The sequence below is a fragment of the Chanos chanos genome, chromosome 8 (assembly GCF_902362185.1).
Source record: "Chanos chanos chromosome 8, fChaCha1.1, whole genome shotgun sequence".
NCBI lineage: Eukaryota > Metazoa > Chordata > Actinopteri > Gonorynchiformes > Chanidae > Chanos > Chanos chanos.
The window spans coordinates 6650235-6783951 of NC_044502.1; the positions used below are offsets into that span (position 1 = coordinate 6650235).

The 133717-nt window shown below is 42.2% G+C and overlaps 10 protein-coding genes across 14 annotated transcripts in view; 3 read left to right on the forward strand and 7 right to left on the reverse strand.

Annotated features, from left to right (window-relative positions):
- Positions 1-8629: 8629 nt before the first annotated feature.
- On the reverse strand, positions 8630-22822 carry ccdc85al (coiled-coil domain containing 85A, like). Its single transcript, XM_030781844.1, has 4 exons — positions 22559-22822; positions 20507-21563; positions 10359-10416; positions 8630-9242 (listed from the first exon to the last, which is right to left on the reverse strand). The coding sequence occupies exons 1-4, from the start codon at positions 22820-22822 to the stop codon at positions 9224-9226; spliced, it is 1398 nt and encodes a 465-aa protein (XP_030637704.1). The 3' UTR covers positions 8630-9223.
- An 889-nt stretch (positions 22823-23711) lies between these two features.
- sec23b (SEC23 homolog B, coat complex II component) lies at positions 23712-34209 on the forward strand. 3 transcript variants are annotated; one of them, XM_030781333.1, is made up of 19 exons: positions 23712-23867; positions 25115-25353; positions 25906-25963; positions 26231-26317; positions 26747-26983; positions 27219-27301; positions 27648-27792; positions 28847-29005; positions 29128-29243; positions 29615-29738; positions 29939-30019; positions 30283-30372; positions 30492-30598; positions 31098-31251; positions 31613-31690; positions 31846-32007; positions 32256-32342; positions 32545-32766; positions 33159-34209. In XM_030781333.1, the coding sequence occupies exons 2-19, from the start codon at positions 25133-25135 to the stop codon at positions 33246-33248; spliced, it is 2301 nt and encodes a 766-aa protein (XP_030637193.1). In that variant the 5' UTR covers positions 23712-23867; positions 25115-25132; the 3' UTR covers positions 33249-34209. The 3 variants fall into 3 exon arrangements, with proteins under 3 accessions (XP_030637193.1, XP_030637194.1, XP_030637195.1); XM_030781334.1 differs by lacking the exon at positions 23712-23867 and adding an exon at positions 24567-24671; XM_030781335.1 differs by lacking the exon at positions 23712-23867 and adding an exon at positions 24697-24729.
- Positions 34210-40703: 6494 nt separating this feature from the next.
- rgl3a (ral guanine nucleotide dissociation stimulator-like 3a) lies at positions 40704-51339 on the reverse strand. Its single transcript, XM_030782498.1, has 17 exons — positions 51169-51339; positions 47563-47852; positions 46913-46957; positions 46502-46671; positions 46196-46365; positions 45779-46027; positions 45542-45645; positions 45267-45351; positions 44392-44445; positions 43611-43748; positions 43446-43478; positions 43220-43341; positions 42939-43034; positions 42429-42567; positions 41685-41981; positions 41347-41461; positions 40704-40924 (listed from the first exon to the last, which is right to left on the reverse strand). Exons 1-17 carry the CDS (start codon positions 51337-51339, stop codon positions 40770-40772), a joined length of 2433 nt encoding a protein of 810 aa, XP_030638358.1. The 3' UTR covers positions 40704-40769.
- A 4924-nt stretch (positions 51340-56263) lies between these two features.
- On the reverse strand, positions 56264-63033 carry odad3 (outer dynein arm docking complex subunit 3). The gene is made up of 13 exons (XM_030783329.1): positions 62949-63033; positions 62535-62647; positions 62272-62349; positions 61944-62123; positions 61054-61155; positions 60391-60516; positions 59856-59978; positions 58869-59015; positions 58528-58688; positions 57992-58148; positions 57592-57741; positions 57250-57334; positions 56264-56394 (listed from the first exon to the last, which is right to left on the reverse strand). The coding sequence occupies exons 1-13, from the start codon at positions 63031-63033 to the stop codon at positions 56264-56266; spliced, it is 1638 nt and encodes a 545-aa protein (XP_030639189.1).
- Positions 63034-63980: 947 nt separating this feature from the next.
- On the reverse strand, positions 63981-79436 carry slc44a2 (solute carrier family 44 member 2 (CTL2 blood group)). 2 transcript variants are annotated; one of them, XM_030781484.1, is made up of 22 exons: positions 79393-79436; positions 75538-75586; positions 74572-74645; positions 74339-74423; positions 73745-73829; positions 73108-73224; positions 72761-72821; positions 72382-72508; positions 71812-71895; positions 71279-71391; positions 70205-70336; positions 69875-69974; positions 69288-69380; positions 68857-68944; positions 68271-68533; positions 67879-67973; positions 67429-67532; positions 67079-67152; positions 66892-66962; positions 66653-66741; positions 66304-66388; positions 63981-64106 (listed from the first exon to the last, which is right to left on the reverse strand). In XM_030781484.1, exons 1-22 carry the CDS (start codon positions 79427-79429, stop codon positions 63997-63999), a joined length of 2136 nt encoding a protein of 711 aa, XP_030637344.1. In that variant the 5' UTR covers positions 79430-79436; the 3' UTR covers positions 63981-63996. The 2 variants fall into 2 exon arrangements, with proteins under 2 accessions (XP_030637344.1, XP_030637343.1); XM_030781483.1 differs by lacking the exon at positions 63981-64106 and adding an exon at positions 65313-65812.
- Positions 79437-82625: 3189 nt separating this feature from the next.
- gcdha (glutaryl-CoA dehydrogenase a) lies at positions 82626-88753 on the forward strand. Its single transcript, XM_030782315.1, has 12 exons — positions 82626-82690; positions 83253-83368; positions 83571-83603; positions 83745-83885; positions 83997-84059; positions 84375-84545; positions 84809-84938; positions 85797-86013; positions 86352-86455; positions 86960-87085; positions 87534-87694; positions 88145-88753. Exons 2-12 carry the CDS (start codon positions 83266-83268, stop codon positions 88216-88218), a joined length of 1323 nt encoding a protein of 440 aa, XP_030638175.1. The 5' UTR covers positions 82626-82690; positions 83253-83265; the 3' UTR covers positions 88219-88753.
- Positions 88754-95145: 6392 nt separating this feature from the next.
- On the reverse strand, positions 95146-96753 carry acp5a (acid phosphatase 5a, tartrate resistant). The gene is made up of 5 exons (XM_030781845.1): positions 96663-96753; positions 96288-96487; positions 96016-96140; positions 95516-95861; positions 95146-95397 (listed from the first exon to the last, which is right to left on the reverse strand). The coding sequence occupies exons 1-5, from the start codon at positions 96751-96753 to the stop codon at positions 95146-95148; spliced, it is 1014 nt and encodes a 337-aa protein (XP_030637705.1).
- Positions 96754-99793: 3040 nt separating this feature from the next.
- ilf3a (interleukin enhancer binding factor 3a) lies at positions 99794-109865 on the reverse strand. Its single transcript, XM_030781087.1, has 19 exons — positions 109852-109865; positions 108970-109105; positions 108719-108864; positions 107831-108002; positions 107543-107708; positions 107172-107319; positions 105825-105916; positions 105332-105427; positions 105061-105172; positions 104708-104805; positions 104369-104474; positions 104127-104240; positions 103655-103860; positions 103145-103291; positions 102455-102583; positions 101301-101447; positions 101067-101181; positions 100625-100960; positions 99794-99940 (listed from the first exon to the last, which is right to left on the reverse strand). Exons 2-19 carry the CDS (start codon positions 109092-109094, stop codon positions 99810-99812), a joined length of 2586 nt encoding a protein of 861 aa, XP_030636947.1. The 5' UTR covers positions 109095-109105; positions 109852-109865; the 3' UTR covers positions 99794-99809.
- A 5450-nt stretch (positions 109866-115315) lies between these two features.
- On the forward strand, positions 115316-121597 carry cyp27a2 (cytochrome P450 family 27 subfamily A member 2). The gene is made up of 9 exons (XM_030781846.1): positions 115316-115552; positions 116837-117027; positions 117148-117347; positions 117767-117964; positions 118192-118355; positions 120202-120368; positions 120883-120964; positions 121066-121272; positions 121481-121597. Exons 1-9 carry the CDS (start codon positions 115316-115318, stop codon positions 121595-121597), a joined length of 1563 nt encoding a protein of 520 aa, XP_030637706.1.
- Positions 121598-124871: 3274 nt separating this feature from the next.
- kalrnb (kalirin RhoGEF kinase b) overlaps positions 124872-133717 on the reverse strand; it is a 50092-nt gene continuing 41246 nt past the window's right edge. For both annotated transcript variants that reach the window (XM_030781073.1, XM_030781074.1), the window contains 14 exons: positions 131872-132149; positions 131135-131248; positions 130785-130894; positions 130052-130118; positions 129476-129579; positions 128661-128730; positions 128353-128439; positions 127971-128063; positions 127635-127685; positions 127399-127476; positions 126776-126961; positions 126438-126609; positions 126097-126248; positions 124872-125090 (listed from right to left, as the gene is read on the reverse strand). In XM_030781073.1, coding sequence (XP_030636933.1) covers positions 124872-125090; positions 126097-126248; positions 126438-126609; positions 126776-126961; positions 127399-127476; positions 127635-127685; positions 127971-128063; positions 128353-128439; positions 128661-128730; positions 129476-129579; positions 130052-130118; positions 130785-130894; positions 131135-131248; positions 131872-132149 — 1781 coding nt within the window. The remainder of the gene's footprint in view (positions 125091-126096; positions 126249-126437; positions 126610-126775; positions 126962-127398; positions 127477-127634; positions 127686-127970; positions 128064-128352; positions 128440-128660; positions 128731-129475; positions 129580-130051; positions 130119-130784; positions 130895-131134; positions 131249-131871; positions 132150-133717) is intronic.

Below are 133717 nucleotides of genomic sequence, written 5' to 3' on the forward strand. Positions count from 1 at the left end.
AAACAGTGTCTCTTTTTCAGTGCCTCTTCATCTGTTGGAAAACCAGTACCTGCGTCCGCCTGGCACTGCTGTTTATGTTTGAGGCTTATCTGATCGCTCCCTTACCCCTGCGCCCCCCCACCCTGCCGTAGCAGCCTCCGTCTCGTCCTCTACCCCTGGGCTCGCGCGCGACACTAAAGCGCGCGCCAATCAATGGGCGGCCATAGGTGGCCTGGAAAGGACCGTTTAGCCCTGCTGTCGACACACTGCTCCGACAGGGGAGTGATGGAGATCCCAGGGTGCGATAGGAACAAAAGGAGGGGAAGGAGGAGGACGTGGTGGGGGGGGGGGGCGGTCGTCAAGGACACCACTGTTAAGATTGGTGTGGTGTTGCTGGTTGGTTTCGAGGCTAACGTTTGGCTGCTACGTCAATAATGTAATGTTAAAGAGACTGGGTGTTACAGAATTCGTGTTCAAATACAATTTTTTTTAAAAATCTTCAGTCGGTTTAACCGTCCGGTAATCCGACAAATGAGTCGAGCCTAAACCTTTTTGGTTTGATTTGGTTCGTTTTCTTTAGGTTTAGTTCATTTTGTTATTTTGTTGTCGTAAATAGGGCATTCCTTTCTAATATAAGATAAGCTTTACCTTAACACACAGCCCAGTGGACTCGTACTCTCCGGCTCTGTCACGAAGCGCGTGAAGCAGAGAGTAGCTGTGGGATGATTCAGCATAGCTCCGGTCAGCCTCCACAGGGAGAGATGTGACTACAAGGAGTAATGACAAGAGAGCGTTCAGACAGATGAGAGAGACGGGAGGGAAACTCTGGGGAGACTTCACAGAGTAATTAAAAACCAAGGGAAAACCAGAAAGAGGAAAGGGAGAGAAAAAGAAAGGGAGAGAATGTGTGTGTGTGTGTGTGTGTGTGCGTGTATCCCTGTGTGTATGCATCTGTGTGCTTTTTGTGTGAATTTTTTGAAGGCCAGCAGCAATGACAAGAGAGGTGTGTGTGTGTGTGTGTGTGTGCGCGTGTGTGTATCCCTCTGTGTATGTGTCTATGTGCTTTTTGTGTGAATTTTTAAGGTCCGGCAGCAATGACGAGAGATGTTTGTGTGTGTGTGTGTGTGTGTGTGTGTGTGCGCGTGCCCACGCGCATGCGTGTGTGTGTATGTGTTTGTGTGCATGTGTGTGAGTGTTTGTGTGAGCGCGTGCCTGTGTGTGTTTGAGTGTGTGTTTGTGTGTCAGTGTATGTGTCCATTTTTGATTTCCCAGGACTCAGCTGGAGAGCTGCAGGTCACAGTCCAGCATCTGTTTTTGCTGCCTCTGGGCAGTAGCTGGGATCAGATCACAAAAAGCAGTCAATCAAAGCAACAAAAAATCCCCGAAACCCAGCGGTCCAGCTACTCTGGCACTTTCTCTCAACCCACAACACGCCAGAGCTGAGTCATAAGCCACTACCCAACTCATGAGTTCAGCTAATCAACCTCCCAATCATCCACTGTAATTACAGACTGAGGAGCCTAGTGCAAAATCTAACCATACGAACTGCACAGTCACACACACACACACACACACACACACACACACACCATACAAACTGCACAGTCACACACACACACATACACACACACACATCATACAAACTGCACAGTCACACACACACACAGTCACGTATAGAAGCACCCAGACAGACCTTATTGTGCAAACTGGGCCACCAGAGAATATTATGCAAGATGACACTGAGTCAGCTGCTTAGAATCATGCTTACAGCGCACAATATGGATAGTGCTCTCTCTCTGTCTCCGGTATAGTAACACACTCATACACACACACACACATCATGTCAGCGTCAGACTGAGAACCTCTCTCTTTTTCTATCTACCTGATCTGTCCCTGCGATAACCTCAGAGGAATCTGCTGTGTGTGTATCAGTGTGTGCGTGTGTGTGCGTGCTTGTGTCTGTGTTGGCATGTACATTCATTTCATTTGTGTGTGTGTGTGTGTGTGTGTGTGTGTATTTGTGGTGTCCTACCTCCTCTGAAACAGAAATGCCTACACTGTCTAAGTGTTGTAAACTTAAGTGTTGCGGTGCAGTCTGGTGCAGTCTGATCTGCTTTGACAGGTGTGGACGTACATGAAAAAAAAAAAAAAAGGATATTTGTAGCAGAGCTCCGTACATATCCCTACAGACAGCTCCGGATTTCTCACTCAAGAGAGTCCCACCGCAAATCCTCGCTCCGAGAACACACACCACACAACAGACCGACTGACAGCTACGACAGCGGCGAAAACGACTTTAACTGCTTTGAAAACGCACCATGTAAAAAGACAGGGGGGGGGGGGGGGGGGGGGGGGGGGCTCCAAACTTACGGACTTAAATCTGAATCCGTTTTGTTAAGGTACTTACCGTTTGGAAATGCCTACCTATCATGTTTTCCTTCCCACGCGGTTGAGTGACAGTTAATCACAAACTCACCTTTTGTCCTCTGATCGTTGGCATCGCTGTTGGTTTTCAGCAAAGCATAATTCATAAACATTCTCAGTCATTTTATTAAATCGGTTTGAAAATTTAGATCTTAAGAATCTTAAAGATGCTAGCCGATTCGACGATGCAATACCATACCAAAGATGACCCCACGATTACATAAATAAACCGAGAAGTCATACGGACCTTGTTTACACAGATGACAGCGCTCTGCCGCGACATAAAAAATAGTTAGGAAATTAAAAGAGAAAAAAAAAGAAAAAAAGACCAAATGGACGTTAGCTGCAGATTCTGTCAGTTCATCTGGTCACATTCAGTCATTCCCAATCCCTGCTTTTCTAGAGATAAGATTGCAGCCCGACCACTGGTATCCATTAAGATAGTGGTTGGGTGTGTGTGTGTGTGTGTGTATGTGCGTGGGCGCACGCGTGTGTGTGTTTCTATTTTCATCTCCGTTCAATGTACTCAGGGATCTAATATAAAATATTGCATAAAGTCAGATGAAATGGTGAGGGGGAAAAAAAACATAACTGATTGAAATATACTTTTTGGGTTTTTTTTTTTCTTTTTGCATTCGAACTCAAAACGTGTCAGATAACGTAGTAAAGGTCATCTGAGACCCGGGTTTTGTTTCAGCGAGCGACTTTCAGCGAGCTAAAAATATTAAGCACCGCACGCACAAACAGTTAGGGAGAAAAGAGCACATTTAGAGGGTAAATTAGATTGGACTCCTGCATCCATTGTTGGAATGATTTGGGGGCTTTGGTGGGGGGGGTGAGGGGTGTGGGATGGAGGGGAGGGTTGGAATGAGAGTTTTATATGGTAATGAAGCAGATGAGTCCACAGGGGTTCCATTGCTCGGTAATGCCTATAATCAGAGAAGGGAGTTAGTCATCCTCTTCCTCCCGCAATGTTCAAGGAGACTTCACCTATAACCGAAGCTAAAACTGCCATCTTCTCACAGTCATGGGTAGGGCATGCATACATTATAAAAGGAACAGTGTAACAGATGTCTACGGGAGATGAATATGTCTTATTGGGATGACTCTCTCTTTCTCTCTCTCTCTCTCAAACACTAGCACAAGTGCACACACACACACACACACAAACCAGTAGCGAACGGCACACAATAATCGTTATAGTGACCAATTAATTATTTAAAAGAAATTATTCAGAAGTAGGTCAGTGCCTCTCTCTGCATCAATTTCTGTCCATAACCTTTGCGGTTACATTTTAAGACCGCACGGGTAGAGAGACGTTGACATCACATTATTATCGCTGAACTTAATATTCCCTTCACATTACTGCAAAGCCACCAAACTATTTGGAACATCGTATATGACCATCCTTAAACCCTTAGTGTGACTATGTGTGAAAAGGTTGTAGCTGTAAGCATTAATGCTTTTGTCTGGCGGTGGGTTTATGGTGTTAGGTAGGCCTACTGTGGACAGACTGAAATGTGAAAAGCTTTGTAATGAGAGATGCTATCTCTCAGAGGCGTGAGTGCTAAAGCGTTGTAATTAGCAGAGGAAAATTAGCCTGCATTGTGTTTGAATAGTATCTCTTACAAAGCACTTACATAGGTCCAGACTAACCATTATCTTTGACTCTGGCCAACACTACATCTGACTTCATACACTGCTAACTCCTGTAAAAACAACCCAGAGACAAAAATAACTGTTTTGTATATGTCATACAATGATTGATATTACAGTATTATTCATGGATATATTCCCTCTAGGGGGATACTTAAAAAAAAGCGGCAAAAATCTGTAAAATATTACCGATTGTACAATTTAAACGAACAGCGTTTGAATGAGGCTACTTCGTGGTGATCTAGAACTGAGGAATGGCTCTATAGCCAGGGTTTCATTGTTGAGTTTATGGAGAGCCGACCCAGTGTGACAACAGGAGATATGTTATAAATGTGTACAGAATTACTCCCTCGTGTAACTGAGTCTTGAAGCTTTAACAAGTGCTTCTCTTTTTCCGAAGTACTCCCCACGCTGTCGTCGTCTCGCGCAGTGAGCAAGCATCACCGACAGCTGAGCTTAGCGAGTCATGACACACCGCAATTCCCAGAGTAGCACTTGACTTGTTTGTCGAATTAATGCGCAAATTGGAGGCATTGACGTTGTTTTCGGAGCTTTCCGTCTCAGACAGATGAACACGAGTCTGCACGTCTGTCTTGCTTTTGACAAGCAGAAACACGTTAATTCCCATTGTTGCAATGAGACCGCTTTTCACGTTACTCCATTCTTGTATTTGCATATTTTTCTCTTTTTAAAATAATCTTCAAGCTAAAATTACTTCTACTCTAAATGGGCGAAGCAGACAGCTTAAGCATTTAAAACGTGGTAAGTCCACACAACCTTACTTAACCCTGATTATATGCACTCGAAGCTAAATTTGTTCATCACGTCTAATTGAATGTTAAGCTGCAGGAATCCTCTATTTTCTAAAGCTGTTTGATGATGTTTTTTTCCCCCAAGGGCTCAGTGAAATTATCTAAATATCTCTACTGTCAGGTTGTTTTATGTCAAAAGTTGATCTTATTCAAAACAGTTTTATTATAAATTAACCATTTAATCATAAATTGTTATCAATTGTGCTAGACTGACAATCAACCTTATGTTCTCTCCCACCTGTGGCTACTAGATGTAGGTCAAATACATATTTTCCGTATTTGATTGATAGGACTTTTCCCTATAGTTTTAAATGGTTCCTTCTCTTGTGTCCTTGCTCTCTTTTCCATAAATCAGAATGACCAGGCCATATAAAGGTATTGTGGATGAGCCTTCATGTAGCAGTATGTAGCATGTACTCACCGTTGAATCCGTTTGTTGTTCTCAGTACTTTCAGACTGGCGGTTCCAAAAAAAGGAGAAGAAAAGAGAAATGGGAGCTATTTACGAAAACTGGGACAAAGCCAAAAGTCCAATTACTTTAAACACATTTTTGACCTAGGCCGGTAGGCAATTCGGATTTCTCGCTAAAAATTTAGCGCTCGACCGGCAGATCGAAGCAGCCAAGGCTCTTGCGCATTTGTTACTGCGTCATCTGTAATTCGGTTTTGGACAACGTGATTCACAAACGTCCTGAAAACATTACAAAAAAAGAAGTCCTCCTTTTTGGCCGGTGGTTTGACCATGTGATCTCAGAATTCTCGAGGACAAAATAATTGCTTTCATTACCGCTGTTAAAAGTTATCTCTACACTCAAGTGGGCTGTCATTATCTTTTCACACAGAGCGAGGGAGTAAGTGAATGAGTGAGTGTGGAGACGTTTGTCTCGATCTCAGCAAGCAACCAATTTCCAACCGTTTTTCCCACTTTCCTGTAAATTGGATGAGATACCTCGTCACAACCGCGACATAATGAATGTTATCTTCTGTTATCATTTCAAAGGGTTTTGAAAGTCGTTCTGCTTTGCTTTACCAATGTTCTCAGTCGGAAAACGATGCTAAACTATTCCCTAAATTCAAATGGTATTTACACTCCTTTAATGACCATTAAATATTTAGTACTTTGTAACTGAGGTTTCCCATTACAATTTTTTTCCTCCTATTTGCAACTATCTGGCAAAGAATTAAACCACTTTTGCCCCCCTCCCCTGTCTTTTTTGTTACTAAATAGCCATCTCGATAGTGGCTTGTTTGAATGTGAATCAATATTCACATTGAGAATGAAACCAAAAGTCCAACCAAGATACCTCAAAACTCAACCTACATTATCAGCTTCATTCAGAATGATCTTATTGTATAATGACTGGCTAAGGCTACAACCGCCTAGCATACGAGCTCTAGCTGAACCAGTCCCCTGTGCACGACACCCAAAATCTCAATACTCAGCTCTCTGTCATAACCTAAGGAAGGCCTGGAATGACACCTCGGTATTTATCGACTCTGGTAGAGAGGGATCGATATGCAGATGTAGCGGTTGACCCCGGCCGACCTTGCAGGGAAGCCCAGTTGCACAGGGCTCACCTCAGTGAGGGGCAGGACCAGGGCCGGTGGCTCCGCTTCACTGTACTGCAATGCAGCAGAGCAGATCTGGACTCGGCGCAGTGAACCTGAGAGATCAGCTCACCGTCTGCCTGCCTGTGATGCGTCTTAATCAGTCTTGAATGCTTACCCGCCACCCCTCCCTCCCTCCCTCCCTTCCTCTCTCTCTCTCTCTCTCTCCCTCTCCCTCTCTCTCCCTCTCTCTCTCTCTCAGCCAGACAAAGCACAATGCACTACACACTGTCTGAGCGCTTGCATTCACACCGATTTGTACATTCCGTTCCACAAATATTCATGAGTTAGATTAGTCAGGGAAGAGAACTTCCTGTGAGTTCAGACATGCTCGTGCCTAAACTGCCATGTTAAACGTATAACTCAGTTTGCTTTCTTATGAATATTGTTATGAAGGAAAAAAAAAATCTGCTCGAAGATAAACAAAATAAACCAAAACAGGCACAGAAACATCGGTCCTCTTCTCGTAACGTTATTACGTCATTATCTCTCGAGTTAAAGACACTCAACAAAAAGCAGAAATCCCAAATCCGAAGTGCACCCTTCTGATAAGGAACTTTTTTTCCAGTGGGGAGCGGCCGGGGGGGGGGGGGGGTCTTAAACCAGCACATAAGACTCTTATCCAGACACAGTGGAGCTACTTGTGATAAGTGGATAATTTGATTTCATCAAGCGCATATGTTCCAAAAGCAATTTCAGAGGAAATCTACTGAAGGCTATGCTCAGTCTCAGGCTTAAGCCTCACAGATATTTATTAAAGTGATTGGGACCATTCCAAGCCTTGCCTGCTAAAACCTAATCTAACCTTTTTGTCTTTTGGGGACAGGGTGCCAGAGAAAAGACTTTGGCACACTGGGAGAGTATGTAAAGGGAAAGAGATTCCTTCCAGGAAAGAAGGGCATTAGCAAAGAAGGACATGTTGAATCAAATACCTAATGAAGGACACACGACAAAACAATATATATAAAAAAGCACTTTCCATGAATCCTTAATCTTAAACCTGACAGAGGATCATAATATTAGACACAGACTCGGTCTAAGTTATAATTTAATAGCATGGTCATCTTAGCGCTGTAGTTTCTAGGTCACTGTTATAATTCTGATGCAGGTCAATGTGATCCACTACTTTGATAACTATGCATAGATGTAGGTTTTGCATGGCTCCTGCACTTATGGCTTAAAAGGCTGTTATATAACAGCTAAAAGGAAGCAGATTCACTCCAGGTGACAGAACTGTATTTGAGTACATCCTCATCAACTTGAGTATATCCCATATATGAATGATAAATAAAATTTGCTTTAAGGTACTGATGTCTGCCATTAGAACAATAAGCATACACAACTCTAGGTAAAGAAAATGTTTTATTATTTCATACATAGATATAATATATATATATGTATATATATATATTCGTGTAGTTGGTATAATAATTGCTGTAAGTCAAAAATAATAATTATTATATGTATAGAAAACTAATCCATTAGTCTACTATATACCTCTACTGTACTTCTGTATAAAACAACACAGAGATTTTTTTTACACCCCAACGGCTTACATATAGGAGCCTGAATGGAGGAGTAATACAGCAATTAAGAGTATAATACACACATACACACACACACACACTCACACACACAGCACACAGACTCACAAATCTGCTGTAATACACTGACAGGACGGTTCTGTAATTGTCTAAAGGTGTGGGAATAGTTGTCTTTCTCTCTTTTCTCTGAAGAATACACATGAATATATGGCTCTAGTATTTCTGGCCCTGGGACCAGTTACCAAAGAAGAAAAACAATGTATGAAAACAAAAAAGAAAGGAAAAAACCGAGACCACATTTCAAAACTGTCCTCATAAATAGGCTACAGGTAATTATTGGTGAGATGTTGCCGAATATCTTTGGTAAAAAAAAAAAAAAAAATTACATTAACGAGGACAAAAATAATGATTGTCCTAACACAAACAAACATTAGGAGCAAGAGAGAAAAGCACCTTCAGATGAGCTGGGCAATTTTTTTTTTGTTTTAGATTACACATTTGACACAGAAAATGCTGCAGATTTGTGCAGTCAACTGCAGAGAGGTTGAAATAGAACAAGAGAAAGAGAGAGAGAGAGGGTGAGCAAGAAGAGAGAAAGAGGCAGGAGGAGGGAGGAGGAGGAGGAGAAAGAGAAAGAGAGAGGAAAGTGAATTAAAAGTGCAGAGAGGAAAACAGAGACAGGAGGTGGCTCGCGTGTTTGATTACTCCTGAGCATCCCCACTGATGAATGTCTGTAAACCACAGGAGGCATCTCAGACTGTGTTTGTTTGTGTGTGCATGTGCGTGCGTGCGTGTGAGTGTGTGTGTGTGTGTGTATTCATGTGTTTGTGTGTGTCTCCTTTGCTGTGCTCTTCTTCAGGAGGTAGACCTTCACAGGATTGGCAGGGAATTTTTTTTTTTTTTTTTTGCGTTTTTTTTTTTTTTTTTTTTTTTTCCAGATTTCATGCTTGTTTGTTCGACCCGACCGTCTTTAGAAGAACTTCATCAGCTTGGTCTACTAGACCATTACGGAGTTCCTAGTGACTGAAGCAATGGAATGAGGTTTGACTGCTCGACCTGATGAGAATGCGTGGACAAAGATGAACTTGACCGTTGCCGAATCTGTCAGAGCAATGGGGTTGAGGGTAGGTGATGGGCGTTAGTCCCTCAGGGCACCTGGGTGGGAGGTGTGCTAACTCAAATCACTCCGGAATGGGCACGGTCAAGATGAGGCATCAAAGCTGCAAGAGAGAAATATTCATTACCTTGCAGTTGTCTACACTAATACGATACTAAGGTGATGTAAACCTAGCTAGAGTTGCTTTAGAGTCACGACAATACTAAGACCTTCAGCCTTATTCAATTCATATGGTGAAATGGCTTTCAGCCAAAACAATTAAGTGGCTTCCTGCCAAATCACTAAAATGATCAGCACCCACTAAGTTACTCTTTTATTTGTGGGGAATGATTTAATTGGGTCAATGTATAAGTAATTGTCTACTTCTGAACGTGTGTGTGTGTGTGTGTGTGTGTGAGAGCGAGAGAGAGAGAGAGGAGAATGGCGTCAAATCTTTGTTCTTCTATTAATCTCCCAAAGGATTAGACATAAGTGTGTGTGTGTGTGTGTGTGTTTCAGCATCAATAGAGAAAGTGCCATGGGACAACAGTACTGTGGTGTCATTGCTCTTCTTGCATCATTTGTCATCCTGGTTTTCTCATATTCAGAAGAAAGAGAGAAAGAAAACAAAACTAAATAAACAAAATGGAACAACACATCAAAAAGGTAGGAAAAAAACAAAAAGAAAAGAAACACATTCCTTTATCAGTGGAAAAAAGTCAAGATTAGGGTGTGTATGTGTGTGTGTGTCCCTGTCTTAAAGACATTAACCATTCACAAAGCCATTTTCTATCCATGCTGGGCTAACTGGCCAGGCTGGGCTAACAGACAGAGTCACCCCTACCTCCTCTTACTTACAGACCCACACCACGCACGCATGCACGCACACACACACACACACACACACACACAAACACGCACGCACAGATAGAGAGATCATGCAGAGACTGACCACAGTGCATGGCAACATAACAAAAGGTTACTCAGACTTTTCCACTAGAAAAAGGCAGAGAAAACAAAAACAAAGCACATGTTTGTCTTCCAGTATCTCTGCTTTTTTTTCCCCCCAAGAACTCTACCCTTCCTAACTGTCCTTTTAATGAACTATCTTAGACTCTGTGAATATTACCAATGCTCACGTACCACATATAACATACTATGGGTTCTATACGGAGTTGCTTGTGATTTTGGGAAAGGTGTCTGTCGGTTAAGGGTTTCTCTGAGGTCTCTTGTCACTCACCTGTCCCATAGCTTCACATTTCTGCAGTTATTGCTGCAACAGCCCGCCGATATCAAAGCTGCAGGAGGAAGAGAAAAAAGGAAAAAAAAAAAAAAAAGACGTGTCATACAAGAGCATTACCCTGACACACACTGACAGCATCATTTTGCATTTTTATGCCAACCTGCATAAGATGTCTCCCCATCTTTTATATCACCACACAGTGTACTTACACCACAACCTCAGGACGACACTGACTTTCATTTTAAAGGCTTTTTAATATGCAAACCAGCTACAACACAAAGACCGTACCAGACAGGAACTGACACAGAGGTAGATGAAGAAAGAGAAATAGCAGGAGCGAAAGCTGCAGATGTATTTGTAACAGGACTGCCACTTTGTCTCAGGGGTGTTTCGGGGTGTAGACTGAGGACAATTGAGACAGCGTGTAGAGGCTTCGCTTCCCTTAGCCCACTCTGCTCCAGTGCTCTCCGGCACTGCAGACCTGCCGCATCTGACAGCCACAAGCACTCACTGTCAGCCCGCAAAGGCTAAGTGACTGCGAATCGCCCTGGTTTTTATGTATGCTGTACATGCATATACACAGATACACTTACACATGCACAGACTAACACACACACACACAAACACACACACACACACACACACACACACACATACATACATATATACATACAAAGAAGTTTCACCAGCAAAGGGTGTGAAATGTGGTAGGCACACATAATGCCATGTTTTTTGGGGTTTTTTTAGTTGACTTAGTCTAAAATGCTTTGTCATCCCTATTCCATTTTCCATAAAAGATAATACAAACTAATAAAAGAAACTTACAAGAAGGAATCCCTGCTAGTCTAATATGAATTAGTTTTTCCCTAGTCCTTTATGACATCTACCCCAATGACGAGGAACTTTGCGGTTAATATTTTCAAGGACATGTTTATGATAGCACATCCTATGTAACCGATTCAATATTTGCTTCCGGCAAGCAAGTAACAGTAAAGCGCCATACAGTGTGCTGTCGATATGCGTTTACTTCCTCATGCGTCTTCAAACGTAACCTTCTCCACATTTCTTCAACACGTTTCCTCCGCACATTTTTCATGGCGTTCTGGTCTGAGTTTATACGATTAAAGCGAGACAAATGTCATTGGTACAGCTGTGTGGGTCTTTAGCGAACGGCGCCGCGGCCCAGTTTAACTGCCGACGTGCACGCAGTCCGCGTTTGAAAAAGCCGGATAACACACGGAGGTCAGCGCGTGAGCGTAATGAACATATTTAACGGATAAAGGGGCTTGCTTCGTAGAACGCGGTAAACAGCTAAACAATTAGAGAGAGCAGGTCCCTGTCAAGTCGACCGGCGACGAACTATCTCCACTACGTACACAAGGATAACGAAGTCATTGGGAAGGTGAGGACTCGCAATGTTACACAGAGGTTGAAGATGTGATAGTTTCAACTTAACAGATCTAAAGAGTCAAGATGAGAAATCAGAAGGGGTTTAAGGGGGGATTTCGAGGTTTGATAGCTTTGGTAAAAGGGTTTTGAGTAATGAACATAGAACTCTATCACCACAATCAGAGTTTCTGATTGCCCTCCAAATTCCTTGGTTGAATCAATATTATCCATTAATAAAACCATCAAGGGTTTTTTTTTTTTTTTTTTTGCCATGTACCCCTTAACTGGTCAGAAAGTCAACAGCTATTACAAGTGCCTTGACTTGTGGATGGATAAGGTAGCTTACATGTTTTCATAAACATTCCATTCTTGACTTACCAAAAATCACTGAATCAATTAGAACCTCTAATAAAGTATGTTTTACACTGAAATAATTCTCATAAATATTATAAAGCAGTATATGTCACCATGCATTTAATTAGCAATATCTAATTAGCTTAACACAGAAAATTTATGAGTACTCATGACGCCTGTTTTGAAGCTGTCATGATAAATTTATGGCACTCTTTTGCTCCGAGTGAGCTCAGCCCGTGAGTTTGGATTGTGAGATCAGCGTGAGGTAATTTCTTATTGAGCTGCTAAGATCTCAAATCTTTCTCATGAATAATTCATGAGAAAACCAGGAGGGAGCCCAGAGACGAGAAGGAGATTTGTGATCTCTCGTTTGTCTTGCGGTCAGCCTGTCGCACACTTCTCCAGCAGACTCACGCACACTCACTCACACACACACTTACTCACACACACAGTCACACATGCACAGACACACACACACACACACACACATACTGTCACTGGACTTTCCCAAGAGGGTACAATCTGAGTAAGCACAAAAGTGTATATTTGGAGAGCCCTGCTTTAAAGCTACAGACCATCAACAACGAAACAGTGAATTGTTGAAGATGCCACACAAGCTTTAACAAAAAGTAGACCATAACTCAACTCAAAGTGTCCCCATAACTCATCCAAATATGATAGAGGCAGGCATAGTACTCTGTCACAACCAGGCAATAGTAGGATGGAGGAATATTCTCCACATATCGCAAAGAACATACCCTCAGCAACCTTAGTATTCTTCCACCAAGCACAGAACATGACATTTTACAGTTCCTGTGATCTGAGGTTTTTGTTTGTTTTGTTTTTTTGTTTTTGGGGGGGGGGGGGGGGGGGGGGGGGTTGAGCATTTACTTATTTCAAAAGGAATTGGAAAGTAGCACACACACGCGCACACAGACGCACACACATGCACTGTGTACACACAGAGACACTATCTTACATGGTGCAGTCACCGAAACACATGGATTACAGCAGAATGGCCTATATTTCCAGAGATCATACAACTGTTTAAGCTTTAAAGTGGAGGGGAGTGAATTGGAGCAGAGCGATAGCGATTGGGGGGGGGGGGGGTTGGCGTGTAAACATTCCCGAGAAAAGAGCATTCGCTCGTCTGCCGCTGATTTATGCAGAATAAATGAATAAGTCAGAAAGTTAAAAATAGAAATATAGTGTCTCGTGTCAATAAACAACCCGATGATGTCAGCTCTCCTAACACAGCATTTAGCAGGCTGCATCGGGGTTTTTTTTTTTTTCAACGCGCAGTCGACGAAAAATATTCAAAGAAACCCAGTCGATTATTAGAGAACAGCTGCACATGATGTGTTAAGAGATTGAACTGTAAAACAAGCGAGCAAGGCGGGGGGGGGGGGGGGGGGGAATGATAGCACAGCCTGCAAAATAAACAGATGTTGCACATTAATGACATCTCTTTAAAAAGAAAAGGGGGTCAACAACGGTTACAAAAATAACCGCCATAGGTGGCACATGCTATGAGGATGACACTTGTGGGCCAGATATGTGACGAGTGAATTTTCCATGCCCCCAGGTCAGAACTTATACAAAGTCTCTGCTTGGCACGTAGTCTCATTACTGTGTTGACCTACTCAGTGAAGCCATTTTCATGACATTTTGTGATTCTCTGAGGTCTTCTTTTTTTGCACGGGCTCAGACCTTTCGCGGATTGGTAAATTGGTGCCGGAGCCGAATTTAGAAAATTCTGAAGGTCAGAAAAGGCATTGGTTCAATTGCTGGGGATTTTTTTTTTTTTTTTTTTTTTGGCTTTAGAACAACAGGGTACTGTTGGAATTTTGTGAGTCGGTTAAAACTCTCAGTGAAAACTAAACCGTATTTAAATAAATGAAAACCACTTTACAGAGAAATTTGTGTCATCCAATCCACGTTAATTTGGTCTTTATGTTAAAAAAAAAAACAACAAAAAAAAAACGCCTGCACACAAGTACTGCAGAATGGACGAGCTTGAACAAAGAGGAGGGTGTGATATTGCTCATCTGTTTCAGAGGAAAGAAGGATAAGAGACGTGGGGGCACAAAGCAAACCCAGAGAGAGAGAGTGCAATTGAACTCAAAGTCCCATAATCCTCTGTCACAGCACAACAACTCCTTCCCTTTCAAAAAAAAAAAAAAAACAACCCCTCTTCATGAGCCTGCAAACACATTAAGACCGATGGAACCGAGAGAACCATTAAAATGGCTCCTCAAAATGAAATTTAAATCAAATATAGACCTTCTCGCTGTCAACGTTTTTCCTTACGCAGATCCTCCGAAAGCAATGCATTGGCTACGGCCAGTCATGAGAATTCGTGGGAGATATGCAAGGGAAAAAAAAAAAAACCTCAAACTTGTACTAAGCTTGTTCAGAGGTTTAGAGATTTGTTTTTGTTTGAAACTGTGTATCTGTTGGCATTAAATCAATTACGGCACAGCAATCTTATCATGACTTGTAATTTCAGCTTGAAGAGATCATATCTCAACTGTAATCTTCAGGATACATAAATCAAAGATAAGAATACAGGACAAAGACTACTGCCTTGAGCAGAGCCCACGGCGAACAATGAAAGATTGATGACCAAATCCAAGGTTTATCAGAAGCTTCTGAATTCTATTATTGGCTTATCTTGAGTTTTAAATGAACCTCAGGCATGAAATGGTTAATGGACATGTCATATCTGGGGCCAAAATCAGACAGCACGTCGACTAAAGCTCGTAACAACATAACGGGAGGCGTTATTCTCCAACATGCATATAAAACCCATATCCAATTTTTCCATGTACGACTTTCAAAAAGGAAACCATTTTTTTTTCTCCCCCGTCCTTTTCTTTCCGGCCATTTTCACACGGAAAACTAATTGCGGGACCTTTTTTTTTTTCTTTCTTTTTTTCCCTTCGTGTGATAATCTGCCAGCTCCTTGGCTGAGTTCGCACGGATCCAAAGCGGAGGGGACGGGGGGGATGCGACTGTGTGAGTTTGAGCGTCGGTGCCGAAGCCCCACGGAATGTCTGTAGAAAGCCTTAACAGCCAGACCTCAGGGGCCTGGCTCAGGCAGGCCTGTCAGAGCCAGCATTCGCACCGCGCTCTTCCTTATATTGTATTCAGCCGACGAAAACAAAATAGTGAGGGAGTGACACTGGATTCGCCTCGGTCCGTCCCTTTATCTAGCCATCCTCGTAATTATCCATCTCTTGGTCTTATTACTGGATGTTAATGGGATTATGCAGATGTATAATTATCTTCAAGAGTATTATCTTTTCAGGCATATCTAACAAAGTCATTCTGTCTCAGTACATCGTGGTCATGTGACCCGAGACATGATGTCCTTAGAAAAGCGTACCATATGTTTAATCCCTCTATGTTTATATGAAAGCAGGGGAAATATATTAGGACACAATGTTCATAGTTATTTCATACTTATGTAGTGCAACACAATATCCATGGTTCTTTCATATTATATACTGGAACACAATGTTCACAGTTCTTTCATACTGTATATTGGAACACAATGTTTGTAGTTCCTTCATGTTGTACACTGGAACACAATGTTCATAGTTCTTTCATATTTATATACTGGAACACAGTATTCAGACTTCTTTCATACTTATATAGTGCAACACAATATCCATAGTTCTTTCATATTATATACTGGGACATAATGTTCATAGTTCTTTCATATTTATGTACTGGAACATAATGTTCAGACTTCCTTCTTACTTATATAGTGCAACACAATATCCATAGTTCTTTCATATTATATACTGGAACACAATGTTCATAGTTCCTTCATATTATATACTGGAACATAATGTTCATAGTTCCTTCATATTATGTACTGGAACACAATGTTCATGGTTCCTTCATATCGTGTAGTGGAACACAATGTTCATGGTTCTTTCATACTTTTATAGTACAACACAATATCCATAGTTCTTTCATATTTATATACTGGAACACAATGTTCATAGTTCCTTCATACTTAGGGGAAACTAGAAGCAGAATCATTCTAATCCTCAGTTGCACTGTAATCACAGTTGCCAAAATTACATTTGGATTTGATGGCTCTGTGGTAAAATCCTACACTATTCTCAATAGTCATATTAGTTTTGTTGATATTGCGTGTGTAAGACTTCATAATCTAGATCAAAACTCTTCTGTTTTAGACTCCAAATGCGCAGCTTGTGAGATTTAAAACTGTGCTCACACACTGACACAAAAGGATGATGATGACACATTGATTAGAAATCATTAGAACACGATAAAAGCACCAAAGGGGAAGAAATGAAACGTGTGATTAGAAACTTTAAATATAAACTCGTCTCCTTTGGCAAAAGGCGAGGACACACTGACCCCCCGCTATTAAATTTTTGCCTGGTCTTGTTTAATTAGAATACATGAATACTCCAAAAACGTAATTCAGCTCCATCTACGAGAAATAATAATAATAATAAACTGAAATAAAATTCAAACTCTATGACCCTGGGGTCAACAGTTCAAACTGCCTCAGGGCCAATCGGTTAATCATAGAGAAATAAATTCTTCTCCTGACCTGAACAGTCCATAACATGAAAAACGTCTGTAAATCTAGCATGGGATAGAATGTCGCACCTCCTCTCTCTGTCTCTCTGTCTCTCTCTCGCCCTCTCCCTCTCTCTCTGATTGAAAGATCGTGTATTTTACAGTTGTGCCACCTTAAGTACTCACATATAAAACTGAAACATCCAGAGCCTCTGCCTATTAAAACCCTACCTTCTGTCACTGAAGCATCCGTATTCCACATCATGGAAGTTTCCAGAGGACACACGTGCGTGTGTGCCCCCCTCCCCCCCCCATTTTTTTTCTGACCCGAAAAGACAAGCTAGACAAATGAATCCTAATTAAGTTATTATAAATGGCTTCTACGTTCCCCATTCACGGAAAGTGTGTTCGCAGCATGTGCTCCGCAGAATGTAGGGGAAAGGTGGTCACTGTAAGGTAAACATCGAGGAAGCTCAAAGTCTAGCTGCTATATATAGAGCCCCAAGTCAGAGGGGAGCGTCTCCCAAGGTCGTGGAGGAGGTCACACCGGAGAACAGAGGCAGCGATACCGGGCTGCTGCATCACAAGCTCCCCTGAGCTTTCAGATGCCGGAAGCTTCGCTACGCTCTGTGCGTTTCTCTGGCCGTGGCTTCAGAGAGCATCCGGGCCCGCCTCAACCCCCCCTTCTTAAAATTCTGTGTCTATCTGTCTAAGTAACGGGTCAGACAGACAAGAAAACTGCGTCAGCCAGAAGAGGTGGAATGTTTGTAAGTTCGGAGGTGGCACTCGCATTGGCATCGGGGAGGAAAAAAGGGTGTTGCATACCTTTTTCTTTATTCTCTCTCTCTCTCTCTCTCCCTTGTTCATCTGAGCAGCTTAAGCCAATATGCAGATTATGTGATTACCATAGCAGAAAACACGATCATTCGGAGACTTTTACCCTCTGCTATAGAAACATTTGCTGCTGCAGCCCTCTCAAAATCAGTGAGTATATGACCAGGTGCACAGTCAGCAGAAGACAACACTGAACACTAGAGAGAAAACAAAAATCTTTACATTGTGTGCGCGCACGCGTGTGTATGTGTGTGTTTGCGTGCGTGTGCATGTGCATGTGTCTCACACCCACACACACACACACACACTTGTTTCCATCTTCAGCATTCCCATTTCCATTTCCCCTGGTGCATATTCATCTGTTATTTTCCTTTCCAACTCCAGGTTGAGTATTAAAAAAAACAACAAAAAAAACAAGTTGGACTCACAGGACTGAATATCCCCTGTACACCACCGGACAGATTGTCAATGAAAATACAAACAAATACATCAGAGCAGCCAGTGGAGATGGTATGAGAGGACTCTCTGGTCCGGCTCTGTGTGTTCCTCAGAAAACCAATAAAGAAATAAAGCAGCAGATGATGGTATTACTATTAGTTGAGAGGGTCAGGCGTTGTTTTGCTTTCATTTTGGATTTCACCAATATTTAAAAAGGATTGGATCTCATATGGTGTTACGGCATCATTATTTAGACATGCTTATTTGTCTGATTTTTTTTTTTTTTTCCTATGGCTTAAAAAAACCCTACTATGTTTATTGCTGTGTGCTTTGAGCTTTTGAGTGAAATTGGGACCCAACTTTGAAAAAAAAAAAATAAAAGAAGAAGAAAAAATAGTAATTCCATGAAAACCTCTTACATGATAATCCAGCAGGGCGCAGTAAGGGCAGGGTAACATCGTCACAGGAATTGAATTCTCTTGTCCATAACCATGTTAACAGTTTCTGGCAGAGAGTCAACACGCAGCCTTTCTATACATGTGCACGCTATATTCACACACTTTCTGTCCTGGAAGAACTCACAACTCTCTAGCTATATTCTTTACAGTATAGCCATCAGCCTAGGTATTTTATTAAAAAAAAATAGCTCAATTTCAGATCAACTATAAACTATTTACCCAGCGGGCAGAGTGGCATTTTATCCCAGTGGTCTGTCCTGAACCATTCGGTCCATAATAGTGACTTGAAAAAAAAATTCTCCTTAAAAAATAAAATGGGACTGAGATGCCTGCTGAGCCACTCCATGCTCCCAGTCAAGATTTGTTATCACAGGGTGTGATGAAAAGTAAAATACTCTTTATTCAAACTGTAAAAACAAAACGATTTCCTACGTACTGTCAGCTTGCTTTTCCCGCCATAATATCCGAAAGTTATTCCCTTGCATTATGTTGATATTTGAGATAATGGCATAAAGCTGAAGTGTTACATTATAGGAGCGGTTTGAATTTTAGTGTTGTATAAACATATGATGTCTTATAGTATACAATTTCTCACAAAAAAATATGAGAGAGCTGTAGTGTGGAACCTAGCCCTGTACTCTGGCCCTAACTGAATTTTTTTTTTTTCCGAAACAATCTGTGATCTTATGAAATAGCCCCATTATAAAAATCACATAATAGAAGACCGACTCAGGCTCCTCTCCGAGCTGCACAGACGACAGGGTGCGGGGTCAGCTCAGCAGGACGAAGCTCAGGACAGTGCGTGACAGTGACAAATGTTCTGGACGTCTTTAAAGAGGCGGAAGACAACACCGGAGCCGCCCCGGGCTCAAAATAACGGACGCCTCGTTAGCTAACCTTGTCTGGGAGAAAAGCGCAAAGGGCTAAGATAACGTACGCGGGTTGAAGAAGAATCGCGAGGGCTTGACGTCTCAGTGCGGTCTGAGGTGTAACCGCAGGGGCGTAAAGCCGTTACGGGATGTGCAGGGGTTACGCTCAACCTGTTGTGACAGTGTTACAAGACGTGGCGATGTGAGGCGTTCATATTAAAGGTGCAGATTTTCAGAGCAGTGAAATGTTTGTTTTGTAACCAGACAGTTTTTGAGAAGAGGTTTTATCACAGACAAAAGAGTTAGCTTACAAAACCTGCTATGACAACAGAACAACGCTATCATTTGGCTTTTTGACAGGGGGGTGTTTATTGCCGCCTCTTCCAGGCACATAGCGTCTACTGTGGGAAAAAAATAAACGTGTTTTGACTAAATAATGACCGTGACAGTAATTTGTGTGAATCACTGATTTCATGCTGTTCAGCCTTAAACCTGAGGCAAAGCTGAATGCAGAAAAATACAACTCAAACACTCCCTATCACAGCCTTATGCTCTCACTTCAAACTTCACACTGTTCATCTGTTTTCTTAGGGCATTATAAGCTGTTAAGGAGGCATTTTTACATGTTGCAGTGCAAAGCTAGGCAGATATTTCACCTTGAGGGATACATCCTGTGGACAGTGTTAGCAGCGCTAGCTGAGCCACTCAGCGTTTTCTCCTCGAGAAATCATTAGCAGCCGGCGAAGGGTATTCAAACACCAGCCAAGCGGTCGCTTTCGATATTCTCCCAGCCTCTCCCTGACAACCCCATAACCTCTGCCCTGTACTTACAAAAAGTAGCGATTTCAGGTGGAGGATGCAGCAAAATTATTAAACTGAAAAGAGGGTGATTAATTGTATCTTTTTTTTTTATCACGTCTGGCTAATTTATTAAAGAACAGATCTGGGGCAATTTGGAAACCGGCAAAGAAAATGTGACTATGATGTGATACTCTGCAGTCAACTCTGTGCAGAATTTCTCTTTTTTTTTCACTGGAAAAGATGCAGATTGTAATTACACATGAACTAACTGTCGCCGTGTTTAATCACTAGTCATCACTCCTGTTTCATCTCACCTGCAGTCATTTTTTTTGCTATAATTACAGAGTACTGAAACATTTAGCATGATGATACATTGTGAATCATCCTGCACTAACTTCTCTTCTCAAAGATGCTCTCTTCCGTAAATCAAACCTACCGTCCGTACCATTGTAGATGCTCCTGTGGTGAGGCGATAGCTCATCTCCAGCTGGTCTCCGTGCCACCGCCTCTCTCCCGGGGCTGCCGAACTTCACATGCTCAGGACTGACACTATACTGGTGCCTAAGCATCTCTGGACTGCTCCCTCCCAGCATGCCTTTGTCATGGTGTTCAGGGGTCCCAAACAGCACCTGCCGGGGCTCAGGGCTTCCACAGCTGCTGCTGATACTCCCCCTATGCCTCTGGTAGAGCTCCGGGCTGCTACCATGCCCAGGGCCCAAGTGGTGCTGCTTGAGGGCCAGGCTCTCGGCACTGTGCTTAGGCTGGGTTTCCGGGCTCCTGCGACTCAGGGGACGACCCCCGTATTTTTCGGGGCTCAGACCCCTCATGAGTCTGTGATCAGGCACCGAGATGGATCCGCAGCGTGGCCGGCAAGGCTGGGGCAGGGCGAACGGGTACTCCAGGCTGGTGCTCCTGTGCCTTCCCGGGGCCGGATGGTCGGGGCTCGATATCTCCACGCCTCCTCCGCCAGCTCCTCCGCTCCTGGGCTTATGGAGGTGTTCGGGACTGCTCCCTCCTCCTCCTCCTCCAACGGGCCCGGCTGAAAGCGCCTGCTTGTGATGTGCGTGGTCGGCGCTGTCTGCGCTCCCCGCGCTGGAGGTGCTGCTCCCGTCGCCCACGTCGCGCATCATCAGCAGTCCGGCACCAGGGACCAACAGACTGCTTTGACTGTCAATAGAGTTTCGACACCCTCCGACACCGTGACCCCCGCCCCCTTGTCCAATCCCCCCGCCGCCGACCCCCTTCTCCTCGTCCAGGAGCAAGCAGAGCTCCTTGAGCTCCAGGTTCTCCCGAATCACCTCCTCTTGCCGGAGTTCCAGTTCCTTGAGTTTCTGCAGGTAAAGCGCGACTTCCTTACGCATGATGCTGGCGCTGTATCGGCCAAGGCGCTGCCACTCGCGCGACACCCGCTTGCCTTTCTGTCGGTCGTCGTCCAGGAAGCAGCACAGGTCACGCAGCTCGCGGTTATCTTCCTGCAGTTTCTGGTTCACGTCCTTCATTATCACATTCAAATAAAAAAAAAAAAAATTAGCATTTAAGGAACAAAATGGTTTTTTTTTTTTATTAAGATGTAACCTTGACTATAGAACCAATCAAGGTTAAAACAATCATCTGTTGAAAACCTCCAATTTTGCAACGCTGTTGAACTGAACTGACGGAAGAGCAAGAAAGAAGAGGCCATGCAAACTGATTTCAAGTTCTCACTTGTGCATTCTGTAATGTTGAGATTATACCTTACTTACTGTTGGACTCTGTTCTTCTGTCTGGTTAATTAGTTGAAAAGGACTGGCCTTAATGTTTTCTTATAATCAAAAGAGAACACTGTTGCTCCATCGCAGTCTTACCATGACATGCTAACGGAGCTCCAGAGTTACAGCCAGATTCAGTAACACATGCTCGTCCCTAAAGAGGTACTGCACCAGCAAACCCTGGCTCCCAGCATGAAATAACGTCAGGATACCACCCTGGTCTCCTGTGAAATCTGTGGTAAACTGTACATCTTGCCGGACTGTTTTTGAACATCTAAAACATGGGAAATGTCTGAATCTACAAATTACGCAGTATATTAGTCCTCTTGCTCCTTACCATTTTAATTGGTGTAGACAACAGGTGTGTCCTTAGATACTGCTGCTCTACAAAGTAGGCTAGGTGACTAAATTAATCTAAGTACTCCGGCTGAGAGACTGAAACATAAGCTAACCACATAATCACCACACCACCCTTACAATTTCGGCGGCTCAAATCGGTAAGATGATATAATTATACTGTTTCACACCCTACAGTAAGTTCTTCTGAGCTGTTGCTAAGATCCATGAAACATATTCAACTTGATATATCCGAATTCTTCAATAACAACAAAACAAAATGTATTCTACAGCTCAGCGTGCTTATATGTGTGGGTGCAACCGGCGCATCCTCAGAACCCACCGTGCGCGCAGGTGCACTCTAAAACTATGATCTCATCGCTCAGGAATGCGCGTCTCTTTACCTTCAACCCCCGGATTTCGCTCAGGTGTAACTGTAAGCTGCGGTTGACTTCCCGAATCAGATTTCCGTGGTCCAAAATAACGCTCATTTTATCTGCCTCAGACCTCCGGAGCCGCCGCACTAGGTCCTCCTTGCTCCACTTTAGGAGGTCCTCATCCGTCAAATTGGAAATATCCTCAGCCGGACTTTCTGTAGCCTTCGATATTGACAGCTGAAGCTGCTGCAGCTGCTGAAGCTGAGGCTGCGATTGTGTTGCTTTCTCCATCAGTTCAGATTGGCTACGTTACCAGCAACTGATAAAATATTTATAAGGCAGTCAACATCTGCTTGCATCCGATCCGAGAAGGAGGAGTCGCAGAAATTGCCGGTCACGGAGAGAGCATAGTTGGGTAATCCAAAACCTATGCCCCCCTAACAGTGGGAAGAATATACTTTTCCTGATGCAACAGCTGAGGATACGGAAATAGTCGAAAATGTTAACCTGCTACATGTAGAAGTACGAGCCCTCTGTCCGATAACGATTGCTACGCATAGTTCGTTCAAGTTTATGATAAAATACAAAATCCAGTATAATGCCCTTCCTATCAAGAGTAGAGACCCTCCACCGTTTGCGGGCACCTGACGTGCACGCCTCCGTCCTGCCCTGCACACTCCACCAAGGCATGGAGGTGGGTATACAGCAGCATCTCCAGCAAGTGAACGGGAAAAGAAAGAGCGTGACTGCAGCGACGTCTCTCTCTCTCTCTCTCTCTCTCTCTCACGCATACTCACACTCTCACACACAATTCTCAAGGGTCTTCAAGTGATGCTGATGCTGCATTTGCTTTGGTGCCCAGCGCCATCTACAGAAACCACCACACATAACAAATAACAAAACTCAACCGCGAGAAAGGTTGAGTGAAGTTTTAAACTGTACTACGATTTCTGAAAAATCGTATCTCAAAGTGTGATTTTTTTTTTTTTTTTTTTTTTTTTTTTGCTAGTGTGAAGTGTTACAGTACGGTTTTACGACATTCCATATATAGGCTACTAAGTTATCTGCAGGTATCGCTGATGTAGTGGATTTATGTGGGCGGAGTACTTTGGTGACGTCCAGAGACAGGAGCCAATGATAGGATGCTGAATGTGTAGTAACACGTCATTCCACTGAGGTCCAGGAACCGGCTCGGGCGAATCGCTTTTAACGAAACCCACTCGTTTCGACCTGTTTTGCCCATCTGCGTTATATTTTCGAAGCAGATGTGATTTAGGTTCATTCTTATATATTTATTTTCTCCTGAAGTGACAAAAAACACGGATCCATCCTAAAGGTATGTTAAACTCCTACTTTCCGTTACAAGTAGGCCAGTCGTCCTTCCTGTTTAGCACGAAGAGCAGTTAGCAAGTCCGGATTAACGAAACCGAGCATTTCTTAGCCAAAATACCTTTAGCTACGTTTCTTCCGTGTAACTCAGTGTAAGATACAGTACGTTTTCCATATCTCTATACTGAAATCACGCCGTTTGTTTATTATAAACAAGCATTTTCTTCTTTTATTTTAAATAACCATTCTCAAACTTACTGTGTTCTCTGCATTCAGGTTAGCTAACGAAATACACTGATGCAGTGTATGAAAGCAGCATCGTTTTACGCATGTAACCTAAAGACGTGGGAATAACCAATGTCTGTGTAATTTAAATGTCATTTGCTTTACATGTTGTGTATTCAGTGTAAGGTGTTTGATGTGTGTAAGACCTACGATGTAATGCTGTACTGTGGATATATCATTTAATTGAACTAGGTAGTATACCGTACTATAAGTCAGTAACGATTGTGGCCTTTGAGATACTGCCGAGGCAGAACTGTTTGCGTTACTTGTACCATGAGAATTGATTATTTGACTTGTTTTGTCACATGAGCATGGAAGGACCCTCTCTTGTGTAATCGAAGAATCGATAACGTGGCTAAGACTTAGAACTGCCCTGTCAATCCGGGATGAAATTTAGTGGGGCAGGTGATAAGCTGCTCTGAATGGGCCATCTTTCAGTGATAGTGGATCGAGAACAGTTGGTTCTGCTCTTAGTTCAGTTTGGAGTTATCAAGGGACAGCGTCTTCCGTGTCACATTTCCTTTGCGTGAGTGCCTAACTAGTTCCTTTCTGCATTGAGTTTGACGTGTGCAGTATTTGTGGAGGTAGGTGTGACCAATATTTACATAGGCTGAAATTAAATCTGACAAAAATCACGAACTTGTCGGGCTGGTTTTTGACGCATGAATCTATTGTCCCAAAAAAAAAAATCGCTCCTCTCGTCGCAAGCAACAACGTTGTCAAAGAACCGTCTGTCAAAACAAACCAGATGAATGGTGGAAATGCATTTCACCTTGTCGCCTGAGGGAGTATTTTTGACCTGACCGGTCCCCTTAAGGGATTGCCGGTTAAGTTGAAGTTTAGGCAGAACTCTGTGGTATGTCGTTCTTCCAGTTATAATGTCACAGCCCACAAGGTGTAGCTCAGGGTAGAAAAACAGCTTGTGTTTGTACAGTCTCTCAGTGACAGTCCTTCTTCGGTTGCTCGCAGTTCTCCTGACCTGCGACTATGGCGACGTACCAGGAGTTTATCCAACAGAATGAAGACCGCGACGGGGTTCGCTTCAGCTGGAATCTCTGGCCCTCGAGTCGACTTGAAGCCACGCGAATGGTGGTACCGGTATCCTGTCTGTTCACCCCGCTGAAAGAACGACCCGACTTACCTCCAGTCCAATATGAGCCTCTTCTCTGTACCCGAGCCAACTGTAAAGCCGTCCTCAACCCATTATGGTAAGCACAAGTAACTGAGGCTTGTCTGTGTATCTTTTAAGCGTACAATTGTAGATAGAATATCATTTTAAGAAAATATTGATATGAAATCACGTTTTTTTTCCTTTGGGGTTCCTATGCTCAAGTCCGGGCCAGATAGGCGACTAACGTATTCCTGTGACTTCTTTGTATGTTAATACAGGGAATAGCCGTTTGTTGACTACGTTTAGTCTCTTAGCCGTTAATCCATTCATGTTAATGAACTGCCGTAAAAGAGTGTATTGTTTCAGTTCATGTGCAAATGATGTCCCTAACATCTCATTTACAGTTACAACGGTACTTTGTGATTAAAGTCAAAGGCTTTTCTGCATGCGACCAGTCTTACATATATACTTGCCGATTTTGTGGGTTGTTTTTTTTTTGTTTGTTTTGGGGTTTTTTTTAACGGGACTAAGAGATGTGATATTGTGTAGTTATAATTTTACAACTGCCGTATTCAAGGTCATATGTATTGAACATGTTTGCTTTTCTGGCTGGCATAGTAAACTTACATGCAAATTTTTATTTTTGTAGTCAAGTGGATTTCCGAGCTAAAATATGGGCATGCAACTTCTGCTTCCAGAGAAACCCAGTGAGTGGACATAAGCATGAATATGCTGACAATTAAAAATCTCAAAATAGGACAGACAAAATATGCGAGCAGTAAATCCTTAGCGCACTGAGCTTGCAGCTGTAACAAACAAACTAACGAACAAAAAAAACCCCCTAAAATAAAAGTACCTCTTATTTTCAGTTACTCTTTCTATGAATATGCATGGATGATGAAAAGGGTTTGAAGCTACTTTTGTTGTTGTTGAGAATGTATCTGAACCAGTCTGTGCTTTGCTTTTCTTTCCAGTTTCCTCCATCATATTCGGGCATCTCAGAAGTGAACCAGCCAGCAGAACTCATGCCGCAGTTTTCCACTATCGAGTACATAGTGCAGGTAAATATAGCTGGCTGTACTTAGCACTGTACACAGACATGCTGTACTCTATGCATATCTGTGCACTCCTGACCTGAACCTACTGCTCCCTCAGCTGATTGATAACAGTTTGCCAAGATGTAACACCTTTCCCGCATTAAGGAACGGTTGCATCTTACCGTACGTAATCTGATTCCGCTGGAATTGTCTATGAAGTCATTTACAAAGATCTCGATGGTTCTGTTTGCAAAACACGTCCTTCGACAATGAAATGAGTCAAGTACGCTATCACAGCATTTGTCCCGTATCTCATACTATGGAGCAGAATGTTCCATACTTATCGCATACTTTGGCCCACTCGCAGTGACCTGTCATGAACGTTTACCGTGACGAGCGCAGCGCCCCCGACTAGATAGTGTAACTGACTGTGGTGTTTCCCCGTTTCTCCAGCGTGGTCCCCCGACGCCCCTCATCTTCCTGTACGTGGTGGACACGTGTCTGGAGGAGGAGGACCTGCAGGCCCTGCGCGAGTCCCTGCAGATGTCGCTCAGCCTCCTGCCGCCCAACGCCATGGTCGGACTCATCACCTTCGGCCGCATGATCCAGGTCCACGAGCTGAACTGCGAAGGTATCGCCAAGAGCTACGTCTTCCGCGGCAACAAGGACCTCGCTCCCAAACAGATCCAGGTCAGACATACTGCGGCATGGCGTTTTTCTTTTTTACCCACTGTGCGAAGTTGGATTTGATCTAGAGTATCTCAAAGCACCGTTAAAGGTAGTGAGGTAAATGAAACGCAGCAGTGCAGTAGTCACTGGGAGATCATTCAGCAGTGATATACATGATATACAAGGGGAATCAGGGATGTGTAAGGAGCTTAGAAGGACATTGATCAACACTGGTCTCGCTGAACTTCTCTCACAGGAGATGTTGGGTTTGATGAAGCCGGGCACCCCTGCACCTCAGGGTCGACCTGCGGCCCCTCAAGAAGCCACAGCCTCGTGCAGGTATGAGAAAGTCCTCGCACATGCCACCAAATACCGCTGAAGTGGATGAGCGGGTTCGCGCGAGAGGCAATATTAGATGTGGGTTTAGGAATTTAGAATGGTATTTGCATATAAGGAGGTACACTGTTTTGGTAGAAAACCCACAATATAAAAAAACGTAGATATGCCCTGTAGGCTTTAAATTGCAGATAGCTCACAGTTCACTGAAGATACTGCAAATTCCTGAGGTGTACAGGTCTACTTAACAAAGCCCAAACTTGTCGTATGAGATGCATTTTTTCTTTAGGAGTTAAAAGTGTCAAAAATATTTACTGTTGACTGACTGTGTTCTGCACGTGTCTCACAGGTTCCTGCAGCCTGTGCAGAAAGTGGACATGAACCTAACAGACCTCATGGGTGAACTACAGAGAGACCCATGGCCTGTTGCCCAAGGCAAGAGACCCCTCCGCTCCACAGGCATCGCCCTGTCCATCGCTGTGGGACTGCTGGAGGTATGACTGTTATGTCCACAGAAGGTCTAAAGAGTTAAAAATGCCGCATGATTTAAAGGTGGAGCTTCGTTGCAGTTGGACACGTAGTCAAACACGTATCTAAAGTAATTAAGCGGAGTGGTTTGTTCAAACAAGGTCGATATCTGTAATGTAATTCCAAGAATGCTCTCTGTTTGTAAAAAAATATATATATTTCTCAAGAGCAAAAATATTCCAACCATTCCAAATTTGAAGCACGCGATAGCCTCAGGGTGGTAGTGTGAGCAAGAATTCAATGTTTTGTTGTTGTTGGTTTTTTTTTTTTTCTTTGTTTTTAGTTCAAGTTCTGGCAGCTTAATAAGAGAGGCTGAACAAGCACGTAAATGACCTTCTAACCAAAGGTTCTGCGTCAGGTCTCTCAACACTCACGGCCATTTCACAAAATGCCTGAAAGGGTGTCCCAACCTTTGACTCTCAAGTCATGTCACGAAATGTTAAATGGGTTTCTTAGCCTTGAGAGAAAAAAAAACCTCATTTCCAAGTCAGCAGTTCCCAAACTGACTGGTGTATCTAGACCTCCAAAATGTCTCATCTGCTTTTGGTTTTGCTCTCTCGACCTGCTGATGGTTACGTGTCAGTAATGCTGGCACGCACGGGTCAAAGGGCTCTTTTTGCTGTCGTGTCTTATCAACTCTCCTGCTCCGTGCAGTCACTACTGTTGTGTAATAGTGAGAATTTGTCTCTTCCCCCAGCGTCTCTGGAGAGTCCGTGTTTGATAACACCGTGGCGCTTGTAGTCCAGCAGGTCACAGATTATCCTTTAATTCTTGCCCGATAGTTTTTCACCATTGGCAGTGAGAAGAACAGAGTCCAGTGTAGCAATTCTAATCACCATGGCGACAAAGGCATTGCTTGCTGAGTGTTGTTTTATTGACAACAATTACGATTACTTGGAACTAAAAGTATGAAAGTATATGGTTCTTTGGGCTAACTAACCTAACCCAGTTTCTCGCTCTCTCTCTCTCTCCGTCCCTCTCTCTCTCTCCCTCCTTCTTTCTCTTTCTCTCCACCCTTAGGGTACCTTCCCTAACACAGGAGCACGGATCATGCTCTTCACAGGTGGTCCTCCTACTCAGGGCCCTGGCATGGTGGTGGGAGATGAACTGAAGACCCCCATTCGCTCCTGGCACGACATCCAGAAAGACAACGCGCGTCATCTGAAGAAGGCCACCAAGGTTGGTGAACACAGTAGTCTTAAGCTGTGAGACGAAGAACGTTCCAGGTCATTTGTGCGTTCACGTTTTCTACGCGAAGCTCGCTATAGATGTATAACATCCCGCGTTCCAAATTTGTGCAGTACTACGAGGCCTTGGCAAACCGGGCTGCCACGAGCGGACACTGCGTCGATATCTACGCCTGCGCTCTGGACCAGACGGGACTGTTGGAGATGAAGTGCCTGTCCAATCTCACAGGGTAAATATCGAATTGCCAACGGCATTGCTGCTCCAAAACTTGACTAATTCAGCTAAAACGTGACCGAGATGACTGTCGCACCCTGAAACGCAATGTTTACTTTTACATTTTGCCTTCAGCCCAAAGAGGCTTCTAGAAGGGGCGTAGAGAACAGGTTTAAACTGACAGTCAGTCTCAGTACGCAAAGCTCCCACCAAAAAACAGTCCCAAAGAGCTTGTATGGTTTTAGTGTTATATTGAATCAATTATTTTTTTTCCTCCATGTAACTGAAATGCAGACCAGTAATGTGAGTGGGTACAAAAATCAGACAGATGTGAAAGAGGTGAGTTTAGTTCTCTTGGCTTACGGGTGTTGTGTCGTCCTCTCTCAGGGGTCACATTGTCATGGGAGATTCCTTCAACACCTCCCTCTTCAAGCAGACCTTCCAGAGGGTCTTTAGCAAAGACTACAACGGAGAGTTTCGCATGGCTTTTGGAGGCACTCTGGAAGTAAAGGTAACGCAGAATTTACCTTTTACCTTTTTACCAAATTTGCGCATTTTCACAGTCACCAACAAAACTGGAGCTGGTAAAGACATAGTTTAAAATTCACCTAACAGAATTTTCCAGAACAGTGCTTTCAATGTGTGGGGTATTTAAGTGCAAATCATTATCGAAACCATTTATGAGTTTCATTTTTGTTTGTTTTTTTTAAGACCTCGAGAGAATTGAAGGTAGCAGGTGCAATTGGACCATGCGTGTCTCTCAACTCAAAGGGACCTTGTGTCTCAGAGAATGTAAGTCTGCCTGTCATCTGATTACTGTCACCTCAATACCAGTAGTGTAATCTTTAATATTACTTCATAGAAAAAAAAATAAGTAAGCTACTGTGTGAATAGTAGCCCTCAATGACTGAAAATAAGTACTTTGGAATGTGTCTTCATCTAGCTGGTTCTGTTCCAGAGTTTTATTTGGGAGGAGGGGGGGGGCAACAAAATGAGGACAAAAAACCTGATCCTTGCGATACGTCATTCAATTATTTGTTCTCATCTGCTTGTAGGAAATGGGAACTGGAGGCACATGCCAGTGGAAACTGTGTAATCTGGACCCATCCACTACACTGGGAATGTACTTTGAGGTTGTGAACCAGGTATGTTGTAGTGTATATATAGTCCATATTACCATAGCAGGTATCTTGTTTGGGGTGTGTGTCTCTTTTTTTATAGGATCATATTTATGAACGACCCTTTTTTTTGTTCTGTATGGCAGCACAACGCTCCCATTCCCCAGGGAGGCCGAGGAGTCGTCCAGTTTGTCACCCAGTACCAGCACTCCAGCACACAGAGACGTATCCGTGTCACCACCGTCGCCAGGAAGTGAGTGTCTTTCAAAGAGCTGGCTGTGGGTGTTATACGAACAGTCTTTCATTCTCCGTTTTAAGCGCTGTCAAAAGTCCTTCATCCGTTTGTATGTTCTCAGTTCTCAGTGTTTTTTTTTTTTTTTTTAACTGTTTCCTTTATTAATGGCTTCATTGCAGGCCCGTTTATCAATGTAATCTCACACCACACTTCAGCGCTATAGAACAGTTCAAGTTTTAAAAGCTCTTTAGTTTGATTGTGCTTTCGTAGGAACGCCTTAAGCTTTCTTGTGTAAATCCAGGATCCTTTTTACTACATACGACGTCATCGCCCAGTGTCTGTTCTTTTTTTTTTTTTATGCAGGTGTACAAAAATAGAGTTAATATTTACATAGAGAGCAAAGATATTTGCTCACTCCCTAGTATGCTAAGACATTCACCGTTTGCAAGCTGCGCGCGTGCGTCATTCTTTGCTAACCGGTTGTGTGGTTTTTTTTTTTTTTTGCCACGCCCCACAGCTGGGCAGATGCGCAATCTCAGATCCAGCACATCGAGTCGTCCTTCGACCAGGAAGCCTCCGCGGTCCTCATGGCCAGGCTGGGCGTGTTCAGGGCGGAGTCGGAGGAGGGGCCGGATGTTCTACGTTGGCTTGACAGACAGCTCATTCGCTTGGTGAGTTTTTTTTTTCCCACGCGGAAAGAAATGAGAGATCCTCTTTTCTTCCTGCTCCGCTGCTATTTTTCGCTCGCCTGACGCAAGAGGTTTCTCCGTGTGACAGGAGAGAGTTTTACACACCTTAATTCTTTATCTGAATACAGCTGGAGAAATGAGTCATAGGAACTTCTTTGTGACTCGTTTTCTTATCACATATTTTAAATTACAAACATATCTTTGCGCCTCTTGGCATGCTGCTTTGAATCGGGGCGCTCCCTGAACAGAACTGGTCTTGGAAAACGTTTGATATTAATGAATCAAACTTGAGAAACGTCTGATATCGAATCACCTCTGTTGTGTTTTATCTCTTTGTTTTCAGTGTCAGAAGTTTGGACAGTTCAATAAAGATGACCCCAACTCATTCAGACTGTCGGAGTCCCTGTCTCTCTACCCGCAGGTGAGACTAAAAATTAACCACCTGTCATTTGCTAAATTATTTTCCTAAGCGCGTACTTACGGTTTGTGTAGAGGCCTATCCTATTTACATGCGATAGAACGTTCTAGACTGTGAAAACTCATGCCCTGGTTTTTTTTCCCACCTTTATTTTTCAGTTTATGTTCCACCTGAGGAGGTCTCCGTTCCTGCAGGTGTTTAACAACAGCCCGGACGAGTCTTCCTACTACAGACACCACTTTATGAGACAGGACCTGACTCAGTCTCTCATTATGATTCAACCCATTCTCTACTCCTACTCTTTCCACGGCCCCCCAGAGGTCAGCACAGAGCCGTCCCTCTGCATCCCTCACACTGAAATATTTACTTATCCGTACCGTTAAAACCGGGGCACAGAGGTGTAACTCTTGTTTTTTGTCTCTGTGTAAAAGATTGATTTGTGCGCAAGTGAACGAAGCGAACAATGTTGTTGTCTTTGTCATATTCTGTGTCATTTGTGACGTTAAGCTGATCGAATTGTTCCTCGTCACGGTTTGATTCCAGTTTTTGCTTGTTTTCGCATTTGCAGCCAGTGCTTCTGGACAGCAGCAGTATTCTTCCAGATCGCATTCTGTTGATGGACACCTTCTTCCAGCTTGTCATCTATCATGGAGAGGTAACCTGACATTACTTGATCCTCACAGACGAATGCACATAACTACACAATTATAAATCTTGTAACGGGACACTTTGTCTGATCTACAAGTCTACCCCAGTCGCTGAAATTTGCACGGTCCATTTCATGATCAAAAACTGTTAGATGAATTTGAATACGTCAGAACTAGTGAATGATTTTTTTGTGTGTGTGTGTGTGATAGACTATTGCTCAGTGGAGGAAGGCTGGCTACCAGAACATGCCCGAGTACGAGAACTTCAAACAGCTCCTCCAGGCTCCGCTGGATGATGCCCAGGAGATCCTGCAGATGCGTTTCCCAATGCCCCGATACATCGACACAGAACACGGAGGCTCGCAAGCCCGGTTCCTGCTCTCTAAGGTCAACCCATCTCAGACGCACAACAACCTCTACGCCTGGGGACAGGTATGTTCTACCCACGACTCACATATTATCCGCTGAAGGCGAGAACAATGAAAGTAGGTTGCCCCGCCCCCCCCTTCTCAAAGGGCGTTCCTGTTGAATCGTTTGAAAGTGCGTAAGAGCCTGTTTTGTTTCGTTTTTGTTTTTTTGTGGAAGAGAGAGATGATCTCTGTTTACAGTACTGAACAGTTTTTCTCAGTGCTTCCTCTGTTTATTTCCTTTTCATTTTCTGATGAATCTTACATCTAGCGTCTGCATGGCCTTTAATGGAATGTTTTGCCTTGATAAAAGCAACTTGTTCCTGTGATTTTTGGAATGTTCCGTGTTCCAAAGTCTCTCATCTGATTGACTCACTTATCTTTTTTTTTTTGTCTTTTTTCTTTTATCCGTTCCAGGAGACTGGAGCTCCTATCCTCACAGATGATGTCAGCCTTCAAGTCTTCATGGACCATCTAAAGAAGTTGGCTGTGTCTAGCTCAGCCTAAAGCCCCCAGCCTTAGAAAAGAAAGAAGAAAGAAAGAAAAATAGAAAGAATGAAGAAATTTCCTACTTTTACAGAACCATATCCACATTTCCTTCCATAACCATGGTTGTCATGTTTCAAAAAGGGGTATCCATATTTTTGCTCATAAAACCTCTGTTATAAAGCCATGTCATACCTCAAAGAGTTGTATTTTAGATCATTTTTACTTTCCCTTTTTAATTATGTTAATTAACATGTTTGTGTTGCGTTGTTCTGTTGTTGTTTTGTGTGTACGTTTTATTTTATTTGGAGCTCAGTGGTCAGGTCTGTTTAGTCAGGTTGAAAACATCATATTATGTTTTGTTTTGTTTGTTTTTTTTTTTCCTCCCCTGCCTTTGTGTTATTTTGAAAGAGAATATTTAATGTTCTGACGGATGAAAGTCTTCAGTTCTTATGTAGCTTTGTAATTATTTTCCAAAAGTGTATTAAGACTTGCATTTCAATGAAGAACATTTTAGTTAAATGTGAAGTTATTGTTTAAGATGCTGCCCGGAAGTTTCTTCTCTTCAAAGTATGTCTTTTCTTACTTCACGGAGCAATACTGTCTTTTCACTGGAAATGTCCTTAGGTTTGAAAGGGGAAAAGGTGACATGAAAACCTCTAAAATTCTACTTGTTTAAACAAATGAGAGTACGGTTTTTATAATTTCTTATGAACTGTTCATTCCTCTGAAAAAAAGAAAAAAAAACCAGACTGGACACAACTATGGTGTGCTCGTGACTGGTAATCGGTCTGAGGACCGAAAAAGGGATTAACTGACATTTCCAGCCTGGTCTTGATTAACGATTATTAAATAATGCTATGCATAACATGTTTGGTCAAGATAACCTGTTGTCAGTTTGTTTAACTGAAAGATGTTGAGACACCAATGAACTGCCTTGGTAGTGTAACCCAGACAAATAAACCTGATTACTCAAAACAAACCTGCACTTTTCGAGAGCTCCTTAACCACATTGGTTTACGCATTGTATCCGGCGTCGCCAAGAACGCTGCGACCGTTTGTAGACGCGTGACAAACTATATGGCAATTTTATTATAGAAAATTTGTCACGCATGAAACACACGTTTGTGACTGCACTCAACGTGGTCCAATATTATAATACACACGTAGGATGAACTTACATCACGTGTAGCCTATATCGTTTTTAGAACTGTAGTCATATGTAGGACACCGTATGCCCACGGCTAACTGTAAGGCATGTGTGGATGCTGAGTGATATGTAGGCCTCTGTAGATTGTTTTGATGTTGACGTAATTAGCCTGATATCGCTAACTGATTAAAACCCACAGTATTCAGATGAGGGGGCTACCATCTTCATGCTACCTCCTCTTAACGGATCAAAAAGCAAGAGTTGTTAGTCTGTCTTATTAAGAGATTACTGTGTGACCTAAAACCGTTGAAAGAACCCATGCGAAAAACGCATGGGCTTCCTGTTGAAATGCATCGTTTTTAGCCTGGTAATCCCCCACTCAAAACAATCTCCGCTCAGAGATAAACACCTTCCTTGGTCTGTGATGTAGGCGCTCCCTCTAGCGTTTCTCCTCATTTATGGTATACTTTTTTTTGTAAGGCAAATGTAGGTCAAACTCTGAGGATGAGTCGTAGAACAAGTTATCTCTCAGAAAAGAATGTTTCCCTCAATCGTTGACGTGATGGTGTCAAACATCTGATGACAATACCACAGTAGTTGCACGTCCCTTTTTAATGTGGGGTCTACTTCTGTCTTTGATGTTAAATCTAGTTATCTAACAACCGGGTAGTTAAGAACAAAAGTGGAAATCCACGCAAGGAAATCTCTCAAAATACACCTTTTCAGGTTTCCACGTGTTTATTTTTATTTTAACTTTTAATTATTTATTTAGGTCCGGAAGTCTATGTAAACAAACTTATTTGAGTAATATTTGAAAGAAGTCTCTTGAAGTCACTGGGCGACATTCGCTGAAATGTAAAGTGTATGAACAAGCAGTCGCAAATTATTTTTCACACCAGGTATGTTCCTCCGAGCGACAACTTTACGACTAGAGAAATACGATAAAATATCGTCGTATGTGGAACAGTCAAAGCAGCTGCCATCTGTGAGTTATTGGTGGTAGTGCGCCTCTACTCGCATTGGGGGCAGTCGCTGGAGTGAGCACAGTTTACTGCAGGCACCCAGTATCGCCACCAGAGGGAGTTAGATGGTTCCGAGTAAAAGTGAGTGATACCATATATTTACATTTAGATCCGACACTAAGTATTTTCAAAGTAGTAGGCTACTGGAGATATTTACACCGATACCGATAGTCTTAACTCTTCAATGCTGCAGTGCACGTTTTCTGCATGTTCTGTTTAAACATTTTTGGTGGGTAAAAATCTTTTCTGTTAGTGTGACCTTCTGAAGGCTTAGATCAAATGTTGGCTTGAATAACAGGAGTTTGCAGAGTGGTGATGCGCGCCTGTCAGAGCACGGGCCTACAGAGTGAAAGACTGGCCTCAAAAACATTTTTCACCTCTTTAATTCAAACCTGTCTTGAAGAGCATATTGTGTTCATTTTTCCCCGTTAAACGGTAATTACCTGAACGTCAAAAGCATTTTGTCTTTCAAATCTGTGTTGAGGTCATGCCGCATTACTTGAAAAAAGAAATCAACCCAAACAGGAAATAGCACGAAACAATTTTATCTGTAAATAGTTAATAAGGAATAGTAGTATAAAATATGATGATTGAACAGTGAATTAACAGGTAGCACATCATGACTTTATTGTGGTCATCATGCATATCTTCGTGAATGGCACGTGCCAGTATTTGAAAAGACGTGTGTTGTTAGCATGTCATAATTTCTTCTCACAAACATGACATGATCGCCAGTGATGTGCGGTGAGGTCAGTGGCTGGGTAGGCAGTGGGCATTTACAAATCCAAATTACATCCTACATCCTTACATCCTTAACTCTTCTAACTGCCAGAGAATTCTAGAATATTGTGCCCCCCTCCTGGCTGAACTGCATTCCTCACCAAAACCTCATTATCAATACAGTATCACATCAGCTTATTAGTGGTCCAGGCAACGGGAGGGATCACTTGCGCTGAGATAACATACAAGACGGGTATACAGAACAAACCAACCCCTCTGACCGAAACAGTGCATTAACACTTAACTTAAACTACAACCCAATGTGCATCGATTCAACAAGTCATGAGGTCACTTAACTGCAAACGCACAAGAATATCAGATGTGACACAGTCTACAGTGTAACTGCATGTAAGAGTCAAGTAACACAGTCTGTCAGCCAGCTAGGCGGGCAAGTATCTTGCATGGGCCTGGGTGTGCAAGTGAGATCGGGTGGCTTAGTTTCCTCGTTTGTGTGCGTGCGTGTAGCTGTGGTTTCAGGGGATGCAGAAAGGTGGGATGCGTTCCAGGTTTTACTGTTACTCAGTATGTATGTACCTACACCAACCTTCTCACTTATTGTTAGAGAGTCACTGAACTGCCGGTGTCCTTTAGGGACATGTAACGGGTTTCTCACTCGCACTCTCTGTCTCCTTTTTGGAAGCAAGGAGAACGAGCACCTCGGCCGTGTACACCTTTACGTTGTGCTGCAGTTGCCTGACCCTGAAGCGAATCTCTATATTTGTATCCATATTCGAGTCAGGTGGCAACAGAGTCAGCTTTGTGCGCATTGGTCGTCCATGGAGCAGCCGAAAGGGCGAAGTACCAGTCACGGCCTGGGGCGTAGCGCAGTAGACTTGCAAAAAGAGTTACGGCTGGTTTCCATGGCTGGTGTTGTTGAATGGCCGACTTTACGGTCTCTTTGAGCACCCTATCCCCATTGGCCGTGGGATAGTAGAGAGAGGAGCAATTATGGCAGATTTGTCTCTCCTCGAGGAGGGCGGGAAAAGGTGCAGTTTTGCTGTGGTGTCAGAGGTCGTGTCGCGACAGGCGGGTTTACAACTGCTAGGCACTCCATGCAGCCACGAGCTGCGTTATTAGATGCACGTCTCACAAGTGAAAGGTTTGGTACATTCATTTTCTTAAAAAAAAAGCACAGCTTACCCTTCCCTTTGAAAAGGTGGGCGAGATTGTGCGCTATACGGCGTTGCTCTCTTAGAGGTTTAAGGACTTAAAGGCACTGCCAACCCTGACCGCACGCGTGTGATGATCGCATTGTACGCATTAAGCGGTGTACAGTACGACTAAATGACGCCTTATTTTCTATCACTGCCCACCCTTGTTACAGACGGCTAGTAGCTACTTTACAGAGGTGGAGCGTCAGCGCACCTTAAGTATGACAGCCCTCTCCCCTGACTTAGACTGTAGCTATGTGCGTATGCAAAGAGAGGATAAAAAAACCATGTAATATATATCTGTAGATGAGCTTCTATTCAGTTCGAAGTGATGGTGCTTTTCGCTCAAGCAACGTAGTATTTCGGAATAAATTAATGTGTTCATTCAAATGTAGCTACGCATTTATTTTAGTGTGGACAAATTTGGTGCCGGTATCGATCATTTAGAAAAGTGTGTAAGAATGGGAGATATCGATACTTTGGTATCGATGCGCCAACCACTCGTACCAAGGGTGAATTTGTTGAAACTTGGTAGTGTTCGTTTGATATATCGACCTTACACGTTTTAATAAATGGATATCAAACTCTCCAAATGAGCGGCGCACCTGACAACTTAGCGCCTGTTGCAGAACGATTATTTCAGCACCTTATCAGTCTAATGAGTAGATTTAAAGCCCAAGTTACTTGTACCTCATTAATCAACGCACTAGTCATTGTAGCCTTGACTTTGACTGCATAGTTGACTTTTTAGCCTCAACTCAACTGCATGGTTGAGTTCAATTAGTTTTCTTAGCTTAATTAGGTGCCGTGTCTGTCATTACAGCTGTATTATTTTGTTGTCTGTGTTGGTGCTTGTGTGTATATTGTGCTTTTGTTTGTATTGGCCGTCTATGTTTTGTCTACAGAACCAGCTGGTGGCACTCTTGGACGCTCTTTCCTCGAAACCTTTGTAGCGTCACCGCTGTCTTGATTATCTGGTTATGTCCAGCCTTCTAAAATGGATCATTCAGCCAAAGAGGTCTGAACTGCGCCTGAGAGATCATTTCTACTCGCCTCTCTCTCTCTCTCTCTCTCTTTGCCTGTTCCCCTTTCTCCCTCTCTCCTTCTCACGACTTTGCTTTTTTCCCCCACTCACTCATACACTGAAGCTATGACCAAAATCCGAAACATTAAAGTGGAAATGAAATGTTTACATATTGTTCACTGGGGAAATGTTGTCTCCAGTTTTTTTTTTGTGTGTGAACTTAAGTGTTATTGTTGTTGAATAACTGTTTTCACTGAGTTGCTAAGTCTTGTTTAAAGGATCTCACCACACCATTAAAGAATAGATCCTCTATAGAAGCACTAATATGAAAGTTTCTTAGACACTTTTTTTTGTACCAGCAACTCAGCCCCCTTTTCCTGTTTTCAACTCTTAGGACTCCAAATGGTTTTTTATAGCATCATTCTGCATTCACTACAGGTAAATATTGTCAAAAGTATGATTCAGCATGGTGACTTATTCTGGAGAACTGACTGCTGTCAGCTGAGACAAAGATGAGACAGAGTCTAAATCAGTCACGAGTAAGAACATATTTTATTGTTTAGTTTTTGAGAGTTAAAAAAAAATTAAAGTGACTTTGAAAGGCAAGTGCTGAATTAAATTTTCAGTGGCACAAATACACAGTACACAGATAAATAAAACACATCACGACAGATTATGGACGTCAGGTCTTTCTGTGGCCCGTCAAAAGTCTTTACCACTCTGAAATCTCTCCAACATCACCCATGTTCTTCAGGGCTTCTTTCACATTAATCAGTGACAGTTGGAAAGAAACTGGATAAACTCTGATCATTAATTTCATACAACTGTTTACTGCCTCTCAATAGTCCTTTAAATGCACCCACATTCAGCCACTGAAGACGAGGGCTTTGTTTGGCAGACTCAGAGTGGTTCTAAGACACCGCTCTTTCTCTGCCTACAGAAAACCTGAAACAGCTCCATAACAGACTGTTAATTCCTTCATTTGATATTAGAAAACATAAAAAAAAAAACATACTGAGAACATAACGAGACAAGTCTTAAACTACAACTTCTCGTTTCTAGTTAAAATACGACATTAAACTACATATGAGGAGGTATTATGCATATGCAGAAAATTTTGCAATTTGAATCAGGTTTTATATTTAATAAAAATAAGAGAACAGAGAGTAGTTGTGAGGGAAAATTCCAAGAGTGCCATAGTAATAAAACATACATCTGCAGACCCTTCATTAAAAGGTAAATACTTCATTTAAAAAAAAAAAAATTATTGAATGTGCGAATGACCAGTGGATTTGCAAGAATGGTCTAATAATCAAGGATGCAATGTGGTTTCACACAGGTCGGACAAACAAACATCGAAAGTCATCTATATGATCTTTCGTTACAACATGAAACACTTGTACAAACACTGAAATGCAACGAACCGTTAAAATATTGCAATAATTACTATAATTAGAACGAATAATTGTCTAATATATCAAGAAGAAAAATATTTATATTAATTACTTTGTTATATCTAAATAAAACTCTTCAGGAAGGTTTTTTTCTCTGTGTGATACTGAACAAGAGCTACACACACGCACACACACACACACACACACACACAGACACACGCACACACTTACTTCATAGTCAAATCTGGATCCATTGTTGGCAATAGATAGACCAATACCCCAGACAATAGGGAATGCCCCAACAGTCAGTTATAAAATTTAATATTCTGTGATTTTTCATTTAAAACACGTGTTCATTGTGTTGTTATGACACGCGTGTAATAAAAGTTAAATCACAGCAAAAAAGTGTGTTTAGAGTTAAATCCTACTCTATGGCCAGGAGCAACCTGGAGGGCCGTTGCAAAGTGCTGTAGTTTGTTTATGAACGACATAATCAAACAGGTGACAGAGGTCTAAAAAAAAAAAAACACGTTTCTTTTAATGGTCATATCTTAACTCACAGAGTCATCTTACGGGGCAGTGACCGAAACAGGCAGCGCGTCGGTTGCCCGTCATAGTTACAGAATAAAAAAAAAGCCACAAAAACGGCTTACGTCCCGTCCTCGTGTCTGTCGCCCTTTTAAAACCAGGTTCTGTAGGAATCTGCTGCACGCCAGCGCCGTTTCTCCACTTGGTCCATCTCTCCACATTTACATTATTTATCTCGTCGTCCATCTCAAACACGGTCTCTTCTTGGTCCTCTCCGTCCAAAGCAGTTTCCATGTTTCTTTTTCTTTTTTTTTTTTTAAGAGTCGTTCATTAATGCCCCTTTCACACAGGCCGCTCACAGCCGTCCGAAACGGCTACCGTATTGCACCCGAAAACACCTGTACTCTCAGGCAACTCTAACCTTGGATTTGCACAAGCGGATGATTGTCCTCAAAAACGCGGCAAAATGTTCCAACGCAACGGGGAAGTGCCGTCATTTAGCGTGGCGTCCTCTTGCCGCGGCCACTGGGCTGGACGAAGACCCTAGCGCTTTTCCGTGGCATCTCCAGCGCTGGCGCAGAACAAAGTCGTAGTTAGCCGTGGTGCACATGGCGTAGAACACGTTGGCTTTGTCGGGTATCAGGAGTTCTGAGGGAGAAATGTTTTTTTTCTTTTTAAAAATCATCGTATTCTTAGAAAGGACCGTGCTAATTACGTCATACACGTATTGTTGACTGATCTTTTTTTTTTTTTTTAAGATCACCTGCCTGATATATTAGCATAGCTGTTGCTGGTTTAAACAAAAAGTAGAACAACCATCATGACTACCAGTATTACCTGACTTTTTTTTTTTTTTTAACCAGTATCACTGCTCCCTTCATGGCACCACATTTCCCTTAACAAAGTAAAAGCATGCTACATGGCTTTTGATCCACCCTTGAAACACTAACTACCTCATTACACACATCAATGAGCCTTTCAAGCGGATAGCTAAGAACGGGATGTGCTCTGTGTATGTGTACACTCCGCGGGAGATAAAGCTAGCTGTGTTCTCTTAAAACTTCGCTCACCTTTATCCTGCGATAACACCTGGGTGAGTGTGAAGTCTTGACAGCTCATCTCCTCCAGGTTGTGTTTCTCCAGGGCTCTCTGGACGACCTGGGCCGTCTTATCCTGACTGGTCAGCTGAAGAACAAAAAAAGTCGCGACGGTTAACGGCGTGACATAAAATTCTCAAGAAAGGTCAGCAACAATCTTCACATAATCAATCACAAATGAAGGAAATCTCCTCCACTTGGTGTTTTGGGTCACTTTGTACACACCCTGTCTTTTAAAAAGCCATCCGGTTTGAAAGCAATTGCATTAAAAAAAAGAAAAATTCACGTTGAACAGTCGCACGTCAACTCACCAGAATACTTTTGTAGATGTTGCCATTGTTGCCGAACTCCACGCTGACCCTGACGATGCAAGAGTCGGCAACTTGTTTGTTGTAGACAGGAAGTTGTTGGTTCAGGGAGGAGGAAGAGGAGGATGGTGACAATGATGCTGAAGGAGAGAGCAAGGGAGGTGGGGAGGTGCAATCAGGGCTCAGGGCACATAAATCTTGCTGTGAGGAGCTGCAGGAGGAGGTGGAGAGAGTCGGGGATACGGAGCTGGAGGTGGTGTCAAAATCGTCCGAGATATTTTGACAGGAGCGCGACAGAGACTGTTTAAAAGAAAAGAAAAAAATTAAGTCAAACCAAAACGGAATTACACAAATCTTACATAAATTGAAAAAATAAATTCCATTCATTAACTATTCATTAATTTCCATTAATAAACTCCACACGCCTATACATCTCCTGAATGAAGTTTAAAAATGACAAATTAAATATAATACAAATTGAACCCAACCCTGGGTGGAGAGAGCTCTTTTTTCTTTTCTTTTTTTTTTTTCCTTTAAACATTTGTTCCGGTTAAAGAGAACTATGCAGCGAGGTAATGGGTTACATCACACAATGATGTTAGCTAATGTTCCCTCTGAAGGGTTCGCTCTGCTCTGTTAACCATCGGCTGTTGACAAAGCAAACACCACTCGACTTCAAGGTCGTACAAGTTGAGGTAAAAGTGGTTTAATAGTGGGTCATTCAGAAAACAGTCTTAGCTGTCTTACCTTGAGTTTGACTCCATTAGGCGAATTACTGGGACTGGACAGATCCTCTATTTCCGAACTGCTGGATCCAGAGGATGAGACGCTGATCTGGTCACAATGTGTCTTCTTCGTAGAGTTATCTCCACCAAGCAGCAGTTTGCTAGATTGAGATTTAGAGAGAGAGAGAGAGAAAAATAATGACTCTCTTTTCCAGTCATTACTAAGTCAAATGGGAACAAGTTGATGCTGTAAGTTCGTAAGATAGTATATCATCATGGGGGCTTTTGACCAACTTGTAGTTCACTCTCTTACTTTCCTTCAGTGTTCTTGCATTTGTATCTGATCTAGTACTGAACTTAGTGGTGGAACCTAGAGAACAGGCAGCTCCTTAATGGCTACATGCTTGGTTTGTATTCTGTCTGTCTTGGAAGTCGCTTTGGATAAAAGCGTATGCTAAACGAAGAAATGTACATGTAAACTGTAAATAAGAGGAATAAGAGGAAGGCCTCATAGCGTTATTATCAGACTTACGTGCTGAGTTTCTTGGTTAGCAGGCGGCGGCTCCAGGAGCTAGGGGAGCTGGGACAAGGGTCAACAGGAGGTTCCAACTCTCGGGACAGTTCATAACTACAGGACACAGAGAGCATGGATTAAAATACATCAGGCTGGATCCGACTTGGGCTGAAGTATTAATGACAGCCAACGCTGAATGTTAGAAGTCTAGACATGGGACCAGCTGTACTGCAGTGATAAAGATGGGCCAAGTGTGTGAATCAGAGTCAAAGGAACTCAGGGCGTGGTCCATGACTCACCTCTCCTGGTCGGAGAGGAGACCTCCGCTGTTGAGCCAGGTGGAGATGTGGGAATGGGAAGAGAAGGTGTACTTGGCACAGGATGCCTGGAGTTGCCGAATCTGAGAGAGAATCTCAAATTCCTATACACGGTAGATAGAGAGAGATTAGCAAACGTGACAAAGGATTGCAGGGGGAAAAAAGTGATCTGACGGCTATTGGAGCATTTGTGTCACACTGTACTTACTCGTCTGCGTTTTTCAAAGTTAATGAGGCCACCCTGCCAGGAAGAGAGGGGAAAAAATAGGGGGGGGGGGCAAATTTTAATTAACACAGCACTATGCCAGACACTAATTAACACTGATTACTTTATAATAGCACCATTATGTTGGTTGGGACATGGAGTCTTTACCTCCACTGTGTCAGTCAGCGCTGTATCCAACATTGTGAGGACAGTAAGGTACGTTCCCAGGTATGGAACCACGCCACTGTTGGTATTCTGTGCAAACGAAAAGACATTCAACGGGTCAGGAGATGCAAGTGGAGCCCGCTCGCACAAAAACAAACCTGGTGCACGCGTAAACATACTTCAAAATCAAAAGCTTCCTCTTTCTCTCGACACAAATCTGTTCTTAAGTGCGTCAGACGTCCTATGATTTATGCTACAATAAATCCCTTCATCAGAAAAGTACATAAATAAAAAGAGGAAGATGTGCAGGACTGTTTTAGACTGGGGAAAAAAAAAATTTTTTTTTGGATAAGACGCATGTGACCTCGTCAGAAAAGCGGAAACTACTCCAGTTAAATTTGTGCGTGTGCTTACTTCTCCTTCTGAGGTTTTAAAATTAAATCCTTCTTTTTTTTCCAGTGAGCTTGCAAAAAAAAAAAAAAATCACACGCGCTTAACTTTCCCCCTAAAGGTTTTTGCGTGCGTGTGTGTTTTTTTGCCATAACAGCAAATGTAGGCTAACAAAGATTTCCCATCATAACTTGAAAAGTTTATGTTGCATATTATACAAACATCATATCTTGCGCCCGCCACAAAGCTAAATAAACCTCTGGATAAGTTTGTCGTCGTAATGTAATGGCAGACTAGCTCTTGGAGGACAGAGTGGGGGAAAAAAACAAGTAACAGGGGTACATAAAGTAAGACTTACAGTCTGTCTAGACAACAGCTTGGGAGACTTAGGAACTTTGGGAGATCTGGGTGGCAGTGGTGGCGTCCTAGAGGCTGGTTGGTTCCCGTCCTGCAAACAAACACAGGTATGGTCGTATGTCAATGACAAAGTCAAAGTGAGACAAAGAAACATGTACATGAGCGAGTGTTGTGTTTTCTCTTTCATCAAGTTTGTTCTTATCATTTTAACCCAAAACGGTCTGGTATATGCACACAGGCAAAAACGTGTTATATAAAGTAAATTTCAAAGCAAATGTTTGGCTCCTGGCCATTCACTGAGATAGCAAACTCAGTCATTGAGGCAGAAAAAAAAAACCCTCAGCTAATTTACTCTGGTGGGCGTGAAGAAGAAAAAAAGAAAACCGCATTATTCGAGGAGGAGACCGGAAGCAAAGAAAATCAATTGTGGTCAAACACAGATACAAAAACGGTATTACTGCTCACACAAAATCATTTATTACAGCACAAAAGACCAGGGCTGGGTGTGTTTCCTTTCCACGATTACCAGAGAAACTGAATGAGTCACGATAAAGCGTCACAACCAATCTTTGCTCGCTGGCTCATTGATGCGGGGCCTTTGGGCAGCGGAGATAGAGAAAGCTCAATGACAGAATTACGATGTATGTTGCCATAGCAACCCAGCCAGATGAATGATCGCTTTATAAGGGGCAACATCAGAGATCAAGCGTTAGAGCCCAGAGAGCGCTTATCGCTATTCAAACACTGTTATCTACCTCTAGATGGAAAGAGCAGTATGGAGCCATTAAAGTGACTTCAGTGACGCAATGGTGGCTAGAGCTTGTGTACCATAGGAAAAAAAACTTTTGCAGTGAGCGCGTAGGTGAAATTCGCATGCAAGTGTGTAATTAGGACAAAAAAAGAAGCACTGACCTCTACTAAAATCTCCCTGTTGGTCAGCACACAGTTTTCATCCGGGAAAGTTTCGCAGAGATGATCGAAGACAGCGATGCTTTCCCTAGAAAGCGAAAAACCTTCATTAGCATGGGTGTGTATACACTACACAAGTAGGCTAGCTCTTTAAAAAGAAGCTTAACTTCTATCGTGTACTGAGACAGATGATACACAATGAAGCTAACGTTGTTTTAGAATGCCTGATGAACCATTTACACCACGTCCCAGTACAGTTCACGGAGCGTGCTATATACCTGCTAACAGCTGCCCAGGTTCTCTTCAGTCGGTAAACAGCATTGGACTGAAGGGCCGAAAGGATCGCCCTGAGGGAAGAGAAGTTCCTCAGTTGTCTGCACTCCTGCATAAAAAAGAAAAAGATGACAATTATGTTAAAGCCAGATGATGTTTGTCATATATAGACACACACACACACACACACACACTGCTAGCGCACAGCATAGAATCATCTGAGGATTCTGGAGGATACCAACCTGTGCCACAGCGATCCACTTCTCGATGATCCTGGCCCTGTGGGTGGGATTAGTGGACGAGCCAGTGGGGGAGCTGGGGGGAGCCGTGGAAGGGGCACACAACAGAGAGGTGATGACCCGATTTGTAACGGCGTTAAACTGGGCGATGGTGGCTCGTACGGTGGGCGCCAAGCAACGGTTTTCCTTCTTGTCCCTCTGAGACCAAACGCAACCCAGGCAATGAAATGGTACCACTTTGACAAAGAGATCCTGTGAGAAGACAGGGATGGAGAAGTAGAGGGAAAGATTAAAAAAAAAAAGAGTAATAAATTATAATAAGAATAATAAGAACAATAAATCTAAATTAACGAGGAGAGATTAATTAGTCAGTGTCAACCAAACTATGGTCGAACGGTACGCGAGGAGAAACGCGCTTACGGCATCCAGTCGTGTTAGCTGCTCGGCGATCTCCCGTACTGGGAAGGTCATGAAACTGTCCTGCTCCTCGATGACTTGACTCTCCATACACACGTCTCTGGTCACGTCCTCCTCTGAAGCACCACAGGCCTCAGCTGCCACATTGTTGTCAGTGGAGCAGCTTTGCCTATCTATTTACAAACAGCCAATCGCATGAAAATGTTAACTGAGAGCACATTTTATTTTGAGTGTGTGTGTGTGTGTGTGTGTGTATGAACGAAGAGACGTTTAAATGATACAAGATGCTAAGGTGTTGCCAAGTTTTACCTTCTTCCTGAAATTTCTTTAGGAGGTTCTCGGCGTGGCTGGCCAACCGTCGGAAACAGAGGCGGTGACGCAAATGGACATACAGAAGACGAAGGGATTGGTACTGAGGTCCGTCTCTTAGATCTTCACTGTAGTCCTCCAGCCACATTCGGATTAACGGAGGCAGCATGCTGCAAGGTACCGAGAACGAGAGGGGGAACGCGTTTCAGGAAAAAGAGTAATAGTTTACCCGCTGCCATGGAGACGTTCTGGTTAATATGTTTGGCTCTCCAAACTGGTGAACAAATTCTGTTGTTGACTCCAAGGCAAAGTCATTGGTATGAGAACAGGTGTTCTCACACCACTTCCTCAAGGTCAATGTATCAGAAAGGAATGCAGAAGAGTGAGGCCAGGGTTAAATGCTCAACTTACCTTCTCAAGCAAACTGTGTTGTCTGGATTGGTTATCATGTCTTCCCTATAGAAAAATCAGAAAAATTTGATTTAGGAGACGAAAAACGTTTGAGATGTAACCCACCTCAGATTATATAAAATTCCCATTTTATATTGCACTTTAATGAGGAATGAATCTAATCTGATGTTCTTTTGAAGGTAAATGTAAATATGTGACTCAGACTACCTTCAAGAACACTTCTACATCTCATAAACATGACTAACATTTCAGAGTTATCTACCAAGGACAAGGCTGTATAAAGAGCATCCTTCATGGCAGATTTTGTTAAGCAAAACCAGTCATGCACAAAGGAACAATGCGTCATAAGTATGTGTGGAGTAATGGGTCTTTCCAACAAAGCCTCTCAAATATGTCTAAAATGGATTCTATCAGCATCCACATTCTTTGCTACTGGCAAATAAAAAAAAAATCGGTCTCTTTTTGGTGTCTGCTCGGAGAGAAACGAACCTTATGACACTCAAAAGTCTACTGTATTACGTCAAAATATTATCTGAAGACCTGCTGGTGTTGACAGGAGACATTTAGACAATCACCTCATGTCTTAGGACTTCACCTCAGGAGCTATACCCTTATGGATCTGTCTGTGTGAAGGAACAACCATCACTTACCTTTGAAAGAGGAGCTCAATCAGCGTGTTGGTGGAGGTGAAGGCCCGATACGTGGAGAGGAAGATGCGGCCATAGTCTGCTTCATTACACTCGGGGCTGACAAGCTCCGTCACCAAGCGGTCCAGGGTGGCGGCTTTGAGCCTGCGGACTTTGAGGGTCTTGTACTGGGCGAAGTTAAAGGCTGACTGGGTGTCCGGTTGTTCAGAGGTCGGTTGGACGGGCTCCCTGTGAAGGGTGACCCCGTAAACCACGCCATCCTCCACCTCCTCGCCCCATTCTTGCACCGGATCCTGATCAGAGACATGAATGACGCATCAGCAGATGTCTGGAATGCGATAATATATCACACCTATAGAACGACGACAGGCTGGAGGGAACGGCTCTACAACAGTTTCACCAGCAGAAGAAAAACAAAAGTACTCAAAAGAATGATCGCACTCGTATGGAACTCAAGTATCTTCTCCCCTCTAGGCACAAGGCAACTTCAGAGTCAAATTCAGAGTCGTCTTAACATTCACACACACACACGTTTTAAAACAATACCAATTCAAGTCATTTTTAGAACAATTCGGGGGGAATTTTCAGACAATGAGCTATGACGACATCCTGACATGGACAGTTCTCTGTATATTACAGAGCTCACAATTCATCCGTGAATCACCTGGGTTCGTGAGTCATTAAACTAGGCCAATAATACTCAAAACAAGAGAACACTGTTATGGTAAAGGATGTAAAACAGATCTACCATTTCCTTCTCTACAAAACCAGAATAGTTATCTCTTAACAATGCCTATGCTGGGGGGGGGGGGGGGGGGGGGAATCTGGAGATAAACGGAAGAAGAATGCAGGACATCCTGAGATGGTAAGAGGTCTAACTTGTTCTTCCAGCCCGAAGACAGTCTCATGACGAACGTTGTGAAAACCATGCGTCTCACATGAGACTTTCTCTCAACAAGATATGAAGCAGTGATTTGTGGAGATTTTGATCAGTGGGAGCAGCAACATGGGTTAAACTGCATTTTAACCATTGGTGCAGCAAATGCCTCTATCACTGACAATAGCTGACTGAATGAGTGGGAACAGACAATGTGGAATTTCGTCTAATCTTTGGGACAAAAAAGCTCAGAGATGAATAATGTAAGTCAGATGTGCAAGGCAAATTAGTCCTTAGAAACAATTATCACATGCACTGGATGTTCAGCAATAACATAATCCAAACACTGATCAACCTTAAATGAATATACAGTTGTAGATAGCCAAAAGTGAAATAAATCAATCCATTTGAAGGAATATACAAAAGTGTTTTCTTGGTGAGAGCATGACATACTGGTCTCTGAGCACACTGAAAAAGAAAATCCACAAACCTGTTAAGAAAAAAAAATTGTTGTCACTCTGTAGACAGAGGTCTAAAGAACGAGGAAACAGAAGCCAGTCTTAACCAATTTCTCCCCTTGTCTTTTGTTGAGTGGCATTCAGGAAAGAAAAGTCAAGAGATATTTATTCTAGGAAATACCCATTTATTCAACCATGGGGAATGCAATGGAATTTCCATGGAAAGGACAAGGCTGAGAATGTTGCACATAAAAACATATATGTTTCCATAATAAGAGGAACTAGTTAAAATACTTCAAAAGACATAAGCAGGGTCCCTCACTGTGTGGCCGCGAAATAGTGGAAGCAAACGCTGTGAACCCCATTATTAAAAGTAGATACGCATTCAGGTAATATCATGAGGCGAGCTGACTGAAACATCCTGTATAAATTCAAGCCTCATGGCTAAAGACATTTTGGCGGTGAAACCATAGGCTTTGACCCATTATAGTCTCTCTTGTTAGTGATTCCGCTGGGAACATCATAGTTAAACCGCACCCTAACCTGAGGATCAGGTTTTAGTTTCATTGAAATGACAACAGACGCGTTACATGAATACGCAAACTACAAACAAACAAAGCTATTACGATGACCATTACGTCCTCCGAGAGAAGTCTGAGGATCATCCTCTAGTATAACACTACCTGCGTAGAAAAGGTCAACAAGTAACGGGGTACCAGTTTCTCGACAATTACTAGAAAGAAAAGCAGTGATTTTAATGAAATGAGTGGTATGGCAGTGCAAACCGCGGAGACGCACAGAATGACAGCCGTCCAAATACACACTCAGGGTGAGGACTACTCTGAGATATTGACTCATGACTTATGTAACGCAAACTTAACATTTGACTATTAATAAAAGCCACCGTAAATACGTGCATTCATTAAAACATGTGACTGTGTACTGATATTTTCACAAATATTTCTGAATTACGTCTGCGTTCATTATAAAATAACAACCATGACACAAACTCGAAGGCGAGTGGCGAGCGAACGCACAGTCGTTTGGACAGACTTTGCCGCGGATCTGATTAAGGAACTTTTTTTAATGAGATATAAAATCTCGCACAAAATGTAAGATCACAGTCATTGATGTGATGTGCCATGTAAAACATACTTACCATCGTAAACTGCCATCTTCCCATGCTTCCAAGGCGTTCAAGGCACTGCGTTATTTCAGTCGCGTGACCAGCCGTTTATCGGCTTATTACTTCCATTAAAAATGTGAAGAACTTCTTGTGCAACCTATTAATAAGAATAGTTCCTTGTTTTCTCTTAGAACTGAATATCCCCAAACGTCATCTGGAGAAACGCAAAGAGCAGAAAATCGTTGCAGGTAGAGACTTAATCCAAAATTCCAATGAAGCTGCCTTTGTAGTCATTTCAACACAAAAATGAACACTTCTTTGAAAATAAATTGGGATGATAGCAACGATACGCTCCCAGTCCAGCGTATTCGCTGATGGAACATAGGTGCTAAACCACCTTGGTTTGCACCTGTCAAGAGCTTAAATTCACCGGTGGGTTGGGTTTATGTCGCGCACAACCTACGTCCGATATGACGTCCTGGAGTGAAACCACACGACTTCTGCCTTGACAACTAGGCATTTTGAGGGGTTTCGCACTTTCCAGAATGTGAAAGGTGCTAAATTCTCGCTTTCCACTGAATACTTTTGACGAATGACCTAAAATTATACGCACAAAAGAATATTTCGTTGCCGTTTTCTTTACTTGTCAAAACAAAGCAAGTCAAATTAACAGTGAGGGAGATCACACGACGTATTAATTCACAAGTCTGACAAATGACATGTCTTAAAACAGTGTCTAAATGACTGCATCCCATATCTCAACACATTAATACTGGATGCTGATATGAAAAAAAGATTATGCAGTGTCGTTGAACAACAGAGCTGTCCCTCTTGCAAGGAGACCATAAGACAATAACCTGAGAGTATGCAGGACCAGTCAAGACCAATCAACTGCTGTAACAGATGTAAATCAACTGCAAATGAGTGTTTGCCAGTAGCTGTTAGAAGAATGATAATAATTAAGGACAGGAAAAAAATGACACTTCCGTTTATCCACCCTGGAGAGTGATCCTTTATTTTACAAGAACACCACGCTGTGTGGCTACATCGCGACTGGTCGCTTGGTAAATATAATAATCTGTAGAGTGAGTCATAGTGGTAGCCCAAATGAATGGAGTCATAGTGGGGCTTTCTGACACAGCACTAACCTGATGGTGATGTTCCAGGTCCAGCAGCTGAAAGCTCCTAAGCCAAACTCCTGATTCCAAGTCCACCTCGATCTCCCCACGACCGCATGCCAGATACAGGAGTCGCTTCACCTGGCCCATACGAGCCCACGGTCTCTTCTCGAAACCAGACAGAATTAGAGTGGACCTCATCCTCTACCAGAGTCAAACACAGACTCCCTGAGCACAAGGAGACAGAACCAATGGAGCAAATCATAACCCATAATCCATCAGTATCCTTCCCTTCTGCAAGGTATGAAGGGTTCTCATTAATGCGTATTTTATGATGATCAGTGATTTTTCTGCTTTTTTCTTTCTTTCTTTTTTTATTTGTTCAGCTTTTTAAACTGAACATACGTTTAAAACCAGCAACGTGGAATGGCAAAAGTAGGGACATAAACAGAAACAGTTTTGATGAATAAATAACTAAATAAATACATACATACATACAAACATACATGCATACATACATTGAAAGGGTGAGAGAACAATGCATCTTGCCAATGGTAAGTGACAAACCAGCACCACAGGTGTGTATTTGACTGAATATCAGACTACTTTGCAATATTCTGATTTCAAATCTGACAGGGCGTTTTCTGAGGCGATTCTATTGAAAGCCTGCATGAGTCACCGTGTAGGAGTGGTACAAACCAAAAAAGAACATAAAAACACACTGTAGGGAACCTAATCAATATCACAAACTTCCATCTGATATTCTTGAAATGGATTATCAGCTGTGTTTCAGTGAGTCACCCAATTTGTCATGATGCAGTTACACAATCCTTGTCAATATGGCAAGCATATCACTTTTAGAAAAAAAAATGCTTACACTTCAGTACTTTACTTTTAATATGATCTTATCTGTAGATTTCACATACAATTTCTGTCTTAAACTTTTGCATCAGTTCCAAACCTGATATTTATTCTGAAAACGTACCATCCCACGTGCAAAAAAAAAAAAAAACCAAAACAATTATTCTCTTACTAATTATCCACTGGTCAATATGTGTTTAATCATCATTTTGTGGTGTATCTGAATGGTTAAACTGACATTAGACAAATGACTTAGGATTCCCTCCGATTTTGTTTTATTTTTTTACCCTTAAGTAATACTCCAGTGCAATCGTGTTGAATCAGTGTTAATGGACATTCACAGAAACAATATCAAATTTATCCTATGACTCACTGCCTTTAAGATAAGTCAATGCATATTTTACCGCTGTTCTGTGACCGTGGACACGTGCTAAGATCTTTGATAATTCACTACAACAGTCAGTCCTCTTTCAACATTACGCTTCTTTCCTAAACACGTCAGTTCCACAAAAGATTTCACTTCAAACCTGACACACGAGGAAAACACAGGGGCACAGGGTCACAATGACAAGATGGTTATCACCGAACTGATTTATTAACTGTTCTGATCATCCGTGGTGGTGGTGGTAACGATGTAATAATTTGAATTTTAGTACAACTCAACCCACACTTACTTTCCACACTTAGAAAGAAAGAGGAAGAGGAAAGTTTCTCCACCCCCCCCCCCCCCCCCCCCGCTCCCCCTCACTCTCACACTTACTCACACACACACACACACACACACTTTAATTGTCTCTGCAGATTATGGGGCTGTCACACGAAATTATTCCGCCTGGTGCACAAATTTCAGCAACACAAAACAACTTTCTTTCTGGTCTTTAATCTTTTATGTTCAGTTAAACAGTAGCCCAGTGTCACTAGATTTGTGTGCATGGTTGCAACGTAACCTGCGATGAAGTTAGACAAAATTTACATTTAACCATATTCGTGCATTTAACCGGATTTGTGCAAATATTGCTCGTTTTGGGAGGAATAAATTAAATTTCTATCAGAGAAATCTGGGTGTCATGTCATTGACAAAAGATATGTTTTTTCCTGCACCTATTGTAAAAGCGTGCAAACCCGTTATTTCGCTAGCACGAGACCTATCTATAATGTTATTTAATCTTACACAAATATTTTAAAACACTCACCAAAAAGTAAGCTTCGAAAGCATTGCTCCTCTCAGTGAAGATTCCCAAAAGGCCAGACAGCCGTTCAACTCTAACGACTCTTGCCATTTAAGCATCTTGGGTTACCATTTGCCATTACCATTTAAACAAAGGTGTGTGAAATTTATCTAACCACAATTATTTGTCATCTTGGGATCTCTGGCCACTTAATAATAGTTGACACGTGTCACGTAATTATGCAAGTGGTTGATCAAAGAAAGAAAAGTCTTTACGATATTTGCACAGTCAAAACGCCACAGTCTTCATCCACGTGCCTGTGTTGTATCAGGTCGCCAGAAGCTCAAATGAGAAGGCGGTAAACGTTGTCCGCCCAGATGAATCCACTTGTTTGAACTGGCACAGATTCAAGTTTTTAAATTTCTATGAGTAATGTTGAAGGCTTTATTTTACATGTATAAATTACAGTATACTGTAAACATTAACCATGGTTTATCTGAACAGCAGTATTTTGATCACGCGGCACCTTCACTCTTAGCCTTGCTTGGCTGTCTTTTCATAGAGGCCGCATATGCTGTTGTTTTGGTCAGGTTTATGTAACCGCAGCTGAGTTTGCCAGTTGGATATTCAACATAAAATCAATGCAAATAATTGCAAACAATGAAAACAAAACCGTGTCTACTGCAGATATTTAAGTGTGTTTGTTTAAAATACTATCAGCAATCAGTAATATCAGATTGTACAACTCTGGCAATATTTGCTTGACAGTGGCATAAAAGTGCATTGATGAAATGAATTATGTGGAAACCATACTTCAGATTCATGATTGTGTCACCACATGACCTCTTGCAAGTGAAATATTATAATCATTTCATAAAGAGCACATTCAGCAGTTTATTCAAAATAAATCGAATTAAAGGGGTAGACTGTCAAGAAAAGATGTGTTTCAAAGAATGTGATCTGGCATCCTGACTTCATCAATTAAAGCAAACCCACTAATTATTCAACAATTCAACTACATATATATACATACACACACATTTGAATTGTATTACTTAGTACTTGTAAGTAACACATAGTACTTGTAAAACGAAGAGAGAGTGGCAGAGAGAGAGAAAAAGAGAAAGCATGCGTATGTCACACAGGAGTCAACTGTGCGTCATCTGCTAAACAAACTGAAGACCTTGTGTGTTGAGGAGGTCAGGGGGGTGGAGCTGACCTCTTTGGTATGTATTATCCCGTAGTCCATAGGCATGCTAACGATTCTACGGTACTGACATCAAAAAGAAGACCCTTAAAATAGCCTGTGGCTATTAAGGTCAAACAGATACAAGAACAAAGAAAACAAAAACAACGTCAACAAGCATTACGAGGCATGCTCTTTTTAAAGTAATCGCTGAGGTAGAAATAAAATGTAAAAATAATAATAAGAATAATAAGAATAATACTAATGTTTTATGTGGGTAGGACACTGCTTCACAAATCATTTTTAGCTTTATGGCAAGTGTCATAACTTAAACTGTTGAAATCTCTTTCTAGACAGATGTGTGAATGAATACTATTGATGATGATGATGATGACGTAGGTAGTTTGGCGTAAAATCGAAAACATGGACGGACAGATGGTTTGAATGAAATATGATGAGGTTGTAAATTGCAAGAATACCACTTTCTCACTTCCCTTTTTTATCTTCCCCATCTGTGGAAATCACCAGGCCTATAAGCGCAGTGGAAAGTCAGCTGACAGAATAATTGATAACACACACACACACACACAAACACACCACACACACCCAATGAACAAAGGAGCCCCAGTTAAAGTGGCTTGGCTTTCTTACAGTGACATACGTAAAAGGTCAGAGAAAGCCAACCTGTGACTGGACTTCACTAAGATGTATATAAGAGGATTTTTCTATACCTCTACAGGAGTTCTTGGCTTCCACATTGGTCAGGACGTTTTGGGTTTTTTTTTTACCTTCTATCAGAGCATTTCCGGTAGACAGCTTATTTCTAATGCATTCAGACAGTCCGGCGCTGCATTGACGACAGTGTTTGAAAACCAAACATTACAACAAATCCGACCTGGAGAAGATAGACTGTTCTAAAAATGACAAGAATGTGTTATGCCCACAACAGGTCCATTCAAAGAACATTTCTGTGGTCAAAACATACTGCACAGCAGTCGCCCGGTTTTCTGATGGTTAAAAATAATATCCCCAGATTCCACTTAAATATTGTTTGAAGGAACATCTGCAGAAACAAGAGTAAAAATAGCGGCAAGATTTTCCACATAATTCCCTTTCTACGCACTTTCCCCAGTTCCACTTAAATGCTAAGTGCTAATGTATGTGATCAGTTAACTCAATAGACAAATGTACTTCATGTGTCTGTCTCTCCCAATCTAATTTGTCTTTACTCTGAGAGAAGTCAGACTGGATTGAGAGAGACAGAGGCATATACCACGTTCTTATATAACAACACATTGGAGGCATATCATGTCATATGAGCGAAAGTGTCATGTGAGTATGCGTTCATAGGTCATGTTCTGTCATGGCGAGATGCAGGCACACACACACTTGCAGGAATTCAGGAAAGCATACACAAAACAACCGCATCAGTGGAAAACTTTATTGCGCCAATCATTTTCCACAAATGCAGGTGACACATTTTAAAGACGAGTTTTTTAATTCGTTTGAAATGGATATGCAGACAATCAGTCAAAACAAAACAAAACAAAACAAAAAAAAAAGTGAGAACTCCGCATATTGGTGATTTGAGAGGAGGACTCGATTGATTGTTTATAGAACATACATACACGCACTGACTTTTTTTCACTACCATCACTACACATGCGCATACCACGTATTTCAGATAAATTCTTTTCTACTTTGTTTGGCCAAACAACAACACAGGCTTCCTGATAGTTACTGTCAATACACGGAAATGCTCCTAGGGACAGAGGCTGTTTACTGCACAGTAAGAAGTGTGTGAGAGAGAGTAGATTTGGGACTGTATGTTCAGCCTCCTTTGGGTTTGTATTGATAAAGTGACTTAGGGCCTACAGTTCCAGGCCTTTCTGAAAGACTTGTAAAGCAATCAAAGTTTGCCCTTCTTCTTTTTGGTGCGAGTTTTCCTTTTGGTCTTGGAGTCGATGATGAGTTGGGACTGGCGTTTGAGGGTCGCCCGCGTGATGATGTCACTCTCGTCGTCTCCGCTCTCCTCCTCGTCTGTTGTTTGCGAGAACAGAGAGACAAACGGGATAGAGGAGATAAAATAGCTCTTTGAAACACACCCACACACACACCCACACACACACACAGTTCAGCCTCTGTAATAGTGAAGTACTGAACTACTGTGATTCTCCTATCAAATATGTCTAGAGAGAGCCCAAAAGTGCTGATCAGTGATCAGTGTAGTGATGGATTGTAAATGCACTGATATGGCTCCAGGTTCCTCATCTGATCAACCTATCACGTCAGATCCGTATCTTAAAGGGTTCAGTCCTACAGACTTTCTACTCCTAAGTCTCTCACCACTGGCTCACAAACAGATAACCCCGTCATTTGTCTGACATCTGACAGTCAGACGAACCGCATTCTTTCACCATGAGTGTCTAACGCCTTAAAACACATACCGATCAGTCAGCTACACACAAACACACACACACACACACACACACACACACACACACACACACACACACACAAGCAGTGCTGCTCCTTAGCAATTAATTGTGTTTTGCCCAACGGGAATAAACGGTTGCTTGTCTTTTCAACACGTACCATAATCCTATAGATCATCTGAAAAGCTACAAGATGAACCAGTTCGAGTTTTCTCGTACTGCCGTGAAGCAAGACACGTTTGCAGGTGTTGGATTTTTTTTTTTTTTTCCTTTTTTAGCCCCGAAAACTCCCGGATAGTAGCACTGAAACACGCCAGTGGGAGTTGAGAACAAGCAAAAAAAAAAAAAAAAAAGTTTTCAGAAACACCCACGCTGACTTCCTCCAGAATTTAGCCTGCAGCTGCTGATATCCCAGCGTGTTATGGTATTTGATTACGTGTGTCTGTGGGACGCTTCTTACCATCATAGGGGTCCAGTCTTTGAGCCTCAGGAAGCTGAATTCGGGTGTTGTAGTTGGGCAGCTTGCCCTCAATGCTGGTGTGATACTGTATAAAACAATGACTTGTCTGAGATAAGCACTTAATCAAGTTTAAACACAGAGTTAATCAATTAATAATTACAGATGCCTAAAGCGCAGGTGTGTCTCAGGCCATGGGCATGGAAGTACTATTATCTAATGCCGATATAAGACCGAAAAGTTCGATTAGAAATATCAGAGTTGTATTTGCAAAACCTTTTTTTTTCCTTTTGGTCGTCACATTGCATAACACATGTCTGCACACCACGGCGTGCGGTTTCTCACCTCCTCATCCTCCATCTCCTTCGTTAGAGTCGCCAGGTCTTTGCCCCGCAGTTCCTCGTGTATCAGCATCAACTTCCTCTCTGACTGGGAGAGAAGCTCCACCACATACTCCTCGGAGTCAGCGGGCAGCTGGGGCACGGGGCCGCCAGCCTGGGAGAAAGGAGGAGAAGCGTGAGGAGGATCAGGGGGAGAAAAAAAAAAAAAAGAGAAGAAAAACATCTCCTCTATCAAAACCGTTTCTTACTTTTAATCGACAACAAAATGAACTCGTTTGGTCACGGACGGAGAGCGTTTTGGTTTTATAGCCTTGGTCGAAATGTGCACTTTGTAATCACAGGTACTTTGATGAAAGGTTATTTCGGGTGCTTTTTGAGAACGTTCTGGGTCTTTTGGACGGTACCAGTGAGATGTGCTGCAGTTTGTCACAGAGATGCTCCACTCCTGCGCGCACTGTGTTGAGTGTGCGGGTCAACCAGTCCAGCCGCTCTTTAGCTTCATCACAACGCTGCTGCTCCCGCTTCAGATGACACCTGCATTCATCAAGCATCTGTTGCCTGCTGTCTCACACACACACGCACACACACACACACACACACAAACATACACACACACACACACACACACACACACACACACACACACACACACACACACACACATACATACCCACACATACACACCCACACATACACACCCCCAGACACACACCCACAGTTACACAACCACAGACAACAACAACACAAGATGTTCTCATAACTTGCTCAGAACAATCATAATTAAGTATGTGAGGAACCAGTTCAGATAAAAATACCATCTGGTGTCCCAATCACAATATTCATCATAAACACTGACCTTTGTGTCCCTGCAGTGCCAAAGAGCGTTTAGCCAAATATCACCTGGACGGTTTACTCTCACCAGAGTACTTCATTTCCTCACCTGGACAGTTTACTCTCTCCAGAGTACTTCATTTCCTCAAACTGCACCTGCAGTCTGTCTCTCTCCTCTTTCAGCTGAAGCAATATTCTCATGTTCTCCTCTTTCATCTCCTCCAGATGCTTCTGTGTGTCTCCCTGAGAGATGAATCTATCTACCACTTCCTGCACAGATACAAAGACATCATACCGCAGAGTAAACATAAGCCATTGGGGGGGGGGGGGGGGGGGGGGGTGGGGGCGGGCACATATTTGTGGCTCACTGAAGAAGGAGTCTGGATAACTTCTTGTTTGTTTCGGATATGGAGCTCATTTTAGTTCTGTGACCTTTGCAGATGCCCTCACCTGGGTGTCAGTGACCCCGGTGGCTTCTTTAATGCGACGGAAGGCTTCCTCAAAAGAGGAGATGGCCTTCTCTTCCTCCCCCACTGCGGTGGTACTGCGCTGGGCCTCGCTGCTCAGCTCGTCTGGGTGCATGGTCGCACGCTGAGCCTGGAGAGCAAGACTAGAATGAGTTATCCAGATTATAAAAGTTTGTCCCTTGGGATTTGGGGTTGAGATTGAGATGGGCTGAGGGAGATACACTGAATCGTAAGGAGACAGCTGAGATGAAGTTGGGAATCTGAATTGGATTCTTAATCCTAAATCTCAGTGGTATCGTAGGGGTTTTGTTGTTCAACATAATTCTGCTTCTTAAAGAGAAATAACACAGTCCAATAATTCTGACTTGATGTGTAGAAATTTCCTTGCTAGCTTTTACAAGTTCATTGAGAGGGATACAGCTTTGAATGAACGTTACCAATACTGAGTAGAGATATATTTGACATTTGCCTCAAACACAAGGCCTCATTTGCATGGAGAGACTTACCAACAGTTTTAAAATGCAAAATTTATTCGGCCTATGTAAAACCACTAAAAAAAAAAAAAAGTGTTTGTAATGTGATACGGTGAGGTTAAGGCTAACACTGAGGGTCTTTGTGTTACGACCTATTTTATATGCCATACAGCGACACATTGAAGAAGCTAAGGCCTTTATTTTGGGTGCTTATCTCATTGATCTTCTCAAAGACTTTACTTTCTGGGTTCCACATATGCTTCACGAGGTCAACAACAGATTGGTGAACAAAGGAGACTTTACTGCCTAGCTGTTTTATTGATTTTGCATTTGTGTACATGATCATAAATACGGTCTTGAACGGACGCTGGACGCTGGTTGATTTGTTTGAGACCTAATGAAAACGAGATGCTACAGCGCGCGGATTTGGACGGGACTGAGCACGTGCGGCCGTGATGGAGGGAGAGTGCAGAAAAAAGAAAAAGAAAGAAGCTCACCCTTCTCTCTAATCTCTCTGCCTGGGCTTTACGCTCCTCCGCCAGTTTCTTATAACGATTGAGAACGCGTTCCCTCTCTCTGCGTTCTCTGTACAACCTTTCCTCCTGACGCTGGAGCTCAGCCTGAGGACACACACACACACACACACACACACACACACACGTGCAAAAGCACACAGTCACGTTCACAAAAGATTTACATACACGCACACAAAAGAGAAAAGAGGCAATAAGGAAACCTGTATTTTTAACCAAGGCTGTACCCATCCATCAAAATCACCTCTGACTAGTATTATTGTAAAAGGCAAAAAGGTACACCCAAACTAGAAATGAGGACACAGCAGCCAAGTATGTGTCACGAGACGCCTGTCACTGGATATGGATATTGTAATCCGGACCATCTCGTTCTGCTGGTGCTTTCCAAGGTTTAGTGCAGGTTCCAACCTCTGATAAAAAACTGCCCGATGACTCCGAGGCGTTTTCGCTCGTCGGTAATTTGAAGCGAAATGTGTGTGTCTGTGTCTATGTGTGTTACCCTAGCGGCATCCTTGGAGAGCTGTGCGTCACTGCTCATGATCTGAAGGTCTTTCAGCTCCTGCCTTTGCCTCAGGATCTCAGCCTCCAGTTCATCCAGCTGGGTCTGGTACGTCAAGCTCTCCTCCTGTAACCATACACACACACAAACACACACGGAGGGCCCGGAGCAGTCAGAGAGTCAGGGAACCTGAATCTCATTGACGTTTAACTGTCACAACTGTCGTCTAAGTAGAGCCTGACTTCCAAGCACAAAGCTGAATTCTTTAGCATACTCGAATGTTGGAACTCCTGGGAAATTTTATGAATAGTTAACCACAGTAAAGAGACATGTGACCTCTGCAGGAAGCCTTCCGTATGCAGAATCAGTGCTTTTGTGGGGTTTTTTCCCGTCTGACTTTTAACATACGTTTTATTGCTAAGCGCTCTGATTGAACTAATACTAATCGGGGATCTGATCGGTATCGGAGCGCCCGACTCAAGTGTGCGAGATTGGGCCTGTAGCAGACGTTTGCATGCACTGTGCTTAAGTGCAAAGAGGGCTGCCTACATACAGGGCATACCAACCAAACAAACATTCATGCACCGTCGTGTGGGTTTAGAAACGGCGTGAAGAGGCGTGAAGAGTATTTTTCTCTGCCGCTGCTGCTCTTGTTGTTGTTACCTGTAAGTGAGCTTTCAGTTTCTGGTATCCTCTCATTATGTGTTCAGCCTCCTGACATTTCAGCTGGGCTTTCTCTAGCCTGTTCTCCAGCGCGCGCAAGTTCTGCAGGGCACACACAGGGCAGTCACATACACAGAGAGCGCGTGAGAAACGCAGTTTGTACGTGGCATATGTAAACCTATGCGCTGATGTTTTTAACTAAGCGCACAGAATTCAGAACCGGCACGGCCCACTTTTGACGTATCACTGTACAGTCATGATTATAAAACAAAGGTTCAGGGTGACGGATCTGAATGCTTAAACAGACTTGTTGGTATTTGAGGTTGAGATGCCATATTGTTTTTTACGCTCCCCAGTGACGGAGCATTGTGCAGTACTGATTAAAACAGTGTGGAGGGGTGGAGGGGTGAAGGGGTGGAGGAAAAAAAAGAGTGACCTTTTGGGAACATTTGGCATCAGGCTCCCCTTCATTCTGTGGATGAGGGCAACATGTCAGTTTCAGTTACGATCCCATGACACAAACTCGTGAGAAATGAGCAAGACTGTGTTTTGAATACGTGTGTGTCTGTGTGTGCGTGCACGCGCATACATGCCCGAGGGGCAGAGAGAGAAAAAAGGGGCATATTTGTTTAAAAAAAAGCAATGTGATGATAAGGTAATTGAGTGTCTGAGAGAGAGAAAGAGAGCGAGAGAGGGAGTAATGAGAATATGTAATGTGAGAACAAATAATGTGAAAATGAGATCGTTGTGTGTTTGACCTAAATTCATTCTCATAAGTGTGAGCGCCAGCACGTTTCGAGTATGGAAACACAGAAATGAAAGTGTGACATGGTATGAAGACATTAAATCTTTGTTTCGGGAGTTTCTTGAACATGTTGAAGTTCTTTCACCTTTGCTTCCTCCTCTCTTTGTTTCACAGGCAGAGACGGGCCTTTGTTCTTATGCTTCATACTTTTGTACTGCAGTCGAAGATCCTCCAAACGTCTCTTGTAAGTTTGGGTGGTGTGTTTTAAGGCATTTAGTTTCTTCGCCTTGTCACAGACTTTTTGATCCAGTACTCTAAGTGCTGTCTGTTCAAAATAAAGGTATATTTGCATAGTGTTAAGTGCTTGAAATGTTATCTGCTGGAGCAGCATTCCAAAGGCATCGAAATGTTGACACAAATGTCAGACGTTAGGGGCTGGTATCAAGGGCAAGCTGCCAAGCGTAAATCCTCACCTTCGCAGACATCTTCCGGAATGCTCCTCTCTCTTGTCCATGACTTTGAAAAGCATCTTTAATAATGTCCTCATCACCCTGAAAGTTGTTTCCGAGTCAGTAAGATAATGGTACCTGAATAACTCTCTCACAGTAGCCGGGCTAACTTAGGGGTCAAAAGTTCAATTGAAATTTAAACGCTGAATACTCCTCATATATTTTTACGTGAGGTTGTGCGATGTATTCCAAAACTAATGCAAGAAAATCTTACGTACAGCAAGGACGTCTGCCAATTTCTTGTGCAGTTTTTTGTTTTCTTGACGCAGCTGTTGAATGGTTTCTCTGTTCTTTTTAATCGCTGACTGAGAACTCTCATAGTATGCTGTTCTGTCTCCCTCTGGCGGCCACAAAGTAAACAACAATCAAGGTAACAGTTTAGAAGTTCAGGTCCGTAAAGGAAGTAAAATGGTTCCATGCCTCTTTCTTAAGCCTAGAGACTTATTAGCCAAACCAGTTCAATGCAAAAAATACACATTTACTGGTAAAACAATTACACTCAGGCAGACTCTTGAAATGGATTACTGAAGTGCGTGAAACGCGCAGAACTGACGTACTCTGTAACTGTTGTAACGTTAGCTGCCACAAGCGGCAGATGCAGCTTTTACAACCTGGTTTGGAAACTTTACAGTCTTACTTACCAAGTAGCTGGATTTTCCGCTGTAGCTCCGTTATTTGTTCATGGATAGGAGGCTTAATACCCCCAGAGCTAAACGCACCGGGCATTGTTTACACAAAGTAATAAAAAAACACTTTCACATTAGGTTTAGCCTAAAAGCTAATGGAACCCGTGTTTAACGAGCCCGTACTTCGCACACTCCTCTTGTCGCTTAGCAACCAACAACACAGTCATGGTTCGTTGCCACATCACACAATTTAACCGATTTTGTCCTGGGCATCACTATGCGTGTCCAGATTTCCTTAAGAGTGCTATTTGGCAACATTAGAGTATTAACTTAGGTTTACAGCTATTTAGAAAAAAAAAAATCACCATACATTTATTTAAAGATATGTTAATAAAAAAGACAAAGGTTTAAGACATCGTCACATATTATGGTTTTCACTTAAAGGAAAACAGGTTTTGAGTGTGTCAGAGAAACTGCTACATGACATTAATATTAACTGACAGTTTGAAGGTATTGTTAAATGGCACCAACTGTACATCAATGTTTTTAATAAAAAACTTATGTCAAATAAAGTTAGCAACTCATAAAGAAAACAACAACAGCAACAACAATAACAACAACAAAAAAATCCCTCCCTGTCTTGATTTAGCAAAGAAATATACTGTAATGGAATGGAACAAATGTTTTAAAAATTACATAAACAAAACAAATTAAAAAAAACAAAACAAACAAAAAACAAGCAAATGCATATCCACAGATGGTTTTGAGTGACAAACGAAGCTGCTATCCATATCAAATAAATACAAAGCTTCTTGTCCAATGAAATTAACAGTGGAGACAGACCTGGATTAATGCATGAGTTTGGTTACAGCTAAGCATGAGTGGCCTGCCTTCATGTTCTGCTTCTGCCATGCACTACGTAACATACAGCATCTGTTACACTGAGAGGGATTCATCTCCAGTCCTGCCTGATCTCTGTCTTTCTCTTTCACACACATACTTCTCTCTCTCTCTCTCTCTCTCTCTCTCTCTTTCTCTCTCTCTCTCTGTCCTCATTTTCTCCTTAGGTCACCGTTTTGTTATTTGTTTTGGACTTGTCGAGGATTTGCAGTAGATTTTCCGACATGAAGTAGGGCCTCTCCGCTGAGCCGTCATTGCGCTCCAGATCTTCCACTGTTGGAACGATACATGGAATGAAAAGATTGAGGCCAGTGCATAGTGCAAGTCGTTACCAATGACCACAGTAAGAGAGATATGAAACATTCTGACCTACCATTGTGGAAGCGCAAACGCAGTCGTAGAGAATGCAAAGAACGGAGCGTAAAACACAGAGAGAGGACTAGATTTATTACAGCACAAAGACCATGTTAACAACATGCAGAGACAGAAGGAAAGAAAGCTCAAGAGAGAGAGAGAGAGAGAGAGAGAGAGGTAGAAAAGTGGAGAAAAGGCATACGAGGATTAAACACCAGCTGTCGAGACAGCTGCAGTCTGGCAACACAGTTACAAGAGTCACAGAAGACCAAAATAGCAAGAAAAAGGAGATGTTTAAATAACTATAATTTTTTTTTCCCGAAACTATCTGTTAGAACAGATTTTCTCCTGTAGCCTGACTGTACAACAAATAAGCAAAAACCGCTACGTTTGTTAACGCGCAAATTAATGTTCGGATTCAAATATCACAATTTCATATCAAAGGACTTCACCATTTGGCGTAAGCTGGTATCAATGTAAACCAAAGAATCTTTTTTTTGTCTTGTTTTGTTTTTCTTCAACTGTAAACATTGATTTTTACTGAATTAGTGCATTCTCGGACAAGATTAAGACAACGATACCTCACAATGTCTAGGCACAGGTTGAGCACCTACAGTTACCTTTATAAACATCCTCACATTAAATCTTCTCAAAACACAACAAAACAGTCACATAATGTCAAGCTAGAGTAATATAAAGGCATGATATCTAGGATTCAGGGCAGCTTTTTTTCAACTTCAGTAAATCCAACTGCCCCCAGCCTGAGTATATCTCTTCCTGCATAACCATATTGGAAATATTTAATGTTTTAATACTAATAAACTAGTATTATACCAGGACACTTGGAGAAGAAAATCTTACTCTTGACCTCTCAGAGTTACAAGCATTGTTCAGTCATTTGGTGTAACCTCACCAAGATATGTTACTGTCATGACCTTAATGATGGACCAGGCTTCTGTGTGATCAATGGGTGACTGACTGACAAACAACCAATCAACACAAGCCGTGCGTCACAGCAAGATGGCAAAAGGACATCAATTCCTATCAGGGTCTCTGAAATGGACTGGCTGACACTGTTGCGTGTAAGAGGGTCTTCAAGCTGCCTGTCATTTCCAAAGCTTGTGTTTACTCCTGGGGGGTTAACGGAGTCTCGTTCTCTTGAGGTCCGTTTTCTTGAGGCTTGTGTTCTTCAGGCTCAGGTTGTCCTGGTTCCTCCTCCTGTACTTGCGCTTCCACCGGTTCCTTTTCTTCAGAGTTCACCTCGTGAGGTCCGTTCTGTTGCGGGGTTTCTTGCGGAGGTTCAGGTTCTTGCTCCGTCGGCTCTTCGGGCTTTTCCTCTTTCGTCTCCGTCTCCTGAGGAGACGTCTGAGGAGGTTCCTCCAGACGCGTCTCCTGGTTCAACGGCTGCACCTCCTCGTTCTCCACTTTTAACACGTCTTGCTGTTTAAGCTGTATCTCTCCGTTTTCTTGGAGAGGAACCTCCTCCTCCGACTGAGGTTGCGGTGTAGCTGTCGCGGCTTGGTCTGTCTCTTCTGCGGGCTTTTGTTTTGAGAGAATCTCATGAAGTTCCGGAGACATGAAATACGGCCTCTCAGAGGAGCCATCGTTGCGCTCCAAATCCTCACCTTAACGTTACGTGTTTGTTGTTGTTGTTAAATCATGATGGTGAGTATATAGGTTAACGGGTGAATGGTTTAATGGGAAAAGAAAATTAAAAAAAAAAAAAGAGCGATCGTGAAAGATGATGGAAAATAAAGGCGGAAACAGACAAAAGAGAGAGACGAGTTAGAAAAGTGACAGACAGATAGTGTTCTCTAGTATTTCAGAAACTGACAGTATGCTTAGAAATTCAATGAGAGCAAAAGCAGAGGTCAGGCCAAGGTCAACAGCCACAGGTGGAGAGCCTTAGAAATCATCAGTAAAAAAGAAAACTTTAATAAGTCCAGTCAATTTAAAGAGCTCTAAGTCCAAACTCTGCCCTCAAATCAATTAACTATGGAAGGAAAATATCTGTGAAAAAACGGTATTAAAATAGTATTTATAGTATTAAAGCGTACACATGAACTTGTGACGGACTGTACAGTTTACCGATGTAATAAATTGTGGTTTCACTTACAGAAACAGAGGAAGAGAGTGTCCACACACATGGCGTAAACACTGAAGAAACCGTGGGCTATGAGATATGAACCAATCACTACCGTCTATGGGAGACAAGTAAAAAAAATGACAGAAGAAAAAAGACTTAGAAAAGAAAACAAGCTTTGTAGATATTTCAGAAAGTTAACAAGTCCAACTTTTGCTTTAATGTGAAACGCTAAAATATTACTGGAATTCTTTGCATGTTTTCAGAGAATAAGTAGTCACAGAACTTCAACGACTGATTTCACTGAACAGTATCTTTCATACACAGTATGATGCTGGGGATCCACAAACACTAGTTTCATATGGGTGGATTCATCACTTACCAAAATGGGAACCCAGTAATAGTTGAGAGTTGGAGCTGTGTCTGCAAAAGCTTTAATCTTCCCAGAGAAGAAGAAAAAGGAACAGATTCCTGGAAAGAGGGAAGACCAAAAATTGCACAGTGACTTAAGATGGTCATCTTCACACACAAGCACCTCAGAAGAGCAAAATATTTACTCTGGGTTGCATTTTTCGAATTACAAGATGATGTTGGACGGAATTACGGTGATCTGTTTCTCACCCACTATTCCGACAATGAGCAGCTTGCCCAGAAAGAGGAGGAAATCCGTCACTTTGTCCAAGACTGCGACCCTTTGGAGCAGAAAGACGAACCAGCGTAAACGGACATGCACAGAGATAACCCTCCAGCGCGTTCACATAAACCCACAGCATAAAGCCAAAACAAACAAATGAGCACTTGTGCTGACCGGATAATATTCCTCATCAGGAGGAAGAAAGCGTCCCTGGCCGACGTGCAGAAGTTTTTGCCGTAAATCGCCACCTGAAATGATAAGCGCGCGCACACACACACAGATTTTCATATACATCTTTAAACTTGAAAACTCTGGTTTGCAGATACATTTCGCTCACAGTTTTACCTCTCCAAATGCCCCCCCTCCCCACCCCCCACTCCATGAGGTAAGATCAGCACTACATAACGTACTTTAAAAAAGGCAGAATATTTCTCAAGCTCTCAGTATAGTTGCACAAACAGGGACATAAATTAGAAAATGTGAAACATATGCACTCATTCCAGAAAGATTTTTTTTTTAAATACCATAATGTAAGCGTTTCTGTTCAAGAACTTGATGAACTTCTCCAAACACCAGAAACAGCACTTCAGGCAGCTGAGCAGAAACTTGGCAAACTTATTTTGGGCACCTGTGTAAAATATAACGCAATCAAGATACACTGATATGAGTGTGAAAGCTCAGAACATTAATGTTTAGAACTGGCTACATACATTCTAATTAAGCAATTACATTAAAAACATTAAAAGAACGTACAAAACATGGAGTGCTCTCAAAAAATGTCTATCCAGACACATTTAGTCTCAGGTAATGAAACCTGTTAGCTATTAACACTCAGCGGATCTCTGTCACGTTGACAAATCAACACTGAATAAGACCCAGAAGCAATAAATGAGTGATCTGTATCAGAACTGAGAGGATATGAAGATACAGGTCAGAACTCTGATATCGAACTTAGCACCAAATCTCCTCTTCACCTTTAAGTTTCTGATCCAGATACTCGAGGATGACCCTGATGACCTGGACGATGGCGAGGATGAGAGAGCCGAACGCCAGGGAGCCGGTGTGGTACCTGAATCACAACAAGCAAAACCAATTCAAGGACAATTAAAGGAGCACACGTCCCCCTTTGCTTCCTTCACTGTTGGACAATGAAACATAAACGAGCTCCACAGACATGTGTTAACCTAGTTTGTTCCAACTTTTTTTTTCTCATCTAATTTCTCCACGCTGAGGAAAAAAAAACTTGCCTCCATTACAGTGCCTGCTCAGAATCCTATTTAGAATATTCTCTTTGTTTGGGCCGGATTTGTCTAAAGGACATGTCGTTCATTAAACAAACACACAAAAACGTGCGGCGTAACTGTACCTGAGCGCTCGTCCGAGTGAGGAGAAGATGGGGTAGGCGGGGATGTCGTCAGGTTTTTTGTAGGCCCAGTAGTAAGAGGCAAAAGCCCCCGACAGGGTGACCTGCCCCAGCGCGGTCACAAAGTTGGCGCACCAGAAAAAGAGGAAAAGGTTGTAAAACTGGAACAGGATGAGATATTTGTGATAGTAAGTCTCTCCTCCGTAGGAAACAAACCGGCACTCTGCATCCGGACACTGAGCAGACACATTGCTGCTGTTGAATGTCTGTGGGAGAAAAAAAACACGGAAAGATATATATATAATTATGGATAAATAATTGTATATATAAACACCTAAGCCCTTAACATTTTTCATATCATAGAACAAAATAATACATGCAGATGCAGTAGGTTTGCATATTTCATGACAACTACATTCAATTCTTCCTAATAATTGATCAAATGCGATTATATGTAAATGATACTCAAATAGTGCAGTTAGAGTTTACTTACTGAGAAAAGCATTTCCATAATGATAAGGTGGCAGACACTAATTCTAAACACATGTAACTACCCACAGCTGTGCTATTACGGCAACAAGGCACTGACCTCGGGGTTGCAAGTGCTTCCAGCGTGTTCACAAGACACCGTGTTATTGAACACTTTATAGATTGGCTCGTTAGAGGTGGACAAAAAGCTGAGGCAAAGTAAAGGACTTTAACAGAAATCATTTTTCAGTTATTTCCACATTATTATCAGCACTATTTTACGCTCTGAAAATTAACCTTGTGAGTGTAACAGCGAAACAGTGGGCATTAACATAACATTAAAAGAAATTTTTATTACAGTAATCCCTCTGGATAATGAAAATACCACTGAACTATGGATGCTGATGCCAAAAACAGTGACGTTGTCTAGAGATGAATTACACAACAGACCTCTACACCTCTTCAATTTTCTTACTAATATGATGAAATATCAGCTCAACGCAGCGGAAAGGCGCGTCGCGCTCTGAGAGACATTAACATTATGAAGGATACACTGCAGTGATGGCCCAGTAGGCAATGACCAGGAACAGGAGGGCAAAGGTGAAGAGAGGGTAGACCAGCGATGACATCACGTGACCAACGGCCCTTAAACATCGAGAGAAAAATACTGATTATGAATTACTTAATTACCTGCAAAATTCAACTGTGCTATAACCATGTTAGTTATTCATTAACTGTCTAATTCAAATACGTTGGGTTTGTGTACGTATGCATAGCAAGCGAGTGCACACGTATCTCTGATTATTAGTGGCTAACTGACAGGCAGCAGGGAGGGACCCTGGCTGATATGCCCGCCCACGGGAAGACAGCTGAACGTGTTCTTTTGGACCGCCGGCTATTTCATGGCTAGTTTGGCTCGGCCGTGATTTCGAAAAAGCGGATTCTACACACAGAACTACTTCTGCACTACATGACGGCCAGGTATGCCACTCCGACAGCTGTAAAATCATTAGTCTCGAATGCTTTGACTCCAGGTTTTTTCCTTTTTTAGTTACCACATTATGACAATATCCTGGTGACGGTCAATGTTGAGATAAGCAAAGGGCAAACGTTGACATGGCTAGCGCGTTAAAGCTAACCTGCTAGCTTCTTTGATGAGAGCGATGGCAATAAGGATCCTCTTCCTGAGGAAGATGAGTAGGATGAGGATGACTACCTCCACGATGCTCAGAATAATCACTAAAAAGTGTAAAAAGGCAAAATAGTGAAAAATATAGCTCATAGCTCACAGCTCAAAACACTCATTACTGAATAACCATGAAACTACAAAGCAGTTATAGGCAGCGCAGCACCATTTTCACTATATGGTTATTGTAACTTATATAACCACATTTGACAAGGCATAGGAATTAGTTGCCTGTTTAACTCAGGTTACATCAAAATGGTCTTTTCATCAAAGTGTCACTGACCAAATGCCAGCCAAGTCTGCTGGATCTGCAGGTACACAGAGAAGTCCGTCTGGAGGCCCAGGTCACGGATGGTGACATCTGATCCCGGCACACCCTTCATCTCAGCGTACTGCATGTAACAGTGGAAGATCCCTACAGAAGCCATGGATACACAGATTAAACCACTCTAGAGACTGTCAGGGTAAAGACATACAGACAAACCACTCTTAAGACTGTCAGAATAAAGACATACACATTAAACCACTCTAAAGACATACAGACAAACCACTCTAAATACTGTCAAGGTAAAGACATACACATTAAACCACTCCAAAGACTGTCAGGGTAAAGACATACACATTAAGCCACTCCAAAGACTGTCAGGGTAAAGACATACACATTAAACCACTCTAAAGACTGTCAGGGTAAAGACATACACATTAAACCACTCTAAAGACTGTCAGGGTAAAGACATTCACATTAAACCACTCTAAAGACTGTCAGGGTACACAGCAAATGGGATTGAAGTGTTGATTTTCTAGAGTAAAATTTCAAAGCTATTTTAGGTATCACATACTTAATGTAATACTTTTACGGGATGTAATAATTTTAAGACGTTCTGGATAGGGAAGTCCATTAAACAAATGAAAGTAAAATAACTGAAAGTTTGAAAAAAGAACCTCTGGTTTCCATTTCAGATTCTAGTCAACATCTACAATTACTCAGGGTTAAAGGACATTTAGGACTTATTTTTAGGGAGATATTTTTTAGTCCAAGAAGAGCTTAGTTCCGGGAATATTCACTTTTGACGCAATGTAAAAATATTAAGTTTATGAAAAGTGTTGAGTTTACTCTGTGTTGAGCGTAGATAATATAAACACCAAAAAAGTGTTAAACTTGACACCCCTGGAGTTATGCGAACACTGGCAGCAATATGCTCAGTTACGACGGCTTAATAGATTCCATTCTCTTTTAATTACGAATCTGTGCCTTTGGGGTTGATGCACCGGAAACTTCTGCAGAGGCGTGAGAAGATGTGAGAAAAATGTGGTCACTCATGTGAACCAGCTGTACAACAGTATGCTACACTCTCACCGTATCCGATCACGCCGATGACCATCAAAATCATGACCCAGATCATGACCCCGGCCAGAAAACGCAGGAGAACGATGAAGATCAGGCTGACCACCATCGCCGTCACCAGACCCCTGAGAGGGACAGCCGAAAAATTCACTCACTCTCTCCTCAGCGAGACTCGCAACACGCATTCACACAAAAGAACTGGAAAATAGCTATGAAAGGAACTAGACGTGATCAGTAATTCCCTCATGTTGCACAGGTCCTATACCAATCTTGATTCTTTCCTATATTAATACTAAATAGTGACAGGAATACAGAAATATTCAGTTCATAATATTCTGAGGAGAAATGCTGGCACAGAATTTAATACAAGAAGCAATACGAAGGAACAAATAATCGACCAAATCCTTTTTCTTTTAATGAAATGTCGTCTCTTTTGATAGTAACTGATCGAATGGCTAATTCAATTTCATGCATTAGGTGCATTATCAATAATTCATCGTTACTGTCTGCTCTCTCTTCCTCTGAGAGGCAAATGAGAGACTCACAGAAGGATCCAGTGCCAAGACTGCGTGTAGTCTTCAAAGATCTTCATGGCAACCTGTCGTGCCTCCACAACCATGTTGGATTTCCTGTAAAAATAACATGCATGTAATTTAGAATGCTATCATCTAACTGTCTTTGTTTCTTTCTAAAAATCTTCTTTTTTTTACGCCTTTTCATTTTACAATGGATTTTGAAACAACTTTCAACCGTCTGCACAGTTTTGTGACGCGAACGTTCTTGCTCAGATGTAAGGCGGTATCGTTACCAGCGGTATGTTAGATAAAATGTGGTTACACATCCACTCTCTAACTCTAGACTTTTGTGATGTGAAAGAACTGTCTTCCTCAGATGTCAAGATGCGGGCGTTATCAGTGGCGTTTTAGATCAGACCTGGTTAAACATGCAATCTCTCACTCTATTTCTCACACACACACACACACACACAAACTCTCTCTCTCTCTCTCTCTCTCTCACATACACACACACACACACACACAAACTCTCTCTCTCTCTCTCTCTCTCTCTCACACACACACACACACACACACAAATCATGTAAGACGCGGACTGACTTTGTTGCCTCCAGTAGATCAGTGGCGTTTATTCTGTCTCCATCCGAATCATCCATGAAGGTGGTCTCGTTACCCACCACCACAACGCCCTTCCGAGTCTCGAGGGCTGGGAGGCAACGGCGCGTGACTGACGGGCAAAGGGAGAAATCAACCAATCACAAAACAGACGTTTAACCAGCAAATCACATAATTGTATGCTTACACAAAGAAATACAAGCATCAAAGAAGTCATTCACATGCATAGCCAATGAGGTGCGTACATATTTCCACAATTCCTCTAAACTCATCCCAAACAAACACACAAACACAAACACAGACAGACACCGACACCCACACACACACACACACACACACACACTCTGTTACCAAAAAGACTTACATGGCCTGCTTGGAATAAGTATCGCTGGACATAACCTTTCTCTCAGGATTTCAGGAGCTTTCTATAAAAAAATAAACAAAAAACAAAATAACCCAAAAAACAGACAGATAACCCAATCTGCCTATCCTCTCTCTTACTCATTAGTGTCTTCCAGATCAGTAATTTGCTGAAACTGTCGCTCCAGCCATCTAATTAGCCAGCAGTGTTTAGATCTCCTCCTGCCTTCGCTTGTCACCTCCTGGTTTACAACTCTAACAGTTTGTACTGGCTTGTTCAGTATGAAATTGAGACATGCACTCATTTCTTTTTAAATCATTTTAAATCCTCTCCCTCTTTATGCAACACACCATCGTGGAAATGTCCTTGTCCGCCTTGCAGAACTGCTTGTAATAATCCCTATCTTCTTTGCTCTTGAGGGCCTTTAGCAGTGTGATGTATTTGTTGGGGCAGCTCTCCACACAAATCTGTCCATGAAAGAAAAGGCAAGAGGGAAGAGTCGTGAGAAATGTCCATATACGGCAGTGTATATTACATATGACACTGAATTAGGATAAGAGCAGAGATTGAAAAATGACAAAAGAAAAGGGAATAATGTCTGTACTGTTAAATCAAATGCATATTATCATCACAGGGAACTGAAATAAGTGTACTGACGCTCTTTGTTTATTTGTTTGTTTGTTTGTTTATTAAGCTATGTAAAAAAAGTCATGTGAGGGCTAAATAACAATGCTAACTAATAATTAAATGTATGTGCTACTAAAGTGCTGGGTAATATTCATCATTTCAAACTTCACAAACTGGAGGCTATAAACTATGTAACAGACGAACGGTTTGCCAAGCGTGGGTCCTGTCGTGGTTAAAGAAAAAAAAAAATAGATCACCACATTAAACGGGGTCTGTCAGATATTTCTACTAGGGTGGTTTTACCATCTGCGGTCAGAGGTTGATGGGGGGGGGGGGTTTGAGAGAAAAGGGGCTGAGGACCTGTGTGGTAGGACACTGGAACTCCAGCAGAACCAGAGGACTGGCACACTTCATGATGTTAAAGTAAAAGAGAAGAGGCTTGTTCCTGCGCGGAAGGGAGACACAGAGACCGAACAGTCAGGGTCCGTACAGGAGAAAGGCCGACATCTGCCCTCCACACACCTCATATCCTGTCTTCAGCTTCAAGATCACAGGTTAGTTCCAAAAAAAAAAAAAAAAAACCATTCCAACATACTTTGTCTTATGAGGTTCTTACGAATAATATAAAGGGTCTTCCGAAGTTCTTACCAGCAATATAAACACAAAGTTTGATCCCTTCTGAAAAACAGTCCTTAAAGACCTATTTGAAAGAGATCTCCCCAGTCTTAAGGGGGCTTGATGGTTACTCATATCACATATACAAGTGAAATGTTGCCAACACTATTTCTCTGCTCATCACATGAGGGGAGAAAGAGGGTAGAGGGGCTTTAAAAAAAAAAAAAAAAAAACGACTGTGGAAGGCAAGCAGTGAGAATGGGGGATGGGGGATGGGGGGTGGGGGGTGGGGGGGTTGTGGTGAGGCTGCAGGAGAGGGGGAAAAAAAACACTGCTTACTCTAGAGGAGTCCCTGCCTGTCCACAGAACTGACCCCTGCTGTCTGTGGGGTAGATTACCTTCCGAGGGTCCCCCTGGGACCATGCTGCAGAGACAAAGAGAGAGAGAGAGAGAGAGAGAGAGAGAGAGAAAGAGAGAGAAAGAGTGAGATTTAGCGTAGTAATTTGCAGCTTTTTTTCTGATGTCGTGTATGATAATATTGTCCAAAGGAGAATTGTGGTACACCCACTCACCCAGAATACCCACAACAAAGTAGCCCAGCAAGGCCAAGATGAAGAGGATACAACAGAGGATGTCTGTGCAGCCCCTGCCAACCAGGAGAAAGACAAAGGAAAACCAGAATCATTTTACATTGCACTGATGAGACTGCAGACTGCAAGAAGGTTTGGAAAATTGGAAGGAGTTGCTGGATAGAAATTAAACTACGGAAATAAGGCAAAGAAAACAGGAAACGGTTGTTGCCAAGCAATTAACAAAGGTGGTGGTGAGGGAAACGTGGAACACACAAATGAACACTTAGACACACACAGACACACACAAACACACACACACACACACACGCACACACAAAGATTTAAATAACAGACATTTTCAGTTTTGCTCTCAGAGGTCAGGCATTTACTGGTCTAGGGTTTACATGATTCTAGAATTTTCTAAATATTTCCATTTCCACTGTACGCTTTGCACTATGCCGAGTGAGAATTACATGAAACATCTCCCACCCAGGCAGAATTTAACGTCATGTGCTAAAATCACTGTTTGTGACCCACATTGCGAAGGCAGTTTTGATTTATCATATTTACATGGTCCAAATGTGTCTCATTTTCTCTGTACCACACAACCAGGGCTGTGGAGTCGGAGTCGGAGTCGTGGAGTCAGAGTCCCGAGTTGGAAGCAAAATTGGGTTACTGGAGTCGGAGTCGGAGGTACCATAAATTAAGGAGTCAGTGTCGGAGTCGAAGGTTTTGTGTACAGACTCCACAGACAACTCCACAGCACTGCTTGCTAACAGTCAGAGTCATGGAGTCGGAAGCAAATTTGGGTTAGTGGAGTCAGAGCCGGAGTCGGAGGTACCATAAATCGAGGAGTCGGGAGTCAAAGTCAAAGGTTTTGTGTAGCAACTCCACAGCCCTGCACACAACAGACACAACATAACATAGAGCTGATTGGCATTGGGTTACTGCAGACTTTTGACCTACCTGTTGTGGATGGGCCCCTTAAAAGTAGGATCAAACTTCCTCGGGTCACCTACAATGAGACGGCCAATGAGGATTCAGTATGAGAACATACACAAAAGCCTCACTTTCTGCTTAGATGAAAATGGGCATACTTTGTCGCCTGCTTCTCTGTAAGATGGCACAGCCTTTATCATGCTACATACTGCGTGGAACTACGTGACTGAAAACAAAACAACCCAGAAGACCTAACAGGACAGACATTCCAGTAAATCCACGTTGCTGACGTTTCTTTCTTTCTGTATGGGGCGGCGTGTGAAACACACGAGTATGTTTCTTTTGTCCCCTTCTAAGAACTGTGTCTGCATTGTAACACAGTCAAGTAAACACTGTGTATGTGTGTCTGTGTGTGTGTGTGTGTGTTTTATTGAGCTGTCATCCATTAGCTGCACCCATGGAACAGGATACCTAGACTGACATCCTTGGAAACCCACAAAAGTGCTCCCTAGTCATGAAATCCTCTCATCGTTTAATTCAAGCCGTCATGGCAACATTGCCCGGGCACTTGAAACATTTAAAGCGAAAGGTATTATGCTCTCTCTCTCTCTCTTTCTTTCTCTCTCTCTTCCCCCTACTCTCTCTATCTTCCTGTCTCTCTCCAGTTCTCTATCTCTCTCTGTCTCTCTCTCCCTATATATACTGTATATGTGTGTGCATGTGAGTGTGTGTGTGCATGTGTGTGTGTGTGTGTGTGTGTCTGTGTCGATGTATGCCTGTAATATATGTATAATTCTGATACTTTACTTCAAGTTCAACTCAAGTTACTTCAAAAACGGTTAAAAGGTTTGTGGCATTTCATGACTAGGCAAACATCCTGTGTAGGCACACATTTCTGACTCTCGCTGTTGCCCACTTCCGTATACAAGGGCCACAGAACAAATCACCCACATCATCGTCATCATCATCACGGTGGATGTTTTTGCTATATAAAAAGCCAATATAACAATCATTTCAGTTCTGATCGAATCTTTTCCCAGTTACACTATATAAAAAGCCAATATAACAATCGTTTCAGTTCTGATCGAATCTTTTCCAGCCTCAAGACAAAATACATCATTTATCTTAATGCACTAAATATGAGCTGAGTAACATAATTAATAAAAGGAAATGCAAAACCATCTCCAAAAATATACTAAACTGACACACAACAATTTCAATAAATCTACACGAATAACCGTAAGCTTCTGGCATGAGCTGACATCTGGTCTCCATACATGCTGTGAAGCTGATCCGCTATTTTTAGCACAGCAACTATATGCTTTTTGAACCACACATGCATGTTAAAAAAAAAAAAAAACCTTCCAAACGCAACGTACCGTAAAATAACGACCACAGATTTAGGTTAAGTAAAATTCAGCTTCCTAATTAAAAAAAAAAATGACAATAGAAAATGATACTTAACTGTATTTTCCATGGCCTTTTTTCGCCAGCATTACTGGTATATCCTGCTGTATTTACACCCGTAAGTCATGACAGTTTCCTTTCTTTCTAAGATAACCACACTCCTTTCTACTTCCTACGTCTGTTTGCAGTTCTGAGTGTCGTCATATCTCACTTCCTACAGAGCCTATTACTCTTCTGGTCTTTTTCCTCAGCCTGTACAACTTTGTCTGCCAAATTTTTCATTTTTCTGGGTTTTTTTTTTTTTTTTTTTTGTTTTTTTTGAAGTTTTGGGTTTGATTAAGGAAGGGGAGGTATAGAATCAATAGGTATGACGGTTCTGGATTCTCCGCGTGAAGTTCTTTTCGCCCAGACGACGCCGTCGAAGGAAGTGGTCCACCGTCGTACGTTTAAACTTTAAAAAGAGTGTTGGCCTGTAGGAGCGAATCTGTTTTTAGCCAAGACACTCTCAGGACCGACTAAATAATACTAAAGTTCAGCTATTAGTTATCAGCTATCAGTATTTCACACAGAATATGAAACATTGGAAAAAAACAAGTTCTAAGAGAAAGTGCCCGTTTCTTGGCTATTAATTGATAATACCTAACTATCTGGAGGTACTTTACCAAATTAGTTATCGAGCTGATAACTGACAAATCAATCGATTAGACTGAATTATATTTTATACTGAATTCTGTTTTAAGATTACCCAGACATTGTAAACTGTCTCCACAATCCCTTAATATGGCTTAACAGTACATAAGTTCCCATATAAAGTGACCATTCTTTCCATCCTAGCATTGCTTGACTGAGTCTTGACTGAGTCTCGACCGAGTCTTGCGAGTCATCTGTTGAACAGCTTGTATGGACCTGATCTTCAGTGCTGTTTGGCCGCGCACAGAGAGCTCTGGTTGGATCTTGCTGTGTGTGAGTACACAACTATTGACTCAGACAGACACAAATGACTCATTGTCATCTTGCCTTCGCACTGTGAGAAAGACAACTGATTTTGCAAGTTTCCTAGCGAAACCATAAAAGGGGTACGTGATCAGAGCAGAAGAACTACGGGGTTGAAGTTCAGCAATTTTTGAACAAAAAAAGGGAAATAGTGGTTCTATACCGAATGCGTTTAGCCTACAGCTGCACGCATACAGAGGGAAACAGTGACACATATTTCTTGAGAGTCCAAATTTGCATTGGTTGTGGAGTTGAGAGTCAAGAAGCGGGTAAAAAAAACTATTAAAAAAATAGTTACCCAAAATCACCTTTAATTCTAAACTATGGATTCTCCATTCCACGGCTCCACTGTTCATTCATCTATCAATACATGTTATTGTATCTGAAGGCCGTATGACATAAGAGGCTGAGAATGTCTGAGCAGGACATGGGCGAAAGGAAAACATGCAGTAGGTGGTTTCTTGCCATATTCTTTATCTGATCATTTCAAGAGGGAAGGTACTGATCATTTGAACAATTAATAGTGAAGTCACAAGGGTGAAGTCCCTCTCACTATATGTTGATGGGATGAGACCACTACCACAGATGTACGATCTCATTCTGTATAATGGTGCAGACATAACCCTCCGTTACTATGGTATCACAGTACATAGGTGGGCACGGCCTAAAGCACTAGCACAGTGAGGTCTACACCGGCAGAGCCCCGTTTATTACATTGTTGTTACCACAATCATGATACTTACGTTATACCGCGATAGTTTACTTTTATTACACCATATTAGGCCTATTCTTTAGGTAACGCAAGACTCTAAATGTCCATCAAAAACTTACTGGTTAAATTCGACAATCCAGATGCTCAATTAATCATAAAGCTTAAACACGCATTGCTTTGACTCATCCGTGATGTGTTCGTACTAGAAAATAGGCTATACATTCAATCAATGTCTGTCTTTCCACTGCTCAGACAAGCCATACAGTGTTTAGCGACTGGCGAGCAGTCCATTTCTGCAACTGTATTTCTTTCAGATGTCTTTTTTTTTACCGTGTTCAGGTAGAGAAGAGTCCAAGTATAGGACGAATTACGTGAATTTTAGAAAGCGGCGAAATGAACAGGACGCAGAAACGAGGTCGGAAAATATGTTTACAAACCAGGGCTTGAAAATACAAGCGGATGCGATCAAAACAAACTGTGATACCCTCCCATTAACTGGTAAACAATTTCAGCATGGCACTCTCCAAAGCGTTCTCCATCTTAATATTTTTCGTGAGGAGAAAAACATGTCATTGTTATGACAGGAAAACCGCACATACACCCTCAGTTAACTTAAAATGTGATTAGCATCTTGAGTTACCATTATCCAAGAAATCAGTCAGACCCACGCTGTCCCCACCCATTCATTAGTCATTGTTTCCAGCTACAGTCCATCCCCCCCGCCTTGAGCGACAAAACAGAAGAAATGTAAAATAATAAAAGGGACTCACCATATTTGGAATCAGGGTTTTTCTCTTCCACCTCCATGGCACAGCGTTCGCTCCTTGCAATTACAACGAATGAATGATGACTTTAAAGCTGTAATTCGTGTGCACTGAGGCCATCAAGCAAGCGCGAGGCGACTCCTTCCACACAACACAACCGAAACGTATGGAAGTCAGAACATCCAGGCGTATGATACCATTTATTTAAAGACTGAGAGTGTGAGCGCTGAAATGACCAATGGGATTTGAGAATACCTTTACAGGCAGATACATTGACCTATGGGAACGTGGGTGGCGCTGAATCAGTCTGTCTATCCAAATCACTAGTTCATAGGAATTTGACGCTGCGTGAGAACATAATTGAGTAAATTGTAACAAAATTTAATTTTATCGTTCATGTATGACTTTTGTGAGGCAAGTTTGACAGTATTTTAGTAAACGTTTCTTTAAAAATATCGCTGTTAGAGACGCTATTGGTCTCATTATGTTTCCGCAAAATGTCGTATTTTGCTCACATATTTACATACCATGGTTAGACAGTCTCCGTAAGAGAACTTGTATAGTGTCACTTAAAATTCAGCTGGCTGCATGAGACGCGTACAAACGACACGAGAGCGCTTTCATCCAAACATCAGCAGAGCTCTTAGTAACTTTACACTTAAGCGGACGGTAAATGGATAACGACGGTTCGTAGATGAACAAACGTGGCTTTTTCCTCGAAGTGTGGAAAACGGGTAGCTTAGATGCGCCTTTCGCTGATTCATACTGTGTAAATTTTCGATGAACCGTCTCAGGTGTCATATCAGGTGTCAGTGACATACAAATCCTAAGCAGCTATGCTGTTGCATTCTTAATGTATCTGTTTTTGTTCCCAGATAGAACAAAACAAAACAAACAAAAAAGTAAGAAAGAGTTTAACCAGACGAGTGGGGCTATGCATGCCTAAACGTGCAAATTCACTCAGAAAAACTGCCCCCGTAACAGGTTTGCGCTGATTTTTTTTCGCTTGATGCCCATGATTTTCTACGTGGTTTGAAAACACCCAGAGAACTCTGAAACGTGCCTCGGTTAAGTTAGCGCTCTGAATCAAGGCAAGGCCAAGATGACTATTCGGGATCTTTCTATTCTGAGAATCGCATGCCGCTTATTTTCTAGCAGTAACTGATAAAGAAACCCTGTCATAATGGCTAGAGGCGGGCCAATGCAAACTGTTATTAGAGAGGGCTCAGAAACTTCAGAAGTGGTTGAAACAGCACTGTGGAGTCTCCATCTGTTTTGAATAAGACTTTAAATATCGGTGGGAAGGATATTTTTGGATTACAGTATACTGGTGTGGCCTAGAATCAGCAGTTTTGCATGAGGAAACATGGATCTTCAAATACGGCTCTTTGAAGACGCCATTTATAAGTACTATAGTTGCCATCAGCAGAAGCAATACTAATCATATTAAAGTAGCACTGTTTATTTCAAAGATATTTGAAGCACGACTTTTAATAGTATATTGCTTTCTGTATATTAATCTGTAACATACATAATGATACATGAAGAATTTTCATAAGGGTTTTTCAAAGATTTATGTCCACACTTCAACCAGAATATTTTGGTGATGTATATATCACTCACACTCTTTCAGAGGGACAACATTTAAAAAGTGAAGTCCTTTTACTTTAAAAAGGAAACAGCAATGAAGAGAATTAAACAAACAAACTAAACTTATTTTAGTAGGGTCCATTGTTTGTCTATGAAATGTTTTAAATACACCTGTGAAAAAAAACCCCAAACAAAACTCTCACAGTTGCCACTGCAGACTTCCTCTGTGTGGGTGTAAATGGTGATAGACTGATTTAAAAAGAGAGAGAGAAAGCGAGAGAGAGAGTGAGTGAGAGAGCGAGAGAGAGAAAGAGAGATCCTGAAACAGTTTGTAACTTTAATGTTGTGCTGAAATGTAATTGTTTGGGTGTGTAATATGTCCAAATATATAAGATGAAACCAGCGCATTGTCTCATCCAGTCAGTTTTTGTCCAGGAGTAATGTGAACTTCGAGGAGACATTTGGAAAATTACAAAACTACACAAAAAGAACATTTTCCCAAGAAATAGACAAAGCTTACCAGAATAACAAAAAAACAGAATACCAAAATAGGGTAAATAACTACTCATAACTACTTATAACTACTCATTATAAATGTGTTAAACTGCCACTGTTACCTCATCAGCTAATAACATCAAAGCAGACAATATTGAGAATCAAACTACCCAGGGAAATATAACTCTTTAGGGACCACTGGTCCCTGAAAGTTTTCATTCACACGAACAAACAAACAAACAAACAAATCTTTTTGAAATAATTTTTAATCCTTGTATTAATTGCTACTGACATGGTGTACCCATATCAAAAATGTCGATAAGTAAAGACTGCACCAGCTTCAGTGTCTAATATGCAAATCCATACACAGCAGGAGCTGTTGGTTATTTAACATGTAATTGAAACCATTACTATGATCAGTGTGTGCCTGCACAGTGGCTATTACCTCCCAGCTACTGTGTAAATACATTATGACAATCTTTTGTAATGGGCTAGGGCTATTAATGATACACCTATCCATCTGAACAAAGGGTGCTGCTCTCAGCATAGCTCACATTAGGGTGATGGGGACAGACAACAAGAGCACTCGATTTATGCTCTGACATCTTACACAACTGTATTGTCCGGACATTTATTTGAACGTTTAGATTCACGTGTTGTACCGCAAGCCCATACAACAACCCCTGAACTTCTGATGTCTGTCCGTGTCAGCTGAGCGTCAGTTGTTATGGAGAATATGCTTTTCAAAATTCCACGTACGATTGACGCCTCTGCCAATAAGCCAATGACATTTACGTTTTTGGCTCACACCCACAGAGTCTGAGCCCTGCTTCGCGCCATCTTAAGTGTGGCAAACCATGTCGCGACTGAAACAAAGCGCATCTAAATTAATTTATTTCCCAACCTCCAGGACATTCTTGTACGTTGCACACGAAGCTATTAAGACTGTGGTTTCTGAATTTAGAGGAAAATTGACACTTTTCACATCCTAAGGGTCTGAAAATATCAAATCAAGGTTTCATAATAGTGTTTCACAACAGCCTGTGAAGCGTCGAGTAGTCTATGTTTGCAATGCTCATAGACACACAAATCATGGCGGCTCAGCTCCTCCAGTTTGCCCTATAGACCTTCAGATAGGACGAGCGCAGGTTTATAAAGAATCCGCAGTAGAGATCGTTGCGATCTAAGAAAGTTGATTGATCTCCCGGCGGAACGACAGGTAAGTTATTTTTCTTGCTTACACTGTTACATTGTTACATTACTACTGGATGGCACACAAATATAGGATAGGATCATTTTGAGACTCAGCGTGTTGTGAATGAGAAATACAGGAATGTTTCCATTTACAGTCGCCTGAATGCTTGGAAGGTTTTGTAACCGGGTTGTGTAACGATAGGTGCACAAACTTCTCTATATGAAAAACAGGAGGAAATTAGACCAGCTTAATTAAAACACGATGTCGCGCTCAATGTTTTGAGGAGGGCAGGATCTTGAAACACAGTATAATTCCTCTGTAAAATCATTTGAGGCGAATTATTGCCGTCCCCTATTCAAGTAAGTACCCAATAGTTTAATCCAAAAAGTTGAATAGAAAAAATACTACTGTTCATGAAATTTCCTTAATTACATTTTGGTAAATGTCGTGAAATATATCCTAACATAATTTATGTAGCTTGTGTATTTAGTATAACTGATTTAGTAAAACTGAATACCCAGTGTGTAGAAGTTGTACCAGTGGGGGTGAAACCGATCTTGATACTGAATATTAATGTGTTTTCCAGATTTTTACCCACAATGGCACTTAGAACAGCTGTCTCACGCTTGTTTGCGAACTCTCAGAGATGTTCTTTAATTGCGGCTTCAAGAGCACAGGGCACAGCGGCACCTGCCCAAAATGGTGAGTCTCCTGTCAGAGAAGATGATAGGAGGTTACAAAAAGTTACTTGAAAAGTTAATCATATGGATGACTTAACTGTAAAACATTTCCCCCTTTATATTGTAGATATTTCAGTGCATTTATTCAACTCGAAAACAAGTTGATCTATATTATTTTGCTCCTCATTACCTCACAAGTAAATTTTTTGAAAATTTATTTACAGAAGTAGAGCAAGCCAAGAAACCAACAAAAGCACGTAAGTCGTATTCGTTTAATTTGTGGAAACATGAACTAACAAAGCAAACATACTGAAATGTATTATATTTATGCTATGTAGTAGTCAATAATAATAATAATAATAATAATAATAATAATAATAAATGTTTTCTGATCCTAGCTAAAGTGCAGTTTAACTGGCGCGATGCTTTGGACTTGGAAGGCCAGCTCACGGAGGAGGAAATAATGATTCGAGATTCGTTCCGTGATTACTGTCAAGAGAAGCTAATGCCACGCATTCTTATGGCAAACAGAAATGAACGTACGCATCTGAATCGTCTCCTTTTTTAATGTTGTTAACTGTTGGATATAAAAGTGTTTCAGACCTGTTGTGACAACAAATTGTGTTTGTCTTCGTGTGTGTTTTCTCTAGATTTTCATCGTGAAATTGTCTCTGAAATGGGCGAACTTGGTGTCCTTGGACCGACAATTCAAGGTGAGTTATGTGCGAAATCTGTGAAACCGTTTGTTGATCCATCCGGAATACCCACTTAATACAACCAACTACTCCGTGCACAGGAGCATAAAATATTCAGTATGTACTCAAAACATTTCAGGTCTTAAACATATATTTTTTGAAAACCTCTCACCTCATGCAAATGCCTTAAATTGGTCTCAGACTTTTATGTATGTATGTATTTATTTATTTATTTTTCACGGGTTATGTCTGTGATCAGTTTTACCCTCTGTTTGCTTTGCCTGAGACATGGATCCTTTCTGAAGGTGACTCGTGTCTGCCTGCTTGTCCTAGGTTACGGCTGTGCAGGAACCAGCTATGTGGCCTATGGCCTGATCGCCAGGGAGGTGGAGAGGGTGGACAGCGGCTATCGCTCTGTGATGAGTGTTCAGTCCTCACTGGTCATGCACCCCATCAATGCTTATGGCACAGAGGAGCAGAAACAAAAGTATTTGCCCAGACTTGGTAAGCGGGGAAAGACGCCATATGTTGACGTGTTTGCCAGCGCAAAAAAAATGTATGGCTGTACCGTTTGTGTGATTTTGTTACCATAAGAACAGCATCGCCTGGATTAATAGTTATTGCAGAAGTCGTTTTCCTTCTTTATAAAGCCGCAAAATAATAATAAAAAAAAAGCAAATAGTTTTACTCGAATAGAGGCCAATAGAAATGGCTGGCAATAAAACACACCAAACGAAAACGTCATTCCGTGTCCCTTTCACGCCTAGCACGGGGAGAGATTTTGGGCTGTTTTGGCTTGACTGAGCCAAACCACGGCAGTGACCCAAGCAGTATGGAGACCAGGGCCAAATACAACCCCTCCAGTGGCACCTTCACTCTGAATGGCGCCAAGACATGGTGAGTATGTGCTCCCTTCAGCAATAGAAATGGGAACGTCTGAACAGGTGGCTGACTGAATTCACGCTGCGTAGACAAGCAGGAATCAGTCTGTCTCGAAAAGCCCGCCCTGGAAGTTGATTTGGATAAAAGCTTCTGTTATATGAATAAGTGTTAATGTAAAACATAACCAGGGTGTTCTGGAGAGATTTCTTTTTTTTTACGCAGCCTCTTTAAAACCTCAGATCATGTGAAGTCTGTGTGGAAGATTTTTACAGTCATTTTACGGGTCATGTTAAATAACTCATTTTATGGATTTGTGTACCACGGTTCCACTTGCTCACTGAAAGCTGACGTGTAGGACCCCCTTTGCAAGACAAACGTTGCATAATGGAGTTTTTTTTTTCTGTTTAAGGGACATGACATGAGAAGGTCATGTAAGCTATATGGCTCGGTGCTTATGTAAGAGAAGTCATATGAGGACTGTAACGCACATCCATTTTTAGACAGTAACCTAGCTCCGTTTGGCAAGATGTTTGTTCCCCGCCGTTCTGCAAACAGCTTCGCTCATTTCTTTTGCGCTGTGTGGTCTAGAGGTTAGAGAACCGGGCTCGTGACCGGAGGGTCGCTGGTTCGATTCCCAAGACCGACATCCACAGCTGTGTGCCCTTGGGCAAGGCGCTTAACCCCAATGCCCCCCAGGCACAAGGAATGTGTGTGTGTGTGTGTTCACTACCGGTGTGTTGGATGGGTTAAATGCAGAGGACAAATTCACTGCTCACTGTTCACAGTGTGTGTGCGATCACAGAGACTTACATTGCATTGCTTGACTCACTCTTAACCAGTATTGTATGTCTAACCATGTTCTTTTGTTTCCAGGATCACCAACTCCCCCGTCGCTGATATCTGCGTTGTGTGGGCAAAGTGCGAAGACGGAAGGGTGCGAGGCTTCATCCTGGAGCGTGGCATGAAAGGCCTGGCCACGCCCAAGATCGAAGGCAAGTTCTCTCTTCGGGCGTCTGCAACCGGCATGATTCTGATGGATGAAGTGGAGGTACCTCAGGAGAATCTGCTGCCCAATGTATCTGGACTGGCCGTGAGTTTCCTCTCAACGCTTTTTTTAAAAAAAAAAAAATTTTTGTGTCGTTTCACAGTGAAGTGAAACGACGAGAATAACATCCACAGACAGTACCATCACAATGAGCTGGTCGTAACCCTTAGAACAACTTTAACTCATTAATTTAAACACATTCTCTATGAAACCTGCTTCTGCACACAAATGGTTGGGTGACTCGTACAATGAAATAGAAAATGAACTACATACTGTGTCTTATGGAAGTATTCAGTGAAATGTGTTCAGTGCTTGCATAGTTTGTGGTACCAAATACAAACCCCTCACTGACTGTGCGTATCTTGCTTTTTTCCCATGGTCAGGGCCCCTTTGGCTGCCTGAATAACGCCCGTTATGGCATCGCATGGGGAGCACTGGGTGCCGCAGAGTTCTGCTTCCATGCTGCTCGTCAGTACACCTTGGACAGGTAAAGAAACCGTATTTGGTTATAAGATAGTGCTATAATATCAGTTTGATGTGGTATTAGTGTACCACTTGAATACTTGTATATTTAAATATTTTCAGCTTCTCTTATGCTATTGTATGAATTAAACTGGTTCTACTAAAGGATCGCTTTCATGTGCTGTGAGACAGCACATTAACTTTTCTCTTAACCATGTAGTACAAAAGAGCTCTTATCAGCGAGCAGGCCTGAACGTCTTAAAACATGTCAACAAATTGTGTAGGAAGATTTGTAGTGTGTTGAGAAATCAGCGATAGTATGTAATTATCAAGTAATGACATACCCAACAGCCTGGAGAAACATTTGTTTCTATTATTTGACTGAAGTTATTCCTATGAAGCGCATAAGAAAAAAAAATCAACGTAAGCTAATAAAAAGTGAAAATGAATAGTTGCATAATCAGAAGAAGCATAAAGAAAAACATGTTTGAATGATGCAAATGACTAAGCTTAAAACTATGCCTCCTAGGATCCAGTTTGGTGTGCCTCTGGCTAGAAACCAGCTGATGCAGAAGAAGATGGCGGACATGCTGACGGAGATCACTATTGGACTGCAGTCCTGTCTCCAGCTGGGTAGACTCATCGACGAGAAGAAGTACGTCATCAATGTAGTACTTCAGCTCCGTGTGTTGTGTTTAGCGTTTTCGTACAAGTTGAAATGGTTCTGTTGAAATTGACCCACTCAGATGGAGGCAGATAAAAGGAGTGATATGAAATGGACCCGTGCCAAGAGAAAAACGCTGAAGGATATTTTATAGTCTTTTAATAAAGATAATTACATAGTACGTCTATGAAAAGGATTGCTTTCATATTTGTGTTTGTGCAGCCAAATTAGTTGCACTTAAGCAGTCTTTAAAGATCACTCATCTCTTTACCAGTCATAAACTCAAGTATGTCATTTCATAAACGTGAACGGAAAAAGATCGGTAAAGATCTTGACTCGTAAGGGAACTTGCTAATGGCCTGAGTGAACCTGGGTATGGGGCAAAAGAGCGTAATTGACAGGTTTGATCGACACATTTTGTCGCTGTTAATTCGCACAGAGCTTCTCCGGAGATGATTTCCCTGTTGAAGAGGAACAGCTGTGGCAAAGCTCTGGACATCGCCAGGCAGGCCAGAGACATGCTGGGCGGAAACGGCATCGCCGACGAGTACCACATCATCCGTCACGTCATGAACCTCGAAGCCGTCAACACTTACGAGGGTAAGGGCAGAAGGCGTCGAGTCAGGCTGAAAATTCCAGGAAGAGAACAAAGGACATTTTCTTTGTATCTTAGTTGGTCAGCTTGTGCGTATAGGTGGTGAGAATGAATGATCCTGAGAATAGATGCTTCCCAGGGGGAGACGGGTTCCTTAGTGGGTCAGCTTGTGTTTATGGATTTTGACCAGCAGAGGTCAGCGTTGAGTAAATGTGAATTTGAAGTTCAGTCAAGGTACAAATGAGCCTTGACCTCTGCTTCAGTTCTCTCTCTCTATGTGACACCAAAGCATGTTATCCTGCACTGACCTGATAAAGTACTTAATTCTACTTGGACCACGAAAACAGGATAAGCTTTCAGCTTAAGCTTTTATTACATATAAAATGGATAGTTGGGTAATGAGTCGTTACAAAATACTTTCACACGCACTAACTCTCTGTCTCTCTGTGTTGTAGGCACACATGACATCCATGCTTTGATCCTGGGCAGAGCTATCACCGGCCTTCAGTCTTTCACTGTTGAAAAGTAGACACCTGACTCGGTTGAAAGAGAGCGAGCAGTGAAACACTAAACTTGAACAAAACGCTACATTTCATTGTGCTTCTCGGGCAAGAGCCACGGTGGAACAACTGATAAAACTTCTATTCTCAAGTGCCTTCTGTTAAGGCTCCTCTTTCTGAAAACATTAAAGGAATACCTAACAATGGGTCCAGCTGTACGTCTGATCTGGTTGTCTGCTTATGTGCAAATGTAGTGATGATCCAGAGCAAAGCATTTTGCCATTGTTTACATCTGTAGGGATACTGGTTCTGTGTAGGAACCATTGAATGAGAAATACGGTTTAAGCTCGTTTTGTAAGGTTTTAGATGTCCTTTGTAGCGTCCGATCAGAATGAGAAGAATGAAAGAAATGAAAGGTCAAAATCTCTAAGGAGCACTTTAGAACTTCATCTTAACACTATTGTAATTTTTAGCCCTTATCTGTTGTATTACTTTGAGGGAATTTTCGATTTTGATTTACAGCCTATTATATTTATTAAACTGTTAAATAAACTCTTTATTGGGTTTTCTTTATTGCGGACTTTTGATTTAATTTCAAGGCGTTGTCTTGTGGATGATGAAAAACTGATGAAAAACTAGAAACGATGATGATGATAATGGTGATGAAAGTACTGAATTCTAGAGTACTGCAAATACATTGTCTGTGTGGGTGTGTGCGCGAGCGTCCGTTGTGATTAGACTGGAGCGATGATGTAATGACAAGGCACCAATCAATGGGCTGACAGGGAAGCTTAATTCACTCGGAGAACAAACTGACAGGTCAGTCCGTACTCGGTAGTTGCACCACAACGAATGCAAGACAGCTCCTCTTTCTGTAAGTTTTCTACACTTAACTTACTTAAACCAGATTTTAAATATAGAAATGACGAATTAAATGAATAAATAGAGTGTCAGCGAACATATCTGAGAAAGAAAACATTTACACTTCCAGAAGAGTTTCAGTTAATGGAATAGGCTATTTTGCAGGATCTGCTGAGTTAATTAATAAACTATCAGTTAAACGAACAGTATGGAAAGCTGTTCTACTGAAAACTCATAATCGTTTTTAATGGATTTTCTAATGCTTTTTCCATGTATGATTTTTTAAGTTTAAAATAATAAATAATTTGAAACCGAATAAATAATTCCCCATTTAGGAATGGATGGCAATTTTGGCTATTAAACGATGAGCATTTTAACTGCTAGAAGACTGACAAGAAAACTTAAACGTATGTGGATCAGCGAGGAACCGGACAACATCTAAATATCGGTACAAGTATCGTCGGCACCTGGATAAGGAGGTTTTGGAGAGATCCGAGAGCGTGAGACAACGATGCAATCTGCGGAAGTGAACGGATTTAATTTGTCGATCGATGGACAGAATTATTATCAGTATTTGGTCCACGAAGGACCACTTTACAAGGAGTACAAGCCTCCACCAAGGGATCTCATCCAACTACCGAAAGCCGTGCTTTATTTACTCATGGCAGCCTTGGTGGTCGTCATTTTCGCCTATGCCATCGTAGGCCATTTAATTAAAGATCTTGCTTATGATGTCGTAGGTAGGTGCCTGATGTTTTTTGTTTGTTTGTTTGTTTAAAACGGTTATGTTGACTGATCTGGGTACTTTTCATATAGCTGAGATTTTTTTTCTTCCAAAATTCAATTCTAATACAATTCAAATGGGTTTCAAAAATAAAGAAGTCTAGACAGTCGTCAGAAGCTTCGCTGATTTTCAGTAGGCCTATTCTTCTTTTCTAATTTGGTCTATTTTTCTAACTTAGCAGTTGCTCAGTTGCTCTGATAGACTTAACACTCTTCTGCTTTCCCGTACTTCATTGCCATTCAGTCCAACTCTCTGATCAAAGTTTGTTTAGAATACGAATTTTAAGTTTTTGTCATCGGGGTTCAAAATCATAGTACACATTTTAAAACAAATATTGTCAGTTCAAGCCTACAATGAATCATATTACTGTCTTTGCAGCGATCTGTTCTCAGTTGCTGTTTCTGTATCTCTCTACAGATTGGGTTTTGGGCCCAAATGAGGAGAATCTTAAGGCCAACAGTGAGGTTGAAGATACCAGTCCATCACACATACCTCTCGGTCTCACTCTCTCCCACCCCAACGCCTTCCATGTGTGGGACAAGGATGATGTGGTTATCCCCCTGCCCCGGGAGGACAGTCCGCAGGCTAGCCCATTACTGACTGTCATTCCTTACTTTCCTCACCTCTTCCCATCCCTCCCCTCCAACAGCGCAACCAACAGCCCCTCGCTGAACAAGGTCCAGACGCCTGACACCAAGAGTCCAATCAAAAGCCCCACCAAGAACCCACAAGAGGCCTATTTCTTCTCTTAACTTTACCACGGCGATGGAGGAGCAGATTATAACTGTTTCACTATATCCGTATGAAGCTAAACCTAAATCTTCCCTTGTCCATCCTGACAGAAGATGAATAAGATTATATGACCTCCTAACTATCCCTTTGAATGAGATGTAAATCCATATCTACCTATGACTGTTTGCAAGGAGGAGACAAGGAATTGTGAAGGAAGAATGCACAGCAAACTCTTGAAATTCAAATGGTCGCTGACTGTATTCGTTACATTTCTTGTATTATCATATTTCAGTAAAAATGCTACGCTACAAATGGTTACAAACGTCGAAATAAGAAGTTGCATTGACAGTAGGCTAACTAGCACACAACATCAGCTGATGGAGGAAGATTTTGAAATGTTCGAAAAATTCCTTTGGATATCATTCGTGCAGAATATCAGAAGACCGACTCCTAACTCGGTTGTGCAAAAAACTGTTGATTACCAATACCTCCATTTTAAGGTGTTGTTTGAGGTATAGCATGTGTACGTTGGTGAAAGAAATCATTTTGGCACTCACGTGTTATCTGCTCTGGTTTAGTGTATTTCAAGCGGATGATTTCTAACAGTGTATCCCGTTTTAAGTGCCACTAATTGTAGAAGACGTCACTCTGATAGGCAGTCAAAAGCTGCTTTACTGAAATGCAGCTGCACGGTGATTAGGGGGACAAGGTGAGCCTCAGCCTCAGCGTTTTCTGTGGATTGTGCCAAGCAATGTTATTGCTCGTTATGCCAAAATGGAGGAATGAAACCTCTTTAAAGCAATTTAAATGTATGATATTTGTGTAGACAGTATATGGAGGACATTTGATGTTTCTTTCTTATATATATATATATATATATATATATGGTACATGTGGCACGTTCGTTCATGCAAGGATGTTGTAAATCAAAAAAATATATATATGTGTATGTTGAGAATGTAGTGAGCGAATAAGGTGAGGCTGTCCAGTCATCTCACCTATTCTTATCTTGAATCTGTACCCACATCCGATTCTAATATCCGCTACTACCTGCTTAAGTTTCAATAAACAGTAGACTAAGTCGATTTTGTGTTTGCCGGTGGGTTGGATTTTGCTCTGCAACGTCATTTGTTCCTTTAAATGCATTGAAGATAATAGGAGTACTTAAGGCAATGGGTTAACTGACTTGACTGTGTCGATGAGAGCTTGACTTAATGTGTTTACTGTGGGTGACATAAGATTAATCCGTCGTGACCGTTCCGGAGTCAAAATGCTGAGGTCAGCGTCTAGCCAAGGACTGGAGCAGGTATCGGGGTACCGTCGCACAGCTACAACCTTGAACCCTGCCGCTGGAAGGATGCGAAGGGATGTCTTGTATGAAGGTTGACTGCCGTAGGAGTATTTAGAATGTCACTATTATTTAATAGTCACGTTGAAATCCCTGCATCTGCCAACAAAGTCATTCAGGGTTGTGATTTTTTTGTTGTTGTTGTTGTTCTTTTATCCCTGAAATCGCTGGGTGCCATAGAACACTGAGTAATGACTGATAGGATGATGGAACCAAATAGAAGGCTGTGTAATAATTGTATCTATGATATGTAATGATTCACCACAAATTCCTCTTTCCAGTTATGAAAATCACAAGGCCTGTAACACATTCAAAACTCATTGTAATGTCCGCTAAGCCAGATGATGTCCACATAGAGAATTAGACCTTTAAACTTTTAAAAACACCTAAATAACTTTGTAGTTTGACTTTTTTCAAAGCATGCCTATATCCCTAACTTGAATTTTACTCTATCCATATTGACATCTGGCTCATAAATACACTTAAAGCCAAAAATTTCCCTACAGGCTAAACCATGATAAAGTCACAGAATGAACGTTCGAGTCTACTTCTGCGAAATTGTCTGAAATCAGGGTAGACAGAAGATTGAAGTTTTATCTCAGTTATGCAACAAGCGAGGACAGATCTTGGAAGCTGGATATTGCATGCAACTGCTAGTTTTGTAGAGGGGAGGAAAAAGAAAAACAAGAAAAACATAATGACTACTAATGTCAAATGACTCCTAGATAACGACTCATGTCTAGGATATACAACATAAACGTCATGTGTACTTAACTCATGCAACCACACAATGAGATATATTGTTGATCAGTGTTCTTCTTTTTTTTCATTAAATTGTAAGGCCAGCTTTATCATCTGTTACTTTAAGTCTCCACTCTCAGCATGGAGAGAGATTTAGGAAGGAAGATTACAAGCAGCTTAGTTCTAACACAAAATCCCCCTTAAACGTTTGAGCCAGGAGATGTGAATGATATAATGACAAGTTAGCGCTGCAATCTCCTAACGAGAGAACATGTCAGGTAGAAGACATCATTCCAAATGATGAACCACTAACAAGAGACCATACAGCATGACGCATCAAGGCAGCAGAAATTGCTCTCAACATTTTCCCAGAATAAATAATTGCCAGATTGAAAGGTCGAGTTTCAAGACTTGAACTGAGCTCAGTTTGACTTCAGATCGAGTTTCAAGAATTGAATTGAGTTCAGTTTGAAAGCAGCCTTTGAGAACTACAGAATGCTCACTGCCAGAAAGTCAATTTTTTTTTTTTTACAAATTTAGGACTTTACATTCCTCAAGGACTGGGAGAGAAAACCAAGGAAGATGCAACTACGTCAACCAACTACTTCCTGTCGCTTAGTTTCTAAGTGCAATCTACCTTTCAGGTCTTGCCAGATGAGACTGAGAGAAAGCCAGTACTGGCATGGCCTTGCATCCGTTACGGGTCATTGGGTGACTATCTTTGCTTACGTTGATGAAACATCGCATTGAGAGCTTCTGCCTGCTTGTTTGCTAGTTTTAGTGTCTGTGTAATTTGTTTTTGGGCTTGTTTTGTGATTAGTACATGCTGTACATTTATGATTTTATTAGTGTTAAAAAAAGGACGATAGCTCTGCCAGGTTTAAGAGTGTGAAAGTCTAGTGTGAGTCCAGCCTGACACCCAACTGTGGGGAGATGGAAACAGGCAGTAAGATATTTTAAATCATTTAAATCCTGTGGTTGCACTCGCGTTAAACCATGTTGGCAAGCTTAGCATCAGGCTAATGAGTCCTGCATTAAGATCAGCAGGTCCTGGTCATCATCTGCTAGGCAGGGAAGGTTCTGGAACACAGCTTTACCAGAATACTTTGTGCTACATGCTGTTATCTAATTTTAGCGAAAAAAGAAACTTTTTCCTTTTTTTTTTTTTTTTTGTTAAATCTGTGAATAGTATTATCAGATGATGTTTCAAAAGAGCCTCTGAACATTTTTGAGGACAGTTGTGGATTATACTTAATGGGATTGAAGGGAAGTGGTGGTGGGGGGGGGGGGGCAAGCATTTGGGGGCAGGATTATGCCTCTTTATTCAAACAATTAGGGACAATTTGGAGAAAGGGAAGTCAGGCCAATCAGGAAATGAGTATATTCATCAACCTCAGCATGTCATGAGGACAAGTGAGCCTTGGAGGACGTTTGGATGCCGAGATATGCTGCAGGTACCTTGAGACTTAAAGTGGAGGTTATTTTGCAGAGAACCTTTTTTATTTAAATGTATCTTAAATACAACAGGCTCTACCTGAAAATCTAAACACGGCTAACAAAAATGTGTGGAAAATCCTCTCTAGACATTTAGTCTTTTACACATTGCTACAGTGCTGAAGGATCTTTTCAGTGATCAAGTGCAGGACACATATTCCAAATGAAAACACATCCTTTAACAATGTAAGCATAAGCAGTTCAAGCAATTTACACCATTCTGGGTCTTAAGGCTTACTGCCCCAGACAGCACACACACAGCCCTATGAATAAAGATTCCCATGTTAATTCTGACAAGGGACAACTATGGTAACACAATCCACTCATCCCTAATCCTCAGCAAAGCCACGTGCCTCTTAAAAGCACAAGGTCAGCACAACTCTTGAACTCTTACCTTCCACTGATCACTTCATATGACTAAACACCAGAACTTAAAGTTACCAAGAGTAGGGGGTTCATACTTTTGAAACCATGGAAGACAAGGGGTTAATGTCCTCTCAATTCACTTTCAGGTATGCAATGCTAAACCACTTCCACCCATATTCTTGTTGAAGCTCAAGGGCAAGAACTCATTGGTCCCTCAAGTTCAGTCTGTGAGTTCAAGGTCCCTTGTCAGGTTAAGTGCATATTAGTTACTGCCAGCCAGAGGCCAACAAAGGAATTGTATAATTGACACCAAACACCTATTGTAACACACTGTATCAAGGGCAATAAACTGGCAGACCCATCAAAGCAGATGTACCATGGTCACTGAAGAGAAGAGTCCAATCTGAGACATTCCAAAACAAGTTCTCAAATTTGAAAATTCTTTTAATAGTCACAGTAAAATGCATTTACAGTTTCTTAAACCAGTTAGACATTTATTTTGTACAACACATTAAAAATCTAAAATTTTCTGTACATTAAATTGTGATCAGGATTAATCTTGAGCCAAAAGCTAGCTGACCTAGTCAAACTTGCATTAAAAAGCAGGTCCTCGTTGCAACTCCAACTGTTTCAAACACTGGAGCGGTCGATGTCTCGCTTTGGCAGAACAGCGCGGTAAAGCGAAGTTCCCCTTCCTTGTATGAACGTGATCGTCAGTTTCTTCTTGGTGACTTCAAAATGGGCAAAGCCACCCAAGGTTGAAGCCTTGCCAGTGAAGAACTTGAGTGAGTTCTTAGGAATGTCGTGACGATGGCGTACATCTGGATCCATGAAGTTACCTGCTCCGCTGACCACATAGCCAATTCCAGATTCTTTAATATACTGCAGACAGGAAATAAAAGGAACCCAAGTTTCACACACAAAGAACAAAAAGCCACTGAAGCCCAGAAGCTCGTGATAAAAGCAAAAGGCAAATGTCATCTCAAACATGTTCCCATACCTGTAGGTTATGGTCATGGCCACACAGATAAGCAGTGGCCTTGTACTTGAGCATCAAAGGACGCAGTCTCTTCAGCAGGCAATCGGTGGGTCCGTGTTCAGAGATGGACCACACGGGGTAGTGACCAGCGACGAGGAGGAAGTCAGCCTTCGACTTTGCCATTCTTTCCTGGAGCCAGAGTAGTTGTCTGTTGGCCTGAGCAGCACTCAGAGGACCCCTTGGTTTTTGGTCGAAGAAGTCATCCGAGTTTCCGCACAGGAGCACCGTGTCCAGCATCAAGATGGTCATCGTACTGTCCGTTTTTGGAATGCGGAAGTTCAGCTCATAAAAGTAATAAGGGAACTGCCTGCAGGTGGTAGTCAAGTTAAGATTAGGTTATAAACTGCAGCACATGCATGTCTCCACAAAAGGCACTTGGCTAAATCCACTCGGCTTGCCTAAGGGCAGGGCAATTAAAACCAGGACAGTCATGAATGTAGAAGTCAAGCATAGGTGCTTACCATCTCTTTGACATCTTGGTATACTCAATTTGCGCGAGGACGTTTCCTGCATGGTCGTGGTTGCCAGCAACAACATACCATGGAATGTTTAAGGAGTCTGCAGTGTACACTCTCTCAAACGTGTCCTAGTTTAAAAAAAAAAAAAAAAAAGCCATAGATCAAGGGGCCTGTTCATTTAAAACCAGGAGAACTGAAGCCACACAGACTAAAGCCATTTAACATCTCACATTCAAGTTAGTAAGACCATTGAGACAGCATCTCTAATCACAAACCTGGAAACGGGGATCAGTTGCACTATCCACCCCCTTGTAGTAGAAGTTATCACCAAGGGCCAGAACAAAGTCAGCTCCCATCTGCTCAGCGACTCGACCCATCTCCTGAGCAGTGGCCTTCTCAATGGGTGTAATGTAAGGGGGGTATGGCAGACCACCCCAGTCTCCAACCGCCAAGAAGCGGATAGCTGATCGGTTACCTTAGGAAGGAATAGTTGGGTTTCATTTGAACTGAGGCAAAAGCCCAAGAACCATTCCATTTTCATCAGCTCTGGGGTAATACAGTTTAATGTTCATATGCACACAAAGCATCATGCAGATCAGTTCATGTAAAGGAACTGCAAAAAGGTGTACTGTGTGCAAGCATCAACTTACTGCCTTTGGCTTCAAGATCAATGAAAGAGGTTGGGTAGCAAAGGACCACAGGAAAAGCAATGAAAAGGATGGTTATTAATGGTGATGCCATCTGTGAAGGAAGTCAAGAGACCAAAGAGACTTAATTCCATCATTTTAAAACCAAAACCTTGTTTCTGTACAACTTCAAAACAAAGGAAACCATTTCAAACGGTTTTCGATACATTAGACCAGGAACGCTTTTCGTTCACTTCCTCTCACAAACTTGCCCTCAAAAACCATCTTGAGATCAGGTCAGTACAGCACCGTTGCCAAACATTTCTCACCATGTGCCTCCCAAGTAGTCCCCTCTCTACACCTCATGTCAGACAGCTGCAACGTTTCTCTTTTTAAATCATTGCTGCCTGACCTTAGTAGGCCACGCCTTCATTTTCATCATTAGTTACTGCTGCGTTCATCTATCAGCTCTGTTGTTTGGTGTGGTGGATTCTCAAATTTGCTAGAGAGGACCCACATGACAGCCTAAGACACCTGATTCAACTTACTGACTGATTACTCAAGCTTAGCCTCTTCCACTTCGTGCTCTGGTGCTAAGCTTTACACAGAATGTGTAGGGTAGTCTGCCCCCAAGGACTGAGGCTTAGTAAGTCAGTGGGTCCATCTATATAACAAACGTCTATCACTTTGTAACATGAAAATTTTGTGCTTATTTAGATAAAATTAACTTATTCAAGAGCAGGCACTGTAACCTAGAGGTAACTTTAATTTAAAAAAAAAAAGAAGAAAAAGAAGAAACAGATGATGGAAAGCCTGTCTCAGAGTTTATAAACAGCAAATTAAATTTTGTACTGATTACAAATATTAATATATTAAAAAAATACTTTAAACACTACTGATGAGACTTTTTATGCTAACATAATTTTATGCTAGATTAAATTAAGACAATTTAAACTTATTCAAGAGCAGTTGCTGTGACCCAGAGGTAACAGATTAAAAAAAAAGATGAAGAAATAGTTGAATGAGAGCCTGCCTAAAAGTTTATAAACAGCAAATTAAATTTTGTACTGAAAATATCAATAAATATATTTAGACACTATTGATCAGACATTCAATCCTTTCTGACCAGTTGGAATACCAAAACTGATGTGATAATCAAATTATGCAAATTATCACACATTTTGGTAAGAGGAAAAAAAAAAATTGCCATATTGTTAATAAGACTGAGTTTGTCCAAAGAGGAATAGACTCACGTTTGGAGTGGTGTCAAGTGTCCTTAGTGGTTCGAGTGGCCCTGTGTGAGTGGTCTCTCCTTTGAGAGCCTGGTCTCCTCTGGCCAGGTTTATATCGCGACTCCTCGTAAGGGTGAGGAGGGACGTTTGCGTAGCACGCAGCCAAAGCATGGCTCGCCTGAGTCACCGTGTGTCTGGACTGTTGGTCCATGTGACACGCGCATTTGTTAAAAAAGCTGGCGGTAAGACTCCAATTTTTCCACCCTGGTGTTATGTTTTTCTGAATTTCCATATCTGCCCATGTCCAGACAGAACGACTATGCCAGTGCACAGTGCCACCATCTATGGGGAAAACTTCATGATATATGTTGTTCCATTCTGAGGGGGTAAATGTCTAAGAAAAGGCATTTCTGCAAGCTTCTCATTATTGAAATGTCTTTAATACATTAAAATTATTACTATTAAAAGTACTTTCTGTCGACATCTAATCATGGTGAGGAATTAGAAAAAAAAAAAAATGACATTCCACTCTACAGGCCCTTTCAGGTCTGGTTTTTCAACGAGGATATTCTAGACTAGGCAGTAGGCAACTATGTGAATGAAAGTTTCCAGAAAAACTGATGTAAGGAAATGTTACACAGCATACCAGAGGGTAGATTGATTCACCAACAGAAGGTTTATTCGTGTATTATGGAGGAAAAAAAAAAAAAAAAACACTTTATGGAACATGAAGTTTGTTGCCTCAAAAAACATTGAACAAAGGCCCGGTTCCAAGAACTTGTAAAAAACAGAAAACGAACAGCTTTGGTCACTCAAAGAGGGGAAAAAAAAAAAAATTTAGATATCTTTCTCTTTTTGGACGAATTACAAATAAAACCTTTTACTCACCTCAGAAACACATGTCCATGCAATATCCAACATACAAATGAATCAACAAACAAACCAACTGACTGACTGTTAAGCTGGCATTCCTGTACTTAGTATACCAGAGGTTCTCTCTTCCTATAGATGTGGTCGTAACACTAACTAGTGAAACTGATCAATACAGAATGCAGTCTTACCAGCTCCTCAGTAAACAACAGTGAATCAACAGGTTGATTTATTAGTAAACAACAGTGAATCAATAGGTTGATTTATCAGTAAGCAGAAGTGAATCAAAAGGTTGGAAATACAGCTACCACAGACAGAACGTCTGATAGCGTCATGAATGCTGTCAGGTTTTAACGCATACGTACAAAAAAAAAAGAAATGGTCGATTGTACCAACACTCGGGTCGTTTAAAAAATACTGGATGCTTAGAAAATAGAAAACCTTGTTCTTCCTTTCTTTCTTTTTGTCTTCTTAAAACTTGCTAACACTGACTTAAAACTGAAAACGTCCATATTCTGTGGCTTCTCTGCCACACCACAGTGTCAGTGTGTTACACTGACTGACCATGAAAGGCAAAAACAAGCAAGCAAACAAACCCATGAAACCCTTTATACATATCACCATCTAAAATGGAAACCACAAAATCTTTCAGATATATTGTACTGAAAGAAAAAAAAAAATAAGAACAGGTCAAGTATAGAAATATATACTGCGAAAGACCAAAAAAAAAAAAAAAAAAGGGAGAAAGAAGTCAGTGATCAAAAAAAAAAAAAAGACTTCCTCTTTATTGACCACACACATTTTCCAGGATAAACACTGACTTATTTCTAAAGGAGATGGAGAATTCCAACAATGAGTTCCCTAAAGAAAATTAAAGGGAAAAAGAAAAAAAAATATACGGAGTCTTTCACATGATAACGATCTCCATTTTGGACAGGGAGCAGAAATAAAAAAAATAAGAAAAATAACCCCCTGTTGTACAGTAAGCTAACGTTAAAACATGTTAGATAAACAGTAGTCCTCCAAGGTGTGTGATATAATGCGGAAAGAACTGAAAAGGAGGGTCCTTCTATCTGTATGTGTAATCCATATTTTCCACTCCACTGCTGTACCCTCCCAAGTTTGGGTACGCGCTCGGGGTCATCCCATAACCCTGAGAAGTTGGTCCCATCGAGTTGAAAGTGGACTGGCTGCCAAATCCTACAAAAGATAAGAGAGGAAAGGATTGCGATATTTGAGATCGTCAATCCCTGCCGGACAATGAAAAGTTCTCTGAGGATAACAGACTTATCACTGCTAAGATAATCCACCGTGTTTCCATTTCGAGGATTCCTGATTGATACTGTGCCAATCCATTTGGCTGAATAGTTGCATTTTGGCACTGAAAATACAGACAATTCCAAATTTCTACATAATACAAGAACAGGTTCTTAAAAAAAGCTTATGTAACACAATTAGCACATAGGAATAACATGCCCATACGTAAGAGGCTTGGTTTCAGCTTCCCTCCTATTCTAACCATAGCTACTTCAAACAACTCCCAATTTTCTCCAAGCCCAGTTGTCCTGCATACAGACAGATCTACTGATCAGGAACTCAAGCTAAGTGCACATCTTAAGTGGTTTTAAGTTTTCTAATTTAATACTACTATTTTCCTCATACTTGGGCGAGGCCGCTTATGAGTTTCTTCCACGTCCCTGCCTCACACAACTGTCACCTATCGCCAGCCTTTTGTCTGTCACGGATACATGAGGTCAGACAACGAACTTTATCCCTCAGGAGTTGCCGGCCTCAAACGGTGAATGCAAGGAGAGCAGACATTCAAATGCTAAATCACAGATACAGGATTCACTTTCGCTCCGGGTTCATCCTTTCACACCTTACCTCCGTAGCCGTAGTCCGGGGACCCCACGCCCGCGCCCTGGGCCGGCACGGCGCCGTAACCGTAGTCGGGCCCCACCAGCGGGGCGTGCTCGGGGGGAGGTTTCCTAAACTGGGAGTAGGTTTGGCTGTACTGACTGTAGTAACCCTGGGATGGCGGAGGGACAGCCTGGTATGTCCCTGTTTCCCCCACCGCGGTGACAGCGGGGCCAGACTGCCCCTTCTGAGGTCCTGCGACGCCCCCGGCGGGGTAATAAGAATTCACGGCCGCTGGAGGGGGGGGGTTAGCTGGAGCCATGCCAGCTGTAGATGCCCACTCAGCTGCTCCACCGGTTGTGCCTACAGAGAGACGTGGAGTGTTATATTTGTAGTTCTTTCTCCCCCCCCCCCCACCCGCCTCCGTATAATTAAAAGGAATCAAAACTTACTGTAGAGGAGAAAATACCTGTTTGAAAAGAGTTAGCACCTGTAAACCCTCTTCCACGTCCCCTGCCCCTCCCTCTTCCCCGGCCTCTGACGGCTGCGGAATTGGGCTGGAGACCGGCCGGCGCGCCGAAGCCCTGTCCGGACGGGCCGACGGAAAGACGAGAGTTTTGGAGCGATTAAAGAGCACGAGGCCAACGATGCAGATTGAAAACAGCGTGAGAAACCGAGAGCGAGGAGACGCGGTTCGTCTTACCGTCTGAGGGAAAGTTTTTTTCTTGAGGCCGTTCGAGTTTTCTGTGTCGTCTGGGAAGAGCTTCTCTAAGGCAGCCAGGGCAGCGTTGGCCTTTGCCACTTTCTTATTGGAGCCGGTGCCCTGGAATTTCTGTCCGTCAACCTCCACCTAAAAGAGGAGACAAATCGCACGCGCACACACACACGTACGTGCAAATGTTAAGGTGACATAATAAACAAATTATCATAAAGGTCACACAACAACAGTCGAGGGGGGAGGGGCGGGGATTTAACAGGATTGTCCTAGAAGCTCCATGCATGTTAAAGCCTGACCTGCTTTATTAAAACAAGTTCCACAGGTTTGGAGAGGGACTCAATTATAATTTGCTGTTACCAATCAATCAGGAGAGACATCTTGTATTTTTTTTTTTTCCCACGATTGCTTTGTGCTTGTGGTTTGTGCGTGTCACACGACAAAAACAAACATTAGAAATGAGAGTGAAGATAATTATTCCATTTCACACATTTGGGTCATGACACAGATCTTTCTGGGTTGTGGATGCAGCACGTAGCTGCGATGTGTTAGTGTCGGTTACGCTCTCATTTCGCAGTTAGTTGTTATCGTCAAACTTGCAGGCTGCCAAATATGTGCGGTCCCGCTGGGACCGCCAAGGGGCTTCTCGCCGGGACGTAATTCAAACGACAGCGAATAGTTACCCTAATGAAGTCTTGGTCTGTTTTCCAGACGCGGCCTAAGCCCGGTCTGGGGGCTAAAGAGGATTTCGAATGGGAAACTCCCCATTAACGGTTAAATTTAGCCCACCAGCAGGCTTAATCTGTGTCTGGAATAGGTCAGCAACATCCTGACCATTAAATACCCCTACCAAATGGTAACCTATTACTTCTTCTCTGTTATGAATCCATGTGGAATCCATGTCTTTTTTTATTTTCTTAGCATGACCACGACGCTAACTTTTCATTCACAATTACAAACCGTACAGAAATCGGAAAAAAGTTTCTAGGCCTTTGTTCGGGCGAGCGGCCCGACGATTAGCGTACGGTTCTGGAAGGCGTGAAGATTTGACTTTCCATAAGGGATTAGTGAGCGACAGAAAATCAGATTTGTAAAGACCAGCACACAAACATGTCCGTACGACCATTCGGCCTCTGACTGACCTCGATGACAAAGCTCTTGTCGTGGCTCCCCCCTTTTACGGAGACGAGATTGTATTTAAGGCTCCGCCGTTTCTCGTTCAGCTCCATCACGGGATTTTTGCCGTGCCGGGTCAGGATGGGACCCACCTGCTGTGAAGACACACCACGTGAAACACATATGTCAAAACCAAAACCCTCCGATCGCGACCCCCTCCAACATCATCCGGACGAAATATCAACACCCATCGCTTGGCTCGAGAGCAGCTCGCCTAAACATCTCAAGACTTGGCCCAGTTGTGCCACATTTTTCAGCTGTTGCCGAGGGTTCAGTCAGACATGCACGTGATTGGCTGCGTTCCCTAGGATAGCTGTGTCAGCCAGGGTTATTCTTTCTCTCACCTCAAAGTTAAGGACACCGGTAGGCGTGGGGCTTATAGGGTTACACAGAGAATTAAATCGGTGGAACCCTTTCCCAAACATGTTACACTTCCTGCCAACACTGGACAATCCAGTGCCAGGGAGAAGGGGGGAAAAAAAAAAAAAAAAGTAGCTTCCAAAAAGTTGGCTTCATGTCTGTAGACAGAGGTGTGTGCTTGCCCTTCTCACCAAAAGAGCAGAAAAGTGGTAATAACATAGAAGACTACAAAAATGGGGTCACATTCGGTGAGGATTAAGGGGTTTGATAGCGTTTGCGTGGACGACACTCGTTACCTCGGCAACAGTATCAGACAGGGCTGCGTCCGAGGCGGTTTTATCAGCGTCTGCACTTGTTGTCGTGTCATCCACTCCATCTTGGCTCTGATTTTGGTCACACGGTTTTGTCTCCGGCCCAACAGACACGCCCAACGCCCGAAGAGCCTGCGAGTACCAGGAACACTTCATTTCAAGTCTTTAAATTTCAAAGCTATTCCAGGAGTTCTCAGATTCACGTCATACGTTCAGTTAAACAAACAGTTCCTTTCAAATGAAATGAAATGCAGCCATCATCCAAACAGTCCTGAGACATTCAACAAATAAAACCACTTGATCCATGCAAGGTTATTTAAGGTTAAAGGTTTTGGTTTACCTAGATCGTCTTAAGCCAAATAACAATGAAAATGTCTACTGAAAAGGATTTGGCCATCGGACAGCATGAAGAATTTTCACTTCCAAGGCTCGTCTTTCTTTACTTTGGCACGCCACAAATGTAAACTCTTGGCTTCCAACACCAATAAGCCTCACCTTAAGGGCAACTCTGAGCTTGGCTACACGTTTAGAAGGTCCTGCGGCTCTGTGGACTTGGCCGTCCACCTCGACGGACATGGTGAATATGGGGACGTGAACAGGGCCGGTCTGAGACTCCAACTTGTACAGAAGCCCAGGCCTGAGCTGGTTAAGCTTCATCAGGGCGTTCGGAGCCTGGGCAGGTTCAGACTTCATCTCCGGGCCTGAGAAAAGGCACAGAATGTTTCCAACAGACGCGTATCGTGACTAAGCAAGAACAAGAAACGCAAAGCCTGCCAGGTGATGTGGAAAGAAGGGGGGGGGGAGAAAAAGAAAAAACAACTACAATTCCACAACGAGTGGTAAGCATGACTTTGGACCACAATGGCTTGGGGTTTATGCATTCGCCGGAATGGCGGCTCTGCTATAGAATCACGTGTCGAGAAAAGCAAACCCATGGAGTGCTTTAGGCAGAGCCTGGAGCGCACACCTTTCTTTTGGAACTTTTTCTTCCTTTTGTTGGGATTTCGGTCGTCTACTTCATAGTCACCGTCCATGGATCGCTTTGCCGCAGTGGCACACGCAGCCCCCCCCGGGATTTGAGCTACGCGATAGAGGGGAACAAAAAAAAAAAAAGAAGCATTTTTAAGTTGCAAATGCGTTTTTAAACGTGGTAAAAAGTTTAATGAGCGATGGAGCCAGAAGAGCTACGCGGAAGGGCGATGTTTATACCTGTGATGTTGGGGTCGTACTCTTTACACATCCTGTTTTTCGGGGACAAACGATCCATCCCCAGCACTTTGTGAATCTGGCCGAAAGCAGCCAATCGCAAGGCAAACTGGGGGGAGACGTAACCATTCTTACAATTTTTTTTTCCCTCCCCTTGAGATTAATCCGCATTTCTAATTCACTAATTCATATTTCTAATTCTAATTCAAACAATTCACTCTTAAAACACAAAAAAGTAATTGAGTTTTCAGTTTCAGAAGGTTTTACCTTGTGAACCAGGGGGCCGGACATAGCACCGAAATCAGCGTTTGCCTAGCTTACGTCTTTGACTACTGAAAGTACCTGTGCGCTCTGTGTGATATCTTCCCGTTGCTGCTGGTTAAGATAGCTGGCTGCATCCACAGGTTCTCTCTCACATGGATCTGCGATGCCTGGACCGTCTGTGAAGAGACAAGAGGGAGGACTTTTAATCTTTGTATGCATACACAATGAATACAACACACACATACATATATATATATATATATATATATATATATATATATATACATATATATATATATATATATATATATATATATATATATATATATATATATATACACACACACACACACACACACACACACATACACACACACATATATATATAAAAAATACACACACATAACACTTATGTGGCTCTGATACTTTACCATTTAACAAGATTCCTGATGCAAGGCACTCAAGGACTCTCCGTAGGGCCTCTCCTGGACTCAACTCCCTTTCGCATGTGGCAATGGCTTTTTCACACAGTAGCTCAAGAGCCTAGCAATGAATACCACATGGGTTTCAATGAGGAGGGGGGTTTGTTTGCTCTGGTATGCTGTTTTAAGTATGATGTAATATTTTGTGGGTCTGGGGTTTATGTCACGGAATGGAATGGGGGGTGGGGTGTTTGTGTGGGCACAGGAAACACATACTTACCCATCCTTTGAAAGGTGTCCAGGTGGGAACACGGGTGCAAAGATCTCTCATGACGCGGATGACGATAACGCACGAATTCAGCTGGCTGGCTTTAGCCTAATGACAAAACAGATCCACATTCAGTCATGAGTCAACCCTGCAGGAAAAGCTTGCACAGATATCACAATACATTACATCCCCAGAAAGAGACTAACTACATAAACATTTGACAGTAATTACGGCTTGAGGTCAACATGGAGATATGGAGAATTTGACCTGGGTAAAATATGTATCAAAAACATTTGAGTGATTTCGTTTCCATAAGAGAATGGCCCAAACTTCAGATGCGTCAAATACGGACAGGACGTTTTGAAAAACAAAAAACAAAACCAAAAACAAAAAAAAAAAACCACTGCAAATGTTTCCGATATATTTTGACCCAGGTCTCAATGGCAAATGGTGTTAATGGGGGTAACAGTCGACTGCTATTTTCAAACAAAGACGGGATGCAAACCTGAAACCACTTGACATGGCGGAGCGTCGCCAAAGCAGCCAGACATTTCTGCCTGTCCAGCGTGTCCAGCGCGTCGTCGACTGATTGCGGTTCTACTGGCGAATGGAATAAGGAGACAAGGCACGGTTTGACCAAGCGGTACTCTGTCTACTGGGTTAAGGGGAAGAGGCAGGAACCGAGGTCAGGAGAGAGGGAGCAAGGGGAATGGGATTTCCCGAAATTATGGATGGGCGCGCACCCGCGTGCCCGCCCCCGGCCCCATGGATTGGCGCACGCAAGAAGTACATCTAATCAAATGAGGCCTGTAAACACGGAACTGGCTCGCTGGAGCCGAATCAATGTTTCGTGATATGAATATACCAATGGGATAGCCTAAGCAGCTAATACCTGGCTTAAAATAGACCCTTTCCCTCTGTCGGCCCCCCCCTTCTGAGTGTGCTGCTTCTTCCCTTCCAAGACAGAGTTACCCAGTTGGTCAAAGGTCCAGCTTCCATAAAAAAAAAAAAAAATTCACAAACTTGAAGGGCTGGTTTGAGAGAATAGAATTTTTGTTACCACAAGGATTACAATGGTAATGTTCAAATGTTTACAGAGCCGAAAACTGGGTCTATAATGCAGCAAAACATGATATCTAAGGGCTAAAGTAGAAAACAATTTGCAGAATAACCTTAACAAAAGAGAAATTTGATAGTAGCCTATTGTTAAAGCATGCATAAGTCAGATATCTAGTTGAGGGAGCAGTGAAGGAATCTACATGTACGTGTAGACATCTGAAGTTTAAACAAGGCCACAGACTAACAGCGTGAGGGTCTGCTTACTTTGAGGACCACTAATAATGTTTGGTGAAAAATATCACAACAAGTTTGCTTTTAACCATGAGTATTTTTGATACTGAAGTTAAAAGAAATGAAAAATTATGGTAAGATATTTACTGCTTTGTAATTATAAACAGGGTGGCTCAAATGGTCCCTCTGCCATTTTTGCTGCAATGTAAAACCCTTCAAAAAAAAAAAAAAAACCTCCAGCACAACAATCACAACCACACGTCCGCACGCATCTCAAATTAATTTTCGAAAAACCAAGCCAATCGTTTCTAATTGCTATCTGACGAACAAGGCTATCGCAAAATCTGACAAACAATTTCATCGCTGTGGTGGACTAAGCCAAGTATGGAGTGTGTTAACCTACGACATCGACCTACCTCTGCGACGACCGTTTATGTTTCACACCACAACAAACTTTAGGGGTTTTTTTGTTTTTTTTTTCTTTTTTCAGTTCTTTTCCAAAAGAGCACAGTTCTGTTGCGGTGCTTTCAAATGAAGCCGGATCCTAACGGCGCAGACGTACCTCCGTCCGCGTCTCTCTCGGCGTGCTCCCTGACCTTCGGCGATGTCAGGCGGACGGTTAACGTCAAGATCGGCTCCGCCACACGTTTGATAACGATGGCTGCTTCTTTGATGACCGGGGTTATGACGTACTTATCCTCAGTGATGGTCTGTAACGAAGATTTCGAAATTTTGGAAAATAAATAAATAAATCAATCAATCAATCAATCAGACAACCTGCACTTTAAATGAAGCGAATTAACATTCGCGTAGGTGCTTCACACAATTTCAATGGGATAATGAACGCAGTAGCACTTATCAAAAAGTAGCACTTTATCATCAGTGTTTAGTTGAGAGAGAAAGCAAACACAGGGTGAACAATATAACGTGTACCTTTATAAGTTCAGAGAGTTTGCCCGAGACAATCATGAGAAGCGCAGTCGTCGGAATATCTTGGGAGAGCAAAACTAGTTCCAAGTCCAAATCGTCCTTTAGCAACAGCCCCTTGGCGACAAGACCCACCCTATAGACTCCACGAAGTTTCCGCAAAGTCTGATCACTGGGGGAGAAGAGACAGCGACACGAGCTACCCATCGGCGACTGACTGAGAATACCCCGTTGGGAGAAAAACTAACTGGATAATTGAGCAATCAAAGAATGGTTTCTTATGCAGGGGTTCACCTTTCAGGGGCTTTGCACAATTCCTGTTCATTCATCCAATCAGAGACCGTCTTGAGGCCACACTCGATGTGAGAGACCATGTTCTGGACAGCCTCCAGCTCCTCGGCCGAGGGGTAGACGGTAGCATGCTTGCTCATCACGTGGAGATCGTCGCTGACAAACAGTCGCGAGGCTCGTGGAGCGCCAGGATGTGGGAGCTGTTATCAAAGAGATTTGACCTCAACTACAACGAGGGGATGAATGAAATTTCGTCGAAAGCAAGTGTCTAAGAATTACTCTCAATGATGTGTTCAGGATTTGCGCAAAAATGTTATAAAACTCTGACATTCCAAATTAGGGAAAAAAAACAAAACAAACAAACAAACCCACAACAAACAAACAAATTAACCCCACAACAAACTGATGTACTGCCAGTCATGACACCTTCTAATTGCACTCTTGATCACTGAGTTGCTGCCTTACGCTCAAATATACATATGCATCACTCTCTATGAACTTAAGCTATCCAAAGAGCCTTTCTCTCTGTCATCAGAAATATTTCACATGGGCACTAATGCCACTGTCTCTCCCTCTAAACGCCCTGAGTGACCTGCCAGACGCAGCTTGTTGAGCCATCTGCCAACACGATCTTTGGCTGGAGGCCCAGAGAGACATCTCTGCCCCTGTATGCCAATCTGCCTCCTGGCCTTTCCGGCCTGTCTAACAGCACAGTAAAGATCTTAACCGTTACAGACATGTCCTCTTAAAAAGCACCTTGTTACTTTGACTCAAGTTGTTTACAATACAGAATTATTTCTGACCACTGGAAGAAAAAGTCTGCAAATGGTTCGTGAACTTATTGACGGAAGCATTAGGGAATCAGGACTTCTTCTAGAAGGGGAGGGAAACTTATATTTGTAAAGTTTGGATGGCATACTGTTTCCGGTCGGGGATGCTCTTCTTCATATCTCTGGAGACTGGCGACGTAGTCATGATATTGTCTAAGTTCCTCCTCATAACACAAACAGTCATACCAATATCGTAGATCCTCGTATCTGTAAAGACGAGTGGTACATTATAAATACTTACTGATTTACTTATAAAGTTTTTCCCCTTTACTTTTTTTTTGGGGGGGGGGGGGGGGGGGGGGGTGAAATTACCTCTCATATTCGTGTGGGTGGAGACGACGACCGCGCTGTATCAAGTCGTACCAGTACACGAGCTCTTCGTATGCCTGATGTTCGTCCCACGATGGTGGATCGTACGGTCGTCTAAAATCATCCATTTGCTCCTAACCTGTTTACAAGTGTTCCACTGCCCAGTCAAAAATATCACAGGCGAAACAACCTTTTAAACAGTCATCCTCTACTCAAAAATAAGAGGTTAACTAGAGATTAATCTAGCCATATAAGAGGTCTGCCACTTGAAAGCCAACAAGTTTCATCATTCAACGTTTGGCTACATAACTTGTGGGGTTTTCGAAAGGATTCGTGGTCATTTTAACGCGCACGAGAAGGTCTGTTTTTATGCTCAACGGTGGCTGACGTCTCACGTTTGCCTCGCAATTTTCTGAAAATGAGAAACTGTACTTTCATTCATCCAACAGCTAACATCGCACTGGCTAAAACACTGGCTTGAGGGGTGGCTTGCAAAACAGCACAGCGAAGTTACACTACAGATGTAGCTGTAATCTAATAAACAAATTATTTGATGTTTGCTCATTTCTGCTGCCGAAAACCAATGATATTTTGTACAGGAATTTTATTGTCGTGTCACACTTTGTTTGAATGGATGTTAACTAGTGATAACAGTAGCTAAAATCACTGTTAGCATTAGCGATTTACAGCATGCATATCTTCATTCTGCACGTTCGTAAACTAGCTAAGTGGGTTAAAACGCTGTGACCGATCGCGAATGCACTTGGCATTATCAGAAGAGGTCTCTGGCATTTTTTCTGTTTATGAATAACACCGGAACGATTGATTCATCCTACAGTAGGCCTGCTGCAATTGCTTTGAAAGCTAGTCAGAAGTAAGACTCACCATTAGGCTAACCTGATGCTTTCCGCCAGTAACAGTGCGCAATGGTAACATTCGGAAGTGACGCAATACTCGATGTTGAGATTTCCCGCATAGTAGTAGTCTCTTCATGCATATTTCTCTTAATGCCAACAAAAGAGAAAGCAGTAACGATTCTCTTTTTTGAGGGGTGGGACACGAACAAAGAGAAATGGTTATTCCCTATTAGATGTTATACATTTTTTTGAGATGTTTAAGGTAGTTGTTCTTTTATTTAGGCTCCAGGCATATCGAATTTATACATGGCACCAAAGCAGTTCATGTGAAAGCCATGGCTCTCCTAGAGGGCAATATGAATAAACTGAATTTGAATAAATTCCTATTAACCTTAGATAATCAAAGTTTTAACTGGATAATGAAAGACTAGATAAAGGTGTTTTAAATTGTGGGCTCATACACTGATCACAACATGTTATTAAATTGGATCAGAACTTGAAAAACATCTACAGGAATGCCCTTCTTTTGCCTTAGCCTTTTTAGGAACACACCTCTGTGTATCACACCTCTGTCTGAAATTAAGTGGATTGCTCATGAGCAAAATAGCTTTCAGGTGCGTGAAGTGCTTTAAGCAATTACTCATCAGAATATCATGTTCCTCCTAAAAAAAAAAAAAAAAAAAATGTTTTCTTTTCCTCAGGAATCAAGCTTGACATTCTAACTTTTTGGCACTGCCGTCCTGATCCTGCCTTGAATACCCTTATCGCACTTTTTATGTAAACCACTGTAAACCAATTCATTCATTTTACTGTGTTTTTTCTGGCGGCACAGGAATAACTCGCTTTCGAAATATCATGCTGACTGTGCGATGCTCGGATTGAAAGTGGGCAGACAGAGACAATGACTAGTCACTCAAGCTGGGCGCATTTATGCCCATGCTCTAGTTGTTTTTCCTGAGAAATCCCTCTACCCTTTGTAGTTAGACGTAGGCCTACACAGTTTCACATGACTGCAATGTGTACCAGATTCCTTTAGTGCTTTCTTTAGAAATGTCTCTGCCTAACATCAAGCACAAGAGAAATTAAAACACAAAGACCTTTGCTGGGCATGCACACTGTCGCGTTCTTCCTTATGAAACGCATCAGGTAGGCTACTTTTGAGAATCTGCATAGGAATCGCATGTCAAAGGTTGCTTTAGAATGATTATAGATCCTCGCTTGCATAAGTACAAGATGGGTGATATGGGTGGGTCTTTACAAGTAGGTGATTTATTTTTTGACAGGGGGGATGGTCCAGTGGTCACTGACACTACCCTATAGAGTATATAGGGGGATGGCAGGTTAACAAGGGGGGTGCGTTTTGGTCATTTTGCCAATAAGTGGGGTGGCATCCCCCCTCATCCCGCTACTAATCGCCTACTAGTCCTGTAATATTCACATAGAATATATTGGGGATACTCGTTTAATGGTAATGCTGGAATATGGGATGGTAACAAGTATTCTTATAGGATGTTTTAATGTACATGACTGTAATTGGTCCGTGGCACCTGTAATTGAAGTTCGTCGGCGCAGTTTCAGTTTGTGAGAGTGTATGGCTTATCTGCAAGTCCATGAACCTGTTTTTCAGAATACAACATAAATACTTTGAATTATCGCACGTCATTCTCCGGAATTAGCCTAATCGAAGTACATACTGTACAAAATAAGACAGGTCCATCATTATCTCGCACGACTTTGTGAGGGTTAAGTGGTGTCAGATACATTATTTACATGTTGTACAGGTGTCGAAAAGTTTGTTTTCACATGCAGACTGCAAATGTTTGTCCTGTATTTTATATGAAAAAATGACTATGTTCTTACATTTACCCTGTTACCCTTTAAACTTTGGTAATTACAATACTTAAAAAGGTAAATGCGTCAGAAAAAAATGCATCATTTCATAAACTGTAGACGGGTTTTCATGCATTCAATAAATACATTGAGTATTGCAAAATTTAAAATAATAAATCTAGCTGCAACGTTTTCAATTATGACATATTTACTCATGCAGTATGTTAAGTGTTAATATGACAGGGTAGTATGACTCAATGAATGAGCTTTTAAACGAAATATTTTAAATTGTATGGGCATGGAAAAGTTTCCAAAACGTAATAAATGCATTTATAAAGTAATATCTTGTGTGTCTTAGGTGAATTTTGAACAGTTTTACATAAAAATGATGTCCTGTGCTAGCACTTTAGCTGTGTGAGAGGCCGTCCCCTTCTTTGTTGGGTACGCTTCAATCCATCTGGAGAACTTATCCATGATGAGTAAGACGTCCTGTTTCCCTTTTACCTTTGGCAGGGTGATGTAATCGACTTGCAAATGCCTGAAAGGTCCAGGTGGTGCGTTCGATCGAAGCATTGGAACTGGAGCTCCGGGAGAAGGGTCATGTTTTTGACAGATGATACAAGCGTCTTTAACTTTCTGAGCCTCCGCTCCAAAGAGAGGGTTATACCAAAATGAAGAAAATCTTGAGACCATTGCTTTAGGTCCAATGTGGCCGACGCTATGTATCTGCTGATCCAGATATGACAAGAGGCAGGAAGGGGCAACGCCCTTGTCACCTTTCCTCCATACTAAGTCATCATACAGCTTTGCACCATTCTCCATCCAAGTCCATCGTTCCTCTCGGCTTGTACTGTCTTGCATTTCAGAAATGTGTTTAAGGTCGCGGACAATAACATGTCGCAGTTTCTTGGTTCTGCTAGTGGGCATTCTCGTGCTGCCACCATTAAAAGTCTCATCCATGTCATTTGGAGCTGAGCCAACATCGCTGCTGTCAGAATTTTCATCGCTCGTTTCGTCACGTTCGTCATCACGTTTTTCATCACCCCTCCTTGCGGCAGCTTTAGCAGCTTCATCTGCCACCGCACTCCCCTTACTGATCTCTTCCTTTGGTCTGGAGTGCGCTTTAACCTTGAGTACTGCTACAACATCTGGTAGTTTAAGAGCATCTCGCAGTTGAGCTATTAATGGATTTGACACTAGCAGACTAGTCCTGACGCTTGGTAAGAGACCTTGAACTGCAGTGGAAATTAACACTGGGTCCTCTGACCTACCCAATTCCTCGATGGTCTGACGACATCCAGAATAATTAACCCAGACGTGTTTCAGGCGTTTCGCATACTCTTCGACTGACTCGTCTCGTTTCTGTTTACATGCGAGAATTTTCTTCCAATCCACTGTCAGTTGTGCATTTTCCATACACCAAGCCTGAATCCTCTTCCATGCACCGCTTTCGTCGTCCATGTCCAGTCTGTGATTCACTGCATCCTGCAGCTGCTCAGCTTGCTGCTCACTTTGATGTACAGCTAAGATTTGACATCCATCAAGAGGGTGTAAATTGTAAATCCTTTTCAGCCTTTGAAGCTCTTCCCAAGTCTTTGTACCTCCTTTTCTGGGAGGGGGTACCTTTGCTGAAAATTTTTCAACCAAACCTGGTGTTAGGGGGATGTTCATCTGGATGTTTATCCTAGATGCATTTCCATCCTCATCTGTAACTTCTTCTCCTGCAGGCCTCACGCGTCTCTGGTATCTAGTTCTAACTATTCTCAGAGCTGTCGGTTTATCATTAGAGCTGACCTCCTCCCGTTCCCCCTCATCCTTGTTGTTTTCATAAGCCCTTGGGTCATCCACTTTTTCTGCCAGTTGTTTTACATCTTCCCATGGGTACAAGGGAGATAACACGGAAGTTGACTCTGAGTTTGGCCTCGCAGAGGCGCCTTGGTTATGGCTATCTCTCACCTCAGAGTGAGAGTGAGTTTGGACGTTTTCTTGAGCTGGCAGATTGCCAACTGCAGTGTCGTTAGCGAAATGGACCTTTTTCTCTCTCTCTCTGTGCTTCTCATTCTCAGAGTGCAGAAAATCAACGGTAGCTTTTAACTTACCATTCTCATGCTGACTTTTATCTCGTTCAATTTTTAGTTCATGCTGTCTGAGCTTAGAGAGAGCCAGCAAAAGCCATTTAGTTTTTTCTGTGCCATCTTTCATGCGTTGTGTTTTACCCCATGCCCTTTTAAGCAATTACTCATCAGAATATCAAGTTCCTCCTAAAAAAAAGAATCTGCATAGGAATCGCATGTCAAAGATTGCTTTAGAATGATTATAGAACCTCGCTCGCATAAGTACAAGATGGGTGATATGGGTGGGTCTTTACAAGTAGGTGATTTATTTTTTGACAGGGGGGATGGCCCAGTGGTCACTGACACTACCCTATAGAGTATATAGGGGGATGGCAGGTTAACAAGGGGGGTGCGTTTTGGTCATTTCGCCAATAATTGGGATGGCATCCCCCTACTAATCGCCTACTAGTCCTGTAATATTCACATAGAATATATTGGGGATACTCGTTTAATAGTAATGCTGGAATATGGGATGGTAACAAGTATTCTTACAGGATGCTTTAATGTACATAACTGTAATTGGTCCGTGGCACCTGTAATTGAAGTTCGTCGGCGCAGTTTCAGTTTGTGAGAGTGTATGGCTTATCTGCAAGTCCATGAACCTGTTTTTCAGAATACAACATAAATACTTTGAATTATCGCACGTCTTTCTCCGGAATTAGCCTAATCGAAGTACATACTGTACAAAACAAGACAGGTCCATCATTATCTCGCACGACTTTGTGAGGGTTAAGTGGTGTCAGATACACCACTTAACAGACTGCAAATGTTTGTCCTGTATTTTATACGAAAAAATGACTATGTTCTTACATTTACCCTGTTACCATTTAAACTTTGGTAATTACAATACTTAAAAGGTAAATGCGTCAGAAAAAAATGCGCCATTTCATAAACTGTAGACGGGTTTTCATGCATTCAATAAATACATTGAGTATTGCAAAATTTAAAATAAAAAATCTAGCTGCAACGTTTTCAATTATGACATATTTACTCATGCAGTATGTTAAGTGTTAATATGACAGGGTAGTATGACTCAATGAATGAGCTTTTAAACGAAATATTTTAAATTGTATGGGCATGGAAAAGTTTCCAAAACGTAATAAATGCATATATAAAGTAATATCTTGTGTGTCTTAGGTGAATTTTGAACAGTTTTATGTAAAAGTGGGAAACATTTAACTGTTGTCTGAGACTGATTTACCGTTCAAATAATTACTTCCGATTGATCCAGGACACAAATGTTTCCATAAACGATCACTGTATGCACATGAAATGATGGTAATGATGTGTAGTCTCCCAAACTTCAATTCCTTCCACTCTCTTGACACATCTTAATCAAATAAAAATTTTTCGACTTGGTTAACAAACAGCGGCAAGCAAAAGTCTCTATGAACTAATATGCATTTCTGAGTGCGTGTGTAGAGCTAGGCTGTACTGTAAACGCGTCGTCAGGGTGGAGGACAAGGAGGGGGGAAATATGGTACTAGGCAACACAGAATTCAGGCTTCCTAAGGCTATGAGCGTCAACAGGCGGTAGGGTGAGAGACCATGTCAAACCCCATCGTGTTTAGGGCAGTTCGACTTGCCCGTGGTCGAACCTTCGGAAATGGACAGGAGGGTGTCGCACGGGGGCTTAAGTCGGGCATCAGAGACATGATTTTACCATCTACGGCGGCGACGAAAGAGAAACTCAAAACCATTGATGACCTACCGGGACCTAGTCTGGCTACAACTGTTTACTGGCTGTTCGTCAAGGGATATGCGGACAAGAGTCACGCAATGCAGGTAAAGATAGTTTATGCGAAAAATTAACTGTAAACTCCAGACACGAGGCTGTCTCGACTGGATTTCTGTGTTTGAAGGAATCGGCAAGAACAAGAAAATATCTAGAAGTCCGTATGCTGACGTAGCAGAGTTAGGTCTGTTTCAGGTATTCGGTTTTGTGGACTCTAGTTCTGCACCTCTCAGATTTAGAGTACTGTATCAGCTCAGAAAGTGTATCTGTGAGAGGGAACTGTTTAAATCGGAATTCTGAGGAAACATACAGGCGACTCTTCGTATTTTTATCAAAATTGTCGTAGACATCCCAATGGCCACGGAACTTCTGTAGATTAAGACGCAGCTGCTTCCCTCAGCGTTGCTTTCTAGTGAAGTCAGATAAAGAGGAAATAACCTCAAATAAACTTTTTGTCGGTAAATTGCATCTCATTTGCTGCTAGGGTTCTCCATACATCTCCCTTAATTTCATATGTAGAAATTGACTTAATATATAGCATAAAAAAATTCTCCAGAAGCATGAAAATTTTGGTGGTGCAAGTCCTTATCTGATTTCTTGATTTCAATTTCCTGAATTTCCCTTTGCACTGTTTTCATCAGTGGGCTATGCAAAATAATTCCAGTGACCTAGAAACTGTCAGCAGAACTGTTACGATTTCCCTTCGATTTTTATTTTGTCAAACAGTCTTTGCATGCACTCATAAGCTCTTTGCTGTTACTGCAGATTTCTGGACAATGCCCAGTAGGCGATTTGTAGGGGAGGGATGAGGGGGGATGCCATCCCTCTTGTTAGTAAAATGATCAAAATGCAACCCCGTTGTTAACCTTGTTAACCCCCTTGTTATTCTATAGAGTAGTGTCTGTGACCATTGCCCCCCCCCCCCCCCCCCCCCCCCATATTTAAAACATAACAGATCACCTGGCTGATTTCATTCCCTTGTAAAACAATACACAACAACACACAGGAAAACTCACAACTGACAAGTGCTGAAAGATCCACAATGAATTTCAGCTGCACCGAGAGTGAATTCCAGCTGTTCCTGTCTAGACAGCTAGAGAGTTTTAAATATGAAACAGTTCATGTTTTATGTATCCTGCCAGGGCAACAGGCTAGGATGGGCATCTGATCCTGGATGAACATCGGATATTAAATGTGTTAGGATGTTTGGGAATGCCTCTTTTAAACTGTCTTTGAGATGTGTTATCTTTCATCTGTCTGTTTAACAAAACTAGCCTGTGGGACAGTGCACTTTTCAATGACCTTGACCTTGACCTTGACCATAATGTCTTCAGGTGGAGCACAAACACATATATGGGCCCATTTGGCGGTCTCGGTTTGGCCCGTTCGACATAGTCAACGTCGCAACGCCGGAGCTGATCGCCCAGGTGATCCGTCAGGAGGGCCGTTATCCGGTCCGCACATATCTGCCACACTGGAAAGAATACAGGGAGCTGAGAGGCCAAGCCTATGGGTTACACGTCGAGTGAGTCGTCCAAATCAATAGCCGTCCATGTGCCTAAGCCCTCCATTTCATCCTGACCAAAATCCGCTGGTCCATTCGTAGAATTAAAGATTTTCACGAGCGTGATTTTCTGTCCCGCAGCACGGGAGAGGACTGGTACCGAATCCGCAAGGCTCTCAACCCCAAGATGCTAAAACTGCAGGAGGTGTCTGCGTATGCCCCTGTCATTCATAACGTAGTGTCTGACCTGCTGAGGAGGATAGAGCGTCTGCGACTGGGGAGCCATGACCGGGCTACTGTCTGTGACCTGACCTCTGAACTCTACAAGTTTGGTTTTGAATGTCAGTGGGGGTGGGGCGGGGTGGGGGCAATGATGGAATGGGCTTTTCCCTGCTTTTTCTGTGATGTCAGGTCTTCATTAGATATTACTGCATTGTAGGTGTGACCTCATAGCAGAATGTAACCTGTGAATTTTTGTGTGTGTGTCTGTTTCATGTTTCATGTTTCATGACACTTGAGTCTCCATGTGAAATGCACAATGTTACGCCTTCAAAGTTTATGAGTCTGTCATTTTTCTACTTAGACACGTATGTTCTGTTAGCACAGAACAAAACGACTTGTCAGTGAAGAGTGAGATGGAAACTGCCCATAGCACTGATGATGGCCCAAGCCATTTAAAAGAAGAAGTATGCATGTGTTTGATGTGAGAAAATAGATTTCATTTTAGCTCTCCGTATTTGCCCCTTTTTCTCGTCACCAGCGATCTCATCCATCTTGTTCGAGACACGGCTGGGTTGTCTGCAGGATGAGATCCCTAAAGACACGCAACGCTTCATAGCTGCCGTAAACGACATGCTAACGCTCTCTGAGCCTGTCCTTTTCTTCCCATGCTGGACGCGTGGTATCCTGCCCTTCTGGTCTCGATTCGTCCGGGCCTGGGATGACCTCTACTATGTGGGTAAGGTCAAGAACCGAACACCTCCCGGCCGTTGCTGTTATTCTTTTGTAATTTGTGGCGTTATGTAGTCGCCCGTCAGAATTCGTAGCTATTGCTTTCGCAAAAATTGACTGTGATCATTTTGTATTGCTGGAGCCCTTGGCAATAGTTTTCCCATTAACCGCGCGTCTTCATCTGTATGTCTGTCTTCTTTTCGGGTTTCATGTCTTTTAAAAACCTGGCTGCAGCCAAGGGTTTGATTGACAGGAAGGTGCAGCAGTTGAATGAACAGGTGCATTGTGAGGAGGCGGTCCAAGGGACGTATCTGACTTACCTGTTGTCTAGTGAGAAGCTCTCTCTGCCAGAAGTGTACATCAGCATCACAGAGCTTCTGTTGGGAGGTGTGGACACGGTGAGTGTGTGTGTGTGTGTGTGTGTGTGTGTGTGTTTATGTGTATGTGTGTATGAGCACATAGGCGTTTGTTTTTGTGTACGCTTGTGCATATTTCTTAGTGGGAGCAGTTGAGGCACCAGAGAGTGAAATGCAGCCTTGTAATCATGCCTATTGTCACACACACGCACACACACACACACACACACATACACATACACACCCCCAAAAACACACACACCCCCAAAAACACACACACAGACAGATACCAAACCAGTAAATTCACATTCTTTCCTTTGGACGTGTCTCGGCATTTCTCTCTTTCTATATGCATTCTTTACCCATGCTTCATGCTGCAAGATAAAGTCCGCCTACACCAAGCTGGAAACCAGATAACGACAAACCCTTTGTAACAACAGAGCTGCCCAGACAATGAAGGAAATTAGCACTGTGGTCTATGAGTAAGATCTGCCTTAACCAATGAGAGTTACCAACGGAGAGTTTGCACTTGCATGTCACCACATTAGAATCAAATACCTTCCAAGCAGCAAGTAAAGATAAAAGCATTGTTTGGTTTGAGAGAGACTGATTGTTCCTATTGGCATGTTCAAGAATGGTGCCAAAAAGAACGGTTTCTACACTGGAAAAGGAAACAGTAAAATTAAATATCTGAGATGAACCGTTAGACGTCGTATTCCGACTCGGTTCCAAGTTCAGGAACAACCTCCGATACCTTTCCAAACTCTCCCCCAGTTTAACTTGACCAACCACAGAATCATACTTTTTTTATATATATATATTTATTTCAGAATTTATAGATCATAAAGAGGATTACACGGGAACAGTTTGTGCAGCGTGAATCTTGTGACAGTCTTTCTTTTTTTTCCGACCGGCAGGAGTTTTGGTGGTAGCCTCAGGCAACGACTGCTATGTGCATCTTGGAACTTCAGTGTTGGCAGAAGTGGTTGCTTGTCACTTCTCCAATTAGTGCCTACGCTCAGAGCAGACCTCAAGGTTTCCCTTCTGATCAGTCATCGACCTGCTAAAGGGAAGCTGCGTAAACCACGAAAAGAGAACCGATTACGACCCAACTCTAACGATCTAACGAGCATGTCCTCATTTATGTTCGACTCATCTCGTTCTCAGAGTGGGTGCTGAGTTCTGTCTTCTTCTGGATCGTACGATAGCTAAGCGTTCCTTTTCGCCTCGTCGGTTCACCGTTTAGTTTAGTTCCTCTGATAGCTGTGCTTTCTAACTGTGGCGTGGAGCAGCATGCTACATGCTAAAGACTGTTACGGCAAAGAGACCAGCTTGTGGTTGGAGGCTTTGGCCTTTTACTTCTACCATTTCATGTAGTTTGCCGGTCTGTCTTCGTGTTTATCGTATTAAAACTAAACTCAAAAATTTGAAGACATTGCGCTTCGGATCTTAATTATTACAGAAATGAACATACATCCCTAAGTTATTAGTTCATTCAACACTTACTATACATTTATTACAATTATCAACAATCAACAGTCATTTTATATTCATACATTAGACATTTACTGAACAATAATGAAAGGTATGTGCTTATGTGCTATGGTATGAAGGTATGCACTAAAGACTGACAACCAGGCAGATGAACAACATTTTTAAGAGCATATGATTTATAAATAGAATTTTAATTCTATTTAATTTTGTTTCATTGTATTTAACACACACGTGCACACACGCTCACACACACGCGCACAAACTCTCTTGTTCTGTTTGTCACTCTCTCTCTTTTTCCTCTCACTGTCTAATGCTCTCCTCTAATCAGCTGTTTAATCTCTCTCTCTCTCTCTCTCTCTCTCTCTCTCTGTCTCTGTCTCTCTCTCTCTCTTAGACATCTAACACCCTGTCCTGGACGCTGTACCACCTTGCACGGGACAGAGCCATCCAGGAGCGTCTCTATAGGGAGATAATGTCAATATGCCCGGGGAGAAAGCTGCCCACTCCAGAGGATCTGAGCGCAATGCCGTACCTGAAAGCTGTCATTAAGGAAACACTGAGGTAAGCGACTCAGTGGAAAAAGAAACCAGTACAATCCTGTCTAGTGTCAAATTCTAATGTTGTGTAATGACACAAACGGTCAAAAAAAAAAAAAGGAAACATAAATGTCTTGACAGTGGCGAAAGATGATATCTAAACAAACAAGTTAGAATTTGCCTCTATGTAGCGACCTTGTGACCTCATTCTTTGTTATAGAAGCTTAATTTGTTGCCGTTACAGTTGGTACAGTCGTTTGGTGTGTGTGTATGTGTGTGTGTGCGCGCGCGCGTGCTTGTGTAAGAGACAGCAATAATTCAGGAGGGTTTAAAAGAAAGACACTTTCACTCGAGTAAGCACTTTCAGAACATTTATTGGGCAGGGCTGTGTTTGTTCCCGTCATTCCTGCAGTAACTATAGAAACACATGGGGCCCTGGTATTCTGGACCAGTTACTGGAAAACAGCAAAAAGTTCTTTGGAATTGAAGCTCTTTGGCCGACTTTTGTAGAGATTTGAGAGCTGCTTTTCTGTCCTCAGATTATATCCGGTCGTGTCCGGAAACGGTCGTCTCACAGTGGATAACGAGATTGTTGTGGACAATTACTGGTTTCCCAAGGAGGTATAGGCAACAAAAAACAATTTCCTTATCACATATCAGTTTACTTTATATTCAGATAATGTTCTCGCAAACCTGATTTTCTCTCTCTCTCTCTCTCTCAGACACAGTTCCATCTCTGTCACTATGCTGCCAGTCACGATGAGAGTGAGTTCCCTGAAGCTGAGCGGTTTCTTCCAGAGCGCTGGTTGAGGGATGGTACCACACGTTTCCCACACCACCCTTACAGCTCCATCCCGTTTGGGGTGGGGGTACGCGCCTGCGTTGGCAGGAGGGTGGCTGAACTGGAGATGTACTTTGCCCTGTCTCGAGTGAGTAACCAGTACATAACTGATTAAACTCCTTTACTTTTTAACCCTTTGGTATTTTCCAGTGTATAACTAAGATACAAAGTAATAAATGGTCTGGTTTCATGATTGCAGATCGTCGTTAGTTTTATCAGCACGTTTACATTTAGTGCTTACAAGGTACCTTAAACTTGACCGTGATCTTTGACCTCTGAACTTTATCTCCTCTTAGCTGCTGCAGCATTATGAGGTCCTACCTGTGGAAGGTGCCCCTGTGATAGAGCCTAAAACCCGAACTCTGCTCATCCCGTCTAAACCAATCAACCTGCATTTCCTTCCTCGAGACTGAAGGGGGCGCCACATGTTATGCCTGAAATTACCTGGAATCATCTTATAGGGTCTTGCCATCTTTTTGGTGTAGGCAGAGTTTGCAACGTTATACCTGAGTCTTAGTTTATCCGTGCTCATTAAAAAATAGAAAGTATGATATAAGACTGCGTGTGTGTGTGTGTGTGCGCGTGCGTGTGCGTGTGTGTGTGCGCAAGACAGAAGGAGACAGAACTGTTCCTTGCAACAGATGAAGTGACCTTAATGTGTTGATGTTTTGTTATTTCCATCTCTAAAGTCCATTTATGAACTGTTTTTATGTGGCTTGTCTTATGTGGGTATTTGCTTTTTTTTAAAGCCACGATTACAGTTACAGCAAGGAGTAAGAACGTCTAATAGTGCAATAATCAATAATTACAACACTGGAAAAGCACTAACTTCAGCACTTAAGCCCTAGCTTAGATTGTAAAGCATCATTTAAGACATTGTAAGTAATGCCTTGTTACACAACATTTTTTTATTCTTATTTTGCACTCTTAAAAAAACGAGAAAATCTACTTTCTTTTGTATGACTGTTTATGCTTATATAATCTTCTTTTGCACTTTGTAATAAAATAAACAAGCTATTGAAAAGAAAAAAATAAAGGATTTTGATGGTCGGTTGTTGACTTTGGCACACATATAAAAGATGCTTTGTCCCGTTCTGCCGCCACACTTAGCAATAAGATTTTTTTTTTTCCAGGGGTTTGTTTCATGTGGCAATCTTGGGCTTTTACGCACCCAGGTGGATTCAAAGAGTATTGCGTCTCTCTTCTTACACACCTACAAGATGAAAAACAAATTCTAGTAAACTTTTACCTTGTCCTGCTTGATGTGTATGATTAAATAATTAAGCATACGTGATAAAGTCAGTAGTGGAGTTTATGTAATATCTTAACAAACAAGATTGTTGTTCTTTGCTTTAAATATGTTTTGATTTATTGACGGATACGAACGCACTCTTAGAGATAAACGTTAATTTAATCGTCGTTCAGTGGTTACACTCTTGGATTTGAATCTGAACTTAATGGTGGCACTTACGCAACAGACAGCTCCTTAGTGGCTGCATGCTTGGTTTTTATCCTGCCTGTCTTGAAGTCGCTTTGGATAAAAGCGTCTGTTAAATGAATTAATGTACATGTAACGAAATGACAACTGATATTTTACCTATAATCAAAGCGCAAATAAAACGTTTTCGTAATGGCAAGCGATTCTAATCTTTTCACGCATCGACTCCGATCTATTTAGACGCTAGGTGGCAGCAATCGTTCATTAGCTTTGTATATCACTTCAGTCTTGTCTTAAATTTGTTAAACTGACCAACCATTGAGCAAATTATGCCTCTAAGCCCACCCTTCCATACAATCTGTCCTTGAACATACACAAGGGGCGTACGTTTCGCCCAGGGCCAAATTTGATAAATGTTTGTCTTAATTCAAGCACTGCGGTTCAAGGTAATGGTGAATATAAAAACTGAATGTAATATAAGTGAATCTAAATGCAGAATACATTAAAACTCTAAATATTACAGAACTAGCGATACAAGAACCGGGTTTATTTTTGTACTCATGGAGCACGGCATGACCGAAGTTTGACACCACAGGTGTATAGTTCCTACAACACCGAGCTTTTAACACAGCAGGGGTGGCGCACGCTCACGCTGAGAGGTAGGTCTCTTCTGCATCATCAGAAAATATTGAATTATGGAAAAGGCTGTGAACGCATGCTGTCCGAACATAAACCAGACACGACATGACTTTCGATTAATTGACAGTTCATTGCGCAGACACAAAGCACCCCTGGGTAAATAAAACGCAAATGTGTGTTCTTAATGAATTCCTCTTATTCACACAATGAAGACTACATGTAATACAACACATTTCCGTCACTACAGCTTACAGCCTGCAGCCTCGGTAGAAGTGACATCGATTCAAAACGTTTTTAGCGTGAAAGATATACGGTGCTGTGAGAAAGTGGAGCAATGACGGAACAGTTCTCGGATGTCCAAGATGAAAAATTGTCGACTTTAATATGAACCACATTCCAGAGTTAAACAAGTGAAATACCTGCTATTTTATATGTACACATATTTCTGAGAGGGCAAAGGCTGGATTTATTGTTCCGCCAAAAAGAAAGGACTGCTACAGCAGATACTAACAATTAGAAATAGATCAACAACACGAACTTTTATCAACTAATTGGAATTGACATTTTCGCCTGATGTGATTTATTCGATGATCAGTAGGCAATGTTTTATGTTAGCTCAACCAATGTAAAATGAAAAAAAAACAAAAACAAAAAACCGTGTCGTGTTGAAAAGGCAGTGTTGCTGCCGTAGCTATCTGGAGAAAAAAAAACCGGAATACATTATCTCTGGTATGTTCTATTATGGTAATGTCAAAAAATATTATGTACAAATTTCAAATGATACAGAATAATACATTTAAAATTCTTAGTTACATTACAATGTGCAAGGATGAGCGTTTTGACTATAATGATATTGCACACATTGGAGTCATTGCAATACATTTTTTTTTCTTGAAAAGTGCAGAATAAATTTTGTACAGGAGTCTGGAAAACAATGGAAACTTAAATGAAAATATATAATTTTTTTTTTCCCCAAAAACTGAGACTTTTTAACATCTGATGTCTGCAAATCAAAAGACGCAAGGAGAAAAGAAAACCTTATTCAAAAAATAAAATATCAGCCTAATGAAAAATAGATTACACCGTGTTCAGATGACTTGGCATAGACATTTAAGAGCGAGAGCACGCACCCATTTAAGAGAACAGTCTGTTTTCAGGCAATGAAGTATGTTGATGTAAAACAATAACATTTAACATCCAGACACACTCACACTTAATGCAAGAACAATTTCATTTCGGTTTCCTCTCTATACAAACACAATCATTTTTTTTTTAATATACTATATTTCACATATTTCCTTTTTTTGTTTGTTTGTTTGTTTAGTAACCCATATTAACAGCAGGACTAGATGCCACCAGCAAGACTCAGGATGACTTTCCAGTTCAGAGCTTTACTCCAGTTGACGGACAGGTGGTGGGGTGGGACAAGGTGGATCCCTGGTTTTGACGAACCAATCACAACTTGGCAAGAGGCTGAGTGGCATGTTGAGTGTATGCCTTCCTTTAGCAGGCTCCACTGTTGTGTAACTGAAAATGTGATGTTTGAATGGGTTCAGCTGTGTGGATAGTGGTTTTTATTATGAGACTGGAGTTTGAGGAGGGGCGTGGCTTCATCGGGTAGAGGCTAGCACATGACCCGGCACCCAGCCCTCCGCTGCAGGTGATTGGCTGTTGGCAGGCCGATACACCAGGCACATGTTTTGCTGGTTTGAGGCCAAGATTTGGACCCTTTCGCCGACATAAACACAGATTTCATCTTCTTTCACGGCATTGTACTCCTGTGTCACCAAGACCGATGACATTCCATTACAATCAGCTTCTTCCTGATCCTAAGAGCAGGGAACCAAAGACAAACACACACACACAGACACAGACACACACACACACACACACACACACACAGAGGTCATCAGCTTCAAGCTCATTCACTCAAAACTCTAGAGGAACTTCAAACTCAACACATTTTGAACTTCCCATTGTGAACCCTCTAAAACACTAAACTACATTTAAGACACTTGGCTGAAGGAGGAGTATATCTTTAGACCATGTCCCTCTCCAGCCTTTAGGGAGAGCCCTTGATGACTAACCAGGACAACGATGAGAGAAAAAGACACGCACACACACACACACACACACACACACAGCTAACGTTGTCTGACCACCATCCGCTCTGCCAGTCTGGGACAACCTTGACCTGGCTATCAAACTTGGAATAAATAGCTGGATGCAAAAAAAGGACACACTTTTCTGAGAAATTCTAAAACATTTTTTTTTTAAAAAAGTAGCGAGTAGCGCCTAGCGTCTGGGTCTCAATGACAGTGATTTATGAAAGCAAAGTATCCAGGATATGCCAAGGCCAAGACACATTATCTAGAGAGACAGAAGGCGAGAGAGAAAAAGGTAAACTAGGCCAGTTGCCCCCACTAAGAGTAACCAACCGCCACTCTCTCTCTCTCTCTCTCTCTTCTCCTCTGCTCCAAGATAAATAGAGTGGAACTTCCTGCAGTTAGTGGGACTGCTGAGAGATGATTCGCTAAAAACTAAAACAATTTACTCCAGACTACAAAATACTAGCCTAAGGTTAAACGAGTAAAAACTGCAAAGACGAGATTAACCAAATCTAGAGTGAGATTATTTATGATTTAGATATGGGATTTTGATGCACATATTTGAAAGGTCTGGTAATATTATACAAAAATTAATGCGATGCACCTGGCCCAGACCTCGAGGATTTCTAGGTACAATGAGATTCAGCGAGGTTTCTGAGTCCAAAGGGACCTCTCATAGAGCGAGAGACAGAAGATTGGTGGTTGACTTGACGCGATGTGAACTCACCTCTTCTTTCGGTGTGTGTTTGTTGGATTTGTGGGCAGGGCTGCCATTAGAGGTAGATGGTTTGAGGGGAGTGGAGGGGTGTGTAGGAGGTCTACTGCTATTGGACAGCGGCCTGCTTAGGGAACCTCCACTTTTCAAGGGGTTCTGGAGATCTAAGGAGAGGAGGTGAAAGGTTTGAAAAAAAAAAGCATTTATGCGGAGTAAACCAATCCATCCATCCATCCATCGATTGATCCAACCATCTATCCATCCATCCATCCACCATCCAAAGAAGAACCAACATGACTAAATCAGCACTGTTTTGAGATAACTGGAGATGTATGGCTATTGTTTGTTCTTACCAGAGAGAAATTTGCTCTGTATGTCCAGGACACTGCGGATGCTCTGGATCCAGTCCTGTTTGATGTCGATGTTAGCAGCCTGGAGCGTCAGTCGCTCAGAGGAGCTTCGGCACATCAGCACAAACTTACACGGGTCACCGTCAACGTGCTCCTCCATACTCAGATAGTTCATCTGCATAGTGTGAGCACACACACACACACACACACACACACACACAAACACAAACAATACACAGGCAGACAGAGACAGTTAACCAGTTATTCATAAATAACATGAATTAAGACTTTGGAGACATTAATAAAACCAGAGCTCAGGTAAAGGAACATTGTTTCTGTACCTTGATGCTCTTTTTAAACTGGTAACCAGGTGTGGAGGAACCTTTCCGTAGGAGCTCACTGAAGATGACGATCTGCTCGAAGAGGAAGACCCGACGCTCTTTGCTGCGGGAGAGCACGCCGGAATCTTGCTCTGTCACGAAAAACGTGTCCTGCTGTAACAGCTTCCCCTGGGCGGTCAGCTTACCCTGAACAAATAGGACCAGACCACACCGTTAAAACGCCCTTTAAATCTTTTACGTCGTATAGACTTCACTTTTATGACTGAAAATACCCTGAACTATAGGCACAATGTTCATTTCCAAAATTGTTTTTTGTCACCGGCGATTGTATTTCACTGTTTAGCTGTGGGTTTCATGCTAAACTGTTGGCTGAACGCTAAACACCAACAAAGTATTGTGAAGGAATAAAATTTAGCAAATACTGAAACCCGCAGTTGTTCTCGATCATTCTGTAAATCCTCTGTCAGGTATTATGTGGTGGAGAGAACTCCAATTTGTCCCTTGCACGTGTAGGGATATATATCCTGCACGACTGTGTCACCATTTCAGAACATTTTCAGTACAATTTCAGAACAATTTCAGAACCCAGCGTGTATAGAGAGCGGCGAGACAGGCGAGCGTACCTCATAGCCCTGTAGTCGTCCCAAGTTCATCATATCGTTACAGCGTTTAGGAACCAGGCACATCAGTTCTACAGCTTTCTACAACATAACAATCAAACAGACGGGCAGATTCTTACACAAGTACTCTTTTAACACAGCCGTTTGTGACTCCATTTCTGTTCTGTGAAGTTTAAAAAAGGCAGAAATGGTGGGAAATTCCCTCAGGCGAAATTTGGGAGAACAGCTCGTCCTCTTACCTCAATCTCCTGACAGTCCAGCCCCGCTTTGGAGCTATATTTCAAAAAGTCCTGAGAGAGATAGAAACCTCACATTAAAACTGTCATAATTAAAGAATTACTGTGGTAACAAAATTGTCAACAATGACATACTCTTCTTCTTCTTCTTCTTCTTCTCCTTATTATTATTATGATATCATTTCATATGCCAAGATAAAGTCTGTTGTAACACAGGGATATGTAGATTGTTTTTGGGTAGTCACTTTGACCAGAGTAAAGACTCCCAGACACTCCCAGGGGAGTTAACCCGAGCAGATGGTGTTATTTTTGTGACTTAGGAACCCTTGGGAGAGTTACCTTGAGTAGAAGTTGATATTTGGTGATCCTCTGTATTGGTTTAATCAGGTAATCACTAATGCACATTCTACAGTTGATCTCCTTTTGTACTTCCTGTTTAAAACATGAAACATAAACTTGAAGGGAACCATGAGAAAACTGTCTGTCAATCTAAGCTCACTATTGTCACGGCGTGACAGCATAATTCGCGAACAGTGATTAATGTCAAGGGCATGCAATCATACAGTTGTAAAATTTTATGTAAATATAAGTAATTAAACAAAGGAACAACGCTAACAGTCTGTTGATAGATTATCACGTTCGTGGCCAACGAACGGGAAGAAAAGAGCGACTGGATGGAAAGTTAAGTAATGTAGGACAAACTTGTTTTAGTAAACCTCACCTCAAAGTATGAGTCATATTCAGCCACCACAAACTCTGAGCGTGGCTTATTCTGACAGTAGATCACATACATATGTAGTCTCCTCTCCTGACAGAGACACACCACACACATGAGTGTACAACTGTTACATCTAAGTGCTCAACTCAAACAAAGACACACACGCACGCGCGCACACACACACACACACAAACACACACACATGCACGCGCGCACACACACGCAAACACACACAAACACACACACATGCACGCGCACACACACACACACACACACACACACACACACCCCAAGCTGGATGTCATACTCACATGTTTAATAAAAAGTTCGGCCAGTTTTTCATGATCCTGCAGGCATTTCTCCAGTTCCCCCATGAAAAAACTGAAAAAAGTGGAAAAAAAAAAAACAAAACTATTTCCCATATACTGAAAGAGCAGACATTTCATTTCTGACATTTCTTTCTGATTGACTGACGTCAAACCTGTCTGTAATAGTGGTTCTCCTGGTTCTATGCTTAGCATGCTTAATCTGATCATACACCAGGAAAAAGTGCTTGCAAATTTTCCATCCTGATGCTTATCTGTTGTAAATATCACACACATCCAGGCAATACGGAAAGACGAATACCTCATATGAATGACATCGTCGAGACGTCAAATGATGTCAGAAGGTCCGGAAATTAATTAAATATTTACAATGACAGCACACAGTGTAGAACCAGTCAGTCAGTCACCAGAGACACACACAAACAGTACTCAGAACACAAAGACAGACACCAGAGAAAGTCTTGAAAGTCTCTCGCTCGAAAAACTCTTTCTCTGTCTTTCCTCAGCGTTTCTTTCTCTCGCTCTCTTTTTTTTTTTTTTTTTTAATTTCTCTGGTATTTAGGCCACAAAAGGAAGAAAACTTTTGTAGATTTCCATAACTTCAGTTTCTATTCAAATACATCAGCTAAGCTGAATTTCTAATTCACTGAAGAGCCATCATATGATGTCTACAAGAGGTCCGTTCTTTTTTTTTTTTTTTAACGGCCATTATGTTTTTGTAAACTCTTTACGATGACCCGAGGGGTCCGACTGAAAAGTCTGAGGAGAAGAAAAAAAAAAAAAAAAAAAGGCCAACTCACTCTTTGTGCCAGTCGTAGATCTGATGAATGTTCCCGAAAACGATCTTGTCCTTCCCCGTCATGTCCTCCGGCACCCCTTTCTCCGCCGCCCTCCTCATAAAGCCCTTCGAGACAGAAAAAGACAAAAGGGATGAATAAGAGAAGTGCTAAAAAACACGCCGAACTGTCAAATGTCTTTCTTTGTATTTTTAGTCATTTCTTTGTGGAGACAAACGTTTGTTAGGCATCACGACGTCCAATTTAGGCAAATCGCTTGATGAATTTGCATCGTGATATGACATGTAAATAGTTTTGATCAAACGCGATGACATTTTCTGCACGCGTGAAGTGCGTTTGGCGTTTCAGCTTCAGCGGATGGCAAATATCTTTACATAATGTCAAATGACCAAGTCTGTGAAAACTATTTTACTAATCACAGTAAAAGGGTCATGTATTTGGACAAAACTAAAGTGATTGGTCATAAAGTAGCTGCTGGATAATAATTCCGACAGGAGAAATGAGGTCCGAACTCAATGGCGAGTCTCTATCTGGTGGCTTTGGTTATTAGTTGAGCAGATCTTGTCTTAAGAGAGTTACCTCCACCACGATGCCCAGGTCTTTCACATAGTCCTTTTCTGTCTGCACCATCTCATTAAGTACAAACCTGCAGAAAGACGGGGAATATGAGACGCATGGAGTTCACCTGAATGCAGCTATTGTACACGCACACACACACACACACTCACACTCTCACACACACACACACACACACACACACACACACTCACACACACACAGACACACACACACACTCACACACACACACACACACACACACACTTACTCACACACACACACACAGACTCACACACACACAGGGACATCGACAATATGGTCAAACATGACAGAGAATGTGAAGGATTTGTCCTGTTCAAATACACACGCAGACACAGGTGCTCACACGTGCGCACACACAAACACACATACACAAGCAAACACGCCCATGCACACAAACGCAAACACACACACACACACACACAGATAATGTGGTCTGTGTGTGACATCCTGTTCAAATACCCTTGGCTGCAGCGCCTTTTGCCCTGGGCCAGAGTGACATGGAGTGACAGCATTACACTATATACTTCACAAAGCATGGGTGGTAAAATTGAATAATGGAACTGCAACTTATCCAGTTCAGTCATTCAGAGGTAATGAAACATTAAGATTCTTGACCTAGTTAAGACACACCCCTCACAAGGACTGACAGACACACATACACACTCACACACACACACACACACAAACACAGGTGTGTGTGAGTGTCCCTTACATGCGTCCCCTCATAGCTTTGTTCTTCTTCTCTGTCTCAGGGTCTCTGGGCGTCTGATCTCCTGAGTTCACACTGCCAAACGCTGGAAAGGAGCCAGCAGGTTCAGGAGTCTGAGAGAGACGGAGAGAGACAGAGAGAGAGAGAGAAAGAGAAAGAGAGAGAGAGAGAGAGAGAGAGAGAAAGAGAAAGAGAGAGAGAGAGAGAGAAAGAGAAAGAGAGAGAGAATAACATAAAAACACAGACATAAAAATTTATGACAGACTCAGACAAGTTTACAAGATGCGCATTGGTCAAATAAAGCACGGACAGAATCCCCTCCTCCGTAAGCTCACCAGCGCCCCTTGTAGTACCTTCTCCTCCTGAGCGGAGGGGTCTTTTATTATCTCCATCGGAGGAGGAAGAGGGGTGTGCGGTTCGTCTTCAGCTTCTTCTTCTCCTCCGCTGTTCACTCCTTTTCTTCCCCTCTTTAGACAGACAAACAGACAAATAGAGAGAGAGAGAGAGAGAGAGAGAGAGAGAGAGAGAGAGAGAAAATGACGTTTAATGCAAGAAGATACTTTGCTCTGTCAAGTGAACGCTGATTGTTCAACTGACAAAAGTACAGCCGTCACCTGAGAGGTCTCAGGTATGATATATATCATTTATGATCCGTAAGACTTCAGCAAAAAATTCATAAAACTTGCATTCCGTGCAGCGAAACAGCTTTACATAATGCATTTTCAGACTTGCTTTCTTCTCCAGCTCTGTTTGTCTTATTTCTGTCTGACCTCAATGACTACTTTAACGTCAGCTCTCTGCCTTTCAATCCTGGTCATTTGAACTGAGTCTCGTCCCACATCCGCAATACAATAGTGTCTGAGGTAGACGTCTGAGATTTATGGGTCAGAGATTAGAGAGAGATGAGATGGTTCGTGAAAAAAAAAAAATCGTGAAAACTTCCCTAAAACTGTATGTTTATTTCGAAAACAGATTACAGTTAACGGTAGACAAAACATATGTGAACACATCGCTTTAGACACACCGGTTCCAAAGAAAAATGACATTCTATTCTATTCTGTTCTATTCTATTCTATTGGTTATACTGCACCTCCTCTGTGCTGTCCTCGTGTTGGGGGCCCAGGTCCACGCTCTTTCGACCGTCCCGTTTACGTGGTTTGCTGTTGGGTTTCTTGGCGTTGGCGTTGTCTCCTTTGCCGTGGCTGAGTCGACGCACGGGGCTAGTGAGCCACTTTTTCAAAGTGTTCCCAGTGGTACCGGAACGCTTGGGCCCCGGGGAACCCGTCTGCAGCGAGCTGACCGACGCCTGCGGCTGCAGCGAAGCCACCGACTCCGACTTGACCTCCGACGCTCCCACCGGGTAGTTCTCTGCGAGACACAAGCGGAAGATTCCAAAGGTGACTCGGAAGCGGCGGAAAGAGGAAACCTTGCGAAATGTCACTTTTTCTCAAGGTGTCAGTCCCACAGGTAAGGAAAAAAAAAAAAGCAGGCGGCTCTATGTCTTTGAGGCAAATAGAAGTTTGTCCAGGAGCGTATCCGTTGTCTGCATGCTCAGACTAGTCACTGAAACTTACGAACAAGCTTCTGCGAGTTTAGAGGAGGATGATTCGACCACACGCAGACGCATAATGGACAAACTGGACAAACTGGACAAACCGGATCTCCCTTATGGTTATTTGAGTCATTTTACGCTTGGTCACAACCCAGCATGGACTATGCGTGTGTGTGTGTCTGTGTGTGTGTGCGTGTGTGTGTGTGAGAAACAATAAGAGACTGAGTCAGCATTGAAGGGTATATGGTTCTCAGCAAACAGAAACTTTAGTTCCCACATTAGCAAAGAAAGTTCGTTTTATCTCACCTACTTTAAATGTTTTAACTTTTTTTTTTTTACCCCTTAGCCCTTGCAAGTAAAAACAAACAAACAAACAAACAAACAACAGCAACACCCAGGAGAAGTTCATGCTAGTCTGTTTCCACAGAAATGATCCAGTCTGTGGGATATCATTCCTATCCCTGTGATAATGTCCTATCTCTGGAAGTGTACCGGGACCTTTCTGTTATGTAAGAAGATGATCTCTTTCATCAGGCTGAATCACATTCACTGTTTGTTCAGACTTGTTGAGTGAAACTCAAAAAAAAAAAAAACATGCAAAACCCACACGGCAGGTCCAGATTCAGTCCACCGTCACCAGCACGTACAAACAATCATCACAAAACTGCTGGTTCTGCTGTGTCAAAAACTTTCCACTGGGTCACATCCTGTAGCATGTGAGAGGTCAAAGGTCATTCCCCCCCCCCCCCCCCCCCCCCCCCCGCTGTCGTTCCCGGTCAGGCTCCGTTGCCGCGGCTTTCATGTGTCACCGTCGGCACCTCGCACCGCCCTGCCCCACCCCGCCCGCCCCTGGGCGCTGGCCGAGAGAGATTTTGACCCCGCCTCTCTCCACTGGCCCTGGGCAAGGTCCCTAACGGAGAATAAAAGGCCTCATTGTCTAAAATCAAACAGCTTCATTTCCTTATGGTTGAATGGTTGTCATGGTAATGTTCTCTCTCGGAACACTTCAACAGGCGGACAAAAAAGCAACAACGCTGGAAAACTCAACTGTCATTCTGTTAGTTTTGTTTTCTACGGACAGAGAGTCAAGAGATAACAGGACCAGACCGCTAGGTTACCCGCCTGCTTACGCGGCAAAAACCCTCACATGCGTTCTAGTACTTTCTCCACCGACCACGCCTCTCTCTCATCATTCGCTTTACTCTAAAACGTAGTGAACCCAGTTCGGCAGGTACATAAAACTCACAACTATGTTTTAATCAGTGTTTTCAGATCTTGTACATCCAGTGTCTTGAGAGTTATCATCAAAGAGAGGGTCCTCCAATAAATAATAAAAAAAAAAACAACAACTAAAATCTTCAAACAGAGTATAGTGAGTCTCATT

Coding starts and splice junctions, on each gene's coding strand:
- gcdha (XM_030782315.1), top strand. CDS start 83,266: ATGGCACTTAGAACAGCTGTCTCACGCTTGTTTGCGAACTCTCAGAGA. Junction 83,604..83,744: donor CAAGAAACCAACAAAAGCAC/GTAAGTCGTATT, acceptor TTCTGATCCTAG/CTAAAGTGCAGTTTAACTGG. Junction 86,456..86,959: donor CGTCAGTACACCTTGGACAG/GTAAAGAAACCG, acceptor TATGCCTCCTAG/GATCCAGTTTGGTGTGCCTC.
- odad3 (XM_030783329.1), bottom strand. CDS start 63,033: ATGCCCGGTGCGTTTAGCTCTGGGGGTATTAAGCCTCCTATCCATGAA. Junction 59,979..60,390: donor TCTCCAAGGATGCCGCTAGG/GTAACACACATA, acceptor GTGTGTCCTCAG/GCTGAGCTCCAGCGTCAGGA. Junction 59,016..59,855: donor CAGAGAGATTAGAGAGAAGG/GTGAGCTTCTTT, acceptor CTTGCTCTCCAG/GCTCAGCGTGCGACCATGCA.
- ccdc85al (XM_030781844.1), bottom strand. CDS start 22,822: ATGGAGAAAGCAACACAATCGCAGCCTCAGCTTCAGCAGCTGCAGCAG. Junction 21,564..22,558: donor GCGAAATCCGGGGGTTGAAG/GTAAAGAGACGC, acceptor GTGATAATGAAG/GACGTGAACCAGAAACTGCA. Junction 10,417..20,506: donor CATCTACAATGGTACGGACG/GTAGGTTTGATT, acceptor TTCCTCCTGCAG/CTTTGATATCGGCGGGCTGT.
- ilf3a (XM_030781087.1), bottom strand. CDS start 109,094: ATGGATGATTTTAGACGACCGTACGATCCACCATCGTGGGACGAACAT. Junction 105,173..105,331: donor GGACACCTTTCAAAGGATGG/GTAAGTATGTGT, acceptor ATTCATTGCTAG/GCTCTTGAGCTACTGTGTGA. Junction 104,475..104,707: donor ATATCACACAGAGCGCACAG/GTACTTTCAGTA, acceptor GTCTCCCCCCAG/TTTGCCTTGCGATTGGCTGC.
- slc44a2 (XM_030781483.1), bottom strand. CDS start 79,429: ATGGAGGTGGAAGAGAAAAACCCTGATTCCAAATATG. Junction 73,830..74,338: donor CAGGCAGGGACTCCTCTAGA/GTAAGCAGTGTT, acceptor CCTTCCGCGCAG/GAACAAGCCTCTTCTCTTTT. Junction 67,153..67,428: donor ACAGAAACGCTTACATTATG/GTATTTAAAAAA, acceptor TTATCATTTCAG/GTGGCGATTTACGGCAAAAA.
- cyp27a2 (XM_030781846.1), top strand. CDS start 115,316: ATGTCAAACCCCATCGTGTTTAGGGCAGTTCGACTTGCCCGTGGTCGA. Junction 115,553..116,836: donor ACAAGAGTCACGCAATGCAG/GTAAAGATAGTT, acceptor TAATGTCTTCAG/GTGGAGCACAAACACATATA. Junction 118,356..120,201: donor TGTTGGGAGGTGTGGACACG/GTGAGTGTGTGT, acceptor TCTCTCTCTTAG/ACATCTAACACCCTGTCCTG.
- sec23b (XM_030781333.1), top strand. CDS start 25,133: ATGGCGACGTACCAGGAGTTTATCCAACAGAATGAAGACCGCGACGGG. Junction 30,599..31,097: donor GTCACCACCGTCGCCAGGAA/GTGAGTGTCTTT, acceptor CACGCCCCACAG/CTGGGCAGATGCGCAATCTC. Junction 31,691..31,845: donor CCCTGTCTCTCTACCCGCAG/GTGAGACTAAAA, acceptor TTTATTTTTCAG/TTTATGTTCCACCTGAGGAG.
- acp5a (XM_030781845.1), bottom strand. CDS start 96,753: ATGGCATCACCATTAATAACCATCCTTTTCATTGCTTTTCCTGTGGTC. Junction 96,141..96,287: donor CAACTGATCCCCGTTTCCAG/GTTTGTGATTAG, acceptor TTTTTAAACTAG/GACACGTTTGAGAGAGTGTA. Junction 95,398..95,515: donor GCCATGACCATAACCTACAG/GTATGGGAACAT, acceptor TCCTGTCTGCAG/TATATTAAAGAATCTGGAAT.
- rgl3a (XM_030782498.1), bottom strand. CDS start 51,339: ATGAGGTCCACTCTAATTCTGTCTGGTTTCGAGAAGAGACCGTGGGCT. Junction 46,958..47,562: donor ATTGAGCTCCTCTTTCAAAG/GTAAGTGATGGT, acceptor ATTTTTCTATAG/GGAAGACATGATAACCAATC. Junction 43,342..43,445: donor ACTTTGAAAAACGCAGACGA/GTAAGTACAGTG, acceptor TACCGTGTATAG/GAATTTGAGATTCTCTCTCA.